Source organism: Pituophis catenifer, unplaced genomic scaffold (assembly GCF_029215685.1).
Source record: "Pituophis catenifer annectens isolate HBS135680 unplaced genomic scaffold, rPitCat1.0.hap2 SCAF_3, whole genome shotgun sequence".
NCBI classification, from domain to species: Eukaryota; Metazoa; Chordata; class Lepidosauria; order Squamata; family Colubridae; genus Pituophis; species Pituophis catenifer.
Genome location: NW_027256883.1, coordinates 145,821,525 through 145,965,703, shown reverse-complemented (window position 1 = coordinate 145,965,703; position 144,179 = coordinate 145,821,525). Strand labels below are relative to the sequence as shown.

The following is a 144,179-nucleotide window of genomic DNA, read 5'->3' as shown; positions in this document are numbered from 1 at the left end:
TTGGTCTACAGCAGCCATAAGTACTACCGCCATAAGTACTAAACTCTTTAGTATTTATGGCAGCCGTAAGTACTAAACTCTTAAGAATGTTGTTATATCGACTGAAATATATGTTTGTGAAATAGGGAGATGTACAACTAAGATGATTCAATGGATAAATGTTTTCCAAAAACGCTGCTTGAAAAGAATCCTTCGGGTCGCGTATCGTGACCACATCACTAAAGAAGAGGTACTGCAAAGATCAGATTTAGAACACCTATAGAGAATTGTGAATGAATGTTGAATGCAGATTGTTGGCCATATTTCATGTATGCCTAAAGACTAGCATCCTAGTATGTTGGATACCTCCTGGAGAAAAAAGGAAATGAGGCCAGCCCAGTGGTGGAATTCAAATTTTTTTACTGCCGGTTCCGAGGGCGTGGCTTGGTGGACGTGGTGTGGCTTGATGGGTGTGGCTTTGTGGGTGTGGCAGGGGAAGGATACTGCAAAATCTCCATTCCCACCCCACTCTGGGGTCAGCAAGAAGTAGTATTTGCTGGTTCTCCGAACTACTCAAAATTTCCGCTACCAGTTCTCCAGAACCTGTCAGAACCTGCTGAATAGCACCTCTGGGCCAGCCTCATAAATCTTGGCACCAAACACTTACAGAAAATAATATCCAAAGATGCTGCAAATGATCAAAACCACTGGAAAATACTTGCTGCCCCCAATATACTCTGCACAGCAATAGCACTTATATTTATATACCACTTCATAATGCTTTACAGTCCTCTCTAAGCAGTTTGCAGAGTCAGCATATTGCCCCCAACAATATGGGTCCTCATTTTACCGATCTAGAAAGGATGAAAGACTGAGTCAACCTTGACTTGTTGGTCAGGATCGAACTGTTGGCAGTGGACAGAGTTTGCCTACATTATTGCATTCTAACCACTGTTGCCATCAAAGCACAGGAACTAATGAGGATGATGATCCATTATTTTAATATTTTCACTGGTTTTCTGTGTGACACTTTACAGAAGAAACGGGATAGAACGAATGTTGATACTTTTGAACTTTAATGCTGAAGGAGACTCCTGAGAATATTGTGGATGGCCAAAAAACCGAACTAGCGGATTGTCAAACCAATCAACTCAAAGTTCTCTTTCAAGGCACAAATGATTAGGCTCAAGTTATCATATTTAAACACAAAGACCCAACTCTCTGGAGAAGTCTATAATTCTGGGAAAGATGGAAGAAAAGAAAAGGATGACCAACAGTAATGGGTAGAAAGTTAGAAAACTAGAAGGATCAGGTTGGTAACACATTTACAATACAAATGTATTGTATTGTAAGTGTGAATCAGTTGCCAAGCCCCCACACTGCCGAGTGCTAGGACAGCTGAACTCCAAGGACATTCGTTCAGTACCATTGTAACTCCAAATGGTCGCTGAACAAATAGTCATAGATTGAGCACTACTTTTAGTTATCTTGTCTTCTGTTTGCTGCTTTCAATTGTCTCTGACTTCCAAGCGTCAGGGTCTTCTCCAATTACTCTTGCCTCCACATTATGGATTTGAAATATCTAAGCTTAAATTTCATTATTAGCACTTCCAGAGATCAGTCTGGTTTTACATCATCTGTTCCACGATTCGATATTTCCTTTTACAATGGTCCTCATGCAGACTTTTTGTGGGAATTGAGTCTAAAACATTGCTCTCAAGTCTTGACTTGCAGCATGACTCTTGCTCTTGAGGTGGCCACAGATAATACTCATAAGGCTCATTTTTTTTGGAGTGCTGCTGAGTCTGAGTTCACACCCATTTCTTCTCTGTCTTGCCACACCCAAGGATATAATTGCCCCTCCCCCCAAACTGGCTTTTTCTGCTGATTGTTACAAATTGCCCTTCACCCTTCAGCTCTGATGTTGGCCAAATAATCCTTTCTACAATATTAAATCACCACCACTAAACATCAACATCTTTATCATGGGCGCTTGAACTGTGTTTCACATTCACAGTTGTCATTTTTTTTAAAGATGGCATCAGAGGCCTGGGGTATTAGGGATAGAAGAATGGAGAGCTGAAGGAAAGGATTTGCCTGGAGGCTTGAATTGAGTTTGGGCGTGTTTTGACGGAAAGGACTCACCGCATGATTTGAATGTTTTTGAGTTTCACTGGTGCAGAGCATGATCAGGAATGCTACCAACACAGGGAAAGTCACCAAGCTCTCAGAAAAAGCTGCTCAATAGAAGAGAACATATGTCATTCAGGGTTGAACTTTGGAGTCCTTGGTGCTCTCTGAGCTTGCTTGTTTGCTTGCAGACATTTCATTTCCTAACTAGGTATCATCATCAGTGTGAGTGAGTGTGGAGCTTGCTCCCTATTTATATAAGGTAGCCTGCCATGCCAGTGTTGATGGAGATGATCAAGATATTGTTTTCTGCTAGATTGTTCATCTGCTGTTAATCCCTACTTATTTGGGTATTGGTTGCTGGAGAGGGTGTGTTCTGTTTTCTTCTTAATTTTTTTTATTGTCTCATTGAATGGTGTGTAATTGTGGTTTTTCTCTCTGTGTCTATTGTTATGCACGTACGTGAACACTAACTAGCAGTTAGCAAATCCAACGAAAACTCTTTAATGTCACAACACAGGGATAGTCTCAACCATCGTTTCAACTGGGAAACTATGAGCATCCTAGATCAAGTTAAAGTTAAAAATGCTAGGGAATTCCTGGAAGCTTGTCATTCAACCATCAATAGACACACAGAAATAAACCACATTTACACACCATTCAAAAGGACAATGACTGAATTGGGGAGGGGAATGTATGTTTTTTTAAGTTTTGATTGTTTCAATATTGTGACTATGCATGTTTTGGTGGCTGTAAATTCCTATACAGTAAAATTGTCAAAAGTCCATTGGGATTGCAAAATATAAATATCATTCATTCATTCTTGTTGTCAAAGGGAGCAATGCTGTTTTCTTCCTTGGCTTCATCAATTAATATATGCAAATATACTAGCTTCTATGTTTATTTACATCATACCGAAAACAGAGGGAAGAACCCTGATGATAGTGCAGTGTCCTGTTTGAATTGGAGAGCAGCAATTGTAAAAAGGTAGGTGGTATAGTATGAATCAAAATCTAAGGGAAAATTGGATGACCACATCACCTACTTCATGAAGAATTGTTTCTTAAGCCACATCTGAAATAGTTTATCAGCAGACAAATGTATTTTGTGGTTTAGGACATGTGTAAAAATGGTTAAGGTAATCTACTTTGTGGGGCCCTTGGTGCTTTCTGAGCTTCGTTGTTTTCTTGCAGACGTTTTATTTCCAAACTACGGGACATCATCAGTGGTAGAAGGGGGTGGTGTTTGCTCTCTATTTACATACAAGTGACCCTTTTAGTACTGATGATGTTATCTAGTTGGGTAATGAAACATCTGCAAGAAAACAACCAAGCTGAGAGAGCACCAAGGACCCCACAGTTCAACCAGTGGTGGGTTTCAATTTTTTTTACTACCGGTTCTGTGGGCATGGCTTGGTGGGCATGGCTTGGTGGGCGTGGCAGGGAAAGGATATTGTAAAATCTCCATTCCCACCCCACTCCAGGGGAAGGATACTGTACAATCTCCATTCCCACCCCACTCCAGGGGAAGGTTACTGCAAATTCTCAGTTTCCTCCCAATCAGCTGGGACTTGGGAGGCAGAGAATAGATGCGGGCGGGGCCAGTCAGAATTTTTGCTACTGGTTCTCCAAACTACTCAAAATTTCCGCTACCAGTTCTCCAGAACTGGTCAGAACCTGCTGCAACCCACCTCTGAGTTCAACCCTGAGTACAAATATTATCTTATATCGGTAACCTACTTCAGTTGCAGTATTTAAGCACAATTATTCATAAGTTTATTTTCCACCATTTGGGTTTCTTATGTTTTCCTATACCAAATGACTTTGAGATATGTATTAAGGGTCACTCTCTCCAGAACGTGATACTTGGGGCTGGGACAAAAATTTAATTTAATTTAAACTCATGTACATTTAAGTCAAATCAACTACAGTTAATATAGTTGCTCTTCAGTTAACCAGAATAGAGTTGGAAGGAACCTTGAAGGTCTTCTAGTCCAACCTCCTTCTTAAGCAGGAGACCCCATACCATTTCACACAAGTGACTGTCCAGTCTCTTCTTATAGTCATGTCTACAATTCCATTAATAAATTTTGAGAACTTTGGAAGCCATACCCAACATTTCCAGGGCCACATGGTATCATGGGGACTCAAACTGCCCTTTCCTACTGTAGCTTCCCTAAATAATACGGTATATTCACAGGACACAAAAAAAGTTTATTTTTCAACTTCGCCTCCATTACGTTGCCTAACTTGCATGCATACACAGCTTCCTAAAGAGAAGGATAAATAAAATAAATAAGTTGCCTTTAAGTTCCATCAGAAGGTCAACTCTGAAAGATTTCAAATATTAATGTATTTTTTTAATTAAGCCTTTTCTAAACTTGCTGAAGCAATTAGGTGGATTGTAAATTAATCAGCCAAACCACACAAATAAATATTGTTATGTAATCTTCCACAACTGAGAAAGAAAGTTCAGTCTTGAAAGAAAAAAAGGTTGTGGTTGAACTTCCTAATGTCTCTGAAATTAAACAACAATTTCCGGTCTGAGAAAAACAAGCTTAGAAAATAGGCTCAAAGAGGCCTGTTGAGTCAGTCAGTCTGTGAGAGTAGAGCTGATCAGTACATCTCATGCTTTCATTTTAATTTAAAATGTATCTGCTGAACTACATCATTATAGAAAGACTCATGGCAAGAAATGAAAGTAGTTCTAAATGGAATATCCCTAGGGCCATGTTTCTGGTACTAAGGTGTTGTGTGTTCTAAGCAGAAAAGATGGCTGACTCTGCTGTGTAATATTTCACTGATTTATTTAAATTTACATCTCTCTTCTATGTTAACTGGGAACATTTCTCCTTCTGATAGATAGAAAATTCTCTTTGCTACTACTTTATAGTTGCCAGATGTTTTACAGTAGACCTAGTAGGTCTACTCTGGTCTCTGAGTTATCTGCCAGATTTATTTAGGATCTTAGTTGGTCTTACTAATCATTTGGAGGTGGATCTCCTCCTGTTGGGTTAAAAAATACTGAATCATCTCATTCACATCAAATTTTATGATGTTTGTGTGTCTATATTTTTCTTGACTGTACACCGCCTTGAGTCCTACGGGAGAAAGGCGGTATAGAAATATAATAAATAAATAAATAAATAAATAAATAAATAAATAAATAAATAAATAAATAAATAAATAAATAAATAAATAAGTAAGTAAGTAAGTAAGTAAGTAAATAAATAAATAAATTCACAAAAATCATCACTGTGAACCAGAGGTGCTATTCAGCAGGTTCTGACAAGTTCTGGAGAACCAGTAGTGGAAATTTTGAGTAGTTCGGAGAACCAGTAAATACCACCCCCATCTATTGACTGTCCCCCCCATCTATTCTCTGCCACCCACCCCGAGTCCCAGCTGATCGGGAGGAAATGGGACTTTTGCGGTATCCTTTCCCTGGAGTGCGGAGGGAATGGAGATTGTACAGTATCCTTCCCCTGCCACGCCCATCAAGCCATGCCCACAGAACCGGTAGTAAACATTTTTGAATCCCACCACTGTGGACTAGTTTATCTACAATGGAAGAAGGAAACACAAGTTGCCTTATTAGGAAAAAGGTGAAAGACCAAGCTCTACTACAAGAAGGGCCAGGATATACAAATAACATTGCTCAACAGATGTGTGAGAATTACAACAGATGTGTGAGAATTCTAAATATGATTAATTTATTAAAGGACGAATTAAAGTTGTGTGGATGTATTTGACCATAGGCCTGATCTGGTGTGGCCCAATGGGGAAGTGATATGCCCAGTTAACTGTAAACAACTGTCCAAGGGAATGAAGGACTTCCGAACAGTAGCTAGTAAGCTTTTTCTTTCTGTACCTACAATTTTGCATCTTAGAAAAAGTGTAAAAATCAATTCTAGGCACATTGTCCTGTTACTTGTTTTGAAGACTAGGTTAGCTTGACTTGCAAGTTCAGGTAACGACTGGATTCACATATTGTGCTATTGCAAGTCATTGCTTGGTTAACTATAATTTACTGATTCAGTTACAATTAGATGAATTCACACATTTTAAACCATGAATTGGGCAGAATTCATAATCTGCATATGCTCCCACTCAACCCTCGGTTACAAATAGGCATGAATAGATTGTCCAGATTTTTTTTCACAATTCACTTAACAACAAAAACACTTATATTCTTCCCATTTCATTTTTGAAAACAACAGTAAATGTTGATAAATTTACATTACACAATGATTAAAGTTAAAGATTTACTCAATGGCAGTTGTCAAATTCAGTGCTACCTATCTGTCATGTAGCTATTAAAGTTTTCTCCCATTTTCAAAAAGAAAAAAAAAACACACAACATCCTTAATTGAGTATCACAAACATAACTGAATACATTGAGGATTCAGATCCAGATAATTAAGGTTAAATATTCAGTACCCCGAATCTGCCTAGTTATGTTAATTTTATTTTCACTCACATTTGTTTTTTTTAAAGACTCTTGTGCCTTATTCATCATATTCATGAAGAACTATACATAGTCTTTGTTCTTAATAAAAAAAGTAAGCCGAACAATGTTTCAAGGTCAAGCAAATTGGTTTGATGGTCGAGAATATGCAGTCACATGCATCCAACAGAAGCCATTGTAATGTCATAGGTCTGTGATGGCGAACCTATGGCACGCATGCCACAGGTGGCACACGGAGCCATATCGGTGGGCACGCGAGCGTTGCTCTAGTTCAGCTCCAGCGCGCAGGCCAGCTGATTTTCGGGCCTTCCGGGCCCACTGGAAGTCAGGACACAGGCTGTTTCTGGCCTCTGGAGGGCCTCCCGAGCAGGCGGGGGGGGAAGCCGTTTTCACCCTCCCAGGCTCCAGGGAAGTCTCTGGAGCCTGGGGAGGGCAAAAATGGGCCTTCCGGTCCCACCGTGCCATTGCGTGCCAAAAGTGGTGGTCGCGTGGGGGGAGGGGGTCATGTGTGCATGCGCAGGGGGGAGCATTGAATTATGGGTGTGGGCACATGTGCACGTGATCCCCCCACACTCCCCACGCTTTTGGCATGCAATGGCAAAAAGGTTAGCCATCACTGTCATAGGTGTTAGAATGATGTCATAACTGCATGACCTCATTTGCGCTGTTGCCCTGTTATCCCTATGCATGTGCTGCCAGGATAATACCAGTAGTTGGCTAGATTTGTGTCATGGTTCATGCATTCTTCCAAATCACAGTATGGTGGTAGATGTTACATAACTTTATTGTTGTTTTTTGTTTGTTTATTTATTCAATTTACATGCCACTCATTCCTCCCAGAAACAACTCTAGGCAGCTTACAATCATTAGAAACAATAAAAACAATAAAATACAGGTAGTCCTTGACTTATGACTACAATTGAGCCCAAAATTTCTGTTGCTAAGTGACACATTTGATAAATGAGTTTTGCCCCATTTTATGACTTTTCTTGGCCCAGTTGTTAAGTGAATCATTGCAGTTGGTAAGTTAGTAACCGGATTGTTAAGTGAATTTGGCTTCTCCATTGACTTTGCTTGTCAGAAGGTTGTAAAAGGAGAGCACATGATCCTGGGACACAGCAAAAGTCATAAATATGAGCCAGTTGCTAAGCGCCTGAATTTTGATCATCTGACCATGGGAATACTGCAATGGTTCTAAGTGTGAAAAATGGTCATAAGCCACTTTTTTTCAATGCAATTGTAACTTTGAATGTTCACTAAACAAACTGTTGTAAGTTGAGAACTACTTCTAGTGACTTTAAATTAGTTAATTAAAACTGACGAAGATGGGGAGGAAGCACTGGTGGGTTCCAACCGGTGTTACTACTGGTTCTCTTCGGTGATTGTGCTTTGCGCGCGATCACCGCATGCGCCGATCTTGCACTCAGCACAAGCGTGTTAGGTTTCTGGCCAGCTGAGGTGTGGCAATCCACTCTGCCGCGCCTATCAGCTGGGCTAAAAACCAAGAAATAAAGGTAGGAATAAAGCAGGGGCGAGCGGGAGGACCCAGCTCCCAGTCACAGAGAACCGGTTCGGCGACGTCACATCATCACTGCTACCGGCTCGGCCGAACCGGGCCGAACTGGGAGCAACCCACCACTGGGAGGAAGGGAGCAAGATGCACATGGGGGAGCATGAATGAATGTATTATGTAAACTCCACTTATTGCAATTTGTAAACCATGGTTCATGGCTGTGTATATTCATTGTGGCTTCTTCAACAAAATATGCTGCATTCATGAGTTTTTAAATTCAGAATAAGCTGGAGTTGGCAAAGGTTGTTAGGCATAAAAAGAAAAAGACCTACTCAACTTTTATTTTGACTCTATTGCTTCCAGCAAGAGGATGTACATTCCAGCAGAAAATAATGAAAGGGCAGGATTGACGTTCACGACTGAAAGATTCATGAACAGGAAAGGTATATTTACCTTGAATTGAGTCTAAATTACTGGGGCCAAATGGCCTGCATGTTTTACGCTTTTAGATACTATCTTTGAGAAATTATGGAAAAATGGGGAAGATCCAAGAAGACAGCAGAAATGAGGAAAAGGAATATCTAGAAGCAACAGTCCAGATAGTGCAAGATTCTAGAACAGATCAGAAAGAGATCCGACTGTAGCATCCTGCAAACAAAGCAGTAATTACAGAAGTCAACATGGATTTGTTGAGAACAAGTCTTACCAGATTATCCATTGCATTTATTTGCATTAGTACTTTCTTAACAATTCCTAAGTATTCCCCAGAGGGTAGAAGCATTTAAGCCATATTGGCAGATGTTGAAAAAAAATTAAACGATGGGCCCGATCTTAGATTAATTTACTAAAAAGATGGTAAAAATGCTGTAGTCTTCTTGATTTTAGCCAAGCTTAAGATCCAGAATATTCTGGTTGATTAACCATCTATGGATGGGTTGGGGTGATAATTAAGGAGATACAGGGCTGGCTTAAGCATCATATTTAAGCATCATACTGGGAACATTCATCACAGAATGATGAAATTGGACCCAGGCCTCATTCAGGAGCCTCAAAATTCAGGATCCTGGGCCCTTCCAAACCCTGTACCTATTTACCTGTTCCTTTACCATTCAATTCTCATTTGGCCTTTCTGCTTATTCCAACACCCGAGGTAGTTTACAACAATCAAGATTTTATTTAAAAAAACCAGAATGATAAAATGAAAATTAAGCCAAATTTTAAAAATTGCATTGCTGGGAGACAAAGATACCCTCCCTCCCACAATGTAGCTGATAGTCAAATTTTTACTACCTGCTCTTTTACTACATTCCACTGGTGGGTTGCTACCAGTTCGGGCAAACCAGTAGCGGCAGTGGGAGGCTCCGCCCACCTGCCCAGACACTTCTGTGCATGCAGAATTGTGACATTTTTATTCAAAAGGGCTCTCTTGCTCATCCAAGCAACCCTGCAGGTTTGCTCTGTGATTACATTAGTATCGACCGATGAACAAATCAATGAAGCCATACAATAAGCAATTAAAAACCTAAACCCAAAAGTAAACCAAAAACAATATAAGTTTAACTTGTAGTAATTAGAGTAATTCATTTTCCCTATCAAGCACAACTAACTTATTCTTTCATACGTTGATTTTCAGATCATACGTTCATTTTCAGATAGGGCCATTCCTTCTTTGCTGGATTGCATTCAGCACTCTGTTAAATCACTCTCTATTATTCTGGTTTTTAGAAAAAGGGAACGAGATGAAACAATTTGCTCAAGATTAGGCAACACTCTTTAACCCGGTCTTCATCTGTTTCAAAACTTAATAACAATTTGTACATTTTAGCTATGATATGATAATCATTTGTAGAAAATTCTATTTCAAATTTTTATTTTTCTCAGTTTTAATTGCCTATTTATTTATTTATAAAATTTATTAGCCGCCCATCTTAACATAAGGTAATTCTGGTGGAGCCTGGGAAGAGTGAAAAACGGGCTTCCAGAAACAGTGTGTTTCCTGACTTCTGGATGGGCCCAGAAGGCCTGAAAATCAGCTGGCGGCGCACGCATGCGCACCGGAGCTCAGCTCACGTGCCCACCAATATGGCTCCACGTGCCACCTGTGGCACGCGTGCCATAGGTTCGCCATCACAGAGATAGATAGATAGATAGATAGATAGATAGATAGATAGATAGATAGAGATATATACATTAAAACATGAATAAATTAAAAAGCAAGAATTAAAAATCAAGGACCTGTGAGGAGGGCAGCACCAGAATGGAGGAGATAGGATCTGTGGTTACTTGATCAACCATCTCCATTGTAATGTTGCCCCATTGGGGCCCCAGGCCAACTGGCAGAGCTAGGCCTTTAGGCCCTTACAGAAGGATAGGAGCAGAGGTGGTATTCAGCCGGTTCGGACAGGTTCACCCGAAGCGGTAGCGGAAATCACGGGTGGTTATCCAATATCCTGTCTGTCGCGGTTCTGCTCAGTTGGGGATGGCAATGGCAATGGCAATGAAATGCAATCATATAAGCCAGCTTATAAGTGGGGGGAAAGCAGAGAAATGGCTTTGGGAATACGAGAAAGCTAGAATCCTTTGTGTCAGATTTCAGAGTTGTTCCCTTGACAACTGTCCAGAACATTGCACTCTGCTGATTTCATGTTGGCTCAAGTTCTTGGCAGTGGAAATTATGTATTTAGCAAGGCATGCTGGGTAGCCACTAGCAGGTAAAAATAGGTTGCCTTTACTGAAAGGACAGGCAGTTGCCAAAACACTGACCTCTAGAACTCATGTGCAGGCTTTAGGAAGTATTACTAACTGCTTTCCCATTCTGATGCTGTAAACCTGAGAGGCAAGGGGAAAAAAAGGAATCCCATTTCTTGGGAAAGGACTCAGAGCTTTTGTGCATGCGCAGAGTACTTTCCTTCCAATAGCCAAAGATTCATTTACTTGTTATTTTTTCAAGAAACAAATCTAGAAACATTTTGAAATTAGCAAAGGTAGGCATATAAAGGAACTTCATCAAACTGTTCCTATTGCCATGTTGGGATTGAAAAAGAAAGATGAAAAGGGAAATACAGATAGTCCTCGAATTACGACCACAATTGATCCCAACATTTCCGTTGCTAAGTGAAACATCCCCCCTTTTTATCGACCTTTCTTGCTGCAGTTGTTAAGTGCATCACTGCAGTTGTTTAAGTTAGTAACACTGTTGTTAAGTGAACCTAGCTTCCCCATTGTCTTTGCTGGTCAGAAAGTCACAAAAAGGCGATCACATGATCCCAGGTCATAAGTATGAGTCAGTTGCCAAGTTTCTGAATTTCGATCACATGATCATGGGGATGCTGCAGCGGTCATAAGTGTGAAAAACGGTCGTAAGTCACTTTTTTCAGCGCTGTTGAAACCAGAGGTGGGTTTCAGCAGGTTCTGACCAGTTCTGGAGAACCGGTAGCAGAAATTTTGAGTAGTTCGGAGAACTGGTAGTAAAAATTCTGACTGGCCCCACCCCTATTTATTCTCTGCCTCCCAAGTCCCAGCTGATCAGGAGGAAATGGGGATTTTGCAGTATCCTTCCCCTGCCATGCCCACCAAGCCACACCCACCAAGCCACACCCACAGAACCGGTAGTAAAAAAATTTGAAACCCACACTGCTTCAAACGGCTACTAAATGAACTGTTGTAATTTGAGGACTACCTGTAGATGTGACCTCATCTTTTATAAAAGGATTATAGCTATTAACTCCAGGAGAAAACTTCATGCTATTGATTCCTGGAAGAAAGATACGGAGCCACCAGAAGGCATGCACGTGACCCTCCTAAGCATCTCTAAAAATGGTCAAATTGTAATTTTTGATGCGAGAATCAAGTAAAACTCTTAAATATATGATGGGGGGGAGTATTCACGATAATGAAATCAAATTTAATTTTTCTCACCATACCATCCAATATTTCTAGAGAGGACTGCTCCGACATATCATTCAAAAGCCTTAAATTAACTTGGCATCTTCATGTCCCCTAATCTGAATATCGGTCAGGCATCCTATAGCTGCCGGCTTGTGGCATGTGGTTGTGATATGCCCTACTTAGCTGAGGCACCTTCCTGCCATTGTCCTGTATGAAGGAATCACTTCTTTGAATATCTAGTTCACGTCTGCCTTAAGGTGATGAATCGTAATAAAAGAGAACAGTAGAAACCTCCGATGTTCCTCAGGAATTAGGCTGAAGAGGACCAGGCATCACTTCCTTTACTTCATTGAGAGCCTTTGGCATTTCCTTTTATGTCCAAACTCAGCCCCTAGGAAGTCTTGCCTCCTTTCCATGCAAGAGACTATGAAAATAACTATTAACAGCTCCTGTTGATAACATTTATAAGAGTGACTATTCATTATACCAGGCCTGAGAGTTCCAGTCTAAAAAAAAAATTATAATTTGCTATTTCAGGATTCCTCAGTAAAATCCTTGGGCCCAGGGGTGAAATTCAGCAGGTTCTGACAGGTTCTGGAGAACTGGTAGCAGAAATTTCAAGCAGTTTGGAGAACTGGTAGCGGAAATTTTGAGTAGTTCAGAGAACCGGCAAATACCACCTCTGGCTTGCCCCAGAGTGGGGTGAGAATGGGGATTTTGCAGTATCCTTCCCCTGGAGTGGGGAGGGAATGCAGATTTTGCAGTATCCTTCCCCTGCCACGCCCACCAAGTCACACCCACCAAGCCACACCACAGCCACCAAGCTACGCCCACAGAACTGGTAGTAAAAAAATTTGGATTTTAACACTGCTTGGGCCCCTTTAAATTTGCAAAACAAAGGATGCCCCAGCAGCAGTAAATTCTTAATATAAAGGAGAGGGGATTTTTTTTCTGCCCCCCCCTCCACAGCATGCCCCCCCACAGCATGCAGGTTGTCCTCGACTTACAACAATTCATTTAGTGACCTTTTGATATTACAACGGCACTGAAAAAAGTGACTTACAACTTGTGGTTGCTGTTTGCATGTTTCCCACACAGCTTGCAGCAAGCAGAGTTAATGGAGAATCCAGAAATCAAATCACAAGTGACAATCATGTGATGTTTTGTTTAACAACCAAAAGGGACTCACTTAAAAACCAAAGGGGAATTTGAAGTACCTAATTTAATTTTGATCAAATAAGCCAATGTTACAGTCTTTCCTTTTACTTTTAATAATTTTAGCTTTTAATCTCTTCAAATAATGCCCTAGAATTTGATTTCTTTTCAATTTTTTTGTCCCCTCACAAAATTCTTTAAAAATTCACAATTTTTTTTATTTGTAAATCCAATAGAGGAAAGTTATCAAGTTTTATTGGTTTATTATTTGTATAATTGTGAAAACACCAACTGGTTTCATTTGTATATCCCGTGTGGAATCTTTTACTATATTGTTTTTGTAGTCTATCATTTTTAAATCCTCATTCAAATCAGTCCCAGTTTTGTCTGATAAAACTTGATCCTCTTCTTTTAAACATTATATATCTACCTATAATGGCAAACAGACTTAAAATTAACTTCTGGGTCTGTTATTCAAAAATATCCTCCAATATTAAAGTATTTTGCTTTATTTTTTCCTCCATTCTGTATTAGTAAAGGAAATTCACTTCTCCTTTAAATATCACCTGTTCCTTCTAGTTACCTCTAGTGTACAATTTTCAAACTCCCATCCTATCACTTTTTTCCATGCAAAAGCAATCATTCATTCCTCTCAATTCATGTTTCCCAAAAAATCCCAAATCAAAAAGTTTGAATGCATGACGTCAGAGAGCAGAAGTCTAACTCTTTTTTTTTTCACAAAGACACGAAAGAAAAGAAAGCTTGTATGTGCAATGCCCATCCAGTCATCTCACTGATACATGGAATGTGTTGGTGAATTTAATGCAGACAAGTTTGGAAGACAGAAAATCTTAAAAGGATGGCTCGTGGTATACTAGACTGAGGCACCAGAAATTTGAAGGTTTGAAACTTTGTCCACCAGATGGCATTAGAGCAGTAGTGAATCCACCTCAGATTTTTTTTCCTCCCCTTCAAAAATGCCAATTTTTCATTTCACCTATAATTCTTCCCCTCCTCTACTTTTTGGGTAAGGATTCCCCTCCACATCATCCAGGCAGCATGAATGTAATTTGGATTAGCAGCACGGCTTCCTTTAAAGGAGCCTATGATTCAGTGCTTTTATCAGTTCTATTAGAGACAATTTTGATCACCTTGATTTCTGAAGATGCTGCAGAGATCACCAGGGTGTTTACTACATCTTAAAAAGTATTTTAGTCTCGCATGTTGCTTATTTGTAGAAAATGAATAGTTGCACTTATATATTTATTGACCATGTTTTATCACTGGGCTGTACATTTCGGTGGCAAAATGAGATATAATTCTTAAGAGAATACCACTTACAACTAAATTGGGGCCAGAATTTCCACGGTGAAGCAAGGTGGTTGTTAAGTGAATCATGAATCGCCCAATTGTATGGATTTTTGTCATGGTTATTAACTGAATCATGCAGTCGTTAAGCGAATCCAGTTTCTCCCATTGACTTTGCTTGTCTGAAGCCAACTGGGAAAGTTACAAATGGCAATGACCGCGGGGTGTTCCAACCATGGCAAATACATACCAGCTTCCAAGCATCCAAATTTTGTTTATATGACCTTGGGGATATTGCAGTGGTCATAAGTGTGAGGACCGGTTGTAAATAATTTTTTCCAGTGCAGTAGTAACTTTGAATGGTTGCTAAATGAATGGTTTTAAGTTGAAGACCAACTGTGCTTAATACAGGTAGTCCTCGATTTACGAGGACTACCTGTATCGAGCCCAAAATTTATGTCATTAAGCGAGACATTTGTTAAGTGAGTTTTGCCCCATTTTACGACCTTTCTTGCCACCGTTGTTAAGTGAGTCACTGCAGTTGATAAGTTAGTAACCCAGTTCTTAAGTGAATCTGGCTTCCCCATTGATTTTGCTTGTCAAAAGGTCACAAAAAGGATCACATGACCCCGGGACGCTGCAATCGTCATAACTATGAGCCAGTTGCCAAGCCTCTGAATTTTGATCATGTGATCATGGGGATGCTGCAAAGGTCGTAACTATGAAAAACGATTCATAAGTCACATTTTTCAGTGCCGTTGCTGTTGTAACTTTGAATGGTCACTAAAGTGTTGTAAGTCGAGGACTACCTGTATTCTTTATAATAGAGGTAGCTTGTTTAAGGAAAACACACCCTATCAGATACCAAGCTTTCATTTTAGCAGGAATATTACTGAAAAATCTACCTATTGGTGAATTCTTATCAGCCAGAAACTTTTAAAAGTCGTATCTAAACTGTTGTATATACTGTAAACAAGTCTAAACAAGTCTAAAAGTCGTATCTAAACAAATTGTGTTTGTCACCTGTATACTATTTTCTTTTCACAATAAGCATCAGGATACAATGAGGTAAGATGTTTTTCCCTAGATAACCATTATTTAATATACAGGTAGTCCTCTACTTATGACCACAATGAAACCCCAAATTTCCATTGCTAAGCAGGCAGTTAAGTGAGTTTTGCCCCATATTATGACCTTTTTGCCACAGTTGTTAAGTGAATCACGCCGGTTGTTAAGAGAATGACGCAGTCGTTAAGGGAATCTGGCTTCCTCCATTGATTTTGTTCGTTGGAAGCCAGGCAGGGAAGGTTACAGATACTGATCGTATGTTCCTGGGACATCGCAACATGCCAAGAGCCTGAATTTTGATTACATGGCCACAGGGATGCTGCGACGGTCATAAATGCAATGTCATTTTTTTCACTGCCATTTTAACTTCGAATGGTCATTAAACAAATGGTTTAAGTCAAGGATTACCTTTATACTATACTTTTCTGCAAAAAAAAAAAAAGAATATAACTAATACAAGTAGTCCTCGATTTACAACAGTTCACTTAGTGACAATTCAAAGTTACAACATCATTGAAAAAGCGACTTATGACCGTTTTTCACACTTGGGACCATTGCAGTATCCCCATGATAACATGATCAAAATTCAGGCGCTTAGCAACTGGTTCATATTTATGACTTTTGCTATGTCCCAGGGTCAGTTGAGCCCCTTTTACGACCTTCTGACAAGCAAAGTCAATGGGGAAGCCAGATTCACTTAACCGTGTTACTAATTTAAGAACTGCAAGATTCATTTAACAACTTTGGCAAGAAAGGTTGTAAAAATGGGGCAAAATTTACAGTACTTAATAAATGTCTCACATAGCAAGACAAATTTGGGGATCAATTGTGGCCGTAAGTTGAGGACTACCTGTAATAATGGAGTATAGGGGAGTCAGTCTGATGCAAAGGTTAAGGTAGGCCACAAACCAGAAGACGGTGAATTCTAGTTCCACCTTAGGCACAAAGCCAGATGGTTGACCTTGGGCCAGTCACTTTCTCTCAGCCCTAGGAAGGAGGCAATGGCAAGCCACTTCTGAAAAACCTTATCATGAAAACTGAAAGGACTAATCCAGACAATCTCCAGAGCTCAAAAACTGATTCATAGGCATGCACACCTACAGACACACACACTTACACACAAAACTCAGTATACCTAAGTGACATCTACATCTAGCTATGCCTGGGGAAGTAGTTCATTCTGTGCTTTTTTCTTTGATTTCTGCCCCATTAATTTTACATAATTCCGCTCTAATATTGCATTAAAGACTCGCCGTGTGGCATTGACTATTAAGTGGCCAGCCATTAGGGCATGACCTAAGGTGGGCTCTCATTTTATTTCCTCAACACACACATTATGCCCTTGTGTCCTTTTACAAGGAAGATGATGAAAAACTTTCATTTGCATCAATAATGTCAGAAGGTGGATAAATTTGGCACATATGATTATGCGACATCTGGTGACGGTCAGTCCATTAGTGATAAAATGAAAACCTGCTGGTGGAACAGGAGGGGGTGATTTTCTGGCAATTTTCCCTTTTACCTCAGCTCTTTCTCACACACACACAAGCCTCATTCTGCTCTGGAAGGTTCTCCAACCTTCCGGAGTCTCCTTAGGGATCGTTGCAAGGCTATAGAGCAGGGATGTCCAACCTCGGCAACTTTAAGACTTGCAGACTTCAACTCCCAGAATTCTCCAGCCAAGTTAAAATTGCCACTGTTGGATACCCCTGCTGTAGAGGGAATCCTAATTCTTACGCCCTTCCTGATGTGCTGGTAGACAACCATTAGATATCATTTGCGTTGAACTCAGGATTCCTGACTGGCAGAAATCCTGCAGTGCACATGGAGAAAAGTAGTGAATTATGTGCAGTAGTTGCAGAATTGATCAGAATTTGTACAGGCATAAAGAGTGGTTATTTATTGTGAATTTTAAAAAAATATTTCTAAAAGCCCACCCGGTATCCCAAACCAAAATATGCCTCCTGTTTCAGTGCAACATTACTGCAATATCTAACAACTTGAGAGGCTATTAATCCTTGTCATTAATTTGATGCCAGTTGCTCAGAATGCCTAATCAAATTTATAGTCTATATCAGGGGTGTCAAACTCGATTTCATTGAGGACCACATCAGGGTTGTGTTTGACCTTGGGGGGGCCGGATAGGCATGGCCGGGGTGGGTATGGCCAGGTCAACATCACTAATGTCAGGGGCACCTGCGGAGGCCCAGGCAGGGCTGGGGGGATCCATTGCAGGGGTGAAATGTTCCCGGTTCGGACCGGATCGCCCGATCCGGTAGCAATGGCAGCGGGTGGTTCGGAGAACTGGTAGTAAAAATCCCTGCCCCCCCCATGCCCAGCTGAGCCGCGCGATCATCAAAGGCTTTTTTTTTTTTTACTTTTAAAAGCATTTTTTCTACAACCTCTTCGGCCAAAGAAAAAATGCTTTTAAAAGATAAAAAAAAGCCTCTGACGATCACAGCTGAGCAGCGCGATCATCAGAGGCTTTTTTTTACTTTTAAAAGCAATGCTTTTAAAAGTTAAAAAAAAGATTGCGCGTCACAGCTGATCACACACCCCTCGCATGCTGTTCTATTTATCGCATGCTTCCTTTTGGTGTGCACTGCACGCACACACCTCGCATTTGGTGTATGGTGCGCACTGCGCATGCACAGCCAGCGAACTGGTAGTAAACCAGTTCAGATTTCACCATTGATCCATTGTCTTCAGTGGTGGAAGGTGAGACCAGGGAGAGCACCAAACCTTTGTTCTCCAGAGGAGCTTTGCTGTCTGCTGGTGGCCAAGTGCTAAGGCAGGATTCCCTTCCTTCCTTCCTTCCTTCCTTCCTTCCTTCCTTCCTTCCTTCCTTCCTTCCTTCCTTCCTTCCTTCCTTCCTTCCTCCCTCCCTCCCTTCCTTTTCTTTTTCGTTCCCTCTTCCTTCTCCTTTCTCCTTCCTTCCCCTCTTTCCTTCTTTTTCCTTCCTTGCTCTCTTCCCCTCTTTCCTTTTTTTTCTTTCCTCTTTCCCTTTCTCCTTTCCTGTCCCTTCTTGCATGCTCTGATGCAAAAGGGGAAACATTTCTGCTTTTGTTTTGTTTTGCTCTTAGTTTGTTTTGCTAGCCCTCTGCCCGCGGTCCCCGTTTTCGACCTGGACGCCCTCTGCAGCCCTCTGCGCCCTCCCCCCCACCCGAGCTCCATTTCACTAGCAGTGTCACTGCAGGCTGATCCTTCACTGTTTCCAGGGTGCTCCTGAGGAGCAGATCTGAGCACCTCGCAGGCCTCATCCGGCCTGCGGGCCTTGAATTTGACACCGCTGGCCTATATAGTCTAAGGGAGGTCAACTTTGCAGTCAGCCAGTTTGGTCTAGTAATTAAGGTGCCGGGTTAGAAACCTGGAGACTGAATTCTAATCTCACTTTAAGCACAAAGCCAGCTGGAGGACATTAGGCCAGTCATTGTCTCTCAGCCCTGGGAAGGAGACAAGCGCAAACCGCTTCTGCAAAACCTTGTTAATAAAATTGTAGGGATTATTAGTGCAGGCAGTCTCTGAGAATCAGCATGAAAGGCCCACACACACCCAACTTTGCAACCATGCCACAGATTTCAGCAAGCCTTGCATGCTTTCCTACATATGTCTAGCAAAGTTCACTGATTATCTTTTTTGAAAACTACTGTATGTAGATTTATAGACGCAGAAGACCTTTTAAAATGTCTCTGTCTTCATGAGCAAGCCAAAGTTTCTTCTGTGGTAATACTTTCTGCATGTTGTTGGGAGAAATGCACAAGTTGTAGCCTGACTGCTTGTAAAGCCGTTGTAAAAAAATTATCTCTGCATAATATAAAGTCTTCCTTAAATCTTGTTATTCAGATTCATAGCGAAGCCTTACATCAGTGTAGTTCTTAATGTAAAACAAATTTAGAGGTGGTTGCTATTCAAAAGTCAAAAACACACAAGCACATCAGCAGGTTACCTAAGGTAATGTCAGCTATGGTGTAGCTAAGCCAGCATTGCAATATATATTCAAAGACTTAATTAGAGCAGGCTAATTACTTCATAATACCTTTCAACCCATCTTATTGTTTTAACAAACAGAGTATAATTTAGTAAGCAGGAGCAGGATGGTTTCTTCCACCCTTTCAATATATTCTGACAGGTAATCTGAATAAGTACTTGGTGTAGGAAGGTTGACATTTTTCCAAATAAAAATGCAACATAATCAATAGTTGGAAAGAGATTCCAACCTTGGCAACTTTAAGACCGACCGGGGAATTCTGGCAGTTGAAATCCACAAGTTGCCAAGGTTGAACATCCCACCTCTATAACATGCAGAGTCCAAGAAAATACCATTAGATGGATGCGGCCTACATACAAAAAACTTCACCCGGGAGATTTTGCTCTTTTATGCACATTTTCAAGAAAGGAGTTCCATAAACAGATGGCTTTCAGAGCAGTAATGCTTTTCTGGGGTCAATATTTGTTCCTAGCTGGTAAGAAAAAGGAGTCAGACCAGGAACTGAGTGACAAAAATCAGCTGGTAGGAAAGTTTTTTTAGAGCACAAACAACACCTGCTAATGTTTGTGTTTCAAGGACCATCAAGCTAGAGGCTATGAAGGACAGCAGATGAGTGGGTGCCCCAACTCTCAAGGCTTTTGAAATTCTCAAAGTTCAAATGCTGCTGCTACCCTTCAGGATATGCTGCAATATTTACTGTAGATCAGGAATTGCCCTTTCTTTTTCTACTAGCCATTGCCTGAAAATCAGGTGTTGGGTATTCCTTACAGGGAAAAATGCTGCTTAATATTCCTTACAGGCAGGGGTGAAATGTAAAATTTGTTACTACCGGTTCTGTGGGCGTGGCTTGGTGGTGGTGGGGTAATGTGACTGGGTGGGCGTGGCCAACTTTTTTTTTTTTTTTAACTTTTCAAAACATTTTTTCTACAACCTTTTCATCCAAAGAGGTTGCAAAAAATGCTTTGAAAAGCCTCTGACGATCTCAGCTGAGCCGCACAATCATCAGAGGCTTTTTTTTTTTACTTTTAAAAGCATTTTTTTCAGCGAAACAGGTTGTAGAAAAAATGCTTTTAAAAGTAAAAAAAAAAGCCTCTGATGATCGCGCGGCTCATCTGGGCATGGGGGGGCGCAGGGATTTTTGCTACCGGTTCTCTGAACGAACCGCCACCATCACTACTGGATCGGGCGATCCAGTCCGAACCAGGAGCATTTCACCCCTGCTTACTGGTTATCTGTGACTTACAAACATTCATTTAGTGACAGTTCAAAGTTCCAAGAGCACTGCAAAAAGTGACCTATGACCATTTTTCACACTTATGGCTGTTGCAACATCACATGATCAAAATTCAGATGCTTGGCAACTCACATCTATTTATGACGGTTGCAGTGTCCCGGGGTCACATGATCACCTTTTGCAACCTTCTGATAAGCAAGGGAGGACAGATTCACTTAACAACCATTTTACTAACTTAACTGCAGCGATTCCATTAACAACCATGGCAACAAAGGTCATCAAAGGGGCAAAACTCAATTAACAACTGTCTTACTTAGCAATAGAAATTTTGGGCTCTGTTGTGATTGCGGGTGGAGGACTACCTGAATGGCATAAATGCATCCATTTTTCATTACTGAAAAATGCAGAAGCAGTTTGCTCAATGCACTGAAGGAAGCTCTGCTACTTTGTAAGAGGGATAAACCCCACTTCTTCGAGAGTACATATCCTTTGCAAAGAGCCGTGACGGCACAGAGGTTAGAATGCAATATTGCAGATTAATTCTGCCAACTGCCAGTAGTTCGATCCTGACTGGCTCAAGATTGACTGAGCCTTCCATCCTTCTGAAATCAGTAAAATGAGGACCCAGATTGTTGGGGGCAATATGCTGGCTCTGTAAACCGCTTAGAGAGGACTGTAAAGCACTATGAAGCAGTATACCAGTCTAAGCCCTATTGCTATTGCAATGTTAATTTCAGTTTTACAGCACAACCCTGTGCTAGTAAACTTAATTGAGTTTCCTCTGAAGTATGTGTGCATTCAGCAGCCCTTGTAGCCTGGTGTTTTCAAGATGCATTGAACTTCATTGCTCTAAACCTCAGTCAAAGACCCTGCAGTTGGGTACTGTGAGAGTTAAAAGCAATTGCAGCAACCATATCATTCCTGGAACCACAGGACAGGCAAGTGAAACTTGGTGCGGTAACTAGCAGAAAGAGGTGTTATATCTTATCAGGAACTCTCTTGTCTATCGCTCAATATTCAAGGTTAACAGCTGTAAATCAATAGCTGATTCTCTATCATTCTAATTAGCCAGTTGTGGGCTGCATGGCATTGCAATTAGTACACTTGGAAATTATAGTCAGAGTCTTATCATTAGTTCTTCATCAAAATGAAGTCGGGTATTTTTGAGTGGGATGTTTCAAGGTCTGAGTCTTGCCTCAATCAATTATACCAATTTTATTAATACAGCAGTTCCCAAGCTTGGAGGTCACCCGGGCCTACATGGAATTTTAAGACCAAGTTATGCGTGCTCAGAAAATGGTTATTATCCGGTGGAGAAACTTCCCAAGAAATACTTAATAAATGTTCATTTATCCAACCGGAAGACTGCCAAAGAAAACACTGAGCTGCAGTGCCTGCCATTTGCTTTTCCTAAGAATCCCTCAGGTCCATGTGGAGTCCAAAAATATTCTCCACAATGCATGCCAGTATTAACTTTCTGGATGGGTTGCATTTAAATCCAGCTGCAGGAAAGTCCTGTAAAAGTTTGTTTCTTTGCTGACTCCACCTCTGTACTGTGTTCAGGTCTGGGCACCACCTTAAGAAAAAGGAGTCAGCGAGGGTTGCAAGAAGGAGACTCGAAACAAAATTCTGTGAAAAGGGATTGAAGGAATTGGGAGATTATCCACGACAGCATGCTTCAAAGTGCCTCAGAGGGATCACACAGAAGTCATCCAAGACCGTTTCTCCTTTATTTCAGTTAAAGGTTAGGAAAAGTTCAAGTCCTCCCTCCTGTCCGATGGATACTTTTCAAGGAGAAGATAGATGATTGCATTATTGCAGACGCTTCAGTTGGGATCCCTGCACCGAGTGGCGGTTTCTCAAAAATAAATAAATAATAATAACGATTTTATTCTTTCCCTGGAATAGGAATGCAGGCAGTCCTTGAAAAGTTACAGCTCACTTCAGGCTCTGCCTCTGATTATCAAACTGTACCATCAAGCAGGCTATTATATTCAAAACAAAACCAACGCAAATACATTTTGCTTCACCGGGTATTGTTCAAATTGCTTGGATTGCACGAATGCCATTCCTGCACCTTGTTCTTTGCACACTCGATTGAACCTCCTGCAGCTGCACTGATTAACAAGTGCCTGAGCTCAACTGCCAGGCCAGCTGTGAGATACACATGTTTGCTTTCAAAACATGTTTGCTTTCAAAACAAGGCCGTGCAATGTTTACATCCATGTAGATTCACACTGTGTGTAATGTACACAGTTTGCAGATTTATAATTATTTTTGTCCTCTTTCCTTTTGGGGCTTCCTCAGCCTCTAACTCTAGCAACCACAGTTCTGGTGTAGAGGCTCCGGCTTCTCAACCCACTCCTCTAAAGCCCCTTGAACGCAGAAATTTCTGCATTGGTGAAGAGATGGTCAGGCTTGATTCTGTGCCCTGACAATCACTTACTGATTGCAGCTCGGATTGTATTACAAGTAGGTTGGGATAGACTCTGTTTCCTTCCCAGTCAACCACTCTTAATGCTATGATCAATCTGCGGAGATATCCTAATTTTGCTTTTCTGCAGTCACCTGAAAGCAGAGTCCTTGCTCTATAGCAGAGGTCTTCAAACTTGGCAGCTTTAAGACTTGTGGACTTCAACTCCCAGCTGGCTGGAGAATTCTGGGAGTTGAAGTCCACAAGTCTTAAAGCTGCCAAGTTTGAAGACCTCTGCTCTATAGCGTGTGTGATGTTATATGATATTATCTCTCCGGGTCTGTTTTCATGGACCAGATGTAACTATAAATAAATCTTATACAGCAAGCCCCAGGAAGCTTTAATTAAAAATGCTTCCTTAATGACTTTTGCTTGCTGTCAATAAAATCTCAGGTAGCACTGAAGAACTGATATTCAGTTACTAAAAAAACCAAAAACAACCCTGAATAAAATATAGTTTGGAAACGATAAGCCACCCAGAGTTGCCTTATCCATGACAGGGGCAGCATATAAATTAAAAAATAAATGTGGACTGTCATGGAAAAGGGTGCCTAGGATCACAAGTTGGAGATTTCTTGTGTGTTATGAAAATAAGGCAGGCATCACAATACTTGGATAAAATGTTTTTTTTTTTTATTGCAAAAGTTTTACAATTACATTTTCACCCCACTTTCCCCCCCCAACCCACCCCTCACTCCCCACCCAAACCCCCCTAACCCTCCCCCTCTGACTTCCACAGAATATAATCCCATCAAGATCCCCTTTTTTATAAAAACTTGAACCCCTCAAGCCCCCTTATAATTTTTTCTCTCTTCACAATTCATACATTTCTATTTTTATATAATACTTTCAGTGAAAAACAATTTGATACTTCCTAACTTGGTATTTATTCTGCACATAATCTATCCATTTTTTCCATTCCCATTCATAAGTCTCTTGTGAGCAATCTTTTAAATATGCTGAAATCTTCGCCATCTCCGCAAAACTGGCCATCATGAAAGTCCATTCTTCAATGGTGGGTAGGGCTTCATTTTTCCAATATTTACCTATCAATAATCTCGCTGCTGTTATCATGTACAATATCAACTTAGTTTCATCCAATGTAGAACCCTTTACTATACCCAATAAAAACAATTGTGGAGAAAATTGAACCGGAAGTCAATACTTGGATAAAATGTTAATGTAGCTTGAAGTTTGCATTGCATTCATGTGGCTTCCCAAGTTACTTCCTGTCAGAGATGCCAAGTATCTTATTTATTGGTGCAGATGCCAAATCTGCACAATTATTAGATTTCAGGAAAAAGATGTAGAAAATGTTTTGATGCCATCTGGTGGTTTTCAAATTTCAATAGACAAAATGTCCAAATCTGCCTTGCCCATCACATAGGATAGCCCCATTTTCCTGTATGATCACAGCGCTATCACCAAAGCGCAGATATGGTCTTTTTGTGGCTATGATAACAGAGAGGATAAGCTCATCCAAAACAAAGTTTCTGCTCCTCTGATCCTTTCAGATTACCATACTTTGAAATTTATCAGATTGGTAAATGCTTAATACGAATAATATTCTGATTAATTAAAACTTCCATTATTAATTCCATTATCACCCATTTTTACATTGGAAATTTCAAGAAATTGTATATCGCGGTTAAGAGATGGTTTCTGAATAAAGTCCAACTGGATGTATTTTTGCATCAAGTTCAATCTATGGAATATAAGCCATATCATAACTGGGTTCATACTTAGGCTAAACTATGATTAGCTAGTTGTATGGCTCAATGTACAGTGTAAATGCAACCTGGTATAGACATCTCATGATGGAGTTGGGTGTTTGACCCAAGCCAATTAGGTTCATTATAAATTGCCATGTGTGGACATCATCATTAGTGTTACAGAATATTTAAATAATAAGGTCTTAATGTTGCCAAGGTTGGACATCCCTGTCTCTTCAAATCCACATTATTGGCTTAGTTCAATCAACAGAGTCTAGCAAGTTGTGAAACTCAGCTTTTTCAGAGGGAGGATAAGACAAAGGCAGCAGCTTAGACTTGAAGGAGAGATTCCATCACAGCCATGTTCACCCCTTCAGCTATCATTTTTTCCCCCAGCCATTTGGAACTGCACAACACCAAAGGCCCAAAGTTAGCTGTTCACTTACTTACTATGTACAAGTAAGTAAGCAAATATTTATGTCGTAAGGGTAACATGCCCTTCAAGAACCAAGACAAGAGTCTTATATACAGCAGTTTGATAATAGCTGGTCCTTCTTTCCTGAGTTCACAAAAAGAGGTCTATGAACTGAGTGGATTGCTTTTTGGCCAGCAGCCTGGCTTCAGTGACACCCTGGATGCAAAGTCTTTCTGGAGGAGAAAGAAGAAATATGGTTTCTAACCATCTCTAATAATCCATCAACTGCTCGTGCATCATCTCTCTCAAGAAAGGAAGGAGAGAAAGAAAGTACAACTATCACTTTGGCTAAGTGATAAACAAAATAAAACAATGCAAAATAAACAATACCCATTCTGCCTCTGGGAAAATGTCACACCAAGTAAAATTTTGTGTCAGAAAACATTTAAAGGACCAGGCTAGATTCATATCTTATATCAGGGGTGTCAAACTGGCGGCTCATGGGCCGGATATGTCACGCGCAGGCCACACCCACCCCAGCTCCACAAAGGGAAACGCCACAAAACGTCATGTGACAGCAATGTGATGCCGCAAGTTTGACACACGTGTCTTACATCAAGCCATAATGTGACTTAGTCGGGGCTCCTTGTAAACATAGTACAGATAGTCCCTAAAGTATGGCCACACTTAAGCCCCAAATGTTTGTTGCTAAACAAGGCAGTTGCTAAGTGAGCTTTACCCCATTTTATCAGCTTTTTTGCAGTGGTTGTTAAGTGAACCACTGCAGTTGTTAATTGAATCATGCAGTCATTAAGCAAATTTGGCTTTCCCTGTTGACGGCTTATCAGAAGCCAACTCGGAAGGTTACAAATGATGATCACGTAACCTTGGGACAGTGCAACTCTCATAAATACATGCCAATTGCCAATGCCTGAATTTTGATCACGTGACCACGAGGATGGTCCAATGGTTGCCCGTGTGAAAACTCACTTTTTTCAGTGCCGTTGTAACTTCAAACAGTCGCTAAACAAATGGTTGTAAGTCAAGGACTGCCTGTAACTGATGTTGGAAGTCATGGAGAGTAGCTTAACATTATATGAAAACAAATCACTTTGTCTTGTTCAACAAAGTTCAGTGAAAACAAATGTCTGGTGGTGAAATCAGCCATTTATATCATATAGTTTATAGCAGTGACCGAAGAATCATCCTCTAGAGCAGTGTTTCTCAACCTTGGTAGCTTGAAGATGGGTGGACTTCAATTTCCAGAATCCCCCAGCCAGCACCGCTGGCTGGGGGATTCTAGGAGTTGAAGTCCACCCATCTTCAAGCTTCCAAAGTTGAGAAACACTGCTCTAGAGAGCTCATCAGACAGAAGACCTGAGTCAGAATTCAGTCTGGTGCCTCCAAATATGTTGTAATGTACAAATCTCATAAGTATATTTAATTATCTGGTGTTTCAGTTCTATTGGGGTGGAGGTAGGGGTAATCTATAAAAGTATATAATTAGGATCATGCTACCTGTTGCCATCCCTCAAATCAACATATTGGACGTGAAGCCATTTTCTTCCCACACCTTAAATGTACATCCAGAAAGTCCATACGTTTAGTTAGAAGACGCTCCTGATTTTGCACGAGCTGCAGTGAAGGTGTCTTCGTTTCTTGCAGACAAAATACTGCCTTATAACACTCTGCTGTCTCACCTTCGGTGGGTCTATTAGCAACACATAACATGTTTTGTTTTGGGTGCACGAATAATCTGGCTGAGTGTGGAAGTTTACTAAATTCTAAGAAATTGGGCCGTCCCGTGGTGACGATAGGGGGCTGCCCAGAAGAAATATTTTGTTTCTCAAGTTAGAGAAAAAATATGAAACAACCGAGGAAAAGGATATCTGACTGGCCTTAGGTGACCTTTGAGATATAGTTTCAGGGCAATGCATATTTTCAGCAGTGGGGTCTTTAATTCGTGTCTTAAAAGAGGCTTAAAGGGGCATTGTTCTCCTAAAGCAGGGGTGTCAAACTTGATTTCATTGAGGGCCGCATCAGGGTTGCGTTTGACCTTGGAGGCCAGTTGGGTGTGGCCAGAGTGGGTGTGGCCAGCTTGACATGACTCATGTCGGGGGACCCGTCCCAGGCTCCGTTTTTGGCTGTGATGGCCTCCTGCAGCACTCTGCCAATGAAAGCGGAGTTCAGGAGAACTGCACGCGGCTCTCCTGAGCTCCATTTTCTCTGGCAGAGGCACTGTGGGCCGGTCCTTTGCTGTTTCCAGGGTAGCCCCGCGGGCCAGATCTGAGCACCCCATGGGCCAGATCCGAGCTTTGAGTTTGACATCTCTGTCCTAAACCATGCAATGCAACTAACCGCATTCTTATGGGAAAATGGCAGAGGATGATCTTTCACATACAGGTAAGTCCTTGACTTATGACAGTTGAGCCCAACATTTTCAGTGCTGAGCAAGACGATTGTTAAGTGAGCTCTGCCCCGTTTTGCAACCTTTTTTTTTCTTTGCCACTGTTGTTAAGCTGTGAATCGGTGCAGTTGTTAAGTGGATCTCATAGTCGTTAAGTGAATTCGGCTTCTCCCAGTGACATTGCTTGTCTGAAACCGGCTGGGAAGATTACAAAGTGTGACCACACGACCCCAGGTCATTGCAACTGTCATAAATACATGCCAGTTGCCAAGCACCCAGATTTTGATCACATGACCATGGCGGAATGCTGCGATGGTCGTTATGTGTAAAAACCATCCATAAGTCCCTTTTTTTCAGCGCTGTTGTAACTTCGGTCACTAAACCAATGGTTGTAAGTCAAGGACTATCTGTATATGAATAAGCATGACTTGCAAAGAACTGCAATGATGCCATTCAGATCATCCCTTTCACCCCTCCATTTATAATATTCGGAAATATTCTCTCCTTCCACAGCCCAGACATTTTTGTCATTCCCTTCTTGCTAACTTTAAATAATGGGGTGGGAAAAAGAACGAAGGAAGTGGCCGGGGTGGGGGGTGGGGGCGGGGAGTGACTGCTTGGAACTTTTTTTTCTTTTTTTTTTCTTTTTTCTTTCTGCGTAGGCACAGTCCAAGTAGCCAACTGCCTTTGTCCTTGAAAACAGACCAGGAAGTGACAGGTTTTCTGTACAGTCAGTTCAGTCACTCCCTTCCAGGAAAATCAGCCTTGATATTCTGCCAAGTCAGTCTTGCTTCATTTAGTTCCTGAACAAACATTTGCTGGGTTTCCACTGGGGGGGCTCTTCTTCTGCAGAGCAGAGGTGAATTGTAAGAAAAAAAGTTTAAAGGGCTGTTTGAAATGTGCAAAGTGGAGTTATTTAAAGATTTAAGGGGTGGGCGGGGGGCTTCTTTTATTGATAGTGGTGTAATAACCACAGCTGGGCCTAGCGTTAATTCTATATAGATTGAACAAGCAGTTTTAAAAATAAAATTAATACAGATGGCTTATAATGGTCGGCATTTTCCAATAGCAGGGGAAACGTTAACTCAAATCTTTTTTCCTGCTGCAAATAAAGAGAGACTCTGCCAGGATTTGCATGGGGAAAGCAGTGAGAAACGGGGGCTTTCCCATGCAAATCAAATGCAGTTTCAAAAGGATCTTTTCCCTGGAAGGCCGCCTTTGCTGTCGTTCTCTTGCGCAGAAACGGGGCCAGCATTCCCGATGCATGTGACTCAGATTCAGAGAGTAGCTACGTTTATTTAAAAAAAAAAAAATCCTATGCCAAAACATCTTCCTTTAAGGACTTGTTCTTTCAAAACTTTCACCCGATTTCCGGTGGCTCTAAGACATGGTGGGGTTTTAGAGGATTATTTTGGGGGAAATAAACCTGCAATAGAATAGAATAACAGAGTTGGAAGGGACCTTGGAGGTCTTCTAGTCCAACCCCCTGCTGGGACAGGAAACCACAAATGGTTATCCAACATCTTCTTAAAAATTTCCAGTGTTGGAGCATTCACAACTTCTAGAGGCAAGTTGTTCCACTTATTAATTGTTCTAAATGTCAGGAAATTTCTTCTTAGTTCTAAGTTGCTTCTCTCCTCGATTAGTTTCCACCCATTGCTTCTTGTTCTACCCTCAGGTGCTTTGGAGAATAGTTTGACTCCCTCTTCTTTGTGGCAACCTCTGAGATATTGGAACACTGCTAACATGGACAATTCCTTTCCACTTTCAGCCAGGGTAACTTCCTATGACATTAAACAATGCACCCACCAACCCACACCCAGCTTCACCACACAGAAACAGTGGTGCAGCTTTATCTGCAGACGTGGTGTGTTGTTGGATTCTCCTTGGGTGTTGCGTTCTTTTTGTTTTAATTTGCCCCACCTCGCCTACAGCATCTAAGGTGTCACCCTGTGTAACCTTTTCAAGATTAGCCAAATCAGCTACATTCTAAATTACCAACGCGTTGAAAAGAGTCCATCCCCAAGAAAAAATGCACATAGGCAATTACAATGTCTTGCCATCCTGTATTTATGAATTAAAAAGAAAAAAGGGGGGGGGGAAGTCTGGGCTGAAAGTTACACACAGCTGTAGAGTTCGGCGGCACTCTTAATCTGTCGGGGAGGCAAGCTGTGCCCAACAGATGGTAGACAGAGCCTGCTGGTTTTACATGCCACTGCGCCCTGCCACAATTTGCAATCTGCTAGCTCGGAGCACAGTGTAGGGCTGTCAGATTTCAAAACAGATTTGGACGAAATGCTTACCACCTTATGCCAGACCAGCTGCGCTCAGCTATTGGTTAAAAGCGAGCATGACCTTTTTTTTTTTTCCAGGCTTCTACATGAAGAGGGGGAGGAAGGGAGGGAGTTGCAGCGGCTTTCATGAATAGGTCATGAAAGCAGCGTATCCTGAAAAACAAGAGACCCCCTGAAAAAGCGACATCTACGTGTTAAGGAATAGCAGGAATCTAAAATTCCAAGCACTTCTTCTGAACCATTTTCTTAGTACGTATAGCAGGTTACATTTAGCAAGCGTAGTGGGGAGTTTCTCCATCCGAAAACAAAGGATGAGAGACTTGCACAAGACTGCAGTTTCTCCTAAAAACGTATGGTGACCAAAAAAAAAAAAAAAACCCTCCCGTAAAATGTGCAAAAGACACCAAGGAAATGGAGCATTTGACTTACCAGCATCAATGGCAACATGCAATCAAGGGGATTGCAAGCTACTGAGCTGAAGTGCTATAGTACAGGTGGTAGAAATGGGTATCGAACGTGATGTAAATGTCTTTACATTTTAAATCTTGCATGTGCAGCTCTGGGGTATAAGAGGGTCCTTTTTATGGGATGGGGGAGGGAGACCTTGAAATGCCCTGCATTAAGGGTGAGCAAATGCCCTGCAACGATACAGCACCTGCAATAAAGGGAAATAAGATCTAAGCAAGTTGTACAATGTACACCGTGTATTTTGGGGGGGGGGAAGAACATTTCATGCTCCAGGGGGATCAAGTTGTCCTCTGTGCTGCTGAAGTCACAGAAGCTGCCGCATTGGCCCGAACGTCCCCAGCCCTTTTGTTTCTTCACCCCCCCCCCCACCACAGTTCCAGGATCCACACGAAAGTCCATCACGCGTTGTGCTCTTATCTCCTTGCTCCTTCTGCTGCAAACTTTCCCCTTTGCATTATTCGAAAAGCATGTGATTTTGCAGAAGCGCTCATCATTTGTCATGCTTAGTAATGTCTACGCAGTGCAAAAGTGGAACAAAAAACAAAAATGAGTTCATGAAACTGAATGTCCTGGGTCAATCCCTCTCTAGCCCTCTGGGTTTGGGATGGTTTCCCAGGCTGTAGCCATTCACTGCCCGTTGCTGAAAAAGCCACACGGAGTAAACAAGGCTCCCTGGTGAACTGCCTTGACCCAGGAAAGCAGCTGGCTGACTGCCCATGCTGACGATCTGCCACTTGGCTGCAGAGCCAAATAAACAGAGGGGGCTGCACTTAGTGAGCCTACTCTGGGTAGTAAGAAACCACATTTGCAAGCTCAGAGGAGGAAGAGAGCAGCTTGAGCAGAAGTGGGCACCTTCATCTGTGCTCAAACTCCGAAGGACAGAACTGCCAGACCTTTATTAGTTTGCTTATTTAATGGGCATTTTCAATTTAGGAGAGCAAGCTTTCTCCCCTGCAACAAGCATCCTCAGAAAGCCACCAGGTTGCAAGAGCTTTCTTGCCAGTGTGATAATCTTTGGAAAGTTGCATAAAATGAGGGCTCCCATATCTGAGCTGCAAATGTCCGGACGATAGCTAGATGGCAACCAAAGAGAGGCAGAAACTTTCTCTTTGCTGCCTCCCCCTACTGGTATGGGGAGAAGATTTTGGTTTGATGCTATGTTGGAGGGGGGGGGGGCTGTCATAATACCCCGTAATTTGATGAGTACCACACATGTGACCGAAGAGGACTGGGAGAGGGTGCTTGCTGTGAGAACTGGAAGTGTTGGGGGTGGATAGATAGCAATAGCACTTAGACTTATATACCACTTCACAGTGTTTTACAGCCCTCTCTAAGTGGTTTACACAATCAGCATATTGCCCCCAACAATCTGAGTCCTCATTTTACCAAGCTGGGAAGGATGAAAGGCTGAGTCAACCTTGAGCCTGGTGAGAATCAAACTGCTGGCAGTCAGCAGAATTAGCCTGCAATACTGCATTCTAACCACTGCGCCACCATGGCTCCAAAGATGAGTGGTTGTTTGGTGGTCTGGGTGGTATGTGGGGGTGAATGGACACCTTTGCTTAGGACAGGGTTGTCAAACTCATGTCGTCACGGCGGCATCACATGATGTATTGGGACTTTTCCCCCCTTCCCTAAACTAATAGGGTGTGGGTGTGGCCAGCACATGACGCATCTGGCCTGTGGGCCAAGAGTTTGACAGCCCTGGCCTAGGAGGAAGATACAAGGACTGGGAGGGAAATGAGAAGGTGGAGAGGAAGTGGTAGGAACATAGGAACCATGATGGACAGAGATATGATAGGATCCTGGAGTGGGCTGTATTTGGGAGCATTGGGCTCCCTTGCTGAGAACAATTCTGATAACCAGCCCCAGGTTCTTCACTCAAAACCGGGATATTGGATCTTTGGTGACCCTGGACTCCACCTGCTGTTGTTGGATGGCAGGTCAGTCTGTAATCAATTTTCCTTCATCTACAACTGGGCTGTGGATGAGGCAGCCAACTAGGTTCTGGTGGACCTAGAGGGGATGTTCCCCTCTTGGAAAAGTGGCCATCTGGGTTTGGGTTTTGGCACCAGCCCTTCCCAAAGGAGGGGAGATGTAGTCATAGTTGTTATCCATTGAGTTGTTGTAGGCTTTCAGAGGCTCTGTCTGCTCCACAGATAACCAGATGTGAGGTCTTTGATTGAAGTGGTGCTCTAGGAAACAGGATTGTTGCTGATGAACTGGCTTCTTGCCACCCAGTATCATCCCTGTCTGAGCTACTGGATTCCATTGCTGGGCTGGCAACAGAGATGCCAAGACTGGTGGTGCTCAGTATGTGCTGGGCCCATAATGACCCAGAACATGTCCATAATTGTCATGGAGATCACAAATCCCTGAGCCAACCAATACTCAATGCCACAAGGGATTATTTGCCATCTGGTTACATTGAGTCTGGATTGGCTCAGGGATTTGTGGTGTCCATGACAATGATGGACACGTTCTAGGTCATTATGGGCCCATCACACACTAGGTGCCGGATGTTAGGTTGTCTTCAACATGGAGCAGTTGCATCATGAGGTGGCTTTGGAAGACATTGTCATTAGTCTGTTGTTGTGAACAGATCACTTTTTAGCTCACTGATGTCATCTCACCTCACGAGGAGAGACACCTTGTTAGATCCGATGGTCCTGGTCAGTCCCAGGATGCACTTTAGTCTACTGAGCATCTCTGCAAGATAAATTTGTGCATGAAGAGACACCTAGAGCACCATTGGAGGAAAATGAGAGTGAATCTTAGCATAGGTAAGAATCTATATTTGGGCTTACATCATAGTGATAAAGGCAGCAAAAATAACATAATCCTCTGCCCTTATTGCATCTCCCTGGCAGCCCTGTTCAAGGTGACTCAATCCCTGCTGGGGAGAGATAAATTCAGGACTAACTACTGTGAGAAATATTTTGCAATTTGGCAGATAAAGACATTTGGAACCATTCAGAGCTGGATTTTGAGTGAACAAGTCCAGATGAAGTGCCCATGGTATGGCCTTGTATAGTCAACTGAAGTGAGCTGGCTTGAGAGTCCTCAGACAACAAACAGGATCCTCTCATCTGAGAACTTCGCTATCTGTTTTGATCCAGGCCTTTCCTGGATGGCTAAGGGTGCCTAGGAGGTAACCTAGTGCTGGCTTCAGGTGGAAGTATATGCTTCTCTGCAGGAGTAGTCTCCTCAGTCTTGAAGGAGACTGTGGTCTCTCTCCTCACCCCATCCTGGACAATTTCATTCCAGCCTCCAATCTTCTCTTTCTGTGGAAGGTGTTAGAGAGGTTGGTTGGGCTTCAGCTCCAGAGGACCCTGGAAAAAGCAGATTATTTAGACCTGTTGTGATTTGAGACTCAGGATGAGATTCAGTGTAGAGACAGCAGTGGTCACACTGGTTGATAACCTGTGGCAGAAGCAGGATGGGGATGGTAAATCCATCCTGGTGCTCCTCAATTCCACAGCAACTTTCAGTACTGTCAACCATGGTATACTATTGGGCCAGCTTTGGGGGCTGGAAGTGGGAGCCACTGTTTGCAGTGGTTTTTCTCTTTTCTCTGTGCCCAATTCCAATCAAAGCTAGTAGAAGGTGAGAAGTAGCACTTGTGGTTCCTCACTTGTAGGGTGCTGCAGGGTTCAACCCTTTCTCCCCTTTTGCTTAATATCTACATGATATCATCCATTGGTTTGGATTAGTTATTATCAATATGCTGATACCCAATTATACACAGCGACCCCAGGCCAACCGAGTGACACCACTTAAGTTCTGTGTCAGTGCCTGGAGGCTGTAGAGTTTGGATGGGGAGGAACAGGCTCAGTCCTGAGAAGATCAATTGGCTTTGTTTATTTCACTCGCACACTCACAAGACAAGACACAGACATGGTTCCAAAACTGTCTATCCTTAGTCTTTAATCATATTACACTTTCCCATACAAGACCAGTATACAATCTAAGGGCCCTCCTGGACTCACAGCTCCTGCTCAAAGATCAGGTGGCCATTGAGGCCAAGAGGATCTTTGCAGAGATTCAACAAGTGCATCGGTTATACCCATTTCTGGATATAACTGGATACTGGATTCTGGATACCAAGAGTCCTTTCAAGCAATCACTCATGCTTTTGTTGCCTCTCAATTGTATTGCTATAATATGCACTAAATGGGGTTGTCCTTGAAAACCACTTGGAAGCTACAGCTGGCCAAGAATGCAGTGGCACCTGTCTCTGTTGCTTTACTATCTACATTGGCTGCCAGTTGGCTTTTGGGTGCAATTCAAGGTGCTGGTTACCATTTATATATCTCTACATGGCATAGGACCTGGTCACTTGAGGGATCACCTAATCCATTAGATGAAGTTCATTAGATGAAGTCCAGGTCCTGTCAATTAGGCAGTGTCATCTTGCGGGACCTAGGAAATGTATTCCCTTAGAGATGGCTCCAGCTCCAACAATATTCCATGCTGATTCGTATCGCTCCTACACTTCGATCTTTCTGCAAATGGCTGAAAACCTGGTTGTTCTTGGACTTAGTAGGTATCTGAGACCCTTTAGTTTGAACTTTTTGCTGTTGGTCTGTTTGGTTCTGTCTTCCAATCAACTGTCTTCTCTTTCTCGATATTTTTTATTTTGCTTTTTGGTAAACCAGAGTCCTTATGGAATCGAAAATTGAATCAATCAATTAATCTGGTGGTTGCATGGAAACTTGAGCTCAGACCTGGGAGCTTTAATGAAATTGATTTGAGAACCCAGATCCAACTTGTTCACCTCTCCATGCTAGCTTCTACTTTAAGCAATATCAAGCACTTCTGGTGAAATTGGATTTTGCTTTCATACCAGGTACAAGTCTCTTTACTGCTTTTTTCTCATCCAGGTGAAAACATACTGAATGTACCTTATTTCTCTTTCTGATTTCTAACGTTATGCTTTGGCTGCATTCACATGTCCAAACACAATGCTAAAACCATGGTTTGTTAAATGAGCTGCTATACCTTGATTCACACATCCAAGCCACAAAACATTAGAAACAAACAAACCACATCAGAGGAATAAAGAATTTTGTCCCTGCATGCTAAAAATCATTCTCCATGATCTGGTTACAATGGCTTAGCTGTTGGAGTTGGTATCCAAAACACCAGAGGGAGCATCAGGGTGCCTAGATATGGCTTCATATTGTGTGTGACTCAGGATGCCAATTTTAACATTCTTCTTAACGTCTGGCAGCAAAACTCTTGGCATATTTGTGCCTCGCCAAGCATACAAATATTCCTTTGAAGCATCTCACTAAGGCTGTATCAAGCCACTGATCTCAATGCTTTCTGACCCCAAGCAGACAATATGTGGTTTGAGAGCAGCATGAGATCCCCACAGATCTTTCTTCTTTCTGTAGTAAACAAGCAGTTCTCTGCAAAGTCTCATATTCTGTCTGAAACTCCACAGACTCATTTCAGGAAGTGGTGCAAAGCTGGGGTTGTTTAGACCAGGAGGGGGGTTCCCAAGCCTGGCAACTTTAAGACCTGTGGACTTCATCTCCCAGAATTCCCCTGCCAGCCATGTTAAGTGGAATTGAAGTCCACACGTCTTAAAGTCGCCAAGTTTGGGAACCCCCTGGTTTAGACAATGTGAGGATGGGAAAAGGAGTAAAGGGGTTTGCTGAATAAACATCACTTCTGTAGCCTTCTTTTCTACCAGAACTTTACCTATGCTGTGTAATTCCAAGACGTTTCCTTTCGTTTCTGTTGTGTGACTTGCACAGCCTGGGCAATGACGAGCTCCCTTCAGTATTACACACGCTGTCACCTTTGCTCAGAAGTGATTTACGGAGTTACCAGCACAGGCTGGGAACTCCAGTGTTTCCCCAGTCACACCAACCCTATCTCACCTTCAGCCCAATTTAAACCTTGATAGTGCTTTTTCCTCTTCCTTGTTTGGACAGATCTTTAGACCAAGTTGGATTGTCTTTGCCTGATGCCTAAGATCAGGTGATGTCGAGAAGAGGAAAACGCCTTGTATCTTAGGAGAAAGAGTGGACAACGTCTGCCCTTCACTCCGGATCAAAAAAGCAACATTCTCAAACTCCACTTGTATGATGGGGAGTCAGGTCAACGTATCCTTATGCTGGCAGGAACTTAAATCATAACCGTAGGGATCCATATCCACTAAGATCGGTTGTTTTGCATTTGCTGAAATAGAAAAGGGAAATTACACGCTTGGCTCTGAAAGGAGAAAATGAAAAGGCTCCTGCAGATTCCCTTATCCTCTCTGCCACCCCCCACCCCACTATTCTCCTTGCAACTATTTTTCAATATCTTTCTTTCTTTTGCATTATTCTAATGTTTATCAGGGATGGGGCGATTTTTGTCCCAGTGACGCATTCCACGGAACTCTCTCACGGGCAACAAGCTGTAGCATCCATGACAGCACCAAAGTTACGCCAAGTTCTACGCAGCAGGAAGAAACACTAGAAGCGAAACAAACCAGGATGTTGACAGTATCTCATTGCAAAAAAAAAAAAAAAAACCTGACCGCTCAGACCAGAACAGCAGGCAGCTACCGAAACAGGAAGGGGAGCAGACAGGACGTTTGGTCTTTGGCCAACCTGGTTCCTTTGCAATCCAAAACCACGCAACTAGGCTGGCCTTCAAAACACTTTCTCGAACAGCGGTTGGAAAGGCCCGTAAGCTTTGAAGGTTCTCATTCCACTGTCCATATCAAGTTGGTATTTTTCTCCTCCCCACCCCCTCCTTTTTTGTTACAGCTTGATCTTTCTAACAAGTGGGATTTAGCAAGAATATTCGTTTTTTTAAAAGTTTTTTCATTTTTTTTAAACAGACAAACATACAAACAAACAGTACATCCTTAACCATACAGTGTTTCATCTGAGTACATATTTTGTGTCTTCTACTACCTCCTTCATCATTTTCATACTATATTATGAAGGGGAAGAGTGGGACACAGCCCAAAGAATGGTGTCTCCCAGATATTTGCAGAGAGCTGGCTTCATCTCTTTCCTTTTAAGCTCCATTGACTCTGAAGCATACTTCCCTTGCCTACAGTTGTCACGAAGGAGGAAATTGGTGTACATGCCACCTAGCAACCCACCTACTAACTCTGCAGTGTCCTTCCCATTCTTCTGTGTGTGGGATTAGGAATTGCCCCACTTGGCATACACAATCTCAGTTCAATTAAGGTGAGAAAAGAAAAAGGGAAGCACTGTTGATAAGCCTAGCCTAGTTCGGCCGGCCAATCCTCATAAACTACACCCATTGTTCCTGTCTTGGTGAAATGGTACACCACATGTACAGACCATATGTAAATACTCTACAGGTAGTCCTCAATTTACGACAGTTCATTTTTGTCATTAGTTGTTGAGATCATAAGTTGAGCTAGACAAGACTGCATGACAATTTAATTGCAGTTGTTAAGCGAATCACATGTCGTTAAACAAATCCAGCTTCCCAAATGGGCAGTTTTTGCTGGAAATTGTCAAAAAAAAGTAGCAAATTGCAATCGTCTGACAATATCATCAGTTGTAAATGAAAGCTGGTTGCCAAGTGCCCAAATTGCGATCTCATGATGTTGAGAATGGTATGATATTGTAAGTGGATGTACAGTCTGTAAATCGCTTTTCCTGAGGCCATTGTAACTTTGAACTGTTGTTAAACAAATGGTCATAAGTCAAGAACTGCCTGTTTTGTCCACCTCATTTCTTGTTCTTCTGGATAGGACGCTTGCAGATTCTATTCGTGTGTTCATTAGGGTATTAATCACGGCACAAAGTCCTTTTTGAAGCCTCCTGTGTCAAAGTTTGAAATATCAATTTTGAACATGCTAATAGTATGGTATTCTTAATCCCTGTCACCAGACTTTTATTCTTCAAAGGCTTCTGAGAACTAAGAGGAAATGTGGAATTAGAACTAATTTGGGCCACTGTGGAAACTAAAAGGAGTTTGCTTTTCTCCCACTGACAGCTCTCTCAATCTATAAAGAATTCCCCCCATCCCCAAGGAATTACAATTAGAGGCACTTTATTCAGCCCAGTGGTGGAATTCAAATTTTTTTACTACTGGTTCTGTGGGCGAGGCTTGGTGGGTGTGGCTTGGTGGGCATGGCAGGGGAAGGATACTGCAAAATACCCATTCCCTCCCCACTCCTGGGGGAAGGATATTGCAAAATCTCCATTCCCACCCCTCTCTGGGGCCAGCCAGAGGTGGTATTTGCCGGTTCTCTGAACTACTCAAAATTTCCGCTACCGGTTCTCCAGAACCTGTCAGAATCTGCTGAATTTCACCCCTGATTTAGCCCTTCCTTTAGGTATTATGATCCATACAAGTTTGGCCGCACTTTCTGCACTGCTTTTAAATGCAATAAAACCAACTGAGTTACAACATCTGACTCTTGCATAAAAGAAACTTATGAATTGCCCAGCCAGCAAGCAGGTTCCTTCAAAGCTCTGACTGTTTAGCTATTATAGAATAAATGGCAGCAATTTCTTTTGTGAAGAAATGCATTCCATTCTTTCTGCATGCAGCATTTGAATTGTCTGCACTCGGGGTTTAAAATTATTTCAGGATGGCTGTGCATTTGATATAACCTAGAAACTGTTGAGGCTTTCATATTTTTTTGTTTTCTGAGTTAGAAAGAACAGAAACTTCCAATGGTATGGGAATTGTTATCAGGGCATATTTTGTTTTAGGTGCAACCTGTAATTTGCATTTTAAATAGCAGTTTGATCATTTCCTGCCTACTGGAAGCAAACAACTTTCCCAAACAGCTTGGCAAACCAGCTTGGTTTGCTCCCTCGGTTTCTGCCAGCTGCAGACTCCAGAGAAATGTTTGGAGTCTGAGCGTTCAGTACTTGTTCTAAGTAAACACAGTTCCAGGGACTCTCTTTTGCAAAGCTAGATTAGACGGTTTCTTTCTTGACACTTGGGGAAACCAGTGGTTTTTGCAGGGCATGGTCAAAAGAGTCAGGAGGTGGCCATTTAGGTGAAGGTTTGATAGTACTATGATAGCCTCCATCTTGACTTCACCGTACCTTGTCTACACCAGAGGTGGTATTCAGCAGGTTCTGACCAGTTCTGAAGAACCGGTAGCGGAAATTTTGAGTAGTTCAGAGAACTGGTAAATACCACCTCTGACAGGCCCCGCCCCCATCTAATGTCTGCCTCCTGAGTCCCAGCTGATCGGGAGGAAATGGGAATTTTGCAGTAACCTTTCCCTGGAATGGGGAGGGAATGGAGATTTTACAGTATTTTTCCCTTGGAGTGGGGAGGGAATGGAGATTTTACAGTATCCTTCCCCTGCATGCCCACAAAGCCATGCCCATAGAACCAGTAGTAAATTTTTTTGAATCCCACCACTGGCCTACACTTTGTATACCACCCTGTGAGCAGCGCATTAAAAATAAATTTTAAAAAGTGTAAAGCTGTGTATTCTAAGGGAAAATCAATGTGGACAAACCTGGTTTAGAAAGGGATACTGCAAAAACCTTGAAAGGGCAGTGAAAACATTCAGAAAATTATCTTCTTGCCGCCAACTCTTTGCTGTCCAGATTATCGCAAACACACATGTGGTAGCTTTTAGATTTCCAGCAGAAAAAACAGCATGCATGTGTGTGAGGGAAACTTGACGCTTCCTATGATGTTTTTGTTTTCGAATTTACAACTCCCTAGTTGTTTCCCACACACATGCCCCAGTCCCAGGAAGGGTTAGAATCATCTTTGCAAGATTAATGACATGTAGGCAACTCCATCCTTCCAGGAAGAAAGAAAAGTAAAGCAGTTGTGATGGGCAGAGAATTCTAGTGAAAAAGAAGGCTGTGGGAAAAATTAAATATACTATGTTGTTTCTCCCCTTTTAATCGTCCCCAAGAGGCATTTCCTAAAAAGGTGTGTGTGCTTTGGTGTATATAGTTGTTTGAATTTTAGAGATGGAGCTCTGTCATATTGCTGTAGGATTAGGGAAGAATCTATATATAGATCTTTCTCTGTAGAGAAATCTGCAAAAGCCATAAAGAAAACACCTTAATCTTAATATAGGAGTTGAAGGTTCAAGGTTCTCTTCAGTGCAGTTGACTTATTTTTATTTTCTGTTTATTTGTATCCCACCTTTATTATTTTTACAAATAACTCAAGGAGGTGAATATATCCAACACACCTTCCTCTTCCTATTTTCCCCACAACAGGAACCCTGTGAAATAACTTGGCTTGAGAGAGATCAGCCAGCTGGGTTTCATGGCTCAGGCAGGACTTGAATTCATGGTCTCTTGCTGCCTTAACCGCTAAACCTAACTGGCTCTCTGTGCTTTTCTTTTTTGCTATACATTCATTTATTTTAAAATGATGGTCGCACTTTTTTTCCCCATTTCAAGCGTGGTACCCCAAATAGCTTCTGTAAAAATAAATAAAACTCCATTGGAAAATAAGATGTAAAAGGCAGTCAAGGGGCAGAAAAGACAATAAATAAATAAGACAAGGAATCATAAATAATAGCTTGATAGGGTAATGGTCATTAAAGGGGGGATTATAGCATAGAAAAAGGCAATACAATGATTTTAATGTTGCTGTTCTGTCAACTTCCATGGAGAATTCCAACTTCTAATACCTAGAACAGTGATGGCTAACCTTTTTGCCATTGAGTGCCAAAAGCGGGGGGAGTGCTGGGGAGTCGCGCACACATGTGCCCACACCCATAATTCTATGTGCCCCACCCCCGCGCATGTGCTTGCGACCCCCCCCATGCTCCCCCCACTTTTGGCAAGCGATGGCATGGTGGGCCACCAGACTTCCGGTGGGGTGGGGAAGGCCATTTTTGCCCTCCCCAGCCTTCTAGAAAGGCTCTGGAACCTGGGGAGCGGAAAACAGGCCTTCCTGTCCCACCAAAAGTAAGGAAACAGGCCGTTTCTGGCCTCTGGAGGACCTCTGGGGATGGGGGAGGCCGTTTTCACCCTCCCCAGGCTCCTAGAAAGCCTTTGGAGCCTGGGGAGAGCAAAAAACAGGCCCTCCTCACCCTCTGGAGACTCTCTAGAGGCCAGAAACAGCATGTTTCCTGACTTCTGATGGGCCCAGAAGGCCTGAAAATCAGCTGGCCGGTGCACACATGCACACTGGAGCTCAGCTCGTGTGCCCACCAATATGGCTTCATGTGCCACCTGTGGCACGCGTGCCATAGGTTTGCCATCATGGACCTAGAAGATCAATTAAAATAGAGCTGGACGGGACCTTGGAACAGTGGTGGGTTTCAAATTTTTTTACTACTGGTTCTGTGGGTCTGGCTTGGTGGGCGTGGCATGGCTTGGTGGGCATGGCTTGGTGGGCGTGGCAGGGGAAGGATACTGTAAAATCTCCATTCACTCCCCACTCCAGGGGAAGGTTATGGCAAAATCCCCATTTTCTCCTGATCAGCTGTTACTTGGGAGGCAGAGAATAGATGGGGGCGGGGCCAGTGAGAATTTTTAGTACCGATTCTCTGAACTACTCAAAATTTCCGCTACCGCCTCTCCAGAACTGATCAGAACCTGCTGAAACCCACCTCTGCCTTGGAGTTCAACCTCCTGCCAGGAGACCTTATACTATTTCAAACAGATAGCTGTCCAGTCTTTTCTTAAAAACCTCCAGTGATGAAGCTCCCACAACTTCTGAAGGCAAGCAGTTCCACTAGTTAGTTGTTCTCACTCTTAGGAAATTTCTCCTTAATTCAAGGTTGATTAGTTTCCATCCATTGTTTCTTGTCTTGCCTTCTGGTGCTTTGGAAAATAAGATGACACCCCCCCTCTTCTTTGTGGCAGCCCCTCAAATATTGAAATACTGTTATGTCAGCCCTAGTCCTTCTTTTCTTTAGATTAGCCATACCTAGATTAAACAATTTTGGGCTCAATTGTGATCGTGTGTTGAGGACTACCTATACCAGCAAGAGAAAAGTAGAAAAAAGGGGTGATATTAAAGAGGATGAAATAGGTGGTGACAGAGAATCAAAGAATGGTCCATCTGTTTCTCGATCAATCCACTGACACTATGCACCACCCAACGGATCACCCCTGAAGAAAGAGGACTCTTAATCAAAACAAAGACAAATCTTCTTCCTCCATTTAATTGCCCCTATCCTAACCCCCTCCAATTATAAATATACATTTTGCTTTAGTTTAGTTTAGTTTAGTTTTAGTTTTATTTGATTTGTATACCGCCCTACTCCTGAAGGACTCAGGGCGGTGGACAGCCATAGGATAAAAAACATAAATACAAAATTTAAAACTGAATAAAATCGAATTAAACAATTTGGCGAAGACAGATTTAAAACACCCAAATAAATTAAAAACGAATTAAAATTTACATTTTAAAAAGGGAAAAAAGGGAAACAGTTAGGCCAGGCCAGCCTGATGGAATAAAAAGGTCTTGAGAGCGCGGCAGAAGGTGCGTAGATCCGGGATCCTCCGTATCTCCGGGGGGAGCTCATTCCAGATAGTAGGTGCCCCCACAGAGAAGGCTCTCCCCCTGGGGGCCGCCAGTCGACATTGTTTGGCCAACAGCACCCGGAGAAGCGCCTCTCTATGAGAGCGTACCGGCCGGTGGGAGGCTACTGGTGGCAGCAGGCGGTTCCGTAAGTAACCAGGTCCTAAGCCATGGAGCGCTCTAAAGGTGATAACCTAGACCTTAAAACGCACACAGAAGACCACCGGGAGCCAGTGCAGCTCGCTCAGGAGAGGTGTTACATGGGAACGCCATGTCGCTCCCATAACCACCTGCGTGGCCGCACTCTGCGCCAGCTGGAGCCTCCGGGTGCACCTCAAGGGGAGCCCCATGTAGAGAGCATTGCAGTAGTCTAGGCGGGAAGTGACGAGGGCATGAGTGACCGTGCGTAAGGAGTCCCGATCCAGAAAGGGACGCAACTGGCGAATCAGGCGAACCTGATGAAAAATTAGGAGCTTTAAAAGCTCCTAGGAAAGATTACCCTGATGGTTATGATTTTTATTTTTATTGATTTCTATCCCACCTTTATGGTTGTTTTTTTTTACAAACAGCTCGTCGTGGTGAACAGATCTAATACTGCTTCCTCCTCCTCTTCCCCACCCCCAACGACAACCCTGTGAGGTGGGTAGGGCTGAGAGACTTGCCCAAAATCACCCAGCTGGCTTTCCTTTCTGGATCGGGATGCCCTGCGCACGGTCACTCATGCCCTTGTTACTTCCCGGTTGGACTATTGCAATGCTCTCTACATGGGGCTCCCCTTGAAGAGCACTCGGAGGCTCCAACTGGTCCAGAATGCGGCCGCGCGGGTGGTTATGGGCGCAACCCGTTATGCCCATGTGACACCCCTCCTGTGCGAGCTGCACTGGCTCCCAGTGGTCTTCCAGGTGCGATTCAAGGTGTTGGTTACCACCTTTAAAGCGCTCCATGGCATAGGACCCGGGTACCTCCGAGACCGTCTTCTGCCACCAATAGCCTCCCACCGACCAGTCCGTTCCCACAGAGAGGGTCTCCTCAGGGTGCCATCAGCCAAGTTATGTCGGCTGGCAATGCCCAGTGGGAGGGCCTTCTCTGTGGGAGCCCCAGCCCTGTGGAACGAACTGCCCCCGGAAATTCGTAAGATCTCCGACCTCCGGGTGTTTCGCTGCGCATTGAAGACCCTGTTGTTCCGCCAGGCCGGACTATCAACACAATAGTTTTAAATTGGGGTATTTAAATTTATTGGGGTTTTAAATCTGAGCCACTTATTTAATTATTTTAAATTTTATATTGTTGTTTTGTCTGTGTTTTTAAATAGGCTGTACACCGCCCTGAGTCCTTCGGGAGAAGGGCGGTATAGAAATAAAATTATTATTATTATTATTATTATTATTATTATTATTATTATTATTATTATTATTATTATTATTATTATTATTTCCTGGCTAAGGCAGGACTAGAACTCCTGTTTTCTAACCTGGGGCATTACTAGACCAAACTGTTACCTTTTGATGTTGTTGTTGTTAGTTGTGAAGTCGTGTTCGGCCCATCGCAACCCCATGGACAACGTTCCTCCAGGCCTTCCTGTCCTCTACCATCCTCTGGAGTCCATTTAAGATCACGACTACTGCTTCAGTGACTCCATCCATCCACCTCATTCTCTGTCAACTCCTTCTTCTTTTGCCCTCAATCTTTCCCAGCATTAGGCTCTTCTCCAGTGAGTCCTTCCTACTCATTAGGTGGCCAAAGTATTTGAGTTTCATCTTCACTTCTAAAGAGTAGTCATGGTTGACCTCCTCTAGGACTGACCGATTTGATCGCCTTGCAGTCCAAGGGACTTGCAGGAGTCTTTTCCAGCATCATAGTTCAAAGGCCTCAATTCTTTACTACGATACCTCTTATCTGCACTTTTTCTAGTTTGAAAAACTAGAAATGATTCAAACCAAACTACAGCCGGATCTGGAAAGGGAGCCAAACTAACTCAGTAAAAAGGAAGTTCTTCAGCAGGATCTGGACATGTTAGGTAAATGGAGATTAGTGCAGAAATCCCTATGAGGAAGAAACAACCTTTCAGCAAATGAAGAAGTGATAGCTGTCAGAGGGAGACATGTGTAAACTATGCGTTTAAACCGGTTGCCAGCTTGTTTGCAAACTCCAAATTGTCACCTGGTGAGAATGGGAGGGAAGTTCAAACCTTAGTCATTATTTCAGAATATAGATAGTCCCCAAGTTACGACCACAATTGAGCCTAAAACTTCCCTTACTAAGCAAGACAGTTGTTGAATGAGTTTTGCCCCATTTTACAACCTTTCTAGGCAAAGTTGTTAAGCGAATCCGCCTTCCCCATTGACTTTGCTTGTCAGACAGTTGCAAAATGTGATCACATGACCCAGGATACTGTGACATGCCATAAATACATGTTTGAATTTTATCAGGCAATCACAGGGATTCTGCAATGCTCATAAGTGTGAAAAATGATAAGTTCCTTTTTTTTTCAGGGCAAGTGAATAGTCACTAAGCAAATGCTTGTAAGTCAAGGACTATACCTATATTCCAATCAGGATCCACACAGTTTTATTTTCAGTCCAAAATTAAAACAAGGCGACTTCTTCCCTTTTACAACAAGGGGAGGAGGTTGAAAAAACAGCTGTCCATCAAAATGCGGTGGAAAAAAAACAAAAGGCAGCTGCTGGAAATCCTGTTCCATTTATTATTGTCCCACCACATTGTGAGGAAAAGCTCTTTCTCAAGAGAAATGCTTACCCTCTCCTGTGTGAACTTCAAGCAGCTTCTGAGGAGGCTATAAATCTCCCTTGGGAAAGAGATTTTCTTCAGATTGTGCACAGATAATACAGGGAAGTGTCTGTGAAAGCACTGCTGTGCTCTGACCCCCTCTTTTCACTTTAAATCAGGGGTGTCCAACTTTGGCATTTTAAAACTGGTGGATTTCAACTTCTAGAATTTCCCAGCCAGCATTCCCCAGCAATTCTGGAAGTTGAAGTCTACAAGTCTTAAAGTTTCCAAGGTTGGACACCCCCCACCCCCACCCCCTGCTTTAAATCATACCTGGCTGGAGCCCAGAGTTACATTTGTGAAGAAGCCAGACATTTTTAATATGAAACTCCAAAAGACTTCAATCAGAGAAAGGAATATAAACCTAATGTTTATTTATTTTTTCAATTTCTATGGCCACCCATCTCAAACAAGTTTATATAATGCTAATAACCCTAACATAAAATTAAGCATAGAAGCTTAACCCGTATCTTTCATCTTAGTAATCAAGATATGCTGCATTACAAGATAAGCAATCATTTATTTTAATAAATGCAATTGCGCAAAATAATGTCTCCATTTAGCTATTTAAAGACCAGAGGTGTTGGCTCACACAATTCACTTCAGACCAGCTCAAATCTTGTACCTATCCAGGATACTATCCTGATGGGATATTTGATAGAATGTGAAGAGAATTTGATCCAGCCATGTTTCCTGACTGTGGCATTGTTGATCTTGGCAAACAGAAGGAGAGAAAAATAAACAGAGAACTACATCCCTTCAGCTCACAGTTTTGGTACTATCTCAATTCAAGCTCATAAAATAATCAATGATGTCTTCAAAGTTTGGTCAAAAAACAGGTGAAATTTGAATTGCACCATTACAGCAGTCAACTTGGTTTTTTGATCCCAATCTGAGGGTACACCTGAAAATAATTGACCCATTAATGGGAAATTAGAGATTGTATCCTTGGAATTTACCAGAGACATGAGGAAGTCTGATGGTTCCTTCCCCAAAATGTGGTTAAGCCTTTGGGTGGGAATCCCAAAGGTGCTTTTTCAAGAGGCAACTGAACTTTCTGGTTTTACTTTGAAGACGTTTTCACTTCTTATCCAAGAAGCTTCTTCAGCTCTGACTGTATGGTGGGGATCTGAAGAAGCTTCTTGGATGAGAAGCAAAACATATTCAAAGAAAAACCAGAAAGTCCAGTTGCCTCTTGGAAAAAGCACCTTTGGGACAACCATGACTTGGATGATTGAAAAATCTCCATAGATTTTTGGTGGGAAATAGCATAGTAACCAAGGTGAATTTTCATAATACTAATGGTACAACTTCATTTGCTAGAATTGCAGGCTGAACTCAAGGTCACTTCCACATAAAAAGACAGGAGGACTGCAGAAAACCAGAAAAAGTGCACCAAGGCCAACTCTTCCATTCCCACCTGCTTAATTTATCTCTCACAACATCCCCTTCTTTCCCAGCCAGGTTAACAAGCTGCACGAAGGCCTCCTTGAGATACACACTGCAGAGAAGGGAGGCCTCTAATTTCCATGTCTCTTTTTCCTTCTGGCTGTTGTAATCAAACTTGGCACCACCTGCTTTTCTCTGGGCCTGAGACACATCTGTGTTTACCCACCCACATTTGCCACCATCCCATTTCATTCTGCCCGAAGTGTGAAGTTTTAATGTAGATTTGATTGAGTAACCAGCTTGCCTCTCTCTCTTTTTTTTTTTCTCACGATACTTTTCAGTCTGAGGGCAAGGTGCAGAGTGCCTATCCCTAAAGGTAAAACAAATTATTTTGATTTTTTTTTTGTTATTGCAAAAGACCAAAGGTCAAAATGCTCCTGCAGAGTGTGAAGAAAATGATTGTTGGCTTGAATACATTGAATCCTAACTAAGAAATGCTCCAGCTGTGAAAATCAAGCATCTTCTAGCTTGGTAGGAGAACCATCAGCTGCACTCCTAGATTGGCACAGTAAACTGAAAATCTCTTGCAAAGACCCCCCAGATTCTTGGTTAACCCCCCAGGAAAAGAGCATTTCTGCTCCCACACACCCCCACCTCACAAAACTGTGGCTCTCGTTACCCGATTGCCATTTGATGTCAAACGTGGGAGCATTTTGGAGTTGATGTCTTCGTCAAGGCTGAAGCCTTAACACTTGCAAAGAGACCTTGTTTTGCAAATGCCACAGGGCTTTTTATTTTGTTTGGAAGGGGCCCTGTAAAGAAAGCAAAGCCGGTGATGCACAGAGCTTTCTTTGCACTTTTGCCAAGTGAGAAGAGACTGGGAGTTACCCTGCAGCTGAAAATACTCCCAAGGGGGGAGGAAGGAATATATATTTTTTTCCCAAGCAATAGAGAGTACTTTCTCAGGCCCTGGTGGCAGGGACTGCTCTCACCTGGACAGGGGAGGAGGGAGAGAGAGGGAGGTCATTTCTTTGACGATTAGCTTGAAGGCCATTTGAGCGCAGTAAGTGAGTACAGATGGTTGAATCCAGATCATTTGCCTGATGGGTAAATGTGAAACAGCGTAAAAGAACGCCAGTTGCCGAGGTTAAGCAGAGCTCCAGCAAATTAAGCCTAATTCTCTCAGTCTTCAAACAATGCCTCCACCTGTTTTTCCACTGCATTGCCATCTGTTGCTCCCTTCCTACCTGCTTGCACCAGCAGCTTTTCCCTTGAGCTGTTCATTTCTATCACATCAGATCTTCTCATAAGGTGCAACAGGGGCCTAAGCTCAGCTCACCGTAGTCCAGTAGCCTATTCAACTGCCGCAAGTAGGAGTGACTCTGATGCATCTACTTGAAATTGCTGTCCATGAAATTCTTCAGAATAGTGAATATTTGCATTGAGTCTTTTAGGGAAGGTTCAAAGCACGCAGTGAGAATCACTTTAGAGATACATTTGCCCGGGTGAAGTTTCTCTTGCACAGTTCTGCTATGACTTGGAAATGTTAAGGCGTCTCTGTCTACAGCCAACTTGGAAACTGCATGATGTGCATATTAATAAAAATGCAGTAACACTACTTGCATAGTCGTAACAAAAAATGATTGCATGCTGAAGGGGGTAATGGTCAGAGAAGGGGATATTGATGCAAAATTTACATTTGTCATGGCAGAGGGAACCAATGCATTGGATTATATTTAGTCTTTGCACCATTGCAGGGAGTAAATAGAGTAGTGATGGCCCACTGTGTTTTGCCAAGAGTAAATCAACGTATGAAATAATGCAACATTCCCATGTGTTAACTGGAACAAAATTCACGCCATAACATTAAAGCTTATACATGAAAAATGCATTAGATGTGTGTGTGTGTGTGTGTGTGTGTGTGTGTGTGTGCATGTATATCCCACCTTTATTATTTTTATAAAAAATTCAAGGTAGCAAATATACCTAAATATTCCTTCCTCCTATTTTCCACAGAACAACCTTGTGAGATGAGTTGGATTGAGAGAGTGATTGGCCCATAATCACCCAGCCGGCTTTCATACCAAAGGTAGGATTAGAACTTTCAGTCTTCTGATTTCTAGCTGGTGCTTTAACCACAAGACCAAACGGGATTCATTTATGCCCGCAGAAGATTCTAATTGAGGATTATACCAGTAGTTCCTCGCCAGTTTAATTCCTTTCCATGTTGGAGATGCATTTCCATTTTAGCCTAATCCTCCCGATCTAGCCCATCTATGGAACTGTTATACTAATTACCAAAGTATTGCAAAATATAATATAGACTCAAACAGGAGACAAAATGTTGAAATTGTCAAAATAGCAGCAGGGCTGTAGACTAGATTGAGAAGTCAAACAAACATATCAGATGAATCATTTCGGTATTGTTGCCAAGGTTAGCACATGACATGTCTATGCAATTACCAACAATCAGAAACCTTTATTTTTCTTTTTCCTTAACCAAAATCTTATAGCATTCATGCTGTTTTTAGTTTGGAATAAAAGTGATGGGTCATTCATTTGGGTTTTTTAATGTACTCCCAAGATCCTGGTTAAGGGCTTTAAATTGTATAAGAATCCATATATCTTTTACAACAAAACTTTCATGTCTAAGTTTTGGAACACGAGGTGAATGTCCTGTCACCAACCCTTTTCAAGGGGCTAATGTTACAAAGACAGGTGAGCCTAGTCATCTCAGGAGTTTCAAAGTCTACTGATATTTAAAATATGGAAATCAGATGAAGTCCTTATTTCTAGCATTGGCGGTAATTAGAACCCAAACTGTTTCCAGTACATCATATTTCCTTCTTTAAGGAGTCTTAGATTAGAAAGAACTTTTGAAAAACATCCAAGATTTAGCCATTATACAACTTAGAGTGCCATTGTACAACTTCTCCAATTCTGGTCTCTATTTTTAAAAATAGCCTTTGAACGTATGATAGTCATATACCGTTCCCTCTTTAGAAAGTGTAGAATACAGCAGTTCACTCGTGAGCAGTGTGTAAAATGTCATTCAGTGCAAAACATTGTTCTGCTTTTGAAATGGCAAATGGAAGATTTAGGCTAACCAAACTCAGTTACTTGGGGTGATCCCTGTTTCTTATGTAAGTGGAAGATGGCTGGCTATAAGGCAGAGAGGTAAATGGTCATGCCAAGATACCCAGCACTGCAAGACAACAAAATTATTTGGTACACAACACAGCAATCCACAAATACATCTCCCCATCCCTGGCAGGTAGAGTGCAATATTAAAAGCCATCAATTAAGTAACTATTGATCCAATGCCCTTTTATGATAGCTCTGCTGCCAGGGCTGATTGGAGGGCGGGGGCTCTGCCTGAAATTTAAATACAATTGTCTCATCAAGAGTTTTGAAATGCTGAGATTGATTCTGTTCACATAAATGGAAAGTTATCGGCAGAAAGCCTCAATGATGCTTGACTTATGAAATGTGCACTGGGGCATTACAACAGGAGCCTCAGATTTCATACCCACCTTGCAACATTCACATCTGTAAGTTTGCATTGTGATGTCAGGATGCATGTTTCACTGGGGCACCAAAATTTTGCTTTTCAAATATGATTTCTAATAGATTTAATCCATACCCCCCAATAGGAGTTTTATTTGGTTGTAGTTTAACTTGTGTAAATGCAGGCTGTTTCGTTTTGTGATTATGCTTTATAGGTTAATCTTATGTGACAATCCAGCCATTGTGGCTATTCAAAAAACTGTGGATAAAGGACTTAGCTATAGACTCAAGAAATTGAGTCTGCCACAAAACCTTGCAGAATAGCTTCATAACCAGTCAGTTTCTATTCTGGGTTTTATCCAGGCCAAGCTGGACACTTCCCTCCTCCTCGTCCTCCAACGAGGACGTTGGTGTTTGTTTTTTCCCAAACTACCAGTCATTTTTCTGTGACTAGAGAGTATGCTTAAATATTCTTGGTTTGTTTCTGAGACAAAACTGCCCCTTCATTAGTGTCTGCTTTTGCCAAACCCTTCATTTCTGCCAGGATGCTAAACAAAACCCATCACATTTCTGCTATGACTCCATTTTTGTTGGCACATCTCAGCTGGTTGTACAATGAAAGCAAGTGGTAATGAAGTCCCCCTTGTAAAAGTTAAAAGCTGGTCCTTTGGTCAGTACAAGCTTGACCAGTCTTTTTTTACCGAGGAATTACAGGAAATCTTGTAATCCTGCATATTGTACAGCCTCTTGCATTGCATCTAATCGAGTCGAATGTAGGGATGGCTGCATCACAAATGCAAAACCTGTTAATGTACATTGTTCTGGAAACTCTTGTATGGTGTCCCGAGTTTCTTGGAAAAACAGCAGAATAAAAATGGTGAGGGAGGGAGGACACCCCCCCCCCATGAAATGTGGGTAAGCTTGATTATGTTGCAGGTTATAGATAAGCCGTGATCCAATATTGTCCCCTATCCAGCTTTTGCAAGGGTGAGGAAGCAAGTGTCTGAGAATGGGTTAAAGGCAACACCATCGCACCTTTCTCCTCCCAAGGTGCAATGATACTCGGCTCCGAGTGCCAGGGATAAACACATACATGACGGCAGCTTTCAAATCCTTCTACTAACCAGACATGGATGGCGCCACGGCATTACATTTCAGAAACTGAAGCAATAACAACCAACTGACGGTGAGCGTACGGAATCCCTGGAATCTGATGAGACAAGCTCAGATCATAAATATCCAGGAAATAAGCAGGAAACAACTTGTGGAGACAAAGGAGTTGAATTTAACGTTGGATTCCTTTTTCTAATCTAAACCCAAATGGCATTTTGTGAAAGCATTGCTATGCCTTTGTTTTTCCGACTTCCTCTCTTCACTGCCGGTATGTGGGCAGCTCTCTTCCCCATCACCTTAGAAAACCTGGAGTCCAGTTCCAGTCTTGTTGGGCATCTGTTCATGCAGTCAGCTCTGATCCACATTAGCCATTCCTGCCCTCCAGGGTTCCACATTCTCCTCTCTATTTTAGCTGAAGCCGTATGTAATGTATGGTGTACAGAGAGTCCTCGACTTACAACAGTTCATTCACCGTTGCAGATCCCCATAGGTCACGTAATCAACATTCAGATCAGTGATGGGTTTCAATTTTTTTTGCTACCGGTCAAAAAAAATTGGGGCATGGCTTATTTTGTGGGCATGACTTGGGGGGGGGTAATGTGACTAGGTGGGTGTGGCCAACTTTTTTTTTTTTTTACTTTTAAAAGCATTTTTTCTACAACCTTAAGAGGTTGCAGAAAAAAATGCTTTTAGAAGCCTCTGACGATCAGGCAAGTCAGCTGGGATCGCCAGAGGCTTTTAAAGGGATTTTTTTTTCCTACAACCTCTTTGGCTGCAGAAAAAATGCTTTCAGAAGCCTCTGACGATCCCAGCTGAGCCGCGCGATCATCAGAGGCTTTTTTTTTAACTTTTAAAAGAATTTTTTCAGCCCAAGAGGTTGTAGAAAAAATGCTTTTAAAAGTAAAAAAAAAAAAAAAGCCTCTGATGAGGTGGGCTAGTGGCGACCGGGCTGGGGACCGGTTCGGGGGCATGGCCAGTCAATGTTATTACCAGTTCTCCAAACTACTAAACATTTTTACTACCGGTTCTTGCGAACCGGTGCGAATCGGGAGCAACCCACCACTGCTACCGGTTCTGTGGGCATTGCTTGGTGGGCGTGGCATTGCTTAGTGGGCGTGGTGTGGTGTGGCGTGGCTTGGTGGGTATGCCAGGGGAAGGATACTGTAAAATCTCCATTCCCTCCCCATTGCAGGGGAAGGTTACTGCAAAATCCCCATTTCCTCCCAATTAGCTGGGAACTAGGAGGCAGAGAATAGATGGGGGTGGGGCCAGTCAGAATTTTTACTACCGCTTCTCTGAACTACTCAAAATTTCTGCTACCGGTTCTCCAGAACTGGCCAGAACCTGATGAAACCCACCTCTGATTCAGATGATTGGCAACTTGACTCGTATTTTATGACGGTTGCAGTGTCCTGGGGTCATGGGTTCACCTTTTGCGACCTTCTGACAAGTAAAATCAATGGGGAAACCAGATTCACTTAGCAACCATGTTAGTCATTTAACAACGGCATTGATTCACTTAACAACCATGGAAAGAAAAGCCATAAAATGGGGCAAAACTCAATAAATGTTTCACTTAGCAACAGACGTTATGAGCTCAATTACTGAGGTACATTGAGGGCTACTTGTATTCAGGCCACTGGCATTCCTTTCATCAATTCCTTGAAGCACTGAGTATCAAATTGTGTCTCCAGGATTCTTGCAACTGACCTGGCTTTAAACCAAAGACAGAGAGAAAGAGTAAGAGAGTGAGGGAGAGAGAGAGAGAGAGCTGCTTATGTCAATTCCACCCTGCCCTGTGGTTTGCCCTAGTCATCAATTTTTTTGGCTTCAGTATCAGGGCTCTGATCTATCAGAAATCACATTGCTTGACAGGGACCAGAAGCCCCCATAAAAGTGCTTTCCACGAGAGGGCTTCTTGGAGCAGGAAGTTGTTATGTAGGGATGTGCATTTTGAACATGTCAGGATCATGTGCATGAGCCACCCCGTTGACTAATCTAAAACTGTCAGCCACTAATTATAGCAAGCAGTAAAAACATTTTAAAAGCAAAAGCAGCTGTGTTAACCGCAAGACAATCTGAAATCCTTAGGAAGGCAATACCTATTAAGCCGGCTGAAAGTTTGCACAACAATAAGCCAGCTTTTGAGTTCAAGTTGTTCACAAGATGACTACAAATCCAGTGGAGGGGAAAAAAGTTAGTTTTTAAGGCATGTTTATACTGTTGGATGTGTATGTGTACAGACAGAGACATGTAGACATATAGTTTCCCATGTTGTCATCTTGAAATGGTATGTAAAGAATTAATGAAATGATTAATTGGCAACCAATACATTGAAAATGGTTCATATATTAACATACCTCCTAGCAGGAGTGAAATCCAAATTTTTTCTCTACCGGTTCTGTGGGAGTGGCTTGGTGGGCGTGGCAGGGGAAGGATATTGCAAAATCTCCATTCCTACCCCACTCTTGGGCCAGCCAGAGGTGGTATTTGCCGGTTCTCCGAACTACTCAAAATTTCCACTACCGCTTCTCCAGAACCTGGAAGAACTTGCTGGATTTCACCCCTGCCTCCTAGGTATTAAAGAGATAAAACGGTGAAACTTTAATCCATAATGCAAATATTCCTTGTTTAGCAACCACAATTAGGACTGGCAACTTGGTCAATAAGCAAAGCAGCCCACTAAGTGAAGTTGTGACTGTACTTCCAATCTTAATTTAGCTTTCCTTTGCTTTACGACCTGTGAAGGTCGTAAATGTAAGGATTGGTCATCAGGTCACTTTTTCATCATACCATTGTAACTGCAAATGATTGCTAAACAAGGCAGTTGCTAAATGAGGACTCCCTGTATTTGCACTGGGACAGTGAGTGAAGAGGAACGTTTTTGGAGGTACGTTTTGCACAAGGACAGGAAAGTAGAGATTTCACAGGTTTCCGAGCAGAGCGTTCCAGAGACTTTCCAGCCCCATAAAGCTCAATTTGAGTGACAGCACATGCAGCAAGACAGCTTCAGATTATTTTAATGACTTTTCAGGTCTATAAAGTGCAACTGGTTAGCATTATGGCTCCAGCTTGCTTTGGGCATTATACAAGTAGTCCTTGACTTACGACCACAACTGAGCCTAACATTTCTGTTGCTAAGCGAGATGTTTGTTAAGTGAGTTTTGCCCCATTTTACAACCTTTCTTGCCACAGTAGTTAAGTGAACCACTGCAGTTGTTAGTAGCAATAGCAATAGCACTTAGACTTATATACCGCTTCACAGTGCTTTACAGCCCTCTCTAAGCGGTTTACAGAGTCAGCCTATTGCCCCCAACAATCTGGGTCCTCATTTTACCCACCTCGGAAAGATGGAAGGCTGAGTCAACCTTGAGCCTGGTGAGAGTTGAACTGCCAAATTGCAGGCAGCCGGCAGTAACTCGGTTGTTAAGTGAATCGGGCTTCCCCATTGACTTTGTTTATCAGAAGGTCGCAAAAGGGGATGACGTGATCCCGAGATACTGCAACCATCATAAATACCGTAGGAACCAGTTGCCAAGCATCTGAATTTTGATCACATGACCATGAGGATGCTGCAATGGCCATAAGTCCCCTTTTTCGGTGCCATTGTAACTTTGAATGGTTACTAAGTGAACTATTGTAAGTCAAGGACTACCTGTCTTCTTGAACAGGGTAGCCGATTGTCCGTCGTGCATGGCTGGATGGCCCATTTAATCCCCTGGCTGCCACCTTTTGCAGAAGTTGCAGCTTTCATACCAAGAACGAGGGTGTCGCCTTTATCAGGGATGGTTCAATCCAGTTTGGGTGAATCGGTGAGTAATTCTTCTGTTTCTTCTGTGGAAGATGCTGAGGTTCAGCAGGGTAAGGCTGAGTAGACACCTCATAGCAATGGCACCAGATTCAGGCTCCTTATATTTGGATTCTCCTTGCTTTGTGCCCTTCTTTGGACATCCCCCCTCTACAATTATGATTCCCGCTGGAGCGTGCGCAGCTATGGCTCAGAAACAAAGTTAGTTTAGTTCTTTGCTAGACAAGATCCAGGCTGGAGATCCAGAGGGTTGAGGTTGACTCTAGCAGTCTGCAGTTCAATTAGGATGCACAAAGAGGTGGAGGAACATCATGATTGGCTAAGGAACATAAAGTTTTAATGAGAATGTAAAACTAACATAAATTAATGCAGAACTAAAAAAAACGAAGAAAGTAAAAGAGAAAGAAAAGTACAAGAAGAAAAGATAAAAACATTATAACAGGTAATAACAGAAAAGATAATAACATTATCTATTACCCTATGATTTAAAAAAACTCACTTTTACTACTATTGAATTTTTTTTTTCTAATCATTAAAACCACAAACCCCAAGTGCATTTTTTTCCTGTTTTACGCAAGGAGTCTATAAAGGCTTTCCAGTCAGTCATAAATATAGATATTGTCTTTTAAGTAATCAATGAACTCAATTTAGCCATTTCTACAAGGTACATCCTCTTCAGCAGCCATTCCTCTATGGTGAGTAGTCAGACTTTTCCCCTTTTGACCATATAGTGATCTCGCTGCACTTGTCATATATATAAGAAAAAAGGTTCCATGGCTTTTTTCTAGCCATCTATCCATTAGTCCAAAAAGAAAAGTTTCTGGTTTCAATTGTACATTAGTCTTCAAAATCTTTTGAATCAGTGTATTTACGGTATTTGCATCGAAAAGTTTTTGGTGACTTTCCATTTCTACCATACAGGATAAACTCTCCCTTCCATTACAGGATTCCTCCAATCACATGATCAAAATTTGGGGAACTGGCATGTATTTACAACAGTTCATCTGATCGCCATTTGCAACTGGAAAAGTTGCAAATGGCGATCAGGCAAAGTCAATGGGGGAAGCCAGATTCGCTTAATGACGATGCAATTATTTTAACAACTGCAGCGATTCGCTTAACAACCATGACAAAAAGGTTGTAAAATTGGTCATGATTCAGTTAACAACCACCTTGCTTAGTGACAGAAATTTTGGTTCCAATTGTGGTCATGAGTTGAGGACTACCTGTATATTATTATTTTTCTTTTCTGCCCCTTCTATTTTTCTTTTTGTTCTTTTTAGTTTGCATTAGTTTTTATACTGTTTTTATTATTTACTATTTTTTAAAAAAGCAGGTGAAAACTCAGGAAGGTTTGGCGGTATATCCCAGTTTCTGCTGCTTTCCTGAAGGCCTGAACTCAAAGCAAACAGGAAGGAAATTCACCACATGTGATGCCTCACCATTATCTTCTGGGGTCTATCACACAATTACAAGAGTGTCAAACTGGCAGCCTGTAGGCTGGATGTGTCACGCGCAGGCCACGCCCACCCCAGCTCCACGAAGGGGAAAAATGTCACGAAATGTCACGTGACGGCAAGGTGACGCCCTGAGTTTGACACCTGTGATATAATAGAACTGTCTTTCCACTACCCAGTTTTGTAATTTAAGAAATTACACGTGCCAATTTTTCACGTGCCAATTTTATATTTAAAGGAATGAAACTCTTTTGCAGCATTCCTGTACAAATAAAGCAAGAAATACAGCATATCTGTCAAGCTGATGACTGGCAGTCTGTATTTCTGTCCTTTATTTTGCTGAGACAGAAATAAGTTACTTCACCTTGCAGGAGAAAAATCTGCTCTTAATGTCCTTTCTTCCTTGGACATTCACCGATAATAGAAAACGCTGACTCATATTGTGGAATTTATAGGGAACTTTGTATCTTGATGCAATGTGTATCATAAGCCGGATCTACCTGGAATGTCAGTTGAGTAAATAGTCAATATCCAGAGCTAAATCTATATGTAGATAAGGGCTCTTTGCAAATGTTTTGGGGTTTGTTTAGTTTAGTTGTCATATGTTCACACTTACGTCAGTTGATGAAGGAATAAGGGGTTAAGAAAAAACCCACAAAAGTCACAAATCTCTTCCTCCTAAGAAAACTGCACATAACATGTAAAGTCTGGGTTCAAGCCGGGGTGAAATCCAGCAGGTTCTGACAGGTTCTGGAGAACCGGTAGCGGAAATTTTGAGTAGTTCGGAGAACCGGCAAATGCCACCTCTGGCTGGCCCCAGAGTGGGGTGGGAATGGTGATTTTGCAATATCCTTCCCCCAGGAGTGGGGAGGGAATGGGGATTTTGCAGTATCCTTCCCCTGCCATGCCCACCAAGTCACGCCCACCAAGCCACACCAAGCCACGCCCACAGAACCAGTAGTAAAAAAAATTTGTATTTCACCACTGGTTCAAGCCATGGTTTACCTAATTGGCTGAGTTCACACATTGTGCTAAGGTAGAGGCTGGCAACCTTTGGGGCTGCCTTGAACTTTTGGAGCAGGCAGAGAGACCCAATTGAATAGGGCAACATCACATATTTGGGAGATTTATGTGAGGAACTTAAGAAAGTCTTTATATACATAGTTCAAACTCTGATACAATTATGCATTTTAAAGCTTCCACCATAATTTTAATCTCTTTCCCACCTAAACTTAGAAAGGAACTGTGCAGATGGTTTTCGCCACTCAAAAATCTGAGTGAATTATGAGGGTCCTGAAAACAGAAGGGCACAATATGACACTTAGGCTGTTTAATTGCCCATCCCTCCATTAGGGTACAAAGGCTGATTTCCAACCACAATGTTTGAATCGCGTGAGACTTCAAAGCAAACCAAGCCACAGCACAATGAATTCGGAATTTGTGAACTTAAGCAAAATACAGGTAGTCCTCGATTTATGACCACAGTTGAGCCTAACATTTATGTTGTTAAATGAGACACTTGTCAAATGAGTTTTGCCCCCATTTTATGACCTCTCTTGCCATCATTGTTAAGTGAATTACTACAGTTGATAATAACACGGTTGTTAAGTGGATCTGGCTTCCCCATTGATTTTGCTTGTCAAAAAGTTGCACAAGGGGATCACATGACCCTGGGACACAGCAACGGTCATACATATGAACCAGTTGCCAAGTGTCTGAATTTAGATCACATGATCATGGGGCTGTTACAAAGGTCGTAAGTGTGAAAAATGGTCATAAGTCATTTTTTTTCAGTGCCGTTGTAACTTTGAACGGTCACTAAATGAACTGTTGAAAGTCAAGGACAAGTTGTGTGCCTTCGCACACTTTTAAGGTTAAACTCTTGGAGATCTAAAAATGGGACCGAAATGTCATCTATTTTCCCCTTCATTGAAGAACTGCACTAATCAAAATTTGCAAGTGGCTAATATTGCTCTGTCTGTATCTCCAGCAGCCTTTTTTTCAATGTGTGAAAACGGACCTTGCTTTTCAAGACAGCCTTGGTGACATCAACAGCTCTATGGCTTCTCCCTTCCTGTTGCAACATAAGTACAAAGTTTCTCATCATAGCTTTCGCTTGAGCCTTTACATCAATTTACGAGAATACTAGAAATTCAGGATGTGACTTGTTAAAAAAAAAAAAAAAAAAACCAAAGTGGTGGTAGAAGACATCAAAAGTAGGTCTCTCAGATTTGGGCTGCAAAAATAATCTGGTTAACCAGGATCAGAAGATTCTAATTTCTCCCCCCTCCCCCCAATCTGGTGATCATCTGGAGTTTTGAGAACCCAGTTCTGCAGCTAGACCTACCAAAGAGTAAATTATAGGAATTTGGAATCAGTTGGCCAGGGCATACTTAGAGTTGGGAAAACTTAGCAAAGAGATCTGTCTCTCCATCATCTTATTTCTTTTTGTAACGTTGGCATTTATCCTTGCTTCAATAAGGAAAGCTTTGAAGTGAGCGAGGATGAGCCTCTCACCAATTCTAGTTTACAGAAGAATGTGAGGAGCAGGAGAGTGAGAAACGAAGTCTTTCCTTTTTATGTTTTCTCAACATTTCTCATCTTTTTTTCTCACCACTAAAAAAGAAGAAAGATGGAACTGCTGCATGGTACAGCATCTTTTGATGGGTAATATTGGAATTCTTCTCTCTGGGAAGAACCCAAATGCTTAAAAAACCCTTTGACATCTCCAAAGGCTCATACAAAAATTATTCAAATAAGGAAATCTGCTGGCAATATTTTTTGAGTTGTGCTGTCTAGCAGCTGAAGATTTTTCTCCCAGAAGTGAATCTACCTTCAGTAACTCTCATGCCATATTCCTTCTTGTACATCCAAAGATGTGAACCTACACACGAAGCAGTAGACTCCAGCAACTTGGAGATAAACCTGCAAGCATCTTCACTGCTGTTGTCCACAAAAAAGAGGAAACTCTACATGCATTATGTGGTGTTCTCATCCAGCTGATGAATGGAAGGCTGTAAGAAACAATACCATCCATGTGATCTATTTACTTGTTTGGCAAGTTACACAGTCACTGAAGTTCTTATAATAGGGGGAAATTACCATGACACCATCCTTCTGCTCATAACTGAATGGAACAGTGAATGATAAAATATTAAGATGCCATCATAACAAAAACTCTCAAGGGGGAAGGGTTCCCACCAGTGGAAGAACAGTTTTCATAAGCCCTATACAGCTCCAGCATTTCACATGGGAATCTAGATTTACAATAATGGTTGAAGACTGTGCCCAAGATGGACATAAGGTACAGTGCACTAGAGCACTGTTTTCGGAGGAGCATAAAGACTATCCCTTTAAGTGTCTTAATCTTAGCTGAGAATACAATAATGAAAACAAATGAATTTATTTTATCTATTTTTTTTTTGTTCTGGAGATGATACTAAGTTTGAAACTGAGGGTTGTAGCCCCTTCAGATAAATACAATACTTGTGAAAGAAAGGATTCCAGCTAGTTATCTATAAATGGATCCACTTATACCATAGTAAGCATTCTTTGAAGTATTGAAAAATATGGCTGTTGACTCTTAGAAATTCCATATTGGAGATGCTATCCCCTCGAAAAGTATTTAATATCAACTTTTCAGCGAACATATCCCCAAAAAAGGCAATGGATAGAGAGATTGGGGTGGTCCATCTGAAATCCCAGAGGCAAGTTCAGTCTTTAGTCCCGTTCTATGTAGCTGGTGGTCCATCCTGCTGAAAATGGATGATGTGAGCTATGTTGGTTTAGAAACAATTATGTATGCAGGGGTTGGCTTCAAAAATTTTAGGATGGGGTTCTCTGCCCGGTTGCTGGGTGGGCGTGGCCTAGTCGGCCTCCTGCACCAAGGTGGGGGGGAGGGGTGTTTTTGCCCTCCTTGGGCTCAAAAGGCTTTCCTCAAGCCTCTGGGAGGGCGAAAATGACCTCCCCAGGTTCCGGAGGCCCGTTTCCAGCCTTCCCGAACTTCTTGTATGTCCGTTTTTCGCCCTCCCCAAGCCTCCGTGTGTACCCTGCACTTACCTACATCCAAAATGGACTGTATGGGGACTCCTGAGAGGGGAGGGGTGGGCGGGGCCATCCAGGAATGAGATTTGGGGGTTCTTCGAACTGCACAGAATCTTAGCTAGAGGCTCTCCCGAACCCCTGTGAACCCCCAGCAGCCCACCCCTGAATGTATGCTTTAAAATAAGTTTTAACATAGTTCAGAAAATAAAGTAAACCCCATAATTCCCTCCAAAATCAGCTTCTGTTAGAAAATCTCCTATTTTGCATCACTCACCACTCAAAAAAAGTTAGGTGTACTTCCCGCTATCAACATTTTCCCAGTCTTGTTTTAAATGCTGGTTCAAGCAAATTAAAAATTTTGGTCATTATACGCATGCACTGAAATCCTAGACAAAAGATACCTTGCCATCACTGTAATCTTAAATCTGAAAAAAAATATTTTAAATAATTGATAATGTTCTTTGAGTGAAATCAAGTCTAAAAATACCCTAGGAAATCAACTACCAACCGAAGCATATACCCTTAAATTTGTCACATTCAGTGATGGATTATACAGGATTGCTCACTGCTATCTCTAATTTGAAAATTAAATAGTAGTCAGAAGTATTCAAATACCATACAGTCTTTTCTAAATTTAGAAATAAAGGGGCATTAAAAGATTGAAGTAGCTTTATTTTGTAATTTGTTTGCTTACATGGTTTCTAGTCTATATTTGTGCTATAAAACTAACATTAGTTTTGACAACCAAAAACTTAATCTTCTAACTATTCCTGTATTCCAACATCTGTTTTTTCTCTATTTTTAAGGAAAACTCCCTAGATTATATATAATTCAATCATAATTCATAATTGGTTTTTGGGAACCCATAGTCTACTATCCAGTTAGGGGTGTTTGGTTACTATATTCTTTTTAATCCACACCTTTAATGAGGTTTTAATATAGTCACATTGGCCCCCACTGCAATAGCTCTGAGCTTTAACAATCACCAATATTTTACCATTCTCCAAACTTGTTCTAAATTTTCATATGCCCTCTTTCCTTGCTTCTCTTTAACCAGGATTCTTAGAAGAAGCAGAACATTTGGCTTCTGCCAATGCAATTATGAAATTGGAAAACACAATGAAGACGCCAGATGATGTCCAAAAGGGAAGGAATGGATTTAATTAGAAGGCGTTTCTTCAAATAGTATGGATGATGTTCATATTTCACCACAGCAGCACAATATAAAAAAAATATATGTGAAATTGGTGCATCAGATTTCTGTAATAATTCAGACAAAACTGTATACTTTTACTTAAAAGTAAGTTTCTCTGTACAGGATTTACTTCTGAATAAAGTTGTGTAAGCTTGCGGTCTTCATTTGTAGTTCTGGGCATAGCTATCTAGTGGAGAAAGCTCCACTGAATCTATGAGTCATACTTTTGAAGAAGTCTATCTGGCTATGGAGTGTAAAGATGTGAACATGTAACAGATACACAGGACAGAATAACAGAGTTGGAAGGGACCTTGGAGGTCTTCCAGTCCAACCCCCTGCTCAGGCAGGAAATCCTATATCAGGGATGGCTAACCTTTTTGTCGTTGCGTGCCAAAAGCGGGAGGAGCGCGGGGGTTCATGTGCGCATGTGCCCACACCTATAATTCAATGCGCCCTGCCCATGCGCAACCTCCCCATGCTCTCACACTTTTGGCACGCAATGGCACGGTGGGCCCGGTAGGCCTGTTTTTCGCCCTCCCCAGGCTCCAGAGGCTTTTTTGGAGCCTGGGGAGGGCAAAAAACGGCCTTCTCCATCCCCAGAGGCCCTCTGGAGGCCAGAAACAGCCCGTTTCCCAACTTCCGGTGGGCCCAGAAGGCCCAAAAATCAGGTGGCCGGCATGCACATGCGCGCTGGAGCTGAGCTAGGGCAACTCTCGCATGCGCACAGATATGGCTCCGCGTGCCACCTGTGGCACGCGTGCCATAGGTTCGCCATCATGGCCCTATATCATTTCAGACAAATAATTGTCCAAATTCTTAAAAACTTTCAGTGTTGGAGCATTCACAACTTCTGGAGGCAAGTTTAGATTATATTTGGGAATACACTTAAATGATTGAATACATTCAATTTTACCTAAAAACCAGACAGGCTCAAATGAGATACAGCTTTTTAAGACATTCAAGAAATTCTCAAGATATGCAGCTTGTACATCCAAGAAAGAAATCAAAATACTCCAGAAGATGTGAGCACAGGCGATGATTTCTACTTCTTGAATGTTGACATGGAAGGAAAAATGGAATGGGAGAGGAGTTTGCTTTAAGTCCTAACATCTTCTAGAAAGGATCTTCAACCTTTTAGAATCAGCTATCACACATGGAATATTGAAAGCACGTGATGGCTCTGTTATAAGCACAGGGCTGCAGGCCTACAGCTATATTTTTTTGCGTATTAATGATCCTATTTATGACCCAGCAATATTGTTGGAAATACATTTATGCTTCAGACTGATGCTTTGTTTCACAGTAAGCTGTCTCCTATTAACCTTGTTTTCATTGGTAAAATTTGGTAAACAATGTTTGATAGGCAATAGCCAACCTATCACCAGATATGCTTTTGCATACATAGCAACTCAGAACTTTCATTCTTTACCCATCAGAAGTTACCAGAGGTGGAGAGCCAAGGATACCCATAATTTTGCGCTCCCTTTGACTTCATACAGGGACAATGATGGTAGATGTGCCATGCAGAGGGAATCACGTAGACTATATTTGGGATACAAACCAGGCTGTGGGAAGTAACTAGGTGTGGAGGCAGCATCCATTAAAGTCCATGTGACAGTCATAGCTGTACAATCCAAGCCCTGTCCCTTTTGTATGTGCAGGCCTGCAAAGCGGAGGGACTTTGATTATCCGCCATCTTGACTTTGTTTACTTCCCAGTCAGATATCCCACCAGAGGCAGCTCCAAGCCTCTTATCGTGTGAGGGTTCCCACTTGTATGAGGGAAATAACCACAGCAAAAGGGGTGCTACTCTTGTGCCTTGCACAATTTTCACATCCTCAATTGATTGCAATTTTTATTTATTTATTAAATTGTTATGCCACCCATTTCACCAGTACAGCGACTCTTACAATACGATAAAAAGTACAGAAGGTAATGCAAGGCAATTAAAATTTATTCCCTAAATTCTGTGAGAAAAGTGCTAAAAAATGAAATCATCCCACCTCCCAACCTTTGTTTTAGTTGTCCACATGATGGTTGTATCTAATATTGGGGAATACTGTATGGATGTAGTATGGGAGGGAGGGAGGGAGAGAGAGAGAGACCCAAAACACACACTGCAGAATTCACTTTCTCTGCCCATGCAATTTTTTTTTTAAAAAAAAAAAACCAAGGTCAGTTATAAAGAAACAGGAATCCCAGCGCCATGTTCCTTATAGGTTATTCTCTGATTGGGGGCTTCTTCATTGTTTTGGATTGTGAAATAAACTCAAAGTTCTCCCTCACATTGATCTAAACCAATAGATTTGCAAGGATTGACAGAGAATATGCCTTTTTGTTATGAAACCTAAAATCTGTAATTTTGGCCTTGTCTCATAAAAGCAGATTAAAAATCTCAACTAATTTGCAAGCTATTTTGTAGATGTACATTCATACAGCAGATCTCCACCAGCTCCTAGCCTACATTTATTTGATACAGACCATTTCCTTCCTTTCTCCAATCCAGAAGGGATAGGTTGTCAAATTGTTTTCCTTTGTTCAGCTCTACATTGTGACTCTAGACAACTGTCATCTATACCAATTAACTTCCATGTAACTGAATAACACATCCAATACACAATTTATACTAAACTAACAATACAGTACGCTGGCTTTCCATTCTGCTTCAGAAGTAGTTATTCTCCTTTCCATTCTATATGATATCCCAAAATGCGTCAAAAATTAACATTTGTTTCGCAAGATAAGGTACTCTGGCCTTAACAGAAATTGCTCCTTACAGCCAGGTAATCATTAGATTCACTTGTCCTGTGTTTAAACCCTGATAGTATTTGTATGGATGTGAGTGATATTATTTAACTACTGTAAACCAACTTTCCCTTTAGTGATGCACTAAAAGTTTGATGAAACTGCAGTTTCCAGAAATCCTAAGAAGCTTGGCCTTCACAACTGGGAATTTTTGGAGTTGCATAATACATTCTCAGAGACCCTGCTGAAAACTGATGCATGCAACAACAGAGTGGACATACCATACAGAACCAGCAGCAGATAAACAAGAATGTGAATGTAATTTATCGGCTTTTGGTTGGTGTGTTGTGTGAACTTAGCCACTTTGCTTTGGAAATCACAGCTCCCATAAATCCAAAATTGTGGTGACACAAACTATAACTTGGTGTCATGTACACAAAACAAGCAATATCCAACAACTGAAAGTATGCATTGATTGGGTTCACACGGTCACGCTAGTTATTATATTGGAGATAATTTAAAAATTGAGTCTGTAGTACTTAGCTCTGGATGACAAATTTTTATGCCTACAAGTCATTGCTTGATATTGTTCTCATACATGAGGAATGCACATGCATAAAACAGGAACCCAATTAACATGGCATGATTGGACCCACCCTGTCTCTTCAGAACTCTTGTCCTTCGATTCAACTTGCCAGACTCATAAAGGTGGCTTGCACCAGACTTATTTATGTAAATAAAGATATTTGAAGTAAAAAAAGTAGTTGTTAGGTGGAGTGGGGACTCAGTAGCCTAAACCTTTTGAAAGAGTAAAAGAAAAATATAATGAGGAAACAATAAAATGTATCATTGAGTTTGAACATGCTCAACTAAAATGTGGATGACTTTCTGTATAGATAAGAACATAGGCAATTAGTTAGGGTCCAGCAAGTTTTAGTTAACTGTGAAACTGACACATCACACAAGCACAGCCACTGTAGCTACAAGAAAATTGGGTAATCCATGGCAAAGCATTACTGATCCTGATCTGCCATTGATCCAGGCATACCTCAAGAGAATCCCTAATGTTCTTGCCCAATAAGGATTATTTTGAGGCATGCCTGGGTCAAGGACTGAACAGGGTATTAACTCCCCCAAATTAAAATAATGGTTTTCTTCAATGGATTTAAGATTCACAGCTAGCCTACAGGTAGACAACGAAGCAAACTGCTTGAGATATTAAATAGTTATCTTCTAAGCTTCCAGAAGGTCAAACCAATCATGCCTTCTAGGAGACACAGGAATGCCACATCAGTTTGAAGATGGGGAAGAAACTTCATTCTGGCTGCCATTAAAAGGTTACAGAATCAGCAGCACAAGCCTTATACAAATTTTGAACCTTTTGAAAAAATCCAATCAGGTTTCCTAAGAGGTCTAATTCCTAGTAGTGTTTCTAACACAGCCTTGAGATCTGCAAGTGGTCTAATTAGAATCGAAGTGCAAATCTGGCAAGCTATTTTATTAGCTTGGCTGAGGATCCATCTGGCTCCAACCGGACTGCTTTCCTTTCTAATATCTGACAATGCTAGGCTGCAATGGTGGAATACCATTACTAACATGTTGACATCATTTGGCCTCTCTCCAGGATATGAGCTATTTTCAGGGTTTGGTATTGCCAAAAAGATAAACAAGCAGTGACTGGCAAAACAATTTAAGCCATTTTTTTTTTACTAGTTGCCAAAGACTGGGAATCATTTACTTGGTTGCCACAAATTATGCTTTTTTGCAGCTCCAGCCTGGCGTACTCCTGCATTTGCCATAAGAGTAGATATTTAATTATGTAGTCTAGGATACTGCAATTGGCCTTTATTAACTTTATTATATGCAATATTTTTGTTCTGACCTAAGATCATATTAATGTTGTTTTTGTTTTGGTCACTGGCTTTAATAATCTTGGCATGTGTGCTATCTAATCCATGATGTCTTTAGGAGCTCAACAGCAAGGGCAACAATAAACAAAATAAACTGCAACAACAAGTGGCATCTTTAATTCAGTGGGTGTGTTTGAACAAGGGAGCCTGATCTCACTCAACAGCCTGGGTTCACACAGCAGAATGAATCACAGGTAAACCTCAAGGGCTGTGGGGTTGGCACAACCCACCAGACCAAAACACGGTTGGATAGTTTGTGGTTGGGTTGGTCTTAAGCCATTAAGTAAAAACACTCAGGTTGAGTTCTGCTCTGCACCTGGGGTTTCTGCAAACACAATCATATACCAGAAGACACCTGCCTCTGCCTTCCAGAACTGTTTGTCTTCCCTCTTCCATCCACGGCATTAACCAAGTCCAATCCTGGTTACTTCCCGAGTCCAGGCAAAAGGAGCCAGCTGTTGCCAGCTGTTTCGCCTAGTGCTGCAGGGATTCCACCATTAGGCAGCCAGCCCAGGAGCGTCATCCGCCCCCGAGGGAGACAAACTTCTCCGCAGCCGATGGGCTTCCCCTCTTGAGTTTTATAGCTTGCTTACTACTAATTATTTATTGTAAACGATGAGCTTCAGAACATTTGGCTGCACAGAGAAGTTTACCGTCAATCCCTCCCCTTCGATCGCTTCCCCCCCCCCCCACCCTCACCCCCACACCTTTCAAAACAAAGCGGGGAGGGGGAATGTTATGTACTGGGCATACTCCAATGTTTAGGCCCCCTGTTGGAACGAATATATATGGGAACGTGTTGCGATTGGTTGACCTAGCTGACAGGGGAGTATATAAGAGCTGTCAAGAAGGGCTCGGGTGTTCGTTCGCATGTATATGTTAATTGGTTAGGTTGTCAGTTCCAGTTAATAAAAGAGTTACCTCAGCTGTTCATGAGTTGTCAAATATAAATGAATACAGTATTTATTACTGGCGACGAAGGTGGGATAGCGGACCCAGCGGAAGTAACGCAATCGAGGACAGCAGCCTGAGGTAACCTCTGAGGTAACAGTGAAACGAAGCAGATATAAGGCCATGGCGGCACAACAGATGTTTCCCCCATTTGACCAAGGCAAAGAGACATGGGATGCTTATATTGCCAGATTTGAATGTTTTTTAATTGCCAATGACTATACTAATCTCTCGGCTGAGAGGAAGAGGGCATATTTCCTCAGTTTTTGTGGCCCTGAAATGTTCGACACAGCTATGACCCTTATGGCCCCTCAATCAATTCATGCCGGTACGTGGGAGGATTTTCTGGCCAAACTTAAAAGACACTATGCACCTGCACCCTCCCGAATCGCCCGCAGACAACATTTCTATCACCGTGACCAAGCCCCAGGTGAATCGATTAATCAATATGTCGCGGCGTTGCGAAGGGCTGCCCGTCACTGCCAATTTGACAACCTAGATGACTACTTGTTAGACCGCCTTGTGAGTGGCGTGCGCGATAAGAACTTGAAGCAGCGTTTGATCGCCAATGCTGACCTCACATTTCAAGAGGCTTTACGGGAGGCATGTGCCGCGGAATTAGCTACCCTATCCATTGCCGAACTACCCCGTGGCCAGACCACTCCCAGTTCTGAGACTGGCGCGAACTCAGCTAATGAAATTGTGACTGAACGGTATTCTGACTCAGAAGAAGAGGAAGGCGAGGTTTGCCAAATTAAAGGGACTAAGGCTAGGCAAGTGAGGGAGAGGAACAAAACTGATGGATTCCCCGGGTGTTACAGTTGCGGGGGACAGCACGTTCGTGCGTCATGCCGTTGGAGAGACGCTGTCTGTAGGCTCTGTGGGCGGCGAGGACATATTGCCAGGGTGTGTCGCTCGGCGCAGCCGCAGATCAACTCGCGTTCCCCTGCTGAAAACAACGCGCCACGCCGTTCCGGCCCGAGACCCGCGCATGCGCGCCAACGACAAGGATTTTCCGCCATCAATCGAGTGACGTCACGCCAGCGAGCGGTAAATCCAAAGATTACTCTGACAGTTCAGATAGAAGGGCGCCCGTGCAACATGGAAGTGGACACGGGATCCTCCACAACCATCGTATCGTGGAGCACGATCAAACGTCTAGTGCCGAAGCTGGCCAAGCGACACCTCAAACCTTGTTCTCTGCTGCTGAAGGACTACCAGGGCACCCTGATTCCGGTTGTGGGAACCGGTACCTTCAGAGTTACTTTTCGTGAATTTCAGGGTCGTCTCTCTTTAATAGTCGTTGATGGCCCATTACCTAGCTTACTCGGCCTGAATTGGTTCGCCGCCCTGGGCCTTACTATACAGGGCATTCACTCTATCCAATCATCTGAATTAGACCTCTTGGCGCGTGAATTCCCGTCTGTTTTTTCCGATTCGTTGGGCAAATACACTGGCACTCCCGTATCATTCAGCCTTGATCCGGCGGTTCCTCCAAAACGCCTTAAGCCACGCCGGGTGCCTCTTGCATTACGACCGCGCGTAGACGAAGAACTGGACAAGCTTATTCATCAAGGCGTTTTAGAACCTGTAGATTACGCCCGTTGGGAAACCCCCACTGTCATCGCAATTAAAGCCAACGGCTCCATCCGCATCTGCGCTGACTACCGGGCAACGATTAATCACGCCCTGCAGGATCATGCCTATCCTGTCCCGGTAGTCCAGCATTTGCTGCATTCCCTGGGCCAGGGGTCAGTTTTCGCAAAGCTTGATCTATCCCAGGCATACCAGCAACTGCCTGTGGATGATCTCACCGCCGACGCACAGACCATCATCACACATCGTGGGGCTTTTCGTTGTCGCCGCCTACAGTTCGGTGTTTCGGTTGCTCCTGGGATTTTTCAAAGTCTTATGGAGCGGTTACTCTATGGAATCCCAGGGGTCGCCCCTTACTTTGATGACATCATCGTTTCAGCTGCCTCTGTCCCTCAACTACTGTCTCGTCTCCGACGCGTCCTCACAGTTTTTAAGCAGGCGGGGCTCACCGTTAAGAAGGACAAGTGTCTTGTTGCTGTGTCACAAGTGGAATTCCTCGGATTCCTTATCGACCGCCACGGCATCCACCCAACCCCCGCGAAGACTAAGGCCATCCTGGATGCTCCACCTCCAACTTCCAAAGCTGAACTTCAAGCCTTCCTCGGCTTATTAAACTTCTATGCCGTTTTTCTGCCACATAAGGCTTCTGTGGCTGAGCCCCTACACCGGTTGCTGGACCGTGGGGCTAAGTGGGTGTGGGATACCCGGGCTGAAACTGCTTTTGCCGCTGTTAAGCGTTTACTTGTGTCTAATGCTGTTCTTGTTCAATATTCTGCTACCCTCCCCTTGGTTCTTGCATGCGACGCCTCTCCCTATGGGGTGGGCGCAGTGTTAAGTCATACCTTCCCTGATGGCCGTGAGGCTCCTATTGCCTTCTATTCCCGCACCTTAGCCCCTGCAGAGAGGAACTATTCGCAATTAGACAAGGAGGCATTAGCCATTATCGCAGGGGTTAAGAGGTTTCACGATTACTTATATGGCCGGCATTTCTCCATTCTGACGGACCATAAACCCCTGTTAGGGTTGTTGGCCGGGGATCGTCAATCTCCACAGTTCCTATCGCCTAGGCTTACCCGTTGGTCTGTTTTCCTATCTGCTTATTCCTATTCCCTTACATACGTGCCTGGAAAACATCTGGCACATGCAGACGCTCTGAGTCGCTGCCCCCTTAAATTGCTCCTCTGTGACCCAGCCCCGGTGTCATCCGTCCTCTTGATTGATGACTCCCCCCTGCCTGTCACTGCAGCGGACATTGCTTCGGCGTCCGCTAGGGATAAAGAGTTGTCCACGGTTCTGAAATGGGTTCTCAGGGGGTGGCCTAGTGATGAGTTGGGCCCCGAATGGAGACCGTATACTCTCAGGAAGTCTGAGCTTTCTACTCAAGAGGGCTGTCTACTCTGGGGACACAGGGTAATAGTCCCCGCCTCCCTGCGGGACTCAGTTCTGTCAACGTTACATATGGGCCATCCGGGGATTGTCCGGATGAAGGCCCTTGCACGCGCGTATCTCTGGTGGCCAAAATTGGATGACTGCATTTCAACGTGGGTTTCTACGTGCCAGGTGTGTCAAGAGTCCCGGCCAATGCCACCTAGAGGGGTGCCCAGGGAGTGGGAAGAACCGAGAGGACCCTGGTCCCGTGTGCACGTGGATTTTGCGGGGCCCATCCGCGGTCAGATGTTCTTGGTCCTGGTCGATGCTTTCTCCAAATGGGTCGAGGTGGTGGCCATGGCCTCCACCTCCACAGAGGCACTCTGCCGTGTTTTGCGCACCCTGTTCGCAACCCACGGATTGCCGGACGAACTCGTGTCCGACAATGGCCCTCAATTGACCTCCACGGGGTTTGAAGTGTTCCTTGCAGGGTATGGGATTCGCCATTGCCTTATTTCTCCTTACCATCCGGCCAGTAATGGCCGGGCTGAAAGGGCAGTGAGGTCAACGAAAGAGGCGTTGGGGCGCATGGGAACTAGCAACTGGCAATCAAAATTATCTGAGTATCTCCTTACGCAGCACTCCACTCCGTGTCCCCTGACCAATCGCAGCCCTGCGGAGCTTCTCATGGGCCGCCGTTTGCGTACGGTGCTGGACAGATTACATCCTGAATACACGCACCGTACTCCGTTACTCTCCAGCCGGGCCACTGGCAGGCTGGAGGAAGGGGACTTGGTTTATGCCCGTAACTATACGGGCCAGCCCTTATGGCTTCCTGGGGTTATAGCAGAGGTTACCGGCCCATGTTCGTATAAGATAGACATGGGGGATAATCGGATGTGGAGGCGGCATCTAGACCAGATACGGGTTAGGCACGACCCTAGAGCCAGGGGGACGGGGCCACGCGAGGTAGACACAGACATTAATCAGGATGATGAGGCCCCTACGACACAAGCCAATGCCCGCCTAAACCAAGCTCACCTGCCCTTGCTCCAAGAGTTGTCGGGGGACCGGCTGCCACAAGACCAGCAAATGGCAAGCAGCCAGAAGGATACAGCCTCGTTAAACGAAAGGCCATCTGCGGAGAGACAGACCCCTAGCTATGCCACCGAGACAAATAACGGGCAAACTCCTAGCTATGTCCCTGAACCAAATAACAACTTACCTGACTCGAGGAGTAACTGTCGCGGTACGGCACAGGAAATAAGCGAAGGTCAGGGTCAGCAAGCAGAACCAGTAGTCCCACGCCGCTCCAGTCGAGTCCGCCGTTGGCCGGGGCACCTGCGGGATTACGCATGTGCATTCTAGGGATAAAGGGGTGTTATGTACTGGGCATACTCCAATGTTTAGGCCCCCTGTTGGAACGAATATATATGGGAACGTGTTGCGATTGGTTGACCTAGCTGACAGGGGAGTATATAAGAGCTGTCAAGAAGGGCTCGGGTGTTCGTTCGCATGTATATGTTAATTGGTTAGGTTGTCAGTTCCAGTTAATAAAAGAGTTACCTCAGCTGTTCATGAGTTGTCAAATATAAATGAATACAGTATTTATTAGGGAATGCGCACCAACAGGAAAAACAGCTGAAGCAGACAGGCAGGAAGGAGGCGGGGAACCAGCCGCCCGCCGCTCTCCCACAGCAAGCGCCGCCCCTCGCAACCGCAACGCCCAATCAGCATTAAGCGAAGGCAGAGAAAGTTACTGACAGCTCCCTGCCTTTCTCTCGACTGGAAATCGCGGGGGGAGTAGTATTGGGGGGGGGGGTCAAGCGGAGGAGCACGCGCCACCGCCTTATTTGCATGGCCCAATAGAGCGGCGGTATGCAAATGAGACGCCAGACGGTTGGCTAGGGGTTGGCAGGATAACTCCGGCCCAAGGGATCCTTTGTCCCTCATTCCAGCTGGGCGGTGGAGAGCAACCGAGGGCGGCCGGCGGGCGTTGCGGGACTAGCTCGAGAGAGGCGCAAGGCTGCAAGCGGCGTGGGGCGAAGGAGACTCGGGCAAAAGTGCAAAGGGGGTTACGGCACATTGCAAGGAAACCGGCGGCAGCCGAAGCCGAGGATTGGCTTGCTGGAGAGAGACAGGTCCGTCGGTTTGCGGGAAAGCAGACGGAGAAAGAGGCGCCCTCCAGGACGTCTAGAAGGCGAGAGGAGGAGGAGGAGGAGGAGGAGGAACGGGACAGAACGCCCGATCCCCGCGACCTCTTCCCGTCGCTCTCTGCTGGGACCTGCAGCTGCAACATGACCCTGGAAGATCTGGCTGGGGAGCATCAGGCTTTCGGAAGGTACGGGACGGTGAGCAGCGAGTGCCCGTTTGGCCGTCCGAAAGGAACGGCTGGTCGCCTGCAGAGGCGTTCAGTTTGCACGGTGGAAAATCGGGACCGGGGTTGAGGGGGTGGGGGGGGGGGAAGCAGCGCGGAATCTGCAGCGGAGATCGACCCGCTCTTGTTGCTCCGCCGGCCGGCCGGCGACCGAAGCTGCCACCTCACAGCTGGGCGGGGAGGAGGGGGGGGGGACGCTTGAAGGCGATCTGGGAAGAGGCGGTGCGGGGAAGGGAGATTTGCGCCTGTGTGGGAATAGAAACTAGGGGAGGCAGCGTTTTTGTGCGTGTGTGTGTGTGTGTGAGGAGAGGAGAGGGCGGCATGGCCTTTTCTGACAGGACACAGGAATAAGGCGAACAAGTTTAGACAGCGGTCGCTCCAATCGGCCGAAATGATCACACACACCGTGATCTCCTCCCTCTCCCTGCTTTTTTTTGGAGCTGATCGGTTCCGCTTGAGAGGACTTTTCTGTTCAGCTGCTGGATCTTGAGTTATGCAGCATAGGCTGGGGGGGGCGGTGGGGTGTGAGAGACTGGAAAGAAACGGTCCCCTTAGGTGTATTATTATGGCGATCTTGGATGGCATTTTGACTGGAATTTGAGTTTTGCAACTTTCTTTCTTTCTTTCCTTGGGCTGCCAGCATGGAGAAGGTGGGGGATGCCCTGGAAGAAGTCCTGAGCAAAGCCCTGACTCAGAGAAGCATCACCGTTGGGGTGTATGAGGCTGCCAAACTACTCAACGTGTAAGTGGAAATTTGAGGTGCTGGTGTCTGACAGTCTTGACTGGGAGCCACAACTACTCCCTGGTCCTCCCAGGTTCTTCATGGCGCTACTGCACTTTGGTGTTTACGGGTTGATTGATCTACCTCAGGAAACATCAGGGCGGGGATGATGATCTGTCGGAAGCAAACTCCTGGACATGCATTATGCAGGCAGAAAATAAATAAATCCTGAGGCTCTTGCCAAACGCAGATGCGTTGATCATATTAAGCTCTGCATTTGCAGTTATTTTATTTCTCTCCCCTATTTACCCATAGTGCAAGAGTTCTAAGAGCCAAGTGACAGTTAAGCTAATGGAAACTGCTGACCAGGGCTTTTGCTTATGTGCCCTTTGCTTTGATGCTAAAATGTCACCAGACTGCCTTTTTTCACTCCAAGCTGGAACTGTGGATGCTGAGCATTTAAAAATCCAGTTCCTGTCATCTGAAGTTCAAGTCCATATAAGACCATGTCTCAGCTTCTGCTTATACCCAGACAGAATTATTTCCAATGTTTGTAATATGCTCCGTGACTTCAGTTCCTGTTTTGTCTCAGTTCCTCATTATAAAATACACCTATTATTGTTTGTCAGGCTGTGAATAATGCAATCTGTATTGTTTTACCCCTGCAGGGATCCAGATAATGTGGTGCTTTGCCTGCTGGCAGCAGATGAGGAAGACAACCAGGATGTTGCTTTACAAATTCACTTCACTTTGATTCAAGCTTTTTGTTGTGAAAATGACATTAATATACTTCGAGTGAGCAATCCAAGCCGCCTTGCAGAGCTTCTGCTTTTAGGGGCAAGTGGAGGGCTTGAACAGCCTGCAGACTTACACTGTGTGCTAGTAACAGTAAGTTTTGTTTTTCTTAAGAGATGGGGGTATAAAACCTACTGGGACAGGATAATTTCTGTTGTTTCTTCATGGCCTGCCACTTAGCTATAATTGTAGTCAAAGTAAAAGCCTGAATTTCCAGCATTCTTACCTTTCTGCATCTGGTTCCAAGTGAGAATTTGCATAGGCCTTTGTTTTAATTAGCCTTTTCCTCTGCACAAATTGTATCACAGCCTCTTTCTTTGCTTATTGAGCATTTGAAAGCAAAGACTTGTACAAACATGTTTCATCCTGTTGACAACAGGATTGTACAACCCAATGAGTCACCTTCCTACAGTAACTCCCTGCCTATATTTGTCTTTCCTCATTACTAATTAGCTCAGAGGTCATTATTAGATAATTCACTTGGCTGTGATTAAAAGACTGGTCACTGTTACTTAGCAGTAATTTGTTTGTGGCCTTGATGTAATTTGGGGACTGCTAAATTATTCATAACTTCAGAAGTCATACTTTAAGAAGTAGGTTTACAATAATTTTTTTTTTCATTCAAGTTACAATAAGGGAATTCAGTCAATATTTCTGTCGGTCAATCCATTATTTGACATGAACTGCAAATATACTTTATACAGTTTCTTGGCTGTTCATGCAAAGGCAAATGATTTTTTGTAATTGTGAAGTATGCTTAGCTTGTGAATAAAATACTGATTGCTTATTTTTTTATTCAAACCATACTGCAGACAGTTTTTTTTTAATCTATTTTTTATATTAGAGAGCTCTTTTGCTAGTTATTGGAGGGGGAGGGAGAGAACTCTATTAGGGTGAACTCCTGCATATTTTAAACAAAAGTTTATATATTTTCCCCCAAATCACTAAAGCAGCTCTGTTTTTATATAAAACAGTTGAAAGTATTAAATTGAACTTTCCCCCAGTAATAAATGTTGCATTACAGTCTTGTCTACAGCATTTTGTGTCTTTTATATATAGGTCCTTTTATTGTCAGCAGCATTTTACTTTGTGCTGACAGTGAACATTTTCTGTCTCATTTTCTCTTGCAGAATCCACATGCTTCTCAATGGAAGGATCCAGCCCTAAGTCAGCTGATCTGCTTTTGCCGTGAAAGCCGCTACATGGATCAGTGGGTCCCCGTTATTAATCTGCCTGAACGGTGACAGCAGGCAAATAAGACTGAACTGAATAGAGAAAAATTGCACTGAAGTTTCAAGATACTTTAGTTATTTGCTCAGGAAGTAATTTCCCAGCCTGACACAAGGATTACAGTAATTGAGGTCAAGTCAGTGGGCTGAGGTTGAACTGCACATTGTGTGAAACTGAAGGATGTTTGACAGCACGGTTGGCCAATGATGGACTCAAAGCAGAAGCCATGTTGAGGGAGCAATAAGAACTCCCCAGAGGAAGTTAAGAGTTCTGCAAGACGGTTGTGAAATCAAGTGTGGCAGAGTTCCTTTCAGAAGCCACCAAGTGGGCTTAGTTGGCATTGTCAGAAAGGAAACTCCTAGTTTCTGTTTTAAATACCTTTCACGTTTGAGACCAAAAAGGGTTCGTTTACTCTAGCAACTATTCTCTTTGGTTTCAACATGCCCATTTCTTCAGTTTTTCTTCTAAGAAATATTAAATTATTTTGCGAGACCAGTGAAAGATTTATTTATGCTAGGGATTTTGTGCACCACTTGTATTAAAATGGTTGAACTGCTGCCTTTTAATGTTTGAAATTGGACTGTGTTCACTGAAATAAAACATTTAAAAACCACCAGGAAATGGTTGTTTTTTGCATTTTAGGCTAGAGGCAACACAAAGCATTAGTGTTGGTGCAACAATTCCTGGATCATGATTGTGACTGTCATACGATATGGCATTCAGAGAAGGCCTTACCTTTTAAAGTTTTTGCACAATACTTTGGGAGTTTTGTTGTAATAGCATAACATTTCTGAATATGAGAATATGCCGTGATTTATAAACCCCTCTCTTAAAATAGAACAGAGATTTCCCCCCCAAACTTAATAATAATAAAAAATAGGCAAATGGTGAATTGGAAGGTCTTGTGGTTTGCATTCAAAAGATGGAGCAGATAACATGGGAAAATGTAACAAAAATAAATAAAAGTAATGCAAAGGTGTTAGCATTACTTACACACCTGAAAATAAGAATAGCTGTGCTACTCTTCTCACCCACATGCTTGCCAGCCAAACACGCACTCTCTCCAGGAATGATGGGTTCTCCTATTTTGCCCTGAATATCTAGGTAAAAAGGCAAATGAATCATCTAGGTCTAGAAAAATAGCTGAAGAATAGTAATTGAACCAAAAAACCTCACGTTCTGCAAATGCCTCCTACTTTATAAAGTATTACAAAATATTGTGATTACAAAGTATTGAAAGCGCGGTGCTCTGAATGCGGAAGGACTTGAAATGCCTCCAGATTGAATTGCTATTACTCTTTTAACAACCATTGAAGTATATATTATAACTGGACATAAAGTTATTAATTTTTACCTCGCCTTGATTTTATAAGTAACTCAAGGTGACAAACATAGCCAGTACTCGTGTCTCCTATTTTCTCCACAACAACCTCCCTGTGGGGTGGATTGGACTCAAGAGAATGGTTGGCCCAAAGCCGCCTAGCTAGCTTTCATGCCAAGGTGGGAGTAGAACTCACAATCTCCTCGTTTCCAGCCTGGTGCCTTAACCACTACATAAAATTGGCTCATTGAAAACACAACAAATCTCATTAAAGCAATGGAACTATTCACAGCAATAAATGTCATGGGTTAGGCATACCTGTTCTATTATGTATCGGGTAAGAGACGGCTTGTGATAGGTAGAAAGTGTTCCCAATAGAAATTTATAGTGAACAGTATTCCATAATCTTATTTTTCTAGAGCAGAGACTGCCTAATGGCTGGATCAACTAATATATGCCTCTTGTAAGAAAATGCATTAGTCTCCTCTTTGTAGAATTCTTCATAATGAAATGTGCTTCAGAAATAATGTTTAATACATCAACAATAGTGAGGCCATGTTGTGTTTTAGGATCCCCAGCACCAGTAGCCACTTCCATTCTAATATTTCAAAAATGTATTAGACCTCAATTTTGAAGAACAGCTGTGCCACAGCAGGAAATGCAGGAGTTTGAGTCCCAGGTAAAGAAACCTTGAGATCCAGAAGCAGCTGAATTGTTCCATCCTATTCTCAAAATGTAAGAATAGATAATCTCACTCATAAATTGCTAAATTATTTGTCTAGCCCAGGTCCCAGTGCTATACCATACAAAAAAAGCTAAGCTGCATAAACATCTGAAGTAGATAAAAGGAAGATAATTATAAATTGGTTTGGGATGCAGAGCATCATTTGTAGCATAATTGTTCAGTAAACAGAAAGCATTTCTAACAAGTCCAAAAAATAATCCATGTTACAGGAAAAATAGAAAATGGGAAATAACAGCATATCACACATCAGTGATAAGTGGCATCCGCTAATCCGCTTTCTTAGAGAGCAAGAAATTTAAAAACACCAAATATGAAGCAAATAACAAAGCGTTAATAAGAAATGAAAGCATACTATTACTTGAAATATGACACTGTCCCTTGAAACCTCAAATAGCTGCTTTGCCGGCAATTTTAAGTGTCAGCCATACAAAATAATACCTACAATTATGGCTGACTTGGCTTTAAAAATATTTTCCACTTTCCTTTTAAAATACTTAGAAAGCAGTTATTAAAACATGTAAGTTTTTTAAAAAGTTGTTTTTGAAAAGATGAGAGTAAGGACAAGCATTATTGCCTAAAAAGTGTTGCTATGGGAGCTTGAACCTAACTGAATGAAATGAATGGAGACTATTCAGCAGCAAAACCAGATGGCTGAAACCAGATGGGCCAGTATCCTGCACAACGTTAAAGATCTATGATTAACCACAGTTTCATCAGCAATTAATGTGTGTATACAGCAACAAAACTTGAAAGTAGGTTGCTAAATCATCACTTGAAACTGCTGGAATGAAAATCTGAAAAAAAAAAAAAAATCAATCCGAACCATCTTGTGCTGCCTGTAGTACAACTCTATATAAATTAGATATTTGGAAGGAAAGAGAACCTTTGTTTACTGATATCTAAGTGTGTGATACGGTATTGATCCAGAAGATTTCAAGACTGTATTCACTTGGTCAGTCTTTCTCAACTTGGTACCTTTCTGCTACCATCTTGATATTAAAAAGTAATGGGAGCTGTTATACGACACATATGTGTGACATGAGGCTTGTGGAGGTTGCATTGCAGACAGAAAAACAAAAACCATCAGGGAAAACAAACTGCAATTTTCCCAACTGGATGCCCTGCAAGGACCCATCATTCCCAGCTACTATAATCACTTTATGGACCCTTCCTCATGTAGGAATATTGAGCAGAAACTCCATTCCAGTGGGGCAACAGGTTAGTGGGGCAAAAGCTCACTCTTACTTAGCAGCCTATGTCAGCACACCCACACAGAAATTATCACAGGCAGGTCGATGCCATTGCTCAACACAGACAAGCTTCCAAAATGTACCATTTAGGGCAATGGAAAGTTTCTTTAGGGAATATTTGGTATTCCATTCTAAAATGGCCCAACTATAAATCATGTCTTTCTTAGGGGTTCAACCTTGCTTTATATAGAGTTCAGTAGCCTCAGATAAGCGCATGAACTTGGATAGAAGATCATATTAAAGGAGCTGCCAAGAACAGCAATCAACAGAATTGGGCATCTGAAATGAGAAGTGAGACTAATCCTTGTTCACTAATCTTTAAGCAGAATCTAGTCAAAGGAAGAATTTGTGGGATATGCCACCCATCCAAGGATCTCATGCTTCCACAGGGCTGGTGAACATCTAACATGCAGTTTACCCCAGTCACAGATCCACAGCAGAACTAACTACCAATAGAAAGGCAGATATTCTGAGTGGTGGAGAGCTCTATGGGCCTTATCCTATCCTTCACTTTTTCTTTCCTCGTAAGTATAGCAAACATCAGCATACCAAATGCAACATCACCTAGCAAGGAGGGCAGGGAGTGGAGATTTGCTACACCAGTCCTATGGTATTACGAGGATTATCGCCACATTGTTGAATAGAATCTGACTATGGCAAATGCTATTCTTGTTATTCATAATTATCTCTTCAGGATAGAGCATGCAGAATCAAAGTGAAATATGTTCACTATTCTTGAAGCTAAAAGGTCGACATGCTTTGCAAACCATTTGCAAAGAAAGAATGTGCAGATGTCTTTACAGTTCAGTGTTCCTCTGAAACGGTTCAGTGAAGTCAGGCTGTAAAAGTAGAGGTCACCCCTTGGCTTTCCAACTGATGCCTTAAAACAATAATTGTATCAATAGCAGCAGAATGTGATCGCAGTTACATATCCAACTCAAATCAATTTGTCATGTCTTTATTAATTGATGCAACTAATGTGATGTATTATTTCTAACACAATTCAGTGCACTGCAATGATAGGCAGAAAACAATATGAAAAGAAGTGATATTTAATTAAAGTATTTTATATCCATGATACTAAATATATTAGCTGTGAAAAGGAATCTTTACAGTTTTTAACCCTTCTAATGTTTGCAAGAAACCACCTTCCAAGAGCAATCACATTGTATAGAGAGGTACAATGAAAGCAAACAATTACAGATTGTTTATGAAAGATAAAACAAAACTATTAAAGTAATTTCATGCATTCTTTTTTTACTTCAAAGGCAAATCATGGTATTATTCTTTTCAATGCAACATTACAGTGATAATACAAAAACAATTTTGTGAGAACAAAAAATAAACCAGAGAAGAAGATCGTCTGTAAGAAATAAAGTAGTTTACTATTATATTTAAAAGGGATAAATAAAGAACAGCATGTTTCTAGAATACAGTATTATTTTTCTTCCGTGACGTTTCAATCAAAGCACCAAGGTGGAGGTTAGTGGTACAATGACTAAAAACTCTTTATTAAGTTTCATACTCTTAATTTCAAACTTCACAATAGTGTAGGAGTTACTATTTTAAATTAGGTGTTCATTTTTTCCCCTATTCTGTTAATCACATTAACCTAAGCATCACTGCAGCAAGTCCCACTGAAGTGAATCCAAGGCAATAGATATGAAGGCAATGTTCTCAGTTTCTTGTTGAGGTATCACCATTACACACAAGCAAAGTGTGTATGTTTCAACTCTCAATATATTAAAAAAAAGTTATGAAAAGCTGGTGAAGGGTGAGGAGGCATCTAGCAACAACTTAAACTTGGAGAGAAATAACCCAAAGCAGCTAGTTACATTTTGGTTCTGAATTTATTGTTGCTTTGATTGAAAACTGCTACATCTCAATCAATACAAGAAACCAAACGAGAGTCAGGTTGACGACCCATGATCCTTTCAAGGGTTAAGTCAAAATGCATTCGTAAATGGAAGTTGGCACATTTTACTTGGCTCAAATGAAAACATCTGCAGTTTAGAACACTGTGTTTTCAATAATTATCTTCGGTTCGTAAAATACATATGAATGATAAAATTTAAAGCACTGCTGGTGAAAATATTGGTTTGGATCCAAAGCACCACAGCATAAATCGAATTGCTGCTTGCATTGCTCTGCAAACACAAAGAAAGCAGTTTCTAGACTACTTTAAGATGCAAGTTCATAGCATTTCCTATGCTTCCTCTGGCACATGTAGAGAACTGTCTTTGCTTGTATCATACAACGCTATACATGCTTACTCAGAAATAAGCCCCATTATAATGAATAGTGGTTATTCCTTAATAAACCATGAGACATTATAGCCTCTGAATGGTCTCTTATGTATGTCCTATCAGCACGGCTCACTTGTGAAAGGGGGCTTTCTGCCTTGCAAGCATGTATTGGATCCTTGGATTCTTCATTTTCCTTTTTCCTGGGAAAATATTAGGGTAAGGCTAAAACATTGCTTTTGGGGATATAATATAGCTTATCCCACATATGGAAGGGCATATTTGGATCCAACCTATTTTGGCCTGGTGCTACTATAACACTACAACACGGTGAATACACAAGTACTGTAAGATTTTAACAACAAAAGATCACATTCTGGAAGAAGGCAATGGCAAACCACTTCTATATTGCTGCCCCAAAGCTAGATGGATGTGTCTGTAAAGTTATCAGGAACTGAGCCCAACTTGAAAAAGACTAAAGTAGCATGATTAACAAGGCTTAATTTGGAAAAATGTGAACTGAGAGATGGGTAGAAGAAATTAGAAAAAAAATTAATGGCACCCATCAAATGCAAGACAACATCTAAAGATTTCCTTCTTTCTTTTGGTAATGCCTTCTCTAGCCAGTTTGTGTTCTTTCCTGACAGGCAAGAGGACTACTAAGCAGGATATTTTTTCAAATGCCTGATCACCAAGTGCTAATCTTAGTTTTGACTAAACAATGTAACAAGTCAACCGTCATTTATTAGATAATCATTGAGGGTATTTAAGTAAGTTACAGAGGTTCATCTATCATAAATAATCTGATTTTAAAATTTAAGGATAGGGACCTTTTAATCTTACATGAAGTAGAACCTAAATGAGAGGCAGGGAGCAATCATAATCAGTTTAAACGTCTCACTAGTGAGAGTAACTGAATGTGTCCAAATTTATTCTACATTAAAGCATACGGAGCATTTGCTGGTGACAGTATAGTGTTTGCAACATGTTTTCTGAGGCTTTCACGGGTATTTGTATGTAGGTCTTTGGTTATTCGGGTTTTCTCCCGCGTAAAATTGGAAGTACCTTGGCGACATTTCGACAAAGTCTCATTCGTCATCTTCAAGCTGGTGTCTTCGGCCTTGTGCTTCTAGGAGCAAGCCTGAAGATGACGAATGAGACTTCGTCGAAACATTGCCAAGGTACTTCCCATTTTATGCGGGAGAAAACCCGAATAACCAAAGACACACACACACACACACACACACATATATATATATTGAATTCATTAAAAATTATCACAGTCATTTAAATACCATATTAATTTTATATGAAAATATAAAATTGATGAATGGGCTGAGAATTTTTTAAATTGCATTCATCTGATGAGTAGAATAGAGCAACATTCTAATTGTTTAAAAAAATACTGATATTTGGGATAGGATTTGTAGGAAACAGGTTGGGTTGGTGATGGGTAAAAAACCGTCCAGCATCAGTTTCTGCTTTTACAAGTAATATAATGTTCAGGTGCCCATTTACTAATGGCAATACCAATTTATTCATTACAAATAATTATACCGACTCTCTTAGAGTTGACAGGCCTGCTAATGCAGTCTCTCCTCATTTATAGGCTTATTGCAATGAGCATCAACTCTGACACTTGAGAGCTTCAATACTTTATGGCCATCATGCATGAGCTTAGGTACATGATCTGTACATTCTTATCTCACCAGAGGACCATGTACCGGTGTGAATTAATCACTTCCAGGTAGCAAAGTCAAATATAGGTTGACGTTTTCCTCTGGATTTTACTTCCTATGTTAAGATTATAACACAAGGCTAACTATTGTCTGGTTCACTACATTTAACAGAAATGCAAATTAACCCATGTTGTTGTTGTTGCCATCGACTAACCGTTGCAAGGATCATCCTTTATAAAGCAGATTTATATAGCTGACAAATCAAACGTTGCCCAATATCTTAAAACAAAACAAAAGATAAGTCATTTGTGTTAATTTGGGGACAGGGACTTAAGACTTGATATCAGAAAAGACACTGTTTTAAATTATGATAGCAACTAAGATGGCACCAAATTCCAAGTAATCTAATGAACTGTATGTTGATTATGTGATGGCCAGACTGACATAAAATAAGCAAAATTAATGCAAAATTCTGGTTTTGTTATCAATTCCGTACTATCTTTAGGAAGCTATTTTAGTTTTTTAAATGTGTTAAATTTATCTTTTGGGAACATGAAAGCAAAAAAAAAAATACAGTATCAACACAGCAGCATGCAGCACTAATACAGTTCTCCGCAAGAGCTTGATTATAATGCCGTGAAGAGCACCAGTAAATTGGGTAGGGACTTTGGCTTACCAGCTCTGCAGCTAGCTTCTTAATACAGTTACGGTGAAACCAAGTATGCGTTAAGCTGTCACCAAGCAGATACAAACACTATGGAAGTCTAGGTCTTCTTAACAGGAAGAAATCTTTGTGGGGTGTCCCTTGGCTGCTTGAAAATGAATGCTTCTGGGTGAGCACTAATGGTTGGCTTTGCATTCTCTACTAAAGTTTCTATGAAGGAAATCTAACCATGCATCCGAGGGCCTCTACATATGGAACAACAACAAAAAGCTACAATTAACCCACCTTCAAAATACAGAGCTATGGCAGATCACAATACTATAAAAATTAAAAGGCCAAACAAATAGATTACAGATACATACCCCTGGCTTAAAATGTATCGGTGTTGCTTCTTTCATTCAGTATCTAATTACTGCATGAACAGTACCCAAATTCTTTAATAATGTTAACATATACAAGGGATTAGCTGCTGCTGCCCAGAATTGCTATAATCCTTCAAGCATTCATTTAGCACAACCATTGATTTTAATAGGTCTTGTGCAGAAGCAGTAGCACCATAGATTTCACTCAGAGTTTCTCTTCCTACTTAGTGATTGTTTGACATTTATGAAATGTAAATTTGGGGATCAAACTGAAAAAAGCCTGAAAGCTTCCAAAAATCAGTTCTTTAGAAACTGTAGGAAAGGAAAGGACAGAATTCCTCTTAAAGACAAAAAGAAAGGGAGGAGAAATTTTTAGACACCATTATCACAATCAATCTGAATTTAGTGTAGTCTACATTTTAGTGGAAATAAAAGATAGCTTAAAGGCAATAGACATCACTTTTCAAAGCTATGTTGAGAACCAGAATTTATACTATGTACAAATGTGTAGGTTTTTAAGACATTGTTGAAAGCTTAAGATATACTAAATAGTGAAAGCATGAAGTGCAGAAATCCTATCAATAAATGCAGCAATGAACTCTGAAGAGTGCATTTAAAGAATGCACTTTGGAATGTGTCTATACATCTAAACGAACAAATGCATACACCCTAGATATAGACTCCATTTACATATACAAGGTACACACTGGTATCAAATCAAATGCAAAAGAAAGCTTGATTAGCACTCTAGGTTTGTCTACCTCACTACTCTGTAAATGAAGCTCAGGCAACTTTGGTCTTGATAGTTCAATCCTTGGATCTGTGAATGCTCACTACATTTTAAAATCAAGCCCAGCCCAGCCCAGCCCAGCCCAGCAAAGCCAACAGAATCCATGCCTAACAACATTTGTAGAACCCTTCCATTTTTGCAAGAAGTAACTTTTAGAACTGTGTGCCTGGCATTAAGGATGGGAGAAATAAACATTCAAGGAAACTTAAAAGTTCATTCATACACAAGGTGGAAATAAGTTGCTGTTTTATGCAATGGCTACCAGGTGACCTTCAGGTTACTTCTCTAAGAATTGGCTAGGTTGGGTTTTGCAGGGGAAGGTTTTGAAGGCATTTTGCTGCTTTGCCTATAGAATAATGCAGGTTTTTTTATCCTTGAAGGGATTTTCTGAAGCAGGTATGCCCATTAGTAAAGGATCCTTCCTGGCATGTTCCTCACAATAACACATTAGATCTGCTGATGCCTTCGACACCTGCAGAGGAAAAAAGATGCAGAATTATAAATTTTCCAAAAAGCTTCTTTTAATAAAGTGAATTTCAATATACATTCATTGAATATGTGCCTGTGTACACAAAAAATACTTTGCTGTCTTTTAGCTTTTGTTTGTGAATGAGGTTTTAGTGGTAAATAAACAAATTGCAAAAAGAGAAGCCACATTTATGTTTATGCTTTTTAATACTTTTTTATTTGTCATCAAGTCCCAAAGGGTGGTACAGGGTTAATTGCTAAGAAGCTTGATATGAGATTAAAAGTAGGTATGCATTACTTTTCATTTTCTTTTCTTCACATACACATTCTTCACATCACATACACAAGTCTGGGAATGCTTACGGCATTCTTATCTTCTACAAAGAAATCACAGCCCTGATGCTCTATGACCATGCTGATCAAGATACAACCGAGATATAATCTAATACATCTTGACAGCAGCTTCCTACAAATGGCTAGAGAATGGCACAGTACTTGTAATTGGGTCTGAACAAAGCAGTACAATGATTACTACTTTCTGTAATTTTGAAATTATACTTTTATTAACTGTATTTGCCTGTTTTGGTAGCCTGCTGACTTGTATTTAATTTGTAACCAACTACTATTCCATTGTCTTTGCAAATACAGGTAGTCCTTGACTTATGACCGTAATGGAACTTGCCCATTATGGTTGTAAGTCATGAAAGTAGTAAAGCAGATCACTGCAGTTAAGCAAACATTGCAGTCATAAAGTGAGCTCATTGAGCTTGTATGGGCTGTTTTTGTCAAAAACCAGAAGTAAAACACGGTCATATGACTGCAAGTCACTGCAAACGACTGCAAATGTGGTCCAGTTAGAGAACTCCCAACATGTGGTCGCATGATCATTGGGATGTGTTTGTGTGGCCATTGACACTTTGGAATTATGTTGTAAGTACCTCTGAAGGAATCTATCAGAATTTTGAATGGTTGCTAAGCGATGGGTCATAATTTGAGGACTACTTTTACTCTTACTAAGCCAAGTACCCCACAGCTTATCTTTATGCAATTGATATGGGTTTATTAAATTATTGTTCCTTCAATTTTTGGTCACCTGCATATTTGTTAAGTATGCCCTTTACTTTTTCACCCATGTCATTATTGAAAATAACAAAGAATAGAAGATCCAGGACTGATTCCTTCCTCTAATTAGCTCAGGAGCAATTGATAAACATGCCTGCAAATTTGTGTTTTGAACCAGTTATGTATCGATTTAATTATCATGCCATCCATCCAACCTATACTTAACCAGCTTGCTAATTGGCCTGTCAAATGCTTTTGATGACATCAAAATATATTACAGCTATAATTATAAACTGGACCATAATTTCCATCACTAAGTAATGCAGACGTAAAGTACAAGATCACATGGTCACATCATTTAGCAGTGGCAACCTTCATTGCCTTTATTAAGGGGAATTGTGGGTTGTTAAGTGAGGCCCTCTTTGCAATTTCCTAATGAACCAAGTCAATGGGGCAGCCAGCAGGAATTTGCTTGTCTCAGGTGGCTTGCAAGCAGGCAGGGAAACAGGTAAATGGCCGCTGTTGGGTTGAGAGGGAGTGAGGGGGGTGCAGGGATGGCCAGGGAGAGGCGGCTGAAGCATGTCAGGGTTTGGAGTTGCTGCTTTCAAGGGGAAAGGCTGCATGAGAGTGTGCGAGTGGTCAAGGTACCATGAAAGTGCAGTGAGGCTTGGGAAGGATGTGTGGGAGGGAGAGGCTTACCAGAGCAACTTGTGACTTGCTGGCTTCCCTATTGACTTTGCTTGTGGGAAGCTGCCAGGGAAGGTCACAAATGGTGATCACATAAGCATAGGACATTGCAACTCTTGTAAGTACAAGTCAGTTCCCAAGTGTCCAATTGTGATCATGTGACTGTACGAATGGGGGGACAGTTGGAAGTTAAAAGGACTGGTTGTTACCACCACTCATTCAGGCAGTGTCACAACTTCAAAAGGTCACTAAATTAGTGTTTAGTGATTTATTATCACTTATATATCACATTAAAAGTGATCATTAACCAAGGACTACCTGTATGTCTACAGGAAGAATATACAGTATCCTCCATGCATGAACTGTTCCCTGCATAGGACAGCTGACTTTCAATGGTCTGTACTCAAACCAAACCTTTCAAAAGATCAAAAGGCAGTCAGGCCAGCATACAAACCATGCAGAGGAGGTACGAAAACAGGATTAAATGTATCAACCTTTCCCAATTTGCCTTATCAAAATCACTCTGTGATCCCTCCTACTTTTGTTTTGGTTGAAACCCAACTACCGAAGTATTCTGGATTTTGTTTTTGCCAAAGCATGACTCACCAAACCAGTTTGGCACAACTTCCATAATGGAAGAGTGTATATCAGGTTAACAAACTATATTTTTCATTTCATGCACATCCTTAGCCTACAGCATTCCCACAATCTATTATGGAATTTGCTTGATCAAAAAAGAGATTATCCTCTGTCTGCAAAGACTCATTCTTGACAAATCCCTGCTGATGTTTTTACCATTGTTTCCAAGGTGCTGACAAGTACTTATGATTTGTTATAGAATTGACGGCAGACTGATTGATCTGTAATTTGCTGGATTTTTTGCTTTCTGTGTTTTCTGTTTTCTGATTTTGAAAAATGTGTGAGAATTCTGACTAGATCATCAGTTAATTTCTACTGCAATGAATTTCTACCTTGCAATGAATCTGATACTAAAGATTTAAATTTATTAAAGATGAATTCTCTGATCATGTTTTTATCAAGTTTAAGGTTCATTTACGCCACTGCCTCCTGTTCTTCACAATTCCAAGTGGACCACATGGACCACATATATATATATTATATGTGTATGTATGTGTGTGTGTGTATACTGTATGTGTGTGTGTATGCACACATGCATGTACACACATATACTGGAGAAGGCTGCATCAAAATAGAATTTGAGTAACTGTAACTTTTTCTTAGCATTCTGCTAACACTGAATATATACTAATATTTTTCTTTTTATTTTGAATATACCTAATAGGCCTTTTTGTTCTTCTTGGAATTCTTTCCTTTGATTTCTTATTCTAACATTTCACTTTCCTGAAACTAGCTCTACAGTTCCAATTCACTGTCTATATTATTCTTTTGTATTTATCCTTTTTATACTTTCCAATCCAAAAAAAGGTTGTAGAGAAATTGTGTCAGCAGGATAACTTTTTGAAAGCTAAACAGGACAAGGTCAACATTACTTTATGATTTATGTGACTGACCAACATCATCTCCAAATGTGTGTCTATTGCATGCATCTAACTGTATTGCGCCTTGAAGTTTCATTAAGCAAAAGATACTAAACTCCCAATGCCATATTCCAATCACTTTAGAGCAATTCTTAAACTTACTTGATTTTTTAAAAAGCATTTTAAAACGTAAGAGGAGAGACGGAGAACACACTTCAAATAATAACCACATAGTTCATAACAAGAAAATATATTATGCTTAACCTTTATCCTTTCTATAGATGCTTCTATTCTCAACTGCTGAACAGTTCTTCTTGCTTGAGCTATGTTGTTTGTGGTGCCAGACGTTTTGCTAGACATTCTCGATGAACTCTTCCAAGCACTGTTAAGAAAAGACAATGGGTTGCTTTGCTGGCAAAAAAAATCGTAATTAATGAACAACAGGAACAAAGGTTGAGAATATTCCATGTCTTCCAATGTAACAGTAACTAAGCTTTCACAACAGAAGAAGAAAATAACTTTGCAATAGTAAAGTTGATAAAATATTGGGAGCAATGAGTTTATAAATGTAGAATTTTTTTATTTTAAAGCACGCTAAGACTGCCAGTTCATAACCATAAATAATCTTTTTTTTTTCAAACATTTTATAAATGGAAACAAGCAGTAGAATTGTTGTTTTCAAGATATTCTGTGTACTTATTCACACAAAAAAGTAATGAAACACGAAGATATATTTTTCTTACTGAATGTTATATAGTCTGCAACACCTTTGATGTTCAAAGCACTTGTCTATTCTTCTGCAGTTGGTCTCTTTAGAATTTGGATTCCAAGTATTCAAGGTTTATGCCCATCAGATCACCTGCTAAATATATTTGATCTACCATAGGTAGATAGCTCTGTGTGTGTGTGTGTGTGTGTGTGTGTGTGTGTGTGTGTGTGTGTGTGTGTATGTATGCACGGGGGGGAGAGAAAGAGAGAGACCAACCTACCTCACAGAGTTGTTGTTATGAAGAAAATACTTATTTTCCCAAAAATAAGACCCTGTCTTATATTTGTTTGAACCTTGAAATAAGCGTTTGGCCTAATTGCCATGCGCTCAAAAGCCCAATTGGGTTTATTATCAGGGGATGTCTTATCTTGGGGGAAACAGGATAGGAGGAGTAGAGGTAGTCCTTGATTTACAACAATTTATTTAGTGATTGTTCAAAATTATGACGTCACTTAAAAAAGTGATTTATGACCATTTTTCAGTTATGACCTTTCCCACATCCCCATGATCATGTGATCAAAATTCAGATGCTTGGCAACTAGTTCATATTTAGGACCACTGCTGTGTCCCATGACAAGTGATTTTGCGACCTTCTGACAAGCAAAGTCAATGAGGAAGCCAGATTCATTTAACAACCAGGTTACTAACTTATCAACTGCAGTAAGTCACTAAACAACTGAGGCAAGAAAGGTTGTAAAAAGTTGCAAAATGTCACGTGATGACAATGTGACATGGCAAGTTTGACACCCATGCTCTAGAGCTAAAACATTTAGCAGGCTTATCCACTATTCTTTTTTCTCACATGCTTGGGATGAAGGTGGCTTATTGTACCTTTTTTTTCTTTTTTCAAATCTTTTTAAACTATTTAACTTTCAGCACTTCAACGTTAGTAATTCTTACTGAATTTTCTTCAGAGTTAAGGTGATAATTCATTAAAGTTAATTCTCTGGACTCCCAAAAGAGACCTTTATTCAAATTGCATAGGGCAATAATGCGCTTCAATATATTACCAGTATCTTATTACTTCTAAAAATGTGCACTGAAATAATGCAAGATTATAAACGCAGATCTTGATTAAATAAAATTACCCAATCAAAGCAACATACAGCATATTTAAGATTACGTTCACTTTCTTTTCCTGATCCAAATGACATTGCTTATCATGCTTGGAACTGATTGCCTTCTACATCCAGGCGTGAGTGTTCAGAGCTGAGTCACAGGCTGTAATATCCTATTGTTGGATCCCTTCCAATGATCTGCAGACTCTGATCATCATGTTCAGCCAACGAATGACCATTGTAGCACAAGATGGTTTTGCTGGAATGGCTTTTTAACCTCTGGGAAGCCACGTGAGTTACTGAAATACCACTCCTGACTAGTTTTCAAGATTATGCCTGAATCCTGCCAAAACTGAAATGCTTTGCTCATAGTTTTGAGAACAGGCATTCTACTGCAGCCAAATTCTGTAAAAGAAAACTATGAGCATTATGTATAAATAAGCAGAAAAACAGAATGAAACTATAATATAATCTGATTCTGGTCATAAAAACACCAGTACGATAGCAATACTGTAGACTTATGTGCTAAAACATAAAACAGAACAACTAAATCATCAGTCTGAGCTTCAGATCCAACTACTGGATATATTAATGATTTTCAAAAGTGCCTGCTCCCAAAAGTCCTTGATGCCCTATTTAAAATAGTCCAATCTATGACATATATACCTTAAAAATTACAAAGCAGCCTTCAGAGATAGAGACTTCCAAAGCTAAATCTATCTGCAGAGCTGGTACATACTATCATTAATGAGTTTAATAAACTGACAAGTAAAGCCCAATAAAATTACTAACACAAACAATATTGATTGACACACACAACAATCAATTTGCATTCTATGAAAAACATTGCTTTTAATAAAAGAAAAACAAACTCAACGCTAAATATTAATAGAGAAGCCAGCTGATAACAATGTCTCTGCATATATGCTGTGAGCAAACCAAAATCAATTCCTTCTGTATTTAATTCTAATCTTCGAATAGCCAGTGGCTTAAATCAGGGGGTTCCCCAACCCTTGATCCATAGACCGATACAAGTCCATGGCATGTCAGAAACCAGTCTGCGCAAACAAGCAAAGTCCCAATCGTGGGATGCAGGCAGCATGCAAAATCACATCCCGTCCAGTCAGAGGAAAAACCTCTCTCCATAGAACCGGTCCCCAGTGCCCAAAAGGTTGGGTTAAATAAGGGTTCCTTCCTTCTTCCCCCTTGATAGCAGGAGTCACATGATGTCCTGTCCACCCCTGTGTCCTGGGCTTCAGTACTATCACAGTTGTTCAGCCATTCAGGGCCTACATTAATCAATATATTAGGAAACAAGTTTGGTATATAGTCGTTAAAAGTACCAGGTTAGAAACTGGGAGACTGTTAGTTCCACGCCCCATTCACAGGTAATTTTTAACAGTTTTCAGTTCTCACAGCTCAGAACCTATATAGACAATAATCCAGACAAGTTAAACTCCCACTTTCAATCAGCGAGTTGAATAAGTTTGGGTTCCAATTTACATTTTATTTTTAAATGCCGTATGATTTCTGAGCCCATGAGCAAGATTTTAGAGGATGGTTAGAAATCTAAATATCAGCCATATTAACATCAGGCTTCCTCACTGGCTATAAAATAGCTTTACTTATGAATTTATTGTTCCTACCGGTACATCTCTGGTCAGTGATTTGGTAGCATTCTATTCACTAGAAATGTCTATATATTTTTTAGTTGTGAACAAAAGCAAAACCAAAAATATTTCAGGTAAGTAAACTGCCAGTGAAATTTAACAAAAGAAAGAATCTAGTCGGAAGTCACCCTAAGCCTGGAGTAAAAAACAAAACAAAATAAAACAGCCTTCTGCAATGTAGGTACATATTCAGTGATTCAGACCCCAGGAAAGGTTTGTGCCAATTGTAGATTACATCATCAGTCAAGCATCCTGGCAGGCATTTCGGTTCTTTGTCTAGCAAATAAATCTTGGGTGGTATGATATGATATGATACGAGCAGAAATGCAGCAAATGACAGGAATTTATTTCCAGGGCAAGACAAACTTTCTATTCCTTTTTTCTTTTTTTGGTTAGGGAGCAAAGTATAAAATTTTAGTCACTTAACATGCTTATTTTAGAGAAACAATAAAAGTACTTCTTGCTTCAAAGGACAAAATCAACATCTTAATGAAACTGCTGGGGCAACAACAATGCAAGCAGGAGCATTAGGCTAGTCTCAGCTCCTTGTCCCGTACGGCACGGAAACAGCAATAAAACACAGCCGGACACATCAACTGAATGGTGAATGCTGGTTTAATGCTTCCGTCAGATACGAGACAACGCCAAGCTACAAAGTCTTTCAAAGTTGGCGCTACGAGCATTCACCTCGTAGCGCTTTATATCTCCGCGCCCCACCCCTCATTACTCCCCTTTGTAATGATCAGGCGTTGCCCCATCAGCTCCGCCGTTGTAGTTTGGGATCGCGTTTCCGGCGTTCTTCCTAGCGCCCGTAGTTATCCTAACCCGACGCCCTTCCACCCCCTCGCGTGTCGCCTTGCCTATACCCCGTGCCACCTCCACCGCTACGTCTTGCTGCTTTGCCATAGAATGTTGAGAGTAATATCCTCCACTGGTCCTCCACTGTTTCTCCTTCCCGTCCCCTCCGTATGCCGAGCACGCAGGGCTTGACAGCTAGTCAAAGACTGACACAGACCGGGGATGATGCTTATCATGCTTGTAGGACAAGCAATTACCTGGTCTTCAGAAAGAACCTTTCAGCAGGTTAAGTTTCATATCCTTTTACAAAAACATGCTAACACGGGTTTACAGTGCAGCTGAGATGCTTATGATAAATAATACTAGCTATGCACGCATAGGGATGGTTGGCCATTTTTATTCTTGTACATGTTAGAAGATATCAGACTTCTAGAAGATGTAGAAATTTGATGTAGAAATCTTTGTCCAATCGTTACTTGGGGTAGCTAACAATTAGCAGAACATTTGCCTGAGAATCATTTTCCAAGGGTAATTTGCTGGCAATTTGGCCAGTTAAAAAACACACTACAGGTAGTCCTCGACTTACAACCACAATCGAACCTGGAATTTAGGTCATGGAACGAAATGGCTGTTAAGTGATATGTCAGGTGACTTTGCTCAATGGCTACAATCTTGGCATTCCTGGTAGTGCTCATTAAGTTACTGTGCAGGTCGTTAAGCAGATAAGGCTCCCAAAGTAAGGAACACAGGATTCCTCAGGGTAAGTGGATGGGTCCACTCAGGAGCTGAAAATCCTCCCTGCTGAAATTCAAACAAGATTTTCAGCTCCTGAGGGAGGGGCCCTCATGTGCAGCCTGCACCAGGTTTTCCTCACTCTCCTGAAGCACCCTGGGCTCAACTTCCCCCTCCCCCCATGTTTTATTTATTTTATTTATATAACATATAAAAAATCAATTTCCATTAAACAGTGTGTTGTCTGGGTACAACTGTTTTTAGGCAATCATAATCAAAATGTTTACAATAGCATTCATCACAATAACATTAATACTATAACAACAATAATATTTAACTTATCTACTTTAATAAATCTCCATTTTAACATTTATCCTTTTTATGTCCCCACATTTCTAACTTCTGTTTCCGGGCTCCTTAACTTATCGTGCTGCCCAGTGGTGAAATTCAATTTTTTTTACTACTGGTTCTGTGGCATGGCTTGGTGGGCGTGGTGTGGCTTGGTGGGCGTGGCAGGGGAAGGATACTGCAAAATCTTCATTCCCACCTCACTCCAGGGGACAGATACTGCAAAATCCCCATTCCCTCCCCACTCCTGGGGGAAGGATATTGCAAAATCTCCATTCCCACCCCACTCTGGAGCAAGCCAGAGATGGTATTTGCTGGTTCTCTGAACTACTCAAAGTTTCTGCTACCGGTTCTCCAGAACCCGTCAGAACCTGCTGAATAGCACCCCTGGTGCTGCCTCTCTGCTCTCTGCTCAAATGTCAGGTTCCTTTCATCTGTAAAGGCTGGCTGAAAGAGCTGCCTGCCAAAGGATGTCAGTTCCCCTCCGGTCAGTTCCCCTTCAGCAGGGTATAGGAATGGAGCTCAAATCATCAGGATCTGAACTCCATTTCTCCACTTCACTAAAGGAGTTTAGCTTCTCTTTACAGGCAACTCTTTAGATGGAGTCCTCTCAGCAGCTGGCAGCAGGTTGCCACTTTCCCTGCTAACCTCCCCGTTGACTTTCTGGGGAAGTGGCAGAGAAGTTCGCAAATAGCAATCACATGATGGTGGGGTGGTTGGTAGCTTCCAAGGTTGAGAAACACTGCCATAGGGGGACAGCACGACAACTTATGACAACCAGAAGTGTTATACAGGCTGTAAAGCACCCTTTTCAAGGCCATTGCAATACACAATCATCTCTAACTTTATGTTTTATTTATTGCATTTATAGTAAATGTCTTCTGGAACAAAAGACAGCGTACAAAATAACTGCCTCTCCATTTTTACACTCCCAGTAACCTTGAGACTTATGACAGACTGAGAAACAACAATTACTTAAAAGTCATTTAGGGAGCTTCATGTTGAATAGTTAATGAAACTTCTAATTTCTCCAACGGAGCACAACTACTCTTGTAAAATTGCCAGATTGCTTAAAATCTACAGCAAGTGACACAAAATAGGCTAATATATGATGCATTAATACACATCTGTAATATAAATAAATGAATGAAGCATTGAATTTATTGTTTATTTATTTATTGGTTCGATTTATATGCCGCCCTTCTCCGGAGACTCCGGGTGGCTTACAATGCGTTAAGCAATAGCCTTCATATTTTTGTATATACCTGCTTAGTAGGGCTTTCGGTCCCCCCCTAAGCGGTGTTCTTTTTTATACAAAGTCAGCTTATTGTCCCCACAAATCGGGTCCTCATTTTATCTACCTCGAAAGGATGGAAGGCTGAGTCAACCTTGAGCCTGGTGAGATTTGAACTTGCAGTAATTGCAGGCAGCTGGTGTTATTTAACAGCACTCTAGTCTGCTGCGCCACCAAGGCTCTTGTTTGTGAATGGCTTGTTTGAGGTAGGGAGGCAGATCCTTATTGGCCAAAGGGAGCTTGCCGGGCTTGGCCACGGGAGAGGCAGTGGGAAGGAACCGGGAGTTGACAAAGGGCAGGAGAAGGTCCTTTCCTAACAATGATATGATCCTCACCTAATGCAGAGGTTCCCAGATCCTGGGCCACAGACTGGTATCTGTTTCTGGCCTGTTAGGAACCGGGCTATGCAAGTGACGGGCGAGCAAGCAAAGCTTCATCTAGGCATGTGCAGAATTAAATTGCATTAATTAAATTGCAATTTAATTGCATTAAATTGAAACCCCTCTGCCCAATCTGTGCAAGAATTGTCTTCCATGAAACTGGTCCCTGGTGCCAGAAAGATTGGGGACCACTGACCTAACAAACATAAACCAGATCTACTGGAACTGCTGTCACTAAGCAATGTGGCCACATGCTATTTCATTTAACATCCGCATTTTGCACCAATTGAAGTTTCTGAATGTTTTTCAAGGAAAGCCCAATGTGTAGCCCAACTGCACATTGCAGTTATCCAAATGAAAGATCAGGAGGGCGTGAGTAGAACTTAATAGTGTATAGAACTTATGAGTGGAGCTTATAAGCATAACTTTCTAGTCCAGGAATGTGTGCAGCTGGTGCACAACCAAAAGTGTGCAAAAGCCCTTGTAGCCATGACTGCCACATCCAGAAGGAGCCATTGAATCCAGCAGGATCCCCAGATTGTGCATTGGGCTCATCTAACAGTAACAGAGTTGGAAGGGGCCTTGGAGGTTATCTAGTCCAACCCCCTGCTCACGCAGGAGACCTGTACTAGGGATTCGAACCACCGAACTGCTGACCTTTCTGATCGACAAGCTCAGTGTCTTAGCCACTGAGCCACCTAGTCAGGCTGCGTCTAGGACTCTAATCTAGGACAGTGGTATTCCATCCAGGAAGCACCTGTTCACCAGAAGGCCCAAATACTCAGAGCCACTCAGTCTTGCATAGTCATTGAACAATATATGATATATTCTCTACAAAACACAGAAAAGAGGGAAGTATTAAAATGCATAAGTTTGAGATGTATTGAAGTAAAGTTTTCATAACTTCCAAGCAGTATGGATAACAATCAGGGATTGTGGGAGCTGAAGGCTATCACTTTGCTTAGCTTTGTTTTGAATGCTTCTGTGCATGCCAAATCTTTGATCACCACAATATCAGAATTGCACGCAGTTTACAGAATTAACGAAATCCCCAACAAGCTATAACAGGATCACATTTCCTATTGTGAATTCAATAAATAAAACTCTGGCTACTGGATAGCTTATTCAAGAATGTGTGCATGATCACTATAGTCTTCAAAAGACTGTTTACCAGAATTTACGCTGCCCACTGCCAGAATTCTCAAGGGCAGCCTCTAAACTGACATATTTACAGCTCTACCAGTAATTCTACAAGGCCTGCAATAGTTAGGAGCATGATCAACATAACCAGACAATGACAACAGCTGTTTTTTAAAAGGTGAGTAGGAAATGGTATTATAGGACATATAATTAAGACATATTCTCTTTTGGGGTGGGGAAGAGATGGGGGGCGGGCAGAAAGGGTGCCTGGCTTTCCCATACAGAACGATGACTTCTGCACTTGATCCAAACAAGACGGAGCACTTTTAAATTCAATGCCTGCCCTTCTCACTGAACAAAAGCTAATTCAGCAGTGCTTAATTTTAGCTCCATCGTGACCCTTGTGTCTTTGTCTTTGTGTGAGATGATCAGTCAAGTCCTATGGAAACAATGGGACCTATTGCTGGGACTACTTTTTTCGTAACTGTAGCATCAGCCTTTCCATAAAAGGCAACTGACAAGCCCTTTCTCATCTTGCATGACTCAGCATGATTTGGTGATTTCAAGCTTACTCACTGCTGTGATACTGATCTACTGTAATGAAATCACACAGCCCAAGTGATTCTTTCTCTAGAGAAATGCTACCCCTGCTTATAGCATATTTTTGAAAATTACATCACTCTTTCTATTAGCTGTGGTTAAACCTGGGCCAACTTTTCACACTTAGGCATCAAAGAAAGCAAGCTACTAGCTCACTCTTAGAGGGCTAATATATTTTCTCTCCTCAGCTTTAAAAAAAACCTTGAAGCTTTTACTAAAACAAATAGACATCCTGCAGCTCTTGTATAGCATTTGTAAAAGTTGCCTCTGGAAAGGTGTATTATGATAGAAGGGGGAACACACCAGTTTTTATTGGCAGTAATATTAATTCAAATATATTTTAAAGTAAATATTTTCGGTTTTTGCCCTGGTTCTAACCCATTTTTTTCCTTTTGGCCACAGAGTGCTACTTGGGCTGTTTTCCAAATAGCTGCATGAGAAAGATATATTAACAAGGCAATTTTTCATAACCTTTACCAGATGGGGAAATTGCCAATATGTTTTGGTATAGAATTTTATTCCATATTTCAACAAGAGGGAAAAAAAGTAAAAAAAAAAAAAAAAAAGATCATTCATGTAAAAAAGATTCCTCAATCTGAAAATTGTACATCCTGATTTTAAAAGCAAAAGTTCCAGTTTGAAGTTAACAAGGGTTGAGAATGTTAACAACAATATATGGATCTAGTGTCTGATTGTTCTTGGTTATTTCAAGTCAAGGACTCCCAGTCCCACTCAATTAGGTCAGAAAGATCATCTTGTTCCAAAAAAATCCACAATACTTTCAAAGCTTTCCAGAATTAACTCTTGTAAACTTGTGACAAGCAAACAGGCACCAGACATTCTAAAAAGGAATTGGGGGAATTATTTTATCCCACAGAAGCCTCTGAAGTCAAGAATAAATTTGGGAACTCCTACTGAACCCTTCTAGTTTATAATTCACGAGATGGCCTTCCTCCCCAACTATGAATTAAATCAAAACAAACGGAAGAGAAGTGGAAATGACCGGTTACCCAAATGTGAAGAAAAACAGAGTTGTTGAATTCATGCTGTTCATAAACTAAAGCAATTGCAGACTTTAAAAAAGACTATTACATTCCAAAACAGAAATATGTACCTGCCAAAATGTTAAGTTCTATTCGAGATGTATGAATCTTATATTTTCTTATCCCTTATTTATCTTAACAGGAAAAGGAATGCCCGTGTCTAGTTACAGTCATATCATCTCTTGTTTTTGTGAATGCCACCTTACAATTAAAGTTCATAAAAAAGTTGCTTTTGGAAAGGATTACTAAAGCAAGGACATAAAGCAGTGATTTCGAACTTGAGCCTGTTTGCATTATTTAATTTAATTTAATTTATCGCATTTCTATGCTGCCCAACTCCCAAGGGACTCTGGGCGGCTTACAGCAAAAATAATATGAACAATGAACATAGAAAAATTATTAAAAACATTATAAAAACATTTTAAAAACATTAAAAGCCCATGCACACCATTCATGGCCGGATCTTGCAAGATTGCAACAGCAAGATCAACGTTTCCAGGCCTGCTGGAAAAGCTATATTATATATAATATAGATATGCATTTTACAAACTGTACTAATTCAATTTGTTAATTGCTTGAAAAAGTAATACGGTGGATTCCGTCCTGCTGAAGGCTTTCAAATGATATCAAGGAAAGTTCAGAGGATTCCTATACTGAGTGGGAAGTTGGGATACATAATTCCTACAGTATCTTCTAACACACACATTTTGTGATGCAGTGTTGTTTATTTATTTATTTACTTATTCACTTACTTTATTTGAGTTTGGTGTTGCCTGATTCAAAACTGTCTCTGGGCAGCTCACAGTATATAAAGATACAAATACAATAACATAAATAAAAGTACAGCAATGGAAATAAACAAAATGGCAAATCTGGGCAACTAACATCAAAAGACTTGCAGTTTAAGACAAAGGTATCTAACAAGGGGTTTCATCCACTTTAGCCCAAGGCCCGGGAGAACAGCCAGGCATTTAAGGCCTTCCAGAACATTATCCAAGGGGGAGCCATCCAGACTGCCTGAAAGATCAATGTAATTTGCTGGTACTTGCAACCAACTTGACTATTCTTGTGTAATGTCAGAAACAGTCCTTCTCTTATGCAATCAATTCACAATTCTAATTTCAATTTAACCTGAAATGTTGGAAACGCTGTTACGAACATGGTTTTAAATTTGAATATAGCATTTTAAAACACTATAAGAATAGACAGAAATATTGTCTTAAATGTTAAGGTCCCTTCACCTAAACATGGTATTTACTGTTAATTTTTTAAAGCTCCTTCTGACTTCATTAAAGTTTCTGCACTACTTGACCTGACCATTAAGTCCTCTCTTTCCACAGTCTTGGTTCCAAATGAACCTTTGAGCCAGAGTTAATAGTCCAATAGCAGTGCCCAGTTCACATTCTTTTGCAAATGGAATTTAGTAAATAGTTTTCACCAAGAGTGGAATGTAAGAGTTTGAAGAAAACCTTAATTTATGGTTGAGTATCTTTACTAGTAGATTAATATATAACTTCTTTCTCTTAAGCACCAAATGTCAGAGATATAGTGGCTTAATTCAGGTAGCAATTGGTTCATCTGCCAAGTCACCTATGTATTTTAAAGTGGATGCTGCTTTTATAAAAACAACCACCACCACCATGTGTCTTATAATTTTAATATGTAAAAACACAACAGGAAACCTATTTTTATGAAAGTTATGTTTATTGTAAAATTACCAATAAACATAATAATAAAGAATTAACTATACTTCAGCAACAAGAATATTTAAGAAAAGCACTGACCATAATCAAAATTATTAGATTCTTGGTGCTTTCTGAGCTTGGCTGTTTTCTTGCAGACATTTCATTACCAAACTAGGTAACATCATCAGTGCTAAAAGGGAGTGAGGTTTGCTCTCATTTATACACTAGTGTCTTGCCCTATCAGTGTTGGTGGGAGTAGTTTTCCTTAATTAGGCTGTTTATTGTTAGCTTGTTTGTCTGAGTTGGTAGTTCTTTGATTTGGGTATTGTTGACTTCTTGATTATTGGCCTAGTGTTAATCTTGATGTTAATCTCTGCTCATCTGGGTGTTGATTGCTGGCGAGGAGGTGTTTTGCTCTTTTTGTTTCCTTTTTGGCTTTTTGATTCTCTCTTTTGAATGGTATGTAGATGCTGTTTATCTCTATATGTCTTTTGATCACCTATTTGTCTGAATGCTAGACTTCCAGGAATTCTCTAGTGTTTTTGGACTTGGCTTGGTCTAGGATGCTCACAGTTGAAACTACGGTTAAGCCTGTTCATGTGTTGTGAAATTAAGGAATTTTCATCATGTCTTCTGACTGCTATGGATCTGTTATGCTAGTCTTCTGCCTGTTTGTCCTACATAGTAGCTGTTACAGTCCTTATTCTGTATGTTGTAGATGACTCCTGTTTTTTCTTCTGGGGCTGCTGAGTCTTCTAGTTTACCTAAAATGTTTTGAAGGCTTTCGTTGGTTTGTGTGTTATAGCGATGGCATGTGGTTGTAATAATCAGTTGGTAGTTTCTGAGATTTTTTGATGTATGGCAGTGCTATCATTTTTAATACTTGGGTTGGTTGTGTTACATTGGGTTGAGTGCTCAGGCACTTTTTGATAAAATTGCATGGATTATCAATTGTGTTGGAAGATGTTATATAGATGATGTGTTTCCTTTTTCTAATATTCAGGGTTGCTGCACTGTGTTTGTGCTGGTCTAAAAAATGTTCTTCACATTTTTGTTGTAGGAGGGAAGCATTTTTGTTATTTGGTAGGGAAGCACTTGGTTGGTGTGAGTGCTTTTATGATAGACTTGCGTTTTTAATTTGCCAACAATACCTAAGGATATCCAGGAAGGGTAACATGTTATTGTTTTCTTCTTCCCTTGTGATTTTATTCCTTTGAAGATGTTGTTGATAGTTTTGTGTATGTTCTCTAGTTGTTCCTTTTTTTATTATGACAAAGGTGTCCTTCAAGTACCAGATGTGTGGGAGTACTATGGATTTTAGGTGTTGCATTATGGTCTGAGTCCTGAAATCAAGGATCCCATGAGTATTCCTTTGATCTGTTGATATATTTGTCTGTCAAACTGAAAATATGTGATCAGACAAAGCTTGATGAGATCCATGATTCTGGGCATTTCAGTCTTAGTGTATTTGGTTAGGTCGGTCGTACTATACAGTAGTGCTGTCACAGATTCCTTTGCTGATTCTGGTTCTACAGATGTAAAGACATCAAATAAGACCATGGTTTCATTTCCATCTATTGTCAGGACTTCGATTCTTTGTAGTGTGGAGTTGATGGAATATTTGTTTCCCTCTGTGAGGTGTCCAAACTTTTTTGTCAATTCTTCAGAAATATTGTAAGTTGGGGTCCCTGGTAGGGATACGATTGGACAGAGAGATATATCTGGTTTGTTTGTTTGGGGACATCCATAGAAGCATGGAGGACAGATCCGCAGCTCAAAGAGCACCAACGGCCCCATAGTTCAACCCTAAGGTACAAACATTTTCTCTTATTGTTAATCAATTTTTTTGTCCAGAAAAGCTACTCTTCTTAAATGGTCTACTAATAAGTCAAGGCATGAAAAAAAAATCTCAAAGACAGTTCTTCTGGTGAAAGGCATTTGTGAAAGGCATTCTACTCTTTAACTGGCAACACAATTAAAAAGATGCTGCCTTTGCTATTCCTGCTTAATATCGATCAATGAACATCAGGTAGTAAAAGCAATATATCGGGCAGGGGAGAGTACATACCACTGAGAGAAGCTGAGTGGTGAGCTATCTTCTCTTTTATGACCTGAGGTGCGGGGGGTGGGTGGGGGAAGGTTAGTTGCATTTTTATTATATTTACTACTTTGATCCAGAAAGGTAGAACTGCATTTTTACAAACAGGAGAGTTATTTGGTTACTAAGTTCCAAGATTTTTTAGTGAAATTAAATTTAAGAGGCAACACTTTGTACGGAGATAGAAATAAATAGTAACTACTTCAATTATTTAAAAAAACAACAACACCTTGCTCAGCCGAATTAGCCCTAGGCAATTTTGGACCAAAATTTCAAGACACATTCAAGGTCAGCATCATATATAAACTTGTCTTCTGAAATTCAGCCTAGTAAAGCACAAATGGACAAGGCACAGCTGGCAGCCCAACAGGAGCTAATGGAATACAGCATGTCAACATTCAGAAAAAAAAAAATCAATGACAGATCAAACAGCATGTCCGGATTGCAAAACTGCATTTTAAGAATAATTGCAAACCATCCACTACAGCTGATCCACTACCTATAGCTAGGGAATCAGAAGCCCTCTGCTGATTTACAGATTCAGTTTGCACAATACATCTATCTATGATGTGGTCTGATTTAGTTGAATTCTGAATCCGGGCTATGGGTCATGTTGTAGTTATAGTGGAAATGTATTAGTTATAATCTGGAGATTGGGTTCAGACAACTGATTGTACCATTTGACTTCTCATTCAAACCAGACTAATAGCTAGCTTATAGTTAAACAGCCATTAATGTAGTCCTAATTCTCATCCTAAACATAACCCTAACCCAAGGTTGCACAAATGATGATTTGGTAATACAAACTAGATGAGAGTTTCATTCTTTCTTAATCATGCAATGATACCTGTGGGTCCTATACTGCCCCCCTGAAAAGTTTGCTTTTCCTTTCTCTTTGTAACCATATGGCTTTCCTGAAACAGTTCAAGAAGCTTGAGAGATTCTCAGGAATCCTGCACAGGTAGTAGCAAAAAAGGATAAGCAAGGCATGAAAACATTACTTCTATTCTCCATTTCAGTTTTCAGGCCCTTAGGAGTCTTTCCTTGTGCAAAAAGCAAGCCTAGTTCCAACTTGTAAATTGTTTATAGGGCTCCAATATTCTCCAAATGTCTTCTAGCAAAGCTGAATGCTGAGTTTAATCAAAATATGAAGCTGTAACTTCTAATATTTCTGTTTTCTTGCTCATAAGCAATTGCTGGTTCAAATTGCTCAATCACTATCAATTGGCTCTCCCTGAAAAAGCCATATTTTGTAACAGGAATTAATGTATGGATTGAGACTTTTACAATCATGATACTGTACCATCATAATATCACCCTTGTTAATTATTGGTTATTCTAGCCGTTTTCTTGCAAAAACAGCAAAAGAGACATGCATTAATGGCTGGTCAGTAAGCAGCAGGATTTTGTTGTTTAAGTTCTCAGCTAAACGACTGACCTTTCAAAACTTTGTTTTTAACTTCTACTTGAAAACAACTTTTAAAACTTCACCAATAAGCTTATTGTTTTAGGTATATTCTTCAAGTTTAATTGCTAACCAGTCTCATTCATGATCAAATAGTGTTTATACTTTCCAAGTTGCTGTTTATTGTTCTCAGAAGTTGTTGATTTTCTCCCTGAGCTCGTGATCTCTGACTAACTGGAGCTGGAGCCAAAATAACATGTAATTGGGCCCTGCAATGAACTAATTTTCTGAATCCATCTTCATTGGTGGATTCAGTATTTCCTGCAGCATTTTCACAGCCTGGTGAACTCTTTAAGCAATTTCCCCTGAAGCTTTGAGTCTGAAAATCCTACAGACTAGACTAGACTAGGGAATGTAGACAGCTCTTGTCTTTAACAAATTTATCAATGTTATTTAGAATGTTAATTGCCACAAACAGAAAACAAATGAGACCCACTACAGGTAATCCTTGATTTACAACCATGATTGAACTCAAAATTTCCATTGTTAAACAAGAAAGTTAAGTGACTTTTGCCTCATTTTACAACCTTTCTTGCCCTAGTTGTTAAGTGAATTATTGAAGTTGTTCAGTTAGTAACATGGTTGTTAAGTAAATGTGGCATCTCATTGATTCTGCTTGTCAGAAGATCGCAAAAGGGAATCATATGATCCTAGGATACTGCAACCTTCATAAATATATGCCAGTTGCCCAGCATCCAAATTTTGATCACCTGACCATGGGGATGCTGCAATGGTCATTAACTGTGAAAAATTGTCATAGGTCACTTTTTTTTTCAGTGCCTATGACTTCAAACTGTCACTAAATGAACTGTTGTAATTTGAGGACTACTTGTATCAGATGTAGCTAAATAGCTCAACGACACTGAAGAAAGCCACTATCACCAAAGAAAAATTGCTTCTAAGTTCCAGTGGGACATTTTTCAAATCATTGCCACAGCAAACATATTTTGATGGCATGAAATTCCAGCCCAACTCTATTATGTTGACATAACTGATCCACCATTTGTCCACTTTCCATGTTGAACTCTAATTAGATTTATTTATTGAATGTCTATACTATCTCAACCATCCAATCAACTCCAGGCAACAGTCTGTTGAAAAAGGCTGTTTTAAATGTTTTCTTAAAGGAGAACAAGGTCAGAGCTGTCCAAAGCTCAAGGGGGATATTATCCCACAGGGCAAGAACAACATAATTTTAACAGTGGAATATGGAACATGCCTATTCTACTAGATCTAATAAATAAGAAGACGTAAGTGGAGAGAGGTGGCCCTGCAGATAACCAGTCCTTGAACTATGAAGGCTTTACAGATAATAACCTGCACTTTGAATTCCACCCAGGAGCCAAGTGGGAGCTAGTACAGCTCTTAAAGCAGGAATTCCCCAAGTGAATTGAGATGCAATTGCACTACATATAGTCCTTGATCTACAACTATAATGGAACCCAGTTGTAAGTCAAGGACTACCAGTAATGTATTCTGAATCAGCTGTAGCTTCCTCAAGAACCTCTGAAACTGCAGCTCCACCACTTTCTCTACAATCCTCCCCAAAAATGGGAGGTTGGAGACCTGTTGGAAATTATCCAACGCTGCTTTCAGCAGTGGCTTCTTGAGGAAGAGGCCTCATCACTTAAATGAATTCATCATCCCTTCCCAAGCATCTTCAACCAATCAAGAAGGGGATGGATCTAATATACATCCTGTGCACTTCCAAGACTCACAAACTGAGATTCCCCCAGTATCAGAAAAGCCCCTGTCTTAGACAAGTCAAACCTGAGTCAAAGTTAGAATGACTCTGAGTCACTTTATTTATGCCTGGAATTTCCCTTCTTCCTTCCCATCCAAATGTAATGAACAGTGTACATCTGTGAAAAGATATGACTTTGTTCTATACTGTTTTTGAACAATGACTAGAAAAAAGTAAGATAATTATAAATATGTTTTTTTAAATATTATTTTCCAGAGTTTTTCTTTTTGTTGCAATGGACTTGCCTAATGAATGAGCATTACCTAATGATATAATGTAGGAGAAGTGCAGTTCTGAGACTTTCTTTCAAAGTGAGCATGATGAAATAATCTGGTTGGAACAGTAAATTATTTGCTCTGATCAGTGATAACAATCTGTGTGAAATCCATCTACTTTTTAAATTGATGGCATAAAGGAAGCCACACAATGATTAAACATAGGAAAGTCTTGGTGTACCTTCCTTTTACCTTGGATTCCTTCTTCGTACTTCAGTCCAAATTGAAATATTTTATAGTATCCAGTTTTGCAACTAAGGAAAGATATTGACACCATTACAAAATGCTACCCCTCACCTAACAATTAGCCTTTAAAATATCACATTTATGTCTAAGGGTATGGAATTAATATAGATGGGGAAAAAAGGTATCCCTCCCTCCCTCCCTCCCTCCTTCCCTCTCTCTCTCTCTCTCTCTCTCTCTCTCTCTCTCTCTCTCTCTCTCTCTCTCGTAACATTTTGGTAAATAAATAAATAAATGACCATTGAGGATCCATTTTGCCCCTCCCATTTTGGACTGTTACATCCTTTGTTAGTTTGAAACCTGTAATGCACTTCCTTTATGCTTATGTAGCCCTTAGATTGAAACAAGTTCTTTTCGTCCTCCGCCCCATAATAAATAATAGAAAAGCAGAATTTCTCTTTTCCTCTGCATCTCCTGGAGGTATAATTATGGATTCTTACGGAAGCAGTAGCTATGAGGCTTATTATGACAAGACTGTCAAGAATATGCTACTACACTATCGCTGTTATTGGAGCCTTTAGTTCAGAGTGAATAATTAATGGCTCAGAGCACAGATATGGTACAATCCTGTAAATAAATGAACATATTGCAATAAGTGCAACGAACCATTGAAAGCAGGCTAACCAAGTGTTGCTGCACCTCAAGTAGAAAATGTTCCAGGAAGCAAATCTGTGTCAATTCTAAATGCATCATTGCTATCTCCTATTACTATATTTTACTCCTACCATCTTTTTAAAAATGCATTTATGAAATGTGGCTATGCTGTTCAAGATGTGTCAAAAACAAAAATTCAAGAGTCCCCTGGAATTGGGCAGCCAGTAAAAGTAAAATAATTGTATTTATTTGTTAAATGAAGTACAGTGACTGGGTGGTTTACAGAATGATAGAATGGTAAAAAAAGATAATACAAAATGATTAAAATTAACATGATTAAATAAGAAACTAAAAACCAAGACAAAGTGTCTTGGGGTTGGGGATCTTTTCCATCCTCTCAGCTATATCACCTCCAATATAGCAGGCCCCTATAGCAGGTCAGGTCAGTGACAGTGCCATGTTTTCAGGCCCTTCCATAAGGCCAAGACTTTAACTATCAGTTTAAGATTAAATAAATAGATAAAAATAAATAAATAAATAAGCAAACCACACCAGCTTTAGTGGACAGACTCATTTCCTTCACGCTATCCTGTGTTTTTCAGTCTCATTTATTCTTTCATCAGCAGCCTGCAGCTTTCCGCAGATGCCTCTGCAATGCCATAACTGAATTCCAGGGATGGATAAACAGTGATAGTAGCAGAATGCTATGGAATCAAGTTCAGTCTGCTCTACAGTTATCCCAACTATGTAAATGTGGCACTTTCGGTCCTTAAGGTACTCTAGATAGTTAGCAATACTGTAGATACGAAAATGCTAAATGTAATTATTTTCCAAAAAAAGATTAGGTAAGGAGAAAATGCTGACTGACAAATCCGATGTATTTTCTTCACCTTTCCTGATCCCTTTCTCTCCTATCCTTTCCTTATAAGAAACCATCTTTTTCTTTTTAATTATTTCTGAAGACCATTGGGCCAATGTCCTTTTTTAAGAGTTCCCAAGCCAACTTTAAATGGATACTGTTATAATGATCTGAATACTGTTTGCACAACTGCCTGTATGTAGTTATTTATTTATGTTTACAGGGCTTATAAGTCACTCCAATCAACCAATTCTTGAATGGCAAACAATTCATCAAGCCCTTAATTTTGGATTAAAAGAGACAGATAAATAATCACATTTAAAAATTAAACATATATATTATAAGCAAACATATAAAAATTATCAACTAGCATTTGAAATGTAATAAAGTTAATTAATTGTCCAAACAAAAATCCCTAGATTCTGGATCAAAATCACTAGATACAGTATGCGATTCACCATGTGAAGTCACCTCTCTTGCTAAGTTTGTTTCATCGGTTTATGAAATAAACCACAATAGGCCAGGTGCTACAGCAAGGTAAGATACAGCGTTATTTACAAACCACATGGGTTAACATAAAATCAAACAATTTTCCATATGGTTAATATACTGGATTAACCAAACCAATCTAAAGTCAGTGCAAGAACAATTTTCTGGGGTTTTAGAAACAAATTATGTATCATCTTCCTTTAATAAGAATACTGAATTATTTATATCAGATAGTTTAAATACTAATAAGAAATACAATTCCTATACGATCAGAAACATTACAGTCCAAAACGACACTGTATTGGCTTTCTGGTTATTAGCCAACACTTAAATATTCCCTAGGATTACACAAGTACAGTAGTCCTTGGTTTACGACCACAATTGAGCCCAACATTTCTGTTGCCAAGCGAGACAGTTGTTAAATGAATTCCTGCAGTTGTTAAATTAGTAACATGGTTGTAAAGTGAATCTGACTTCCCCATTGACTTTGCTTATCAAAAGGTCGCAAAAGGTAATTGCATGACCCAGGACATTGCAGCCATCATAAATATGGACCAGTTGCCAAGCATCTGAATTTTGATCACGTGACCATAGGGATGCCACAGCGGTGTTAAGTGTGAAAAATGATCTTAAGTCCCTTTCTTCAGTGCTATCATAACTTCAAATGGTCACTAAATGAACTGCTGTAATTCAGGGACTACCTGTATGAACACTTCAATCTAGCCCCTTTTAAAAAATGTTACCATCATTAAAGAGAGGAGCAGGTATATAAATACTATAGTGGCTATGATTTTTTCAGTATTGGAATGTAAGCTACATTGTAGTATATTATTTATTTAAGCAGTTATGCTGTTTCAGCTGTCTAATTCTCTAATTCCAAAATGATGAACATAACTTCTCCTGTTAAGACCATTTGTAAAACTTCCTTGACTTATAGTTAACAACAGAACCCAGGCAGAGGCGTTTTTGTTTTTATATGTCTTTTTTAAATGCGCAGCTCTGTGAAACCACAAAAATTTATCCATTCCTACAACAAACATTGCAAAGATATAATTTCTGTCTTCTGAGCTTTGAGATGTAGATAGCAACACATTTCTGGCAGAACGTGCAGTTGTATTTTATACTAGTTCTCAAAAGCTCTGAACAGACAGGATTTACAGAGGTGCAAGAAAAAAGTAGTTAAAAAAGCAGAAAAAGTAGCCATTGGCTAACATACATGTTAAAAAAATAAGACCATAGAAAGTTTGTTTGTTTGTTTGTTTGTTTATATATTATTCTATCTATCTATCTATCTATCTATCTATCTATCTATCTATCTATCTATCTATCTAAGGGAAGGCTTCTTGAGGAGGGGCCTCACCACTGCCTCTTTCAAGGCGGAGGGGAAGAAACCATCACTCAAAGAGGCGTTAATAATCTCCTGGAACCACCCTCGTGTGACCGCCTGGAGGCCAGCACCAACCAGGAGGGACATGGGTCCAATAAACATGTGGCAGCGCTAAGCCTACCCAGAATCCTGTCCAGATCCTCGGGAGTTACAGGATCAAACTCCTCCCAGATAACACTCTCAAGACCCTCCTCCATCACCTCATCTGAACCTATCTAGTCAGAGTCCAAGCCTTCCTGAATCTGAGCGATTTTGTGATGCAGATATTGCCCAAAATTCTCAGTCCTGCCCTGCAGGGGGTCTTCCCGCGCTCCCAAATGAAGTAGGGAGCGGGTCACCCTAAACAGGGTGGCTGGGCGATTATCTGCAGACGCAATAAGAGCAGAAAAATAATTAGATTTTGCCACTCTTATTGCCACTAGGTAGATCTCAATATGAGACCTTTCTAAGTTATTAGAAAGTTAGCTGGATTTGAAGAAATTATGACACAGAACATGCTATCTGTGTTTACAGAACAATCCTTGACTTGAAAGGAACCCAAAGGTGTCACAATAATATTGTCGGATTTTCTGGTGAGACTAGTGGTCTTAAAATTTTATTCAAGAATTTGAACAGGAAATAATACAAATAATTCTGTATTGATCCCACAGAGTACTCACTCACAAACTGACAATAGATCAGAAGGTAAATATAGGCTAGGTTCATGTACTGTATTAAACTCTGGCTCGCTTAAATAATGATTTGAGGAATGAGACTAACCCGGTTAAAATATAAACATACCATAATTGCTTGATTCACAGGTCATGCTAAGTCAAAAGCAAAGAAACTGTGTGATGGTTTAGTGTCAAATATGAATCTGACCACCTTCTTGTTTTTGCTATTTGCCCAGGGACCAAGAGCAGCTGGAAAGCTGTGAGCATCACTTCCCAGGATAAGTATCAAGCAAGAGGAACAATAACCTGCTCCCTTTTGTCATCTGAATAAGGAACTGGCTTCCCCTTTCCCTGACAGAAAGCAGATGCTGCTTCAGTTACCAGTAACTATGGCAGCGAAGAAAATATTGGAAGTAAACCCAGGCTTTGCCAGAAGAACAAGAAGGTAAGCCTAGACTTCATGTGGAATGTGGCTTTAATAATTACTACTACTACTATTACTACTACTACTATTATTATTAACACACCAGATATCATAGTTGTTGAAAACCAAAACGTACAATTTATTAACACTGGGGTACCAGGAGATGCCAGAGTCGAAGAAAAAGAACTGGAAAAAATAATCTGGAAATAACTGGAAATATCGTGACCTGGCCATCAAAACTACACGGCTATGGATAAAACATGTAACAGTGATGCCCGTTGTCACTGGGGCACTTGGTACCATGTCCAAGAATTTTATGAGATACAACAATAAATTGCAGCTTTCTGCAATAACACCAGCGGAAGTGCAAAAAACTGTGTTACTCAGAACATTGTACATTTTAAGAAGGTACATGGTTGATACCTAGGACGCTGGCAGCAATCCATATCAACCATTAGCACCTGTCAATGGTATTTGTGATGCATTTTTGCATTTTCAGTTGATTGAGTTTCATGTTTAATGAATAAAGTAAATAATAATAATAATAATATGCAATACTTTACATTAAAATTGGCAATCTTTTGGCAGACAGGAAAGGATTCCTTCCCTGTGTGTGTGTGTGTGTGAGTGTGTGTGTGTGTGTGTGTGTATTGCGGCTGCAAGAGGAACAGCTTCCAAGAGGAAAAATGGGACCTTTTATGTTTTGAATTTCTGTTTCTGTTAATCCTGTAATTTATTAATTTTGCTGATGTAGTAGTTTAGGTGCAGGCCTAGAATCTAGGAAACTGTGAGTTCTAGTCCGACCATGGGCATGAAAGCTGGCTGGGTGACTTTGGGCCAGTCATTTTCTCTCAGTCCAGCTCACCTCACAGGGTTGCTGTTGCGGGGAAAATAGGAGCAGGAAGGAGTATTATGCATCTTCATTGCCTTGCGTTACTTACAAAGTAATAAAGGCAGGATAAAAATCTAATAAATAAATAATAAATAGTAAAATATCCAATAGCAGTTTGATACTAAATTTCATGGGAATTCAGGAAGCTCTTGGGAAGGCAAATAAAAAAAAGGGGCTACACAAGGTCCATGGTGTATGTTTTATCTTGGAAAACTAACCCCTTCCCCTTTTTTCCTTCCATTCTTTTTCGTTTGCACTGGTTTCAATTTTTAAACTAAATGCATCAAATTAATACAGGTAGTTCTTGACTTACAACCGTTCATTTAGTGACCGTTCAAAGTTACAATGGCACTGATAAAAGAGACTCACGACAGTTTTTCACACTTAAGACCTTTGCAGTATCCCTATGATCATGTGATCAAAATTCAGATGCTTGGCAGCTGACTCATACTTATGACTGTTGCTGTGTCCCATGTGATCCTCTTTTGTGATCTTTTGACAAGCAACATCAATGGGGAAGCCAGATTCACGTAATAGCCGTGCTACTAACTTATTAACTGCGGTGATTCACTTAACAACTGTGGCAAGAAAGGTCGGCAGAAGGGGCAAAACTCACTTAACAAATGTCTCACTTAACAAGATAAATTTTGGGCTCAGTCAGTGGTGGTCATAAGTTGAGGACTACTTGTAACCATATATTAAATGAAATGAAAACTGAATAGACAGCAAATCTCTTCAAAGACAGGGAAACTAAATGAATGGAAGATAGAAACACAGGTCTACCCTGTAAAAGCTCTTATAATTAATGAGCTTATAAATGCCCCAGATCACTCACGGAGCTGGTTTTCAGATTCCTGTTGTGCTAAGTTATATATCTGACATTTCCAGATAAGTCATTTAAGGATACAGAAACACACCGCATTGTGTGCTAAGGACAGCTGGCAGTCTATGAGCAACTCTAATGCGTATTTTTCATATTTATGTTAATGTTTACCACTTACTGAAAATAATGCGGACCAGTTTCATCTAACGATTAGAGTGTTTAATTGCAACCAGGAATGCCTAGATTCCAGTTCTACCTGACTTCATACTTCAATGAATGATTCCGGCCTAGATATTATTTTTCAACGTAACCACCTTCACAGGGCTGTTGTGAACACAGAATGTAGACAAACCTCATCTGCATCACCTTGGGTTTCCTAAATAGCCGTTTTCCCACAGAAATTATTTTTTCTCCAGTATCCTTTGGTGAAGACTTGAAACTAGAAAAGCACAGTTCATACAACACAATTATCATCTTTCTCCCTTCAATTCAACACTCTCCCAATACAAATTCTGATTTCAAATGAATGATTAGCTTTTAACCTTAGTAAATAGAACACTTTATAGGTAGAAAAATTATGTAAGTCTCAAAATATTTAGGCCTGGTAGAAACCTGACCTCTAGTGGACAAAGGTAACAGTAATTCAGTTCAGTATATTTTAAATGTATTTCAGATTTAAAGACAATCTATTTTGCTAGTTATAAATAATGGATTGCTTATATGACAGAGATAGACAGACAGACAGACAGACAGACAGACAGACAGACAGACAGACAAACTCTGGAAGAGTGACAACTTCTTAGACTCAGTAGTACAACCACTAACATAAAGAAAAAGTAATCAGCAAACTTGGGCTCAAGATAATAAATTATCATTGATATTTTGATATTTTTGCCCAAAACGTTGTACTTTCAAATGCCCACTTGCCAACACAGACAACAAACCAGGGGGAGAGAGAAAGAGTGCTAAAATTCCAGCATAAGGTAATTTTTTTCCCCATTCCTCGAGAAAGCGCAGAATGGATATGACTAGAACAGGAAATACAGTAAACAAACTGTTGAGCAAAGACTGGTTCATCCGTAGGCTGCTTTTGATCTTCAACCTCTTTTTTTTGTTGCCTCCAGAAACTGTACAACTGATTGATGTTTGAGTCCTCGACTTACAACCAAATTGAGTCCAAAATTACAGTTGCGAGTCGTTGCAGTTGTTAAAAGGGCACCACACGTCACCATCTGACCAGACCCAATTTTACATTTTTTGCAGTGTTTGCTAACGGGCTCAATTTGCCCTAATGGACATTTTTGCTGGAAAATGGAAGTAAATGCTAGAAGAAAGCAAAACGCTTTGAAAATCAGGGTCACATGACTGCAGGACACTGCAAATGACGTAAAGAGAAGCTAGTTGTCAAGAGCCCAAAATGCAATCAAGGGAACATGTGTGTGGTACTACAGCTATCATAATTTCAAAATTGGGTCAGAAGTATCTTCTGAGGGTGGTGGGGTACATTGTAACTTCAGTTATTAAGTAACACGGTTTGATGCCTACCTATATCAGTCAAAAAGAGGGCTGTGAAAATATTTATAGACCCCTCGCACCCTGGACATAAACTGTTCCAACTCCTACCCTCAAAACGACAGAGCAGTGCACACCAGAACAACTAGACACAAGAACAGTTTTTTCCCCAAACGCCATCACTCTGCTAAACAAATAATTCCCTCAGCACTGTCAAACTAGTTATTAAGTCTGCACTACTATTAATCTTCTCATCATTCCTATCACCTATCTCCCACCACTTATGACTGTATGACTGTAACTTTGTTGCTGGTATCCTTACGATTTATATTGACTGTTTCCCAATATGATTTGATTGCTTATTTGTTCCCTATGACTATCATTAAATGTTGTACCTTATGATTCTTGATGAATGTATCTTTTCTTTTATGTACACTGAGAGTGTATGCACCAAGACAAATTCCTTGTGTGTCCAATCACACTTGGCCAATAAATAATTCTATTCTATTCTATTCTATTCTATTCTATTCTATTCTATTCTATTCTATTCTATTCTATTCTATTCTATTCTATTCTATTCTATTCTATTCTATTCTATTCTATTCCATTCCATTCCATTCCATTCCATTCCATTCCATTCCATTCCATTCCATTCATAATTTTCTGTATTTTACATTGTTAGTGCTATATTTCTAAAGCAATTTTAACTCTTCCAAATCCCTCAAAGCCCCACTTCCAGGAAATAAAAAGTCCTGCCCTGCCCTCTCTAGTCACATTGTCTCATTGCTGCTATATCCCTTGCAGTTCTTGATCCCCTAAAAATTGATTTAAAAAAGAAACATTCCCCTCTACCGCCTACTGTTATCAGCTTAATATCCCTGGCTAGTTAACCTTCTACCAAACCTTCCATTGGTTTTTACAACAGAGCAGTAAAAAACTGAAATCAGTGGTAACATCTAGGAAGGTTTCATCATTAATACTATGAAACACCTAAATCGTAATAACATTAAATATATGAATGTAAATTTAGAACTACGGTAAAATGTATAAATAAGTGCTATTAATAACTTCCAGGTGATATATTAAACTATATATTATTAAATATATATTACACTTAATTTCTAAACAGCCAGCTTTTAATTATTTATGCAAACATTTTTCCAATCCAGAGAAGCAAGGCAGTTTGTAGTAACTTTTAAATCAATAAATCAAAAAGTAAAGCCCAACAAAAAATCTCACAACTGATGTTCAAATATATTAATAATTTCTGAACTTGAAAATAAGGATGCTATTTTTTGAAAAAAAAATACCTTCAAAGAACAGGAACACTCCGGCTTTTAAAGCACCAAATATCAGGTTATCTAGCTTCCAATTCTTTTTCCACCACAAATTGTGTACTTGGCCTTTGGCAAATCTGTAAAACAAAAGATGTATCAGGAATTAAATGTATAGATGATGAAAGAAAAAGAAAGTCTCTGTAGAGGGAACCATACCTCTTCTTGCAGCAATAAAAGTGCTATAAAGACTTTTCTTTTTAAATATTTCTGGTTATTAATAATGTGATAATTTAATGAAAATACTTGCTTTCTTTAAAGTGAGCCAACAATGGAATGAAGATTTTACAGTATCCTTCCCCTGGAGTGGGGTGGGAATGGAGATTTTACAGTATTCTTCCCCTGCCACGCCCACCAAGCCATGCCCAAGCCACACCCACCAAGCCACGCCCACAGAACCGGTAGTAAAAAAAATTGAATCCCACCACTGGACAGCATTGCCTAGTAACCCTGGCGGTTTTGCTCATACACACCTTTTCATGGCAAGGAGGAATAGAAAGGTAAAGGCAGAGGCAATCCTTCTAATGCTCTGGTAGAAATTGCAGCAAGATCAGCTCCACTTTACCCAGGCATTTTCCATTCCTTAATTCCACACAGAGAGGAAACATTAGGACAAAGTAAAGTAGGAGTAGGAGGGCTGATAGGATGGACAGGGCAGATGTCCATCCTATCAGCCCCATGAGCTGAAAAGTCAGCCTGTAGGATGTGAGGTTGAAGGTTCAAATCTGTTATCATATCAGATTTTTGTGGATCATTTTCATAGAAATGAATGCTTTGAAAAATTGTTTTTAGAAACTCTTTTTTTTTTTAAGTGCCACAAAATTATCTGTTTTTTTATTTAAACAGACAACAGCCTCCTGGCAAGTTATTTAGATTCAATTTCATGTTCATGATAAAATTTTGTAGTAAAAGTCAAAGCAATCAACTCAATACTATTAAATATGTTTGAAACTGAACTTTTATTGTAAGGAAACAGAAAGCAAGCCCAGGCTGAAATTGAATATTGACTGAACTGGCAGTAACCCCATATTTAACGCAATGAAATTTACATCTATTTACGTGTTTGTAAAGAGAGACAGTAGAAATTTTGAACAGAATACCGTATTTTTCGGTCTATAAGATGCACTTTCCCCCCCCCAAAAAAGTGGGTGGAAATGTCTGTGCATGTTATAGAGTGAATGTTGCTTAAGCCCCACCCACCCACTGGCTCCCACCCTTTGGCTTCCACGCACCCTGTTTTCTGCCTCTGCGCACCCTATTTTCAGCCTCTGTGTGTCCCATTTTCAGCCACCATATATCCAGTCCCCGCCACCTGGAACGGACTGAAAACAGGATACATGGAGGCAGAAAATGGGGTGCACAGAGGCCAAAAACGGGACACACAGAGGCAGCAATAGGTGGAGGCGATCCCCACAGCCTGGAACAGCTGATCAGTGGTATTCCAGGAGGCTGATCCAACTGCCAATCAGCTGCTTGTGCTAAATCAGGCTGCAATAACATGCTGAAGCTGACCAGGCTGTTTGCTGCAAGGACACTAGGCAGATGAATACCGATGGATGCTGGGAAGCAGAGACAGATTTTTTTTTCTTGTTTTCCTCCCCAAAAGCTAGGTGCATCATATGTTCCAGAGCGTCTTATAGTGCAAAAAATACGGTAATTTCATACCAAAGGTTTGAATAGTGCTTTGTCTTTCAGGCTGTTTATTTTAATATAAGATTTGTTATTCTAGAAGAGAAAGTGGAAAAAAGCCAATGTAGGATTAACAGCCATGTTGAACATTCAGTGTACTGTCAAAAGTTGCATTTTTCTGTGTCAACAAATATGTGATTGATGCCATTGAGAACATTCTGATTTATAAACAACAGTGGCTGAGTTCACAAAAAAATCTGATGTAAAAATTGCCTTATGCACAGCAGGGTGTATGAGTTCAGCCAATGGTCCACTTGCTTATTGAACATTATATTCCCACCCCACTCCAGGGGAAGGATACTGTAAAATCTCCATTCCCACCGCAATCCAGGGGAAGGTGCAAAATCCCCATTTCCTCCTGATCAGCTGGGACTCGGGAGGCAGAGAATAGATTGGGGGGGGCAGTCAGAGGTGGTATTTACCGGTTCTCCGAACTACTCAAAATTTCCGCTACCGGTTCTCCAGAACTGGTCAGAACCTGCTGAATACCACCTCTGGTCTGCACTCCCTCACTGGTGGATATGTGGCATGGAACCTGGTTCATGTGAGTTTGATTTGACACCGTTTCCCTGATGGAAAAAAATATGCTGTTGAAGCACTATTTCTCCATACAGGAGACATATTCCAGAAGACTAACAGTAGGACACTTTAAAGAGGTGGGGATTAATGGATATCATTCTGCTTCAATAGTTAACCGGAGGGTCTAGAATAGATCAAGCTACTTGCCCAAATCCATTTCCTTATACTTAACACTTTACTTATACATAACACTTTTTTGTCCCAATTCACACAGTTCAGTGAGCCAGAAAATAGTATGAATAAGAAGGTCTCTCAATGGTTATTGTCATTTTACACAAAGTGGTGGAATAAGCTGGTTCAGTACAGCAAAAGAAAGTAGTAGTCAATGAAACAAAAAAGTAGTTAATACATGTAGGGGATGCGTATTTTCCTCCCCATATTTAATACATTACACAAGAGGTGTTGATTTTGGTAAAACAGTACAGGAATGATGACATGTCAGCCTGATCCAAGGGAAGATCAGATGAATATGGAAGCAGGGTTCATATGCATCTCTTGGGGAATGGAAAACTTGCCAATGGATGCTATGCCCGATCTATTCAGTGATCTGGGCTCTATAGAAAATACCTTTCAGGAGGAGGCACAGAGGAGCACATGAAGAGTCCATGCAATAAACAGTTCAATGGTGTCATTTTGGCATATGAGGCAGAATTTGATGAGCATAGTTGTGTTGGAGATATGTTGACTATTTAAACCAGGGGTGTCCAATCTTGGCAACTTTTAAGGTTTAGCTCAAGGGTGAAATGCTCCCGGTTTGGACCGGCTCGGACGGGTAGGTAGCGATGGCAGCGGGCAGTTCGGAGAACCGATAGCAAAAATCCCTGCCCCCTCCCCCCATGCCCAGCTGAGCCGCGTGATCATCAGAGCCTTTTTTTTCTTTTAAATGGCTCTTACGAGCCAAGCTCTGACTATCCCAGCTGAGTTGCCTGCTAATCAGGCAACTCAGCTTGGATCGCCAGAGCCATGTAAAAGAAAAAAAGTTTCTCCCCCCCCCCAGCCTCCAGCTTGCTTACCTTAGCTGCTGGTCGCAACATTGTAACAAGCAACTGAATCTCCCTGCCTGCAATCAAGCTCATCAGTGAGCAGCTCTATCTGCAACTTTAAGACTTGTGGACTTCAACTCCCAGCAAAGCTGGCTGAGGAATTCTGGGAGTTGAAGTCCACAAGTCTTAAAGTTGCCAAGGTTGGAGACCCCTGTTCTATTGGGTAAGTTTTTTTCCCCTTTGGGAGCTTTAAAAAAAATAGTTAATTGAGGTTTTTTTTAGTTGTTCTTTTTTTAGACCTAGCCATTTAAAGTTTAGGAAGTTTTAAATTTAGCTGCTTTTATATAAAAATAAAAATAAATAAAAATAAAATAATATTTGTGCAGCTTTCTGAGATTTAGTGTGTTTCTGTAGTGTTTCACTCTAACTACACAAACACACAAAATCTCACAAAGCTGTATGTGGAATTTTGTGTGTGTAAAGTATGAAAGTTGGTTTTTGGGGCTTTTTGTGGCTGTGTGAGGTTCCTGCTTGTTGCAAGGGCTATTTTGGGTCTAGCACAGCTGCTTTTACATTGTGGGTGAGCCAGTTGTGTTGTGTTGTGTTTTGTAGGTTAAAAAAGGGCAAAGAAGTGACATTGACTTGGCCACGCTCACCCAGTTACCTTATCACCAAGCCCCGCCCACTAATTAAGCCATGCCCACAGAACCGGCACCAAAAAAATTTAGATTTCACCCCTGGTTTAGCACTTTAACACTTACATCCACAAGTCTTAAAATTGCCATGGTTGGACACCCTGATTTAAACACAGCAAAAACAAAGTTGTATTAAACATATCTGCAATCTTTTCACACATAAGAGAGAGAATTTCCTCCTGACTTCAGAATCAAATGGTCCTTAATGTAACAGACTATTTCTGATCCCTAAACTGTGCTATTTTACTGATATCACAAGCTTCCCTCCCAGCACCATATTCACACAGTCTACTAACCACCAGGAAGAAATGAAAAAGGCTCACCATAAACTTGAATGTGGCCCAATCGATTGGTAATGAGAACTTTAAAATCTGCCTGATTCAGATTTAAAATATCCTACTATTGTATGAGTGTTTGACCACAGCCTGACTCGGGTATTAAAAGAACAAGCAGAACCTGGGGGCAGGTGGAATCAGCTTGGAATCATTACATTCCCACAAGCGGTCCAAATTCAGCCCCTCTTGAATTCCATTAATTTATGTAGTGCCAATTTAGTGCTGTTAATTGACCATTAGATTTTTATGTCTAGGCATGAACAATAAATCAGTTTAACTGGAACGTAATGTGTGGTCTTGATTCTTTGTGCATGACAGATATTTTGCCCAACTCTATAGATAATTAAACCACTAAATTAACATGGTTTGGGATTATGTGGAATATGAGAACCACCTGAGTTTATGAAAGATGGCACAGATGTATGTCTGTTAGTTTTATATCCCATCTTTCATTCAGGGATAGGAGTCTTAACATGTACGAATGAGATGTACAAAACCAATATAATTTGCACTTGTGATTTTTAATCTCCAGATTGTAATTAAATTGGCTTTCTGTCCATCTATATGATTCTCTTTTTAGTACCGTGTTTCCCCGAAAATAAGACCCTGTCTTATATTTTTTTGAACCCTGAAATAAGTGCTTGGTCTAATTGCCATGTGCTCAAAAGCCCGATTGGGCTTATTATCAGGGGATGTCTTATTTGGGGGGAAACAGGATACTATTACAATAACTGTAAGATACCTTGAATTTCATGTGGAGAATTTTAGTGTTAGTTTGAGACACTAAAAATGATGAGGAGCAAGAGGAGCTGTGGCTAAGTAACAGAATACGTTTCATAAGCCAGAAAACTTTACCGAGGATCTTCGGTTGAAACAAACTTGCCTATGATTCGAAAAAACTGAAGCAGTCTGATCAGAAACAAACAATTGGTGGCTCTATTTCCTCTGCCCCTTCCAAAGAAACCTGACATTGTGCTTCTTGGACTTGCTGGAAAATTACCAAAAGGTATAGCCCCCCTCCCCCCCTTTTTTTTGCCTATTTCTGATGGCAATAAATGAAACAAAGAAAAGGCTGTTAAACCTCAGACAATCATATCACATTTTTGTTTTTTAAAAATGCCAGTACTTCCTTCAACACTGGAAAAATGGGCTAAAATCCAGTCTTCTAATAGTCACTCTCACTCACTGTAGTCATTGGCCACTGATCTGTTCTTTAAACATAGCAATCAGATATTTAATGCTCACATCTGGATTAAATGTAGCAGTGAGTTGTACATTTTTGTTTTCCGGGAAAAGATTTATGATTTTGTGACAACAGCCTTTCCTAAGAGCTTGAATTAGCATTTTATTCAAACTTATGATGGTGTAGAACAAGGGCTATTTATGTGGCCATCACAGCACTCCTCCCTCACATGATCACGGTTGAGGCACTTGGCAACCAGCCTGCACTTACAACAGTTGCAGCATCCTGCTGTCATGTTATCACTGTTTACAACCTCCCCTGCTGACTTCCCACAAGCAAAGTCAAAGGGGAAGCTGACAGGGAAGATTTAAGTTGTTCCTGCTCCTGTCAAAAGTATGAGGTCCCGGAAATATTCGATCCTATAGTGTGTACTGCAGCACCTCCCTGCCTGCGCTCCATAGCAAAGCTGGCTGAGGAATTCTGGGAGTTGAAGTCCACAAGTCTTAAAGTTGCCAAGGTTGGAGACCCCTACCATAGTGCATATCCACTTGGCTAAGCTTAGCCACTGAATCCTCTGCCTGGCCATGCTCACACAAGCTGCTGCACCTTCCTGCTCTCCACTTGTCTGCACTCCAGAGTATTCTCAACACTCAATGCACCGTTGCACAGCGTCACAGCACTCCCCTACACAAGCATGTTCATACTGTGCCCCAGCAATCTCCCTGCCCAACTATGCTTGCACCAGGTCACAATACCCATCTCTACCTGCAGGCCTGTTTCTGAACTGCCTACCAAAGGCTTGTCACGACTGGGACTTCTGGTTTCCTGCTGGCTTCCCCACTGACTTTGCTTGTTGGAAGACAGCAGGAAATATCAAGTTGTAATCACATGAGGTCGTCACTACAATAGCAATAGGAACTGCCAGGATTTCTGATGCTAAATGATGCACTTACATGTCACACTTTATAACCGCACTGCTTATTGATGGAAATTCTAATTCCAATTAGCCTCATTAAATAATGTAGTTTAAAATCAGTAATGAATACAGAAACCTAAAGATACCATATTAGCACTGGAAGGCTCCTGGAGTAAGGATTCTGAAATTTAAATACTGTAACTACCTAATATCTAAAATTCCTGTGTTCTAGATGTATAGATGTAATTACTTCTCTGCAATTATTTCTTGAACATATGTTGTAACCTACCCTCCAGTTTCAAAGTCTCCAGGACTGAAATACTGTAACTAAAATTTTTAAAAACTATACAAATCATGTAATTTTTAATACAAACTTCAAACGAGAAATAGAGCAATATCAGCATTAAAACATATTTTTCAGAGTATTTCAGAAGTGGTAAAAAATCCAGTCAAGAACTTTTTGGAGCAACAGAAGCTTAGGTGAAAAGACACAGCGAAGCGATCACAATGAACTAATTGATATCTGATATTGACATCAATTAGTTTTTAAAATTCTCAACTCTAGGGATACTCCACACATTTCAGCTGTAGGTTTTTACAGGGAAATTTTCCCAACCACTTAGAATGAAATGTACATCTGAGGTGAACTGGAAAATTTGGAAAGGATATTCATCTCAGCTAAACAAATAATTCCCTCAACACTGTCAAACTAGTTACTAGGTCTGCATTACTATTAATCTTCTCATCGTTCCTATCACCCATCTCCTCCCATTTATGATTATAATCTTGTTGCTGGTATCCTTATGATTTATATTGACTGTTTCCTAAAATGATTTGATTGGTTATTTGTACCCTATGACTATAATTAAGTGTTGTACCTTATGATTCTTGATGAATGTATCTTTTCTTTTATGTACACTGAGAGCGTATGCACCAAGACAAATTCCTTGTGTGTCCAATAACACTTGGCCAATAAACCTATTCTATTCTATTCTATTCTATTCTATTCTATTCTATTCTATTCTATTCTATTCTATTCTATTCTATTCTATTCTATTCTATTCTATCCTATCCTATCCTATCCTATCCTATCCTATCCTATCCTATCCTATCCTATCCTAACTAGTTTAACCTAACACATGAAAATGTACCAAAAAGGGGGTTGAGTTTTTAGAAATTGTGTTTATATGTGCTTGTATCAAGCACTTGACTGAGCAGGGAACAAAAGAAGCAAGGATCAATAGATCCATCTTTAAATTAGACTAGCTCTTCAATCAAACCCAAATATAACTTTTTGAACATGGGGAAGGGGCAAGTTTATAGTCTTTGGGGCACTGATTATGTTGTATACCAGGTAGTCCTTGACTTGCAACTACAATGGAACCCAGAATTTCCATTGTATATCATGACAGCCATAAGTGGAGGTGCCCATGTGAGCAACCTGATTTTATGTCATTAAGTGGTTAAGCAAGCACAATGGTTGTTAAGCAAGCCCACTGTCTACAATGGGTGGTTTTTGTCAGACCAGCAAGGCTTGCTCATGTGACTGAGGAATGCTACGAACAGCCATAAAAGTGGGCTGGTTGCCAAGCATCCAAAATGGAGAGCAGAATGTGTTTTGGCATTATTTGGAGGTGGGGGGGGTGGAAGTGATATGATGGGTCATGTTAGCCTTTGAATAAGGACTGCACTAGAGGTGGGTTTCAGCAGGTTCTGACTAGTTCTGGAGAACCAGTAGTGGAAATTTTGAGTAGTTCGGAGAACTGGTAAATACCACCTCTGACTGGCCCTGCCCCCATCTATTCTCTGCCTCCCGAGTCCCAGCCAATTGGGAGGAAATGGGGATTTTGCAGTAACCTTCCCCTGGAGTGGGGAGGGAATGGAGATTTTACAGTATCCTTCCCCTGCCACGTCCACCAAGTCATGTCACGCCCACCAAGCCACGCCCACAGAATCGGTAATAAAATTTTTTGAATCCCACCACTGGACTGCACCCTAGTATGCAAGGGATCCAGTCATCTAAAAATACTTGTAATTATGCAGCAGAAGATACTTTTTTGTATCCGTGAGAGAAATCTGCCTGTACAATCAGGGCCGGATTTAGATGAAAAGAGGCCCTAGGCTATTCCACTTATGAGGCCCTTTCACCTATAGTGAAAGTGTAATTTTAATTTTGCTAACAATTTGAATGTAGGCCCCTCTTGATCTTGAGGCCCTAGGCTGAAGCCTAGTTACCCTATAGGAAAATCCGGCCCTGTGTACAATTGCTCTGGAGCGGTTGTGGGCTGTTGGCAGACAAAAATGTCCTTGTCATATTGTGGTGGCTGGACTTTAGTCATTATGCATTTGTTTGCTTTTAACAATATTTATAACCAGCCTCAATTCTGACACTCTGGGTGAGGTACAATGAAGAAAAGGTATTGGAAACAGATAAAAGTAATAGATTCTTAAAAATGTGAACAAGAACAAAGCGGCTATATCAAGGATACATACAGTTCACGTAACTTAAATGTTAATTATCTGCTGCTGCTTGGCCCTATTTTTGAAACATCTGTTGAGCAGGGACCATCCATACCTCTGGGACAGAGTGTTCTTTAAAATAAAGGCTACCACCGTCATCTGGCCCATGATCCATAAATCTCCTAAGTAGAGAGGACTTTCTGAGACCTATTCTAAATAGCTAGACTGGTGGAGCTGATTTGATTTTGGCAAGTATCTAAATATATCCTGGTGCTGCAATGTAGAAGGCTGTAAAAGTGATAGTGCTTAATTGGTAAATTGGTACTGTACTTCAATTTGACCCAGAAGCCTATTAGCAACCAGGGCAGATTTTTTTTTCAAGAATAAAGAAGTACATGCCACTGAAGAGGTGGTTTTAATGCCATAGGAGAAATATTTCTAAGAAGATTGGAGGATTTTTCCTATAGGGTTGTGTTTTAGAATTGGAATTTGATTGGAATTTAGGCAGGCTATTTCCTGATCTCTCCTGCAAAAGGAGTCACTTTTTACTTAGACATATATTTTATTCATCCTAGATATATAAAATATCTGAACATTGATCAGTGTATTTCTAGGGTCTTAAGAATGATTGTGGAAAAACATAATAAAAAGTGAGAGTCATTTTTGTTCCTGCATTAGGACCATGCGCTTGTTTTTTATGAAGCTTAATTATCTAATTATTTAAAAATATATTTATTGCACCTTTGAGTTTTAAGATCTGCAAGATAGTTAACAATAAGATGACAAACTAACAGGAGCAAAAAAAAAAAAAAGCTGAGGCATGGGTCATATGTAACTTTGCATATAAATTGAAAATCAACAAAACTTTCAAGGATTTGTGATAATTGAAAGAAGGTATATGGCAAGTAAAACGGGATTCACCTTGGAGAACCTTTAAAGTCCCATTTTTGAACATTTTTTTGTCTTTTTAGCATTAGCTTTTTTATGAGGTGCATCACACTGCTGTCTTACATTTAGCTTGTGATCAAATAAAACCCTTGAGTCTCCTTTTCCACCTTAAAATCAGGGTTTCATACTTAACTTTGTTGAAATTCATCATTTAGCTCAATGTTACAGTTTTAACAAAATTGTCTGAATATAGATTTAACTTTGTGACATTATCTACATTTTCAGTTTCATCTCATCTCAAAATATTATCAAACATCTCATAGCAAGCTTTTTTTTAAAAAAATAAAGCCTAAGACTGAAGCCTCTGATGGTCCAGTCAAGATTTCTGCCCAGATGGTTTTAGAAATTTTATTGAGCACACATTGACTTGATTTTATGTAGTGTTAAGTTATAGTTTAAATAAACCAGAAGTACTTGGGTTCATACAGTACACAAAACCTCCAACAAACAAGCTGAATTTTCACTTGTCCAGATCTATGAATTAATCCTGTGGATTCAGTTGTTTAAATCAGCTTTCTCTGGCTCAGGAATTCTGGGATTTGAAGTCCACAGGTTGTAAAGGGGCCATGTTTGCCCACTATATTGTACATGGTTGTTAAATCTAAGCCTGAACTCATAGAAGATTCAGATTTTTATATTTAATGTTATTAAAGTTTTCAGATGCAGGGCCACAGCTGGAATTAGGTTGTTCAGCAGATCCTTGATGATTTGCCAGCCATTCAAAGACAAAAGGATCTTTTTGCAAATGAATTTCTATAGAGGGAAGGAACTCCTGTGGAGTGGTTAAAATTCAAGCTGGCCATTCATTAGTATAAAATCATATATTTTTGAGATAGTATTTATGACAATCATCTTTTGTTTGAAACTCAAGGCAATGCACATAGAGTTCTCTTTTTTAAAAAAATTATTTCCATAAAAATCGCCTTGTGTGGAAAGTTGGGCAGGAGGAGATTGTATGTGGTTGAGATGGACTAGAACCTTGATCTCCAGCTTCTAACCCAACACTTTAACCATTACAACACAAGGTGCAACTTCAACCCCATCTGGAGGACACCAGATTGGAGAAGGCTGCAGTGTTATCTAGACATGTTAGTGGCAAACGGGATGCTGCATTTAGTATAGGAGCATCGCCAGCATTTTGGTTTTATTGCTTATCTACAACTAGCAGTCATAGCTGATACAATGCTATTTAATTATTTTTGTTTATATGGAAGACATGTCATGTACGTAAACTTAATCACCTTTCCATCTTTAGTTTTTTTCTTGCTAAACCAGATTTGCAAGATTAAAAAAAAGACATACGTCTGATACTGTATTTATATTTGATTGAATGAGGAGTGATTGGTTTTGCAGCTTATCACATCAATCTTGTGTCTATAACTTTGTTTTTAGTTCACAAAGCATCCAAGTGATTTTGCTACATGAATATTGTATGTTTCTACCGCTGTCCTACAAGTTAATCTGCATTCATATCAGTACAGCTTTATGCACAATGGATTAACATTTCAATATAATTTCAGTGATGGTGTATAATTTTTGTTGAAATAAATTTTACTTCATTTGCTATTATCTGTTGTCTATCAGGTTTCTTTTCTTATTCAGCCCTGCTTACTTCTAGATGGATGGATGGATGGATGGATAGATTGATGATAAAATGCCCATATCTGAATTAGGGGCATTTTCTGAGGAACTCACCTAGCGCATGTAAGTTTTTCTCCTCTGGAGAAAAGAAAAAGCAGATGTTATTACTGGCTTTTCTGAAGGAAGCAACAGGAGGAGCTGAGCATAATTTTGTCTCTCTTTATAAAGAGAAAGCAAGCAAGCAGAATACAGATCCAAACTTATTTTCTGTTCCTGCAAATGATTGTTGTGAGATCTTATAATCTAAAGTTATTTATTTCATGTACTTGAAGTGAAAAAAACAAAACCTTTGCTTGGCCCATCCATTGCAGACTTTGAGCCTGAGACACTTATTGATAAAAGCAGTTTCTACAGTGCAAAGGCTGTGAATTATATGGAAGGTTGGAAATACTAAATACTTTAGCAATAACTTGTATTTGAAGAATTATATTTTGCCTTAGTTCCGTAGCATAATTCATTCATTTCTTATTCAGCTATGTAGGAACCTTCCAACCTTGAAAAACACTCCTTGCATGTGGTAATTAATCTTTATACAATATAGCAAACTGATACAGTTCCTTTTAGACACTGGCCTGGTTCATATAACAGCCATACACTGTTTGTTTGACTTTAGTGAGCATGTTATATGAATGCAATCACTGTGGTTTAGAAATCTGCTTTATACCTTGTTATGTAATTTAGTTTATAATGTAATATAATTCAGTAAATCATGATGGAACAAACTGTGGGACGTGCAAGGCATGAATCCAGTTAGCATGTGCCGCTGGAGCTCAACAGCAGACTACTGTATTACAAATTTTGTCTGCAGATGAAATGAGACAATATTTCTTTACTGCTATAGATGCTAAAGCCAACCAAAGCTGAATTGTGAAATATAGCCAATCTCCACAATACAAAATAATCAAATTCTGCAAGTCCTAAAGCTGTAACATAAGATGTATCTGTCTAGTGGAGAATCAAAACCATAACCAACTTCCAAATTATGACATAAAACTGAACTATTGAGTACCCTCACAATTCTTTCAATCTTAACTCATCACCAAGGACTAAAATTAAGAGAAAAACAACTTCTGGTATTCAAATTGCCATTGATATCATCTTATTCATTTGTGTGTCTATGTTTGTATCAAAGGAGTTGAACTTGACTCCTGATAATTTCATGGGTTCAGCCATTTAGTATTCTTTGCAAAAGTATGGAAATTATTTACCATGGGATGATTTTTTTAAACTTCTAGTTTATCCTATAACTCTGGGATTCCCTGGAGGCAGTGCCAAAACTACTGAGTTCCTCAGCCACTTTGACTGACAATATGACTCTGTACTGATCCAAATATTTGCAATTTTAGAATGATTTGGAAGGTATCCTAGGCCAATGTCTATTAAGGTCAAGTTTAAAGCTGACCTTGCCTAGAGGTCTCCCATCCAAGAATTAACCAAGCCTGCAATAAATCAATTTCTAAAAAGCATGATGGATATCTGCAAATGCTGAAAACAATTGTTAACATTTACAATAATCTTTAAAATGGAAAATAAAAAAATAAGTGTAGCTCAGCCTCAGACCCTAAAAATATGACATACTCTAAATATCTAAGGAACCAGTTTACACTGTAAAATACTTTAAGTATACATGCTGTGAGAATAGTTCCATAAAATCTAAATAAATGCAGTCTGCAAAAGAAAACAATCCTAACTTCATCATGAATAATGTCATCATGACATTATTTTTTTCTATTTGCATAGCTACTAAAGAAAGTTAACAAAAAATACAGAAGTTAAAGCTAAATCTTTCTTAGAGCAAATAATTTCATATCACCTAAAAGAGTTATAATGTGCTGACAGTTATAATCATATAAAGCAAGTGTAAGGAAGGGATTCTAACTTAAAGGAAATTTAAATAGAGTTTGTCTTAAATAGCTATTAAATAGAAGAAGCTGTTTAATCCAACTCTGTTGCATTTCACTATGCAGTCAGTCTTGTGTTTCATTTCCATAACAAACAAAATAAACTTTAAGCATGACAGAACACGTTCAACAACTCCCTAATGTTCTGCTGTCCCATTTTCTTGTGACTAGCTTCCCAACATCAGGCCTCCACAAATGTATTTGCCAAGTGTAGGAACAAAAGGGAAATCCTTCTTCAATTCTGAACTTGGAAATGTGCGGAGGAGACCTTCACACAGTGCTGAATTTGCAGTAGACTTTGGGATATAAAAATTCCCTCCAGAAATGTGGAGAAGTATGTTTTTAACTTGAAATTTCAATCGTGCTGAACTTTGGAACAGATAGAAACTCACCATCAGTGAAAGATGATATGAGAGGCCCACTTCCTTTCTCAATGTTTCTGGTCATGCAGAGCACTATGGGAATGATCAATGGCAAATGTCTCTTATGGCAGTCTAGAAAGCCAAGACTGTGGATTCCTGCCAATCATACTGTTCTTTGGGAAGGAAATGCAATTATTATTCAGCAGACATTTCATTAGCAATGGTGAAAGTGTAACGTTTATTACTGTTCTCAGCTTATGCTCCAGAGTCACCTAACATTCAGATTGGAACAATTACTTCCTTTTTTCCTCCTCTTACAACATCCTCAGTACTGGGTGGAGTCTCATTCCGCTCACTTTCACAAATTGTAGAGATTTTTTTAAATAGCACATAAAAGCAACTTAAGGGAAAGCAGACAGTGGGAAGGGCCCTTGATAACTATTTTCTCCTGCTTCTTCTCTTTAGGTTGTGTACAAAATAATTTGTTCTTTCTAAAATTCTGCCATTTTGAAAAAGATTCCAAAAGCAGAAATAGAAGACTTATGTATTTTTGCCAAAATGCAGGATACAAATTATGTTTGTGACACCCAGCCAATTATGTTACTGAAACACCACCAATAGAAAAAAAGTAAGTATACCATTAATAGTTAGATCCATCTCCAGCTACCATGCCGACTACTGCCTTTTTCTACAACTACAAAGATCTATAGAAATCCAGCAATTGAATTAGCATGAATTAGGGTTATGAATTATAACAGTTTACCAATGAGAAAATAGCATCCGCGCACCACTGGACACCCAGTACAAAGTAGGCAACCTCCATCTACAAAATATTGCAGCCAATGTACCAAACAGGACAAAGATGGGTCTTCTAGTCAAACAATAGTGGTCCCTCATCAAGGCAAAACCAATCTGCCATATACTGATTTCCCCATTCCCAATCTGGTGTTTATGATGATGGGAGTCAGTGTCCAAAAAATCTGGATAGTACCTGCTTGGAAGTAATTAGTAACAGATAAAGGCTGTGCTTATCTGCATAAGGTATTCATAGCACATCTCATTTTTTAAATTTTTTTTTTACTGAGGGGTGCCAGCAGAACTTTTAAGTTCTGTGTGATTGTCTTTGAGAAAAGTGGGCCGAATGTGCCATGCATTCTCACAGGCAAGCCAAACTTGAATATGAATATAGGCCAACGCAACTCCTGAGCCAGAGCAACGTCGAGTTTCTCTACACGAATCCTCTGCGTTTCTGAAATAAGGGCCAATCCAGCGGCCCAGGGAAGGGGTTGGGGGGGGAGTCCTCTCCTTCGTGGGGACAGCCAGTCAAGTCAAAGAGCTTGGGAAGGAGACACAGACATTAATCCAAGTTCCTTTAACTGACTCTAATGCGAGACAACTAAAAAAAAAAAAAAATGATAGGCTGAGGCTCCGTGAAACCGGTTAGGGAGGCTAAGGGCAGGCAGGGCTCATTGCCTCAGAACCTGGAGCTGCTTCCATGGCCAGGCCCGGGTCTTCGGCTTTGCAACAGTGTCTGTCTGGTCATCCCCCAGGCGCCTTGGGCACACAACCGCGCCTGTGTTCTCTAATTGATCACGGACGGCTTTGCGGGGGGAGGGAGGAGAAGAAAAAAGAGGGTCCCCAAACAGGCTTCCCCGCCCTCGCAAGCGCAGCCGGGACTCGGGGCCAACCAGGCGAGTCAGCGCCAGGAACGGGTGGCCTGGCGGCCCCAAACGCCGTCCCCGCACCGCAGCCACGCCTCGCCCAGCGCCCCGCAGCGGCGGGAAAGAGCCAGGCGCCCCCGGTTGGTGCCCAGCGCCACCGCCTGAAACACGCCGCCAGGGACGAAGGGCAGCGGCGAGCAGAGCCGAGGGACAGTCCTCACCCGCCAGCCGTCGCCGCAATGGCGAGAGGCGGAGACAAAAAAAAAAAAAAACCCGGGGCAGGGAAGGAGGAAGAAGGCGCTGCCTCTCGCCGAGACCCTCCCGCTCTCCCCCAAAGCAGCCCCGCCACTCGCCGCTCACCGTCCGCGGGTCCCTCCTCGGCGCCCCCCACACGCCTCCGCCCTCCTCGCCACTCGGGACTCCTCCGTCTCTATGGGCGACCGGAGCTGGCCGACCTCTCACCCGCTCCTCCTCCTTTCCTCCTCCGCGGCTGGCTCCGCCTGGCCCCGGGCGGGGAAGGCGACAGGGCTTCCTGGACCGCCGCCGCCGCTGAACTCCCTTCGCCCGCTCGCCCTGCCCAGCCCAGCCCAGCCCAGCCGTGAGAGGCTTCCTCTCCGCTTGCCCGCGCCCGGGCAGGTTGGCTCGGCGCCCCGTGGCGGCCAAGTGTCAGGTTGGGCTGGCGAGGCGGTTCAGCCCCGGCTGGTTACAACGCCGTGCAGGGTTGTACGCGGTTGGGCGTGGAAGGTTCGCTCCGACGGGAGGCCGCGGATCCGGGCGGCGCTTCGGGTTCCAGGCAGGCTGGAAAGGATCTTGATCGTTCGGTCGTCTGGCTAAGCCGAGCCGGTGGCTCCCGAGACTCTGTTGACCATGTGCCTTTAGTCGTTTTCGACTCTTAAGAAGCAGATAAATGGATCTCTACAGGAACCCCATAGAGATTCAGGAGAGCAAGTCCTTTCCCTCCAGTTGCTCTTTTTTGGAGAATATGAATTTATCCCTCCTACGGCGTCCCAGGAAGATGCTGTTAGAAGAAATGTCAAGTTTTGAACGGGGTTTTATGAGGAAACTTCAGACTGATCATTCATACCTTACAATTCTTGATGAACGTATCTTTTCTTTTATGTACATTGAGAGCATATGCACCAAGACAAATTCCTTGTGTGTCCAATCACACTTGCCCAATAAAAAAAAAATCAAATTCAATTCAGTCAGAGCCCGACCTTAGACACGCCATTATTTTTGCAATTTTATTAGGTTTTAGAAGCAGATCCCAGCCCTAGTATAAATGAATTTCAAACTGACTTCCAATACATTGTAATAACTCGCAACCGCTCTCATAACCCAGCAGGCTTAATGCTATAGCTAATGTATTATTTTCTGGAACCACGAGATGAGTGGCATGTAAATTTAATAAATAAAATAAATTAATTTAAGGTATGTGATTACTGATATGGAGTGTGGTTTGTTTGGAATCAGCATGCTGTATGAATACAGCTATTTGGTTTAAGAAATTACATTTGGGTGACTACACTCCACTGTTTACATAAACCATGGTTTAATTGATGTGTGAATTATGTGTGCCAAAGGTGAATTTTTCAGGCTCTCTCCACTGCTATTGGTCTTTCCCTCCGAATTGTAATATCACAGCTAGCCAGTAGATGGCATCAACTCTTTATGAAAAGTTGCCCTTTAAACTATCAAGAAAAAGACAAAAATATACTAGGCAACGCTTTTTATTTCAGGCAGAATAAATGATCCTTAACCAAACAGCAGAATTTATAGCTGTGACTTAAGAGTCTGCTTAGTAGATCAATTTTTACTTATTTTTTTCTATGGATATAAGTTGTTGGAAGGTTGAGGCCTACACTTGTTCTTCAGAATGAGAAATGGAAATACTGAATTTGGTAGGCTTTATCCATGCTAGGAGATAAGGCACTCTCTGGATCCATCCATGTTTGATTACTTTTGTGTAGTTCTCAGCCTTCTCTGTTGGAAAGTCCAACCTTCTCTTACTGGGAAATCAACTACAGAAAATTATAGAGGAAATTGATTGTGTAGGTCATTTTCAGTTGCAATTTAATGTCATTCATGAGACATAGCATTTGTTGCTCTTGGGTGACCTTTATCATGAACTATATTGGGGAATATGCTCACCTTGTTCCTATTGACCTCTTAGCGGTGTTTAATAACTACTACTCAACTACTTCTGGATATCTACAAGGGTTGGGGACACTGTTTAATGATGGATCGCTCCTACCTAAACAGATACTTTCAGCCAATATTTGGAGAAGAAGCTTGATCTCATGTGAAATGGGGGTTCCATGGGGCTCATTCATCTCCCCTATGTTGTTTATGAGGCCACTGGAAGAGGACATCCATCACCCATAGATGACATCTTACACAGTGTCACCCTGGTTCAAACCAGAGATAGGAATATCCTGAACCATCATTTGAAAACTGTGAGGATGGGAATATTGAACAACAAGCACAGCTCAAGTATTATCAATGGGTGATCCAATATTAGCCCCAATATTTATTTTGGATAAGATTGTGCTCCTCCCAAAAGAAGTGATTTGTCATGTAGAAAGGGTGAGCAGAGAGGTCCTTCAACTAGTTATGACTCTACTTAGAACAGAATACCTTAGTGATGATGATTAAACACATAGTTTTTATTACAAAGAAAACGAAGGCACAACAGAAGATTGCAGTTTACTTTCCACATCCCCAATAAATGTTTATGTCAGCCTGTATAATGCACAGCTATAAATGAGAATGTTAAATTGGATGTTAAAAGAAAAGTATGGACTTTTTGTCCCTAAACACAAGCAGGAGTTTTCCATCTGCTGGAATTAGAGATAGAAAGTCTTTCCTATCAGCTATCTTTTCCTTGCATGTAAATTATTGATATTCATTATCTGCATAGCACTGTGATATATTTACATGGGATCCGGGAAATCCTAGATTCTCCTTTTTCCAAACCTCCCTTCTTGGAATGCATTTGTAGAGAATCTTTTTATTCTGATTGTAACTTTGGGAGCCTGCCTTTGAAAGAGGTCTCTGCAATATTGGGAATACAGCTGTAGAATTCCAAATTATTTATTTCAGGGATGTCAAACTCCGCTGTCATGGTGGCATCATGTGACATATTGGGATTTCCCCCCTTCACCAAACCGGGTGTGGGCGTGGTCAGCGCATGACGCATCCGGCCTGCGGGCTGAGAGTTTGACAGCCTTGATCTATTTGATCTAATGGGATTTGTATGCTGAGTCCAATACTTGACAAACTGAAGTCAAATAAGAGGATCCAGTCATGTCAGAGAGTGTGTTAGGCTCAAAATAAAATGTTGCTTAGATTTATTGCCATCACTGCATAAACAAATTAATGCATTTCTGAACAATTCTTGGCAGAGCAACTCTAAATTAATATTATGACTATATAATAAGAGATCTGTTCTTATGACATAGGATAGTTACTATATCCAATTCACATTCAGACTGCCAAAAGGACAAAAAACACAACTAGAAAATATAAAAATGTAAAAAAAAAAACCAAAAAAACCAGTAAATGTGCCCATGGCATACTGGAAATACTGGCTGAGAACATTTTATCCGAGATCTCTAGTTTCTGCTGTTGCTACTGAGAAAGACCAAGTGAATTTATAATAATGGAATGCGCTTCCAGAGTAAACCCATCTATCATCAGACACACAAGTTCTCTACTGTGTCTCATACTATGTGTAATGCATGTGAAGGAGAAGCAGGACATGGCATCCAGCACAGCAGTGATCAGACTGCCGAGAGCCTGCCCAGCCTTCTTGGCACATGAATTCAAGACTCAAGTCAAATGCCGACTTTGACAAAAAGACCAAGGAGGGGTTAAAAAAAAACATAGTGACAGCCTTCTTGAAAAGTTCACAGTCCAGGGAAATATTATAATGTGCAGAAATGAATAGATTAACACTTACTATAAAGGAGAAAGAACAAACTGAATATTATAGGACATGGGAGTTATTTTATGAATGGTTGGAAAATAAAAATAGAAATTAGAAATAAATGGAGATCAGTGAAATATAGAAAACATGTTAAGATAGAGAAGTAAACAATATGATTCTTATTGATATGACTATTAAGATTATTATATTTAATATTATTATTATATTCTTATTAGAAGATATGTTAAGGAGAAATGAATAGATGTATTATGCTCATTATTATTATTGCAAGATTAGAGAATCAATATCAATGTAATGAATACTGTTGTAAATTTTGTTATTGCACAGAGATATTTGTACCCAAACAACACACTGTTTAATGGAAGATGGAATGTTTAAGTTAAAAAATAAAAAAAAACTTTTAAAAAAAGTTCACAGTCCAGGTTTGCAGAGGGAAATAGAGAAGAACATCCTGTACAATGGGAGTAGCACTCCACACAATTTGTGTATTGCTGGGAGGGAAGGAAAGGGAAAGGGAAGACATATAAATTACAAAAGAGACGGATTGCAACCACCAACTTTCCCAGCATGCCATATGTCTTTGTGGGCTACTGGTGCTTCTAAAATGCTATTTTCTGATAATTGTGCTCCCAATTTGGAGGGTTCCAGATTAAAGAAGCAGATCTAAAAGCTTTTTCTTAAATTAAAAAAAAAAAAGTAAAAGTCTCCAAAATGGATCAGAAAGATTTATCTTGTTGCGACGTCATGGGTTCTATTCATGGCATGTACAGATAGCATACAATTTTTTCCTCTATACATTTCAAAAAAAAGATGTGCTTTCTGGAGAAGAAAACCAAATCACAATGTTATTGCAAGGGATTAAAAAAAAAAAAAGCATCTGAATCCCCCCAGAAGAAAGTGTGCTTGAGTAATGAAAAGGCTGTCTGAGATATGAACTAGAAAAAGAGGCAGACATAATAGGTTTGGCTGAAAGCAAAAGTAATGGAAAGAATGATCACGCAGGAAATGAACAATTTGCAAAACAGCAGAACAACTCTAAGGTATTTGGAAATGTGGCAAAATCATGCTGGTAGCATTGAGTGTAATTTATGTCAGAGGAAGCCTCATTCAGTGAATGTACATTTTGTAAGAAAGAATACCAGGTAGGTCTTGACTTACGATGATAGTTGGGACCAGAATTTCCATTGCTAAGCAAAGCAGTTGTTAAGTGAGTTGCGCCCAATTATATGACCTTTTGCCCTGGTTGTTAAGCAAATTCATTGCAGTTATTAGGTGAATGATGCCATTATTAAGTGAATCTGGTTTTACCCTATTGACTTTGTTTTGTCAGAAGCCAGCTGGGAAGGCTGCAAATGGTGATCATGTGACCAAAGGACCTTACAACCGTCATAAATACATGCTGGTTACCAAGGGCCCAAATTTGGTCATGGGATAGTGGGGATACTGTGATGATTGTAAGTGTGAGAACAGATTATAAGTCACTTTTTCCAGCACCATTATAAGTTTGAATGGACCTTAAATGATTATTGCAAGTTGAGGACCACCTGTAATTATTACCAGTTCAGATCTTTTAGAAAGAAGTTAATATTTAAAAAAATTATAAATATGAGAATTTTTCAGAGGATGCTGACTAATTCTTCAGAATTAGGTGACGGGAGAATGAAGATATCCTGGACCTATGATGTCCATATTCTCTATGCAAGTCATATATAACGATTTAGGGCGATTTTTTTAAAAATGAACATATTGGATATAAACATCATGAATAAATAAAATTAAGCCAAACTTAGTATTTTCCACCCAAGGAGCAATTTCTTTAATAATTACTTGGATTCTTCTTAAATCAACCCATCATACAAGCCACAAAGATGTATACTCTTATTTTGCTATTCAGTTGGAATGAAATCTAATTTCCTTTTTATTCTGCAAAATTTAACCAGTTACTCAAGTTACTGGCTCTTATCAAATGCTATGTGACAAATTGGGAAGAAAATCCTTATGACGTGTCTGTCTTTCTATATCTCTATTGATCCCTTTGATGATACTAAAGCCTTTAAGATGGAAGCATTCCTGTTACTCTGACATGAACCCAGAGGTGGGATTCAGCCGGTTTGTACAGGTTCGGGTGAAGTGGTAGTTGTGACCTGCCGGTAGGCCCACCCACTCACCGCAACGCTATGCCATCCTACTTATCTGTGTTGTCTAAGACGTGTGCATGCACGCAAGCACACATGCATGCTAGCAAAGCACATGCACAGAAGGCCGTGCACACATTTTCGGTGCTGGGGCGAACCGGTTGTTAAATTATATGAAGCCCACCTCTGCATGAACCCATTGATTTATTAGTTAATACATTCATAGGTTGGTCATTCCTTCTATGCATCATTCCACGTTAAAAAAAAAGATGTGAAGGTCAATATAACATGTTTTCTCTTTGGAAAGGAATACCATGTATCCAAATAATATTACTAATAATTATGAATGTTTCTGATGGCCTATTAACAGGTATAGAAAGCAAGCAGGGTGTGAAAATATATTCTTACTTAAAATTCATCTTGTATAGCAGGAAGGATGCTACTGTCTAAGTTAATCAAGATCAAGATGGATCATGAGCCTCCAGTTCAAAGACAGCAGCTTTTGTTTTGGAAGGATTTTTTTTAGCTAGTTTCCAAAGAAAATATCCTTTTACTGTATGAAAAAGGTCATTGATAATAATCCTTCCCTGGAGGTTTCAGTACCAGAAATAGAATGTTTTGTTTTATACTCTGGTCCTTGAGTTTGACTCATTGGATGACTTTGATGTTCCATGACAAACTTGATTATTCTAATTGACCATCTTCTCACTTACCATCCTAAAACTGGATTACAAATAAGTGTACTTGGAAGCTCCCCTATGTTAAAACAATATTGCCTTTATCCTATCATAGCTTGCAAAGTAAAATACAATAACCAAGAAAATAAAATCCTGTTTTTGCTGAACATGGAATAAACCACAGTATGGATTACCATGTTAAACAGATATCTCCCATGTTCCCATAAAGAGCAGAGACAGGCAACTATGGCCCCTTTATGACTTGTGGATTTCAACTTCCAGAATGTTGGCTGGCTGAGGAATTCTGGGAGTTGAAGTCCACAGATTATAAAGGAATCATAGTTGCCACTCTTGCAATAGACTCTATTGAATAAAGTATCCTCTGCAGCAGGGTTGAAATCTACTTGCCTTCTCTACCGGTTCAGAAGTGCGCGCTTGGACCCTCTGCGCAAGCGGAGGTCAAAAACAGGTTACATCCTGGTTAAAACCAGGAAGTAACAATGTCTGGGAAGGTGGGTGGAGCCTTTTACTGCCGCCACTACCAGTTTCACCAAACTGGTCTGAACCGTTAGCATTTCACCCCTGCGCCAGAGGTGGGTTTCAGCAGGTTCTGACCAGTTCTGGAAAATCAGTAGCAGAAAATTTGAGTAATTCAGAGAAACAGGAAATACAACCTCTGACTGGCCCCGCCCCCATCTACTCTCTGCCTACCGAGTTCCATCTGATCAGGAGAAAATGGGGATTTTGCAGTAACCTTCCCCAGGAGTGGGGAGGGTATGGAGATTTTACAGTATCCTTTCCCTGCCATGCCCACCAAGCCATGACCTGCCACACCTACCATGCCACACCCACAGAACCGGTAGTAAAAAAATTTGAATCCCACCAGTGCCCTGCGCTGCAGTCACCTCCTTTTTTTTCTTCCTTTTTTAAATTTAAAATTCTTTCTATGTAAATCTCTTCATTCTTCCCTTCTTCTTGTTTAGGTTTGTTTTATTTTTACTTTGCATTATCTCAACTACTTTAAAATCCCATGAGGATTTTTAAAAAACAAACAACCCCTCCCCCAAATATTATTTGCACATTGTAGCAAAACAATCAGGGTGTCTATTACTAAATATCCAAAGCAGGAATTAGGAATTTGTGATCCCCTGGAGATTATCGGATTCCATCTGGTATCAACCTCATCTATCTTGACCAATCATCAGAAATTGCTGAACTTAGAATTCAATATCACTAAATTCATAGGTTCTTCGGTGCTGATATAAATCCAGCTGGAGAAATGTAAATATAAGGGTTAATATACACATATTAGCATGGTATAATGATGAACAAATGAAGAAATGGTAAAATGGGGGAGGGTTTCTGCTATACCAAATAAAGTAACAAATAAATCTCCCTTCAACTCAACATGTTTTTTCTGTATGTATCTATTAATAGTTTCATTATTAAAAGAAAATGGCTTGGTGGACGTGTCAGGGGAAGGATACTGTAAAATCTCCATTCCCACCCCATTCCAGGGGAAGGTTACTCCAAAATCCCCATTTCCTCCCGATCAGCTGGGACTCAGGAGGCAGAGAATAGATGGGGGCAGGGCCAGTCAGAGGTGGTATTTACCGGTTCTCCGAACTACTCAAAATTCCCTCTATTGGTTCTCCAGAACTGGTCAGAACCTGATGAATACCCCATACCTTTGATATGGGGACAGAAGAATCATTGTCACTGTAATTAAATGCAATAACATTTTATATATATATATAAAAACCCTCAAACCCATGAGTGTAATCTTCTGATTTTCCCATGGGCCCATGTTATAACTGAATTTTTGTCCTAAATGGATTACTGTCTGCATGGTTTACATCTGAAAACAAATTTCCAGAACTGAGGTAGATAATGTTAGGAGTAATTTGAGAGGCTTAAAAAATAAATAGGTCTTTGAAGAACTCTGTCTGATTCATATTTATGAGTTGCAATGTATTAAATGGAGTAGGCCTTGAAAATAATAGCAAAGTGTATGCATAAAGCTGAAATATGATTCAGCTGCTACCACATGATTAAATCAAGCTACCAGAAACATGGATTTCTTTTTCCGCACATTTGTTCAAAAACAATAAGCAAATAGACCTACGTGGAAAATTTTCCAACCTGATTAGGTTGAGTGCAATTTTTAAATGCCACATTAGAAAGAACTGTGTTTATTTAACTACTGTATGTCAATTCCATCATTTTTTATATGCTATAACAACTTTATACTGTTTTTATAGTCCCTGAGTTGAGTATTTTTGAAATAATGAAATAATAAGACAAACAATATAAAGGAAACACTGTTTAAATATGATTATTTAATAACCATACATTTCATATTCTTTAGATAGCCACTTTTTTGAGTGTCAATTTTCTATGAATGGATTTTGTTATTAGAAATAAGGGGCCTAATGCAAACTTGGCTACGATGATACCTGTTTATATAACCATCCATTTTTCAGCAAGCTCTGGGTGGCTCCCAATGAAAGATTAAAAAACATTTTAAATTCAAACACAGACCCTCGCCATCAAAGATCTGTGATGGCTAATTCAGGGTGAGGCGGCAGTCCTTTTTCATCATAATGATGGGATATAAAAATTTTGGTAGAATATGTAAAGATATGCCTCTTGTAGAGCTGAAAAATGTTTATCTTCCCCCCATTATTTTCCTGTAAATTATTTTTTCTCACAGAAATTCAAGAAATTCCTTACACAAAGTACAGACTTCCCTTAGTAAAAGCTATAAAAGAATTGAATCTCTTTAAGTCTTAAAAATATAATGGCCCAGATAGAGGCAAACTGGTTAAGAATTTATTCAGCCAACGTAAAGCTAAAACAATGAGGAAAACATATTAATATGATGATTAACAGTTAATCTTTTTTTTAAAGAGAGGGACATAATCTATTTTTTATCCAAATGAAACTTAACTGTTCTAATATTAAATAGTGTCAGGGAATATTACAGGGGTGAAATCTAAAATTTTTCCCTACCGGTTCTGTGGGCGTGGCTTGGTGGGGGAGGGTTGTCCTGTGACTGAGTGGGCATGGCCAACTCAATGTCACTCACAGCCACGCCCACTCAGTCACAAGACCCCCTCCCACCAAGCCATGCTCACAGAACCCGGTAGGAAAATTTTTTAAATTTCTATTCTGCCGGCATGCCCTTACCTTTCTTCCGTGGCTCTGCCCACCCACCCCATTCCCCGGAGTCAGGGAATGCACAATTCCCCAATTCCTACTGCTCACCTTTCTCCCGCGGCTGGCTGTCAGGGAAGGCAAGCGGCCGAAAGTTACCAGAGTTGCTCACTCTCCTTCTTGAATGAGCTGCTCTGGTCCACGCGCCGGCTGCGCAAGTGTATACCCAACCTGCCGCTGATGAGTGAATTAAATAAACGGTGTGTGCTTGTGCAGCCGCCGCATGGACCAGAGTGGCTCATTCAAGGAGAGCAAGCGACTCTGGTAACTTTTGGCTGCTTGCCTTCTCTGACAGCCAGCCGCAGGAGAAAGGTGAGCAGTAGGATACACCGCGTGGTGAAAGGCAAGCAGGTAGCGGCTCCATGGCAAGGCCGGAGTCGGGCAATGGTGCATTCCCCGACTCCGGGGAATGGGGCGGGTGGGAAGAGCATCCAGCTGCCATTGCTACCGGTTTTCCGAACCACTGGCCATCATCGCTATCTACTCGCCCGAGCTGGTCCGAACCGGGAGCATTTCACCCCTGGAATATTACCAGAAGACTGCCAGAAACTACAAGTGAACTGAAAACCTTTTTACAATAACGATAGGAAGATTCCTGAGCAATACATACCAAGTTACAGTTCTTCTCTGCTGAAAGAGCTAATGGGAAAGGCAGAGAGAGGGAACTAAGGTCAACGGACATTTGGCTGATGCTGCAACCAGAAGATCATCATGGTTCCAAGCATTATTCACATATTAACAAGTATTTTTGAGTAATTATATACCATTTTGAATCATTATGAATACATTCATATTTTGCAAATAAAAACAATACATACAAAAAAGAATACAACTGATAGAAAAAACAGAACACCAACTACAGCCAATAATAGATTGTATCAACCAGAACAGCTATAATAAAAAGTCTACCACCTCAACCCCAAGACCTGGGAGAATTATACCTTCATTTGAGAAATGAGGATGTTGACTGAAAACTGCTATAAACAGAAAAATGGACTGGATTTTCTGTGATTCATTTTGCAACTAAAAAACAAAGCGTCGATGTGACCAATCTTCAAACCAATCTTCTCCAATTTGATTGTTAGGCCATAAATTTTATGGTAGCTGCGAAATGGAATTGCAGGCCAATGTCGCTGGAGGGTATTATATAGGACAAGGCTGTATCAACTGGCTGTATATTTTCCCCCTGCTTTTATATTGCATTATTTTATGTTTTATGCACTGTTAGGCACACAGAGACACTAAATTGAGATGGGTGAGTTATATAAGTTCTTTAAATAAATAGTTTGAGTTTGCTGCAGCACAAAACATGATTAATTAGCAAATACTTTGTAGTTTATGACAATGCCTGCAATACAAGCTTAACTATATTATCTTATGTATGGTTTATTCAGCCCAATTGCACATTAAACTATAGCAAGCTATAAACTAGGTTAAAATGGGACTGTGGTTCTGAGGGCTGTGTATACCACTTCTTAAAAACTCAAATGGCTTGAAGCTTGTCAATTCTTCAATTGTCTGAAGGCTGTAGCACCTAAATGACATGGATTGTGTAAACTAAAAAAGATATATTTTGATAACTTGCTTCACAATTCACAAACAGAGGTAGCATCATAAATAAATCTGCTTTCAAACCATAAGACACCCTGCAGACTGAAACTTACATCATCTTTCTTAAAGCTTTCCACCTCCTTTATGGCCTATTCTCCATATACAATTCTCGGGAGATGAGCTATAAAACAGAATACTGTTATCAAAAGTCATTGGAATCACTCAAGGCAAAAAACGGTGGTTTACAAGCACAAACCCATATTCTCTGCATGGCTAAAGGCAAGAAAGAAGACCATGCAATTTGCTAATGAAGTTTGCAGAAAGCTAGTCTGTAGAAACAGCCTGTCTTTCCAACCGCTTTTATAGATCTATAAAAACATTAGTCATGCAGGATAGGATTTTTCCCACCGCCCACTTGACAGTCATCAATATCAGAACCCTTGAACTCATTCTTCCACAACCATCTAGCCAGCTAATAGGGTTGCCTGTGAAATACCCAGAACTTGCTTTTATAGCTTAGTTTACAAACCAAGTTTTAGTCATTTTTATAAACGAATCAGGAAACTTTAGTTTAAGAAATATGGAGAGAAGTAACTAATCAAGACACATGAAGGAAAAAGAACAAGCACTACTCACACTAGTAACCCTTGATTTAACTTGGGTTGCCACTGGGTTTAAATATTGTGCTAAGCCAAAACAAGCAAAACAATAAATTACAATACAACACATAATTATAAAATGGTTTGTAAAGTCTAGTTTACAATGCAACATATATGAAGTAGGCCACTACAATTAGTGCTAGAAAATATTATTAAAGCTTAATTTAGCACAATGTGAAAAAACAACTGTGTCTAAAAACAGAGAGAAAAGTATCTGAGGTAAATTATGCTGCTGCTTAAGATCAAGATTCATTTCTCCTATTTCACAGAGATTCCCTGGTTCACCTGATCTGTTCAGCCTTTATTTCCTACTCCAGGACCACAGACCCCAATATAACTCCAAAGGTGGCAAAAATTTTTGCTGCAATCGTGGCTGAAAAAAAACAGGGGAAGAGACGGGTAACCCCTACGGCAGAGGATCACTAGTACTGACAGTACAGATTGTATCTGAGGCAGTAGATGGTGTACTGTCACATGATCTATCTATATTTGTAAAATATACTCCCCTTCTATGTGTATTTTAATTTGGTCTCTGACCGCAATAAAAAGCTTACTTACTACTTACATATGCTGCTGTCTGTCTTTAATAACTGCTAATATTTTTTTTTACCCTTACCTGATAAGTCACGTCTCTCATAATTTTGTCTTCTACTCAATTTATTCCATCAGCATACTTTTAGTTTACAAAGTCCAGAGAGCTAAACTGGTTTAAAGCCAATTTAAATCATATTTGGCTGTCTGCAGCTTTGTAAATATTTATTTAGCATTTTTATTCGTTCAGGCTCAGCACTTTTATGCAACTGAGGTGATAATGCTACTGAGACATTGATGATAGCAGTTATAATTATTGCTTACTATGTTCTCTATGGAATTGTATTAAGTGCAAAAGCTACATTATATGTTTATTATAACACAAGTCATTTTTTGAATCTAGATTCCTTATATTTTCAATTGCAAATGTATTAATCAGCAGAGAGTAGGCACACATTTGGTAATAAAATATAGAATGAATTTATAAGCGGTTATATGACTGCATACAATGAATTTGCTATCCTATATTGGTACAACATTTTATGGTTCAAATTCTATCTACGTAGAATTACTTTGTAGAAAATAAGTTTATTTCTATAAATTCTACAAATTTCTGGATAACAAAATTGAGAAAAAATGCTCATTCATTGTATGGAAATCCAATTTTATCACTAGAGTAAAATGGAGCAATTCCAAGGACCCTGTACAGCATAAAATGTCTAAGCCATAATGCACTAAGCAATATACTAAGCCATAATGTAGTTAGTGATGCCCTCTGAACTTGGTGGTTTTCTTGCAGACATTTCATTACCAAATTAGACAACATCATCAGTGCCCATCAGAGCATTAATATTAACAAGTTTGGTAATGAAATGTCTTCAAGAAAACCATCAATCTCAGAAAGTACCAAGGACCTCACAGTTCAACCATGAGCTAAAAATATTCTCTTTTATCCATGATGTAGTTAGTTGGCTTTTTAATAGGATATTGTGAACTGATTCAGAAACTCTGGTTTATAGATGAGTGCAATATATGTTTAAATCTATATTCATGGATTAATTTGGTAAACTAAAGCAGA

General features: G+C 40.7%; 2 protein-coding genes across 5 annotated transcripts; one reads left to right on the top strand and one right to left on the bottom strand.

Annotated features, from left to right (window-relative positions):
- Window positions 1–72,764: 72,764 nt before the first annotated feature.
- Window positions 72,765–76,564, top strand: GADD45A (growth arrest and DNA damage inducible alpha). 2 transcript variants are annotated; one of them, XM_070941272.1, is made up of 4 exons: window positions 72,765–73,169; window positions 73,846–73,947; window positions 74,595–74,814; window positions 75,852–76,564. In XM_070941272.1, the coding sequence occupies exons 1-4, from the start codon at window positions 73,126–73,128 to the stop codon at window positions 75,963–75,965; spliced, it is 480 nt and encodes a 159-aa protein (XP_070797373.1). In that variant the 5' UTR covers window positions 72,765–73,125; the 3' UTR covers window positions 75,966–76,564. The 2 variants fall into 2 exon arrangements, with proteins under 2 accessions (XP_070797373.1, XP_070797374.1); XM_070941273.1 differs by lacking the exon at window positions 72,765–73,169 and adding an exon at window positions 73,440–73,695.
- Window positions 76,565–84,890: 8,326 nt separating this feature from the next.
- GNG12 (G protein subunit gamma 12) lies at window positions 84,891–130,921 on the bottom strand. 3 transcript variants are annotated; one of them, XM_070939472.1, is made up of 4 exons: window positions 130,846–130,921; window positions 115,007–115,110; window positions 88,986–89,103; window positions 84,891–85,477 (listed from the first exon to the last, which is right to left on the bottom strand). In XM_070939472.1, the coding sequence occupies exons 3-4, from the start codon at window positions 89,079–89,081 to the stop codon at window positions 85,352–85,354; spliced, it is 222 nt and encodes a 73-aa protein (XP_070795573.1). In that variant the 5' UTR covers window positions 89,082–89,103; window positions 115,007–115,110; window positions 130,846–130,921; the 3' UTR covers window positions 84,891–85,351. The 3 variants fall into 3 exon arrangements, with proteins under 3 accessions (XP_070795573.1, XP_070795572.1, XP_070795574.1); XM_070939471.1 differs by lacking the exon at window positions 130,846–130,921 and adding an exon at window positions 130,744–130,834; XM_070939473.1 differs by lacking the exon at window positions 130,846–130,921 and adding an exon at window positions 115,504–115,599.
- Window positions 130,922–144,179: the final 13,258 nt, after the last annotated feature.

Bases quoted from the DNA above. Each gene is read 5' to 3' on its own strand.
- GADD45A (XM_070941272.1), top strand. From the start codon at position 73,126: ATGACCCTGGAAGATCTGGCTGGGGAGCATCAGGCTTTCGGAAG. The intron at 73,170-73,845 runs GTACGGGACGGT...TTGGGCTGCCAG, and splicing joins GAGCATCAGGCTTTCGGAAG to CATGGAGAAGGTGGGGGATG. The intron at 73,948-74,594 runs GTAAGTGGAAAT...TTACCCCTGCAG, and splicing joins GCTGCCAAACTACTCAACGT to GGATCCAGATAATGTGGTGC.
- GNG12 (XM_070939472.1), bottom strand. From the start codon at position 89,081: ATGTCTAGCAAAACGTCTGGCACCACAAACAACATAGCTCAAGCAAGA. The intron at 85,478-88,985 runs GTTAAGCATAAT...TTTCCTCTGCAG, and splicing joins CATCTATAGAAAGGATAAAG to GTGTCGAAGGCATCAGCAGA.